At 33.8% G+C, this 115,920-nt stretch overlaps 3 protein-coding genes across 10 annotated transcripts; 2 read left to right on the top strand and 1 right to left on the bottom strand.

Moving 5' to 3' along the window:
* Positions 1-33,133: 33,133 nt before the first annotated feature.
* LOC127724545 (glutamine-dependent NAD(+) synthetase-like) lies at positions 33,134-75,019 on the top strand. 6 transcript variants are annotated; one of them, XM_052231531.1, is made up of 19 exons: positions 33,134-33,282; positions 36,717-36,777; positions 37,659-37,775; positions 39,459-39,512; positions 41,461-41,602; positions 43,233-43,321; positions 46,897-47,014; positions 48,139-48,270; positions 49,274-49,348; positions 49,914-50,035; positions 51,244-51,395; positions 52,181-52,349; positions 54,439-54,574; positions 56,908-57,014; positions 59,094-59,225; positions 59,834-59,906; positions 63,931-64,059; positions 65,730-65,906; positions 68,712-75,019. In XM_052231531.1, the coding sequence occupies exons 1-19, from the start codon at positions 33,198-33,200 to the stop codon at positions 70,296-70,298; spliced, it is 3,657 nt and encodes a 1,218-aa protein (XP_052087491.1). In that variant the 5' UTR covers positions 33,134-33,197; the 3' UTR covers positions 70,299-75,019. The 6 variants fall into 6 exon arrangements, with proteins under 6 accessions (XP_052087491.1, XP_052087490.1, XP_052087489.1 ...); XM_052231530.1 differs by having other exon boundaries at positions 59,834-59,951; XM_052231529.1 differs by having other exon boundaries at positions 59,834-59,996.
* Positions 75,020-80,842: 5,823 nt separating this feature from the next.
* Positions 80,843-84,068, top strand: LOC127724544 (putative deoxyribonuclease TATDN3). Its single transcript, XM_052231526.1, has 2 exons — positions 80,843-80,999; positions 83,274-84,068. Exons 1-2 carry the CDS (start codon positions 80,913-80,915, stop codon positions 84,024-84,026), a joined length of 840 nt encoding a protein of 279 aa, XP_052087486.1. The 5' UTR covers positions 80,843-80,912; the 3' UTR covers positions 84,027-84,068.
* A 5,948-nt stretch (positions 84,069-90,016) lies between these two features.
* Positions 90,017-109,843, bottom strand: LOC127724543 (mitochondrial uncoupling protein 2-like). 3 transcript variants are annotated; one of them, XM_052231524.1, is made up of 8 exons: positions 109,806-109,843; positions 105,986-106,132; positions 104,831-105,068; positions 103,025-103,231; positions 100,234-100,516; positions 90,780-91,559; positions 90,664-90,721; positions 90,017-90,605 (listed from the first exon to the last, which is right to left on the bottom strand). In XM_052231524.1, the coding sequence occupies exons 2-6, from the start codon at positions 106,121-106,123 to the stop codon at positions 91,403-91,405; spliced, it is 1,023 nt and encodes a 340-aa protein (XP_052087484.1). In that variant the 5' UTR covers positions 106,124-106,132; positions 109,806-109,843; the 3' UTR covers positions 90,017-90,605; positions 90,664-90,721; positions 90,780-91,402. The 3 variants fall into 3 exon arrangements, with proteins under 3 accessions (XP_052087484.1, XP_052087483.1, XP_052087485.1); XM_052231523.1 differs by lacking the exon at positions 90,664-90,721; XM_052231525.1 differs by lacking the exon at positions 90,664-90,721 and having other exon boundaries at positions 109,782-109,839.
* Between the last annotated feature and the right edge of the window lie 6,077 nt (positions 109,844-115,920).

Here is a 115,920-nt window from a genome sequence, read left to right as displayed (position 1 = left end):
AAACCCATTATCCGTGTAGCTGGATTATGATTTCTATAATCATATGTTGACATTGACCTTTATCTGGGTAGCTGGATTATGACTTTTATAATCATTTGTTATCATAAACAAATTTTCTGGGTAGCTGGATTATGATTTCTATCATCATATGTTTGCATTGACCTTTATCTGGGTAGCTGGATTATGACTTTTATAATAATATGTTATCATATACATATTATCTGGGTAGCTGGATTATGATTTATATGATCATTTGTTGGCATTGACCTTTATCTGGGTAGCTGGATTATGATTTATATGATAATATGTTGGAATTTACCTTTATCTGAGTAGCTGGATTATGATTTTTATAATCATTTGTTTTCATAAACCCATTATCCGGGTAGCTGGATTATGATTTCTATGATCATATGTTGGCATTGACCTTTATCCGGGTAGCTGGATTATGACTTTTATAATCATTTGTTATCATATACACATTATCCGGGTAGCTGGATTATGATTTCTATGATCATATGTTTGCATTGACCTTTATCTGGGTAGCTGGATTATGACTTTTATAATCATTTGTTATCATATACACATTATCTGGGTAGCTGGATTATGATTTATATGATCATATGTTGGCATTGACCTTTATCCAGGTAGCTTGATTATGATTTCTATGACCATATGTTTGCATTTACCTTTATCTGGGAAGCTGGATTATGACTTTTATAATCATTTGTTATCATATACACATTATCCGGGTAGCTGGATTATGATTTCTATGATCATATGTTTGCATTGACCTTTATCTGGGTAGCTGGATTATGACTTTTATAATCATTTGTTATCATATACACATTATCTGGGTAGCTGGATTATGATTTATATGATCATATGTTGGCATTGACCTTTATCCAGGTAGCTTGATTATGATTTCTATGTCTATATGTTTGCATTTACCTTTATCTGGGAAGCTGGATTATGACTTTTATAATCATTTGTTATCATATACACATTATCCAGGTAGCTGGATTACGATTTCTATGATCATATGTTGGCATTGACCTTTATCCGGGTAGCTGGATTATGACTTTTATAATCATTTGTTATCATATACACATTATCCAGGTAGCTGGATTATGATTTCTATGATCATATGTTTGCATTGACCTTTATCTGGATAGCTGGATTATGACTTTTATAATCATTTGTTATCATATACACATTATCTGGGTAGCTGGATTATGATTTCTATGATCATATGTTGGCATTGACCTTTATCCGGGTAGCTGGATTATGACTTTTATAATCAATTGTTATCATATACACATTATCCGGGTAGCTGGATTATGATTTCTATGATCATATGTTGGCATTGACCTTTATCGTAGGTAGCTGGAATATGATTTTTATAATCATTTGTTATCTTAAACCCATTATCCGGGTAGCTGGATTATGATTTCTATGATCATTTGTTGGCATTGACCTTTATCTGGGTAGCTTGATTATGACTTATATGATCATATGTTGGCATTGACCTTTATCTGGGTAGCTGGATTATGACTTTTATAAGAATATGTTATCATATACACATTATCCAGGTAGCTTGATTATGATTTCTATGATCATATGTTGGCATTGACCTTTATCTGGGTAGCTGGATTATGACTTATATGATCATATGTTGGCATTGACCTTTATCTGGGTAGCTGGATTATGACTTTTATAAGAATATGTTATCATATACACATTATCCGGGTAGCTTGATTATGATTTCTATGATCATTTGTTGGCATTGACCTTTATCCGGGTAGCTTGATTATGACTTATATGATCATATGTTGGCATTGACCTTTATCTGGGTAGCTGGATTATGATTTTTTTAATCATTTGTTTTCATAAACCCATTATCCGGGTAGCTGGATTATGATTTCTATGATCATTTGTTGGCATTGACCTTTATCTGAGTACCTGGATTATGACTTTTATAATAATATGTTATCATACACACATTGCCATTACCCAAGTAGCTCATATGATCAAACACCCATTGTCTTGTTATGACTTCTAGCTATATTTTTTCAACTCATCATATATACATATATTTAAATATTACAAACATTTTTTATAAAAAAATGATCAAACTTAGCAGTAATACTTTTCAAATCCCTGAGACCTTCCTGGTGACAGAAATTTTAATATAAAGAATGACCATTAAGATAGACTGGCTGTTTATGAAGACTGGTTGAAAACACTTATTTTTAGTATTAGTTTCAAACAATATAGGTTAATCAAAATTCAAGTCATGTCTTCTTTACACATATAGTTAAAAGGCATATAACTGTTTGATTATCAAATCTCCAAATGATGTCACCAAGAAAGTTTCGACCCATTTTATACATGCCCAGATTTAAGGGGTGCTACCTTTGGATAATACTTATTTTAATTGATCGATTGTTTGTTGTTTAACAATCAGTGGCAAACATGTTCAGAACTTCAGGGCAACATAATAATTGAAATGTAAAGATGTTATTTATAAATATAATCCCATCAAACATGGACATGTATTGAGCCACATTTAAAGCTGTCTTGGTATTTTTCTAAACAAAGATTTCTTGTACTTAAAAATCACTTGCATTTTATAGTTTAAAGTCGATAAAAATGTTTTTGTAGACAGCAGTTAATGTGACAAGAAGTTCCTGCCAGGGTCTCCCATTTCCAGAATTTACAACAATAATTCTACATATTTCTGAAAATGGGAACACAAAGGTTCATCAGTCAGGGAGCAAGAACTTCACGAGAAATTAATAATATTTATAATATCAAACTTACAGTAAATAAATAATAGAGTTAATTTGTAGAATATATAGTTAATACCCACACAAAATAAAAATCAACCAGTAACAAAGAAAATGCATTTCAAGAAAAATTTCACTATAAATAGCATTTTCACTCAGCAGAATATATCATTGCAAAAGGTAATAGAAAAGGGTTAGCGTCCATTTACATTTTGAGAGACGACCAAATGGTCCATTAACAGCAATAGGACCCTTCGTTTTAAGATTTTCTTTTGAAATAGTGATTAAATTGTTAAAGATTAAATAAAATACCAGAGAATGTATGTGACCAAAAGATTCATAAAAAATAGTCAAATTCAAAGGTCAACTCTTGTTCTGAATGAGTAGGCTTAATCTGAATAAATTTCCATGTATCAACATAGAATCTAACAGTATTTACTGTATAATACAACAATACAGAATGGAATAAACTCAAGGACAAATACTATTACATCAGTACACAATAAATCAAAACAACACAAAGATAAAAAGCATAAACAATATTACAGCAATACATCATAGAATCATAAACAAAATATTACAGCTGCACACAGAGTAGTTGCTAACCAATATATTACAATGATAAAAGTCCCAGCCAGCATCAACAATATATTATAACAATAGACAAGGAGATATATCATAAACAGTGAAGCTAAAGTTTCAGCTCTTATAGTGAGATAGTGAAAAAAAATACAAAATACCAAAAAATATATCTGAACTCATCAAATTAAAGGACTTAGAATTACTGTTGTTTCCACATGACCTGTGGTTTGGTAATAAGTAGCCACAATCTTTTGAAAAAAAAACACTTTCAAGAAAGTTAGTTTGAAACAAGAGTGCACACGCTGAAATGTCTCGCCTTCTTTACTAACCATTGATTTTATGTTGATAGTCCTAAATATAAAGCTTTACTACAAGTAACACATAAACTTAACATGATCAAAGAAAATGAGGTCAAGGTCAGATAAACCAAACAAGAAATACATGTACACCTTGCAATCATTCAATAAACCAAACATAGTTGACCTATTGCTTATAGTTTTTAAGAAACAGTCTTAACCAAGAAAACTTAACATTGACCAATGAACCATCAAAATGAAGTCAAAGTCAGATGAACCATGCCAGGCAGACATGTACACCTTACAATCAATTTAGGCATTAAATATAGTTGACCTATTGCTTATAGTATCTAAGAAACAAACTTAACCATGAAAACTTAACATTGACCAATGAACCATGAAAATGAGGTCAAGGTCAGATGATACCTGCCAGACAGACATATAAACCTTACAATCCTTCCATACAACAAATAAAGTTGATCTATTGCTTATAGTTGAAGAAAAACAGACCAAAACACAAAAACTTAACACTGAGAAATGAACCGTGAAAATGAGGTCAAGGTCAAATAAAACCTGCAAGGCTGACATGTACATCATAAAATATTTCCATACACCAAATATAGTTGACCTATTGCATATAGTATTAGAAAAAAAGACCAAAACTCAAAAACTTAACTTTGACCACTGAACCATGAAAATGAGGTCAAGGTCAGATGACACCTACAAGTTGGACATGTACACCTTACAATTATTCCATATACCAAATATAGTAGACCTACTGCTTATAGTATCTTATATATGGACTTGACCACGAAAACTTAACCTTGTTCACTGATCCATGAAATGAGGTCGAGGTCAAATGAAAATTGTCTGATGGGCATGAGGACCTTGCAAGGTACGAACATACTAAATATAGTTATCCTAGTACTCATAAGAAAGAAATTAACATTACAAAAAATGACTTTTTTTTCAAGTAGTCACTGAACCATGAAAATGAGGTCAAGGACAATGGACATATGACAGACGGAAACTTCGTAACATAAGGCATCTATATACAAAGTATGAAGCATCCAGGTCTTCTAGCTTCTAAAATATAAAGCTTTTAAGAACTTAGCTAACGCCGCCGCCGGATCACTATCCCTATGTCGAGCTTTCTGCAACAAAAGTCGCAAGCTCGACAAAAATTATTTCTTGACTACCTGTAATTTTTCTTTCCAAATGTCTTCAAAAAAAGGTAAGAAGATCAATTTCTCGAATTCAATATTTTGACGAATATTAACTAAAGCTCTAGCAAAAAACTTTTTCAATACATTTTTATTTGAGGTTTGATAATATGAAGCACCAGTTTCCAACCCAATCTTCAAAAAAAAAAGCATACTGGAAATAGTATAAACAACAAATTACAATTACTACACAATGGAATCAAGCATAAACAACAAATTACAATTACTACACAATGGAATCAAGCATAAACAACAAATTACAATTACTACACAATGGAATCAAGCATAAACAACAAATTACAATTACTACACAATGGAATCAAGCATAAACAACAAATTACAATTACTACACAATGGAATCAAGCATAAACAACAAATTACAATTACTACACAATGGAATCAAGCATAAACAACAAATTACAATTTATACACTTAAATAATAAATTACAACTTATACGCAATAAAGAAAGTATAAACAATAAACACCAATCCATACACAATGGGATAAAGCTTAAATTCATGAACAATGCTGTCTAGCAAAAACAATCATTACATCCATGCACAATGAATCCAAGCATTAACAATAAATAGAAAGTTCATGCACAATGGAACCAAGCATAAACAATAAATAGAAAATTCCTGCACAATAGAACCAAGCATAAACAATAAATAGAAAATTCAGGCACAATGGAACCAAGCATAAACAATAAATAGAAAATTCATGCACACTGGAACCAAGCATAAACAATAAATAGAAAATTCATGCACAATGGAACCAAGCATAAACAATAAATAGAAAATTCATGCACAATGGAACCAAGCATAAACAATAAATAGAAAATTCATGCACAATAGAACCAAGCAAAAACAATAGATACCTTCATGTACAATGGAATCAAGCATGTACAATGGAATCAAGCATAAACAATATATACAGTCGTGCACAATGGTTTCAAGCATAAACAATAGATACATTCATGTATAATGGAATCAAGCATAAACAATAAATACATTCATGCACAATGAGTTCAAGCATAAACAATAAATACATTCATGCACAATGGGTTCAAGCATAAACAATAAATAGAAATTAATGAATAATGGAATCAAGCATAAACAATATATACATTCGTGCACAATGGGTTCAAGCATAAACAATAGATACATTCATGCACAACTAGTTCAAGCATAAACAATATAAACATTCATGCACAATGGAATAAAGCATAAGCAATAAATAAAAATTTATGTACAATGAAATCAAATAATACGAAATTGCAATTTATGCCATATAGGATCAAGTCTTAACAATAAATACACAATGAAAGAAAACATAGCTTCACTAATACTAAGTCATTCTGTGGAATTGTTTCTTTTAGAAAAGTGTGACGAAATTTAAAGTTATTTAAACATATTGAAAATTCAAAACATTGCATAACAGGAATTAGGTATCTGTCAATGGTAAAAGTGCTCAAATATACAACTCATCCCTGCAGAGCTGCTGACCAATATGAAGTCTTCTGTTAAGTGAATGCAATATAGTCTTGTATGATTTATGCTGGATTCTATTGTGTATTACTTTCTCCCATCTCTAAAAGTGGATATAATTAATACACAATGGAATCAAGCATAAACAACAATAAATTACAAGTATCAAGCATAAACAAACAAATTACAATTAATACACAATATATTCAATCACAAATAATAAAATACATTCACACACAATGAAAAAGTAAAATCATAAAAATACTGAACTCTGAAGAAATTCAAAACGGAAAGTCCCTAATCAAATTGCAAAATCAAAAGATAAAACACATCAAACAAATGGATAACAACTGTCATATTCCTGACTTGGTACAGGCATTTTCTTATGTAGAAAATGGTGGATTGAACCTGGTTTTATAGCTAGCTAAACCTCTTGTATGACAGTCACATCAAATTCCAAAGGTCAAGGTCAGATGAATCATGCCAGGCAGACCTCTACAGCTTACAATCCTTCCATACAACAAATATAGTTGACCTACTGCTTATGGTTTAAGAAAAACAGACCAAAACACCAAAAACTTAACACTGAGCAATGAATCGTGAAAATGAGGTCAAGGTCACATAAAACCTGTGAGACTGACATGTACATCATAAAATATTTCCATACACCAAATACAGTACACCGATTGCATATAGTATAAGAAAAACTTAACTATAACCACTGAACCATGAAAATGAGGTCAAGGTCAGATGAATCCAATACCCCTAACTTACGAATGGATCCAGAACCCTCACTCCTCAGGGATCCTTAACCATTCTTTCATAGATTATAACCCACTGATTGTACGTCATATACAATCAAAATAATACATAATTTTTTTCCTTTTTCTTATACATGTATATAAAACATTATTTGTACATAATTTTAACCCACTCATTCATTGACTTTAATCCACTCTTTCATTCACATAAATCCACTCAATCATTCACTTTAATTACTCATTCATGGATCCTAACTCGCTCATTCATATTTTGTAACCAACTGATTGTAAATAATTTTCTTATATAAAACAATAATTGTACATATCATTTAAACATTTATAATTTATTACAGTTAAAAATCAAAACCCATTCATTCATTCATTGACTTTCATGCACTCATTCATGGAAATTAACCCACTCATTCATGAAAATTAACCCACACATTCATCAATACTTACCCACTCATTCGTGGAAATTAACCCACTCATTCATGGAAATTAACCCACTCATTCATAAATACTTACCCACTCATTCATGGAAATTAACCCACTCATTCATAGATACTTACCCACTCTTTCATAGAAATTAACCCACTCATTCATGGAAATTAACCCTCTCATTCATAGATACTTACCCACTCATTCATGGAAATTAACCCACTCATTTATAGATACTTACCCACTCTTTCATGGAAATTAACCCACTCATTCATAGATACTTACCCACTCATTCATGGAAATTAACCCACTCATTCATAGATACTTACCCACTCATTCATGGAAATTAACCCACACATTCATAGATACTTACCCACTCTTTCATGGAAAATAACCCACTCATTCATGGAAATTAATCCACTCAATCATAGATACTTACCCACTCATTCATGGAAATTATCCCACACATTCATATATACTTACCCACTCTTTCATGGAAATTAACCCACTCATTCATGGAAATTAATCCACTCAATCATAGATACTTACCCACTCATTCATGGAAATTAACCCACACATTCATAGATACTTACCCACTCATTCATGGAAATTAACCCACTCATTCATAGATACTTACCTACTCATTCATGGAAATTAACCCACTCATTCATAGATACTTACCCACTCATTCATGGAAATTAACCCACACATTCATAGATACCCACTCATTCATGGAAATCAACCCACACATTCATAGATACCCACTCATTCATGGAAATTAACCCACACATTCATAGGTACTTACCCACTCATTCATGGAAATTAACCCACTCATTCATAGATTGTAACCAACTGATTGTCATTATTTTTCTTATATAAAACAATACTCGTACATATTATCATTCATACATCTATAATTTCTACAGTTAACACAGTCAACAGGTCTTTACAACTCAATAGTTATACACAATCAAAAATCAAATAAATACAAACATCATATAAAAAAACCTGTTCATATTTGCATTGGTCACATGGCACTTTCATATATTTGTAAACTAGAACATTAAAACAGTTTAATGTGTTATTTAAACTCAAATTTGTTCATGCCTAATTTTAATGGGATACAGAAGATTATCTGCTTCTGTTACCTTCATCCCTTTAATATAAGACACAACTAAAATTTGAGCCTCTACAAAAAGGACATCTGTAAAATATTCATAACCTGCATTCAAATTCTGCGACGTTCTGTAAAAGAAGAAACAGAAATAAACTTTAACACTTAATACTATTTAATAAGAATATTCATTCAACTTATACTGTCTCCTTTGTTGTAAATCTTTCAAATTTCATATAGTTAAATATACATTTTGAGGTTTCCAGTAAAACTTTAACTTATTTAGTTGATGCTACTGGTTTAATAATGAATAATTATTTTGTGTATAAAACAAATTAAATGTCTTCAAATATAAAAGTTTAATATCAAAGGAAACACCGAAACCTCTTATTATCTTATTTGTTGCATGTAGTAGTACGCTGTGCCTTAATTTTTGACACAGACCAGTCATATAATGCATGGAAGACAACAGTTACATACATTTCTTCTAATCTTTCCACCAGTTTCCCATTCTCTGCATCTTTTATAGTAAGAAAGAAGCCATGTCCACAACCTACTCTCCTGAATTACAGAGAATTAAATAATTGGTTGATGTGTAATACCATATTAGCATATATTGGCTGAATGATGATGTAAATTAATGTTAATGCACTAGCTTCGAGATATATAAAAAATTAAAATATGATTTTTTTAAGTTGTGCTTACAAATCAGATTCTGTGTCACTTTTAAAAGTTATATCGACGAAAGTGAATTATTAGTAGAAACAATATATCATTTTTAAAGCGAATTAGTATGACAGAATTCTGATAACTATTTTTGACTTCTATTTTAAGCAAATTAAATTTGCTATTTCTTGTGGCATGTAAAGATTTTGAGATTGTCCATTTACATAGGAAAGGCTTTAGGACAATGAATGGTCCTCACATATTGTACTCACAATTTATTTTTTGGCTTCCATTTTCCAAATGTAGAGAGAACAAGTGCATTCAGTTCTTTCAATCCCTGTAAATTTGAAAAATAATGTATCTATATTTCAACTTTCAAATTTGTTTATAACAAATATTTAAAGGGTATATAATGTTAGGTGATTGCATGGTGGATTATGAAGAGTATACACCCAATTTGTTTGACATGATGTAGATAAACTCTACACATGTAACTTTATGCCATTTTTTAATAGTAATTTAATCTGCTTTTTGTATAATCAACCCAATAGAATCCAGAAGAGTAATTGTTCCTAATACCTAAAATTTAGAAATTATTGTGTGCATTTATTACTGCGATTTTATCCTTTTAGACTAAAATGCAATTTTAATTTTTGCGATATTGAGAAAAATCCTGTTTAATTCATATCAAAAATTTCAAATGCAAGTTTAAATTATTGCCATTATTACACTGTTGCATTTTTCGCAATAATAAAAAAATCGCAATAATTTACAGTATAAGGAGAATTGTACAGCTTTCCATGTAAAATAAGTACTCAGAATAAGTAACAAATAGATATCAACAGCATTTTTGTCTTATTGAAAACATCTTCCAAGTTATTGGCCCAACACTAATTATTAATTTTCATTAGCACATATTGAATATACTCAGTGAAAGAAAATAGTTACATTAATGCCAAAAATGTTATATAGGTTACAATGGCCTGCAATGCTAGTTCTCATGTCCATGTGAAGTGCTAAGCTCAGTTTCTTAACCCATCTAATATGCCGCCAGTGAGGGCTGTAATAGCTGAAATAAATCATATCTCAAGATTCTTTTAATTTGCAAATATAAAGGTAAATATAGGATAAAAGTATGTAACTAAACTTTGAAACAATAATGTTTACCATCTCTCTGATCTAGATCAGAAAGTATTATATATACCCTGTCTGAGGCCTGAATAACAGATAATATCTCTAATTATAACATGTGCTTTAAATATATATTTATACACAAGACTACATTTCATCTTACTTCCTAATTTTTTCTTATATCATAGACAGGAAGTTGTACACAGAAAGATTAGCCAATGATGCACATTACAATGCAACAACTTCATGCTTTTCACAGCAATTTATCAATGACTTCAACCATACAACCGAACAACTTCAGTTTTAAGGCTTACCTTGTATCTCCATCTGATATTTCCACAACAGATTTGAGTTTTTCTTTCACATGATTCTCGAACTGTAAATCAAAACCATTGAAATGTTTTTAAATCAATCCCTGTGAATTATCATTCAACAGATTACCCATTATTAAATTCTTCATCCTGATTTACACTAAAATAACTAATACATTTCAGCATCAACCACCAATAAACATTTGTTAGGGTCCTAAACCAAATCTGTTGGACACACACTAATACACATCCATTCATCTGAACAAAACTGATCCCTATTTTGAGTGTGTATATATGATATTAACAAGAGATATGCATTAGATGTATTTGATTCACTTAGCTAGGTAAAGGAGTAGATCCAGTAAGACCACATTTTGGCCCCAAAATATAGCAATTTTACAAAATTGTTAAAATATAAACTTTTAGCTATTTATTGGAAAGTAGAATACTTCTGTTACATAAATATGGGCTGATTTTGACAAAACAATTAACATGTATTGGGTACTAGCATCATTAAGTCATGCTAAATTACTGAAATCGTCAAAATTTTAGCATTTGAGTTAATTTTTAGACGGTTTCCTTCTTAAATGGAAGTGGCCGCATTTGTGTTCATACTTAATATTTAAATGTAAGTTGTATTTGATGATAATAAATAACATATATAAAGGTTGAGAATGAACACGGATGCGGCCACTTTCATTTTTGACAAAGACCATCTGAAAAGTGACATATTATGTCATATTTGATAGATTTTTCATATTTAAGCTTGAATTTGAGCGTCTCTAATGACTAAATCAGTTCAAATCTTTCACATAAACTAATAGAATTGACTGAAGTAGACACTCAAGTGTTTAAAAAGTGTCCAAAATCTTTCATCAGATGAACTTGAAGTTTGAGGCCAAAATCGGTCATTGACCTACTCCTTTTGATATCTAAATTGCTATGCATTACCAAATCGACAATGATTATTTGTTTTGTTTTACATTTGCCATTTCGGGGCCTTTCATAGCTGACTTTGCATTATGGTTTTTGTTCATTGTTGAATACCATACAATGACCTATAATGGTTAATTTCTGTGTCATTTGCTCTCTTGTGGAAAGTTGTCTCATTGGCATTCATACTGCATCTTCTGAATTCAATGTGCCATATTTGTAAGTCAATGAAACAAGGGGTTAAAGATTCTTTGAAAGTTTCATCAAATTGATTGGGCGTATTTTTTAAAAGTATTTGTTAATAAATGTTTTGTCTTTTATCCTTTGAATAAAAAAATATTATTTACCAATGTTGCTAGATTATGGCCATTAACTGATGCAGTGCCTTTCTGAATGGTCATTGGCATGTCATCCAAAATTCCACACATACCACTTGTTATTCTTTGAGTGATAAGTGTCTGTAAGCATAAATCATAATTCCAAAATTGACATTTGTGAATGAAGAGAAATGAATTACGAATATCTAATACTTTTCATTAAAATCTATAAATCATTCCCAATCCAGTACAGATTATGCGCCATCTTCCCCTCATCAATGGCTTTTTTTTTATCCAAAATCCTTATCATCATGATCTTTTTTTAATTGGTTTTATCCAGAGGCAGTTATGTATAGCTAATATCCTTTATGTTTAGAATTATATTGGTCAGAATCATCATTAAAAAAATTCAAGTTATTGCAGGTGCTCATTACAGAAAAAAAATTGGAGGCTCTAGGTCGCTCTCCATGGTATATTCAACAAAGGACACTCTCCAAAATTGTAGATGAAAAATCACTTACATATGCAGATACTGCATCATACAACCAGTTTGTGCTTTTAAATGTCATCTTTTCTGAACCAACTGCAGCTACCTGTAAAAATCAGATAGTAGTCAATTTTAATGTCTTAAAACTTTGAAGTTTTATAAGTATGTAAAAACCAGAAGCTGGCATCACTGAGAAAGATGAGCTTGGACAAATCTTTTACCATATAAATGCCATATACTGGAAATGTTTAATCTATAATATATAATTCCACTTAAGAAATGAAATAAAAACCTAAATAAATTTACCCTTCTTGCTATCCTTGGTTTTCTGAGTTTTGGAGACTTCCTAGGAAGATCAGTTGACACGACTGGTAATTGTGGCAGATTTGATGACACTTCAGAGGTTTCATTGTTCTCTTCTTTATGGAAATAGAATATTCTTTACATTAACAACCAAAAACACAAGAGTATTAGCAAGATCAGAAGTTAAATGACCCTTGTCTACAAAATTATTTAACTTATGTCAAGAGCTATTTTCAATTTTATATTTTCACAATTATTTTGGCAAACTGTCAGCAATGTGTAACAAACCAATTGTTGATGTTCCTAACTGTAAATGCAGTTCTGATTTTACTTGTAAGAATTGTAGAATAATTATAATATTCGTTTAAGCTTGAATTGTCAGGTTTTTTCTTCTGTATCAGCAATGTATTTTCCTTGTTTAAAGATGGCATGTGAATGTAGAAATAATATAAACAACTGCAAAAGCTTAAAACAAATTCCCTAGGGACCTTTATAAAATATACACAGGATCTTATGGAAGGCAACTGTAACTGACCATGCTGGAGTGATATGAAAGAGGGGCGAAAGATACCAGATGGACAGTCAAACTCATAGACCGATAAAATGACAATGCCATGGCTAAAAATGAAAAAAGACAAACAGACAAATAATAGTACAGATGACACAACATAGAAAACAAAAGACTAAGCAACACGAACCCCACCAAAAACTGGGGGTGATCTCAGGTACTTCGGAAGGGTAAGCAGATCTTGCTCCACATGTGGCACCCGTCGTGTTGCTCACGTTATTACAAACCTGGTAAATAGTCTAATTCGGTAGGTCACATTCATGAAATGTTATCTTGTACATGTTTAAAATGTATGCACCGTACTGTGACCTATAATGGTTTACTTTTATAAATTTTGACTTGGATGGGGAGTTGTCTCATTGGCACTCATACCACATCTTCTTATATCTATGTCTCTAAAAGTGCTTCTTTTGATGTTTACCGTTAGTTTAGTGTTCTCTGGGTACTATGTATATCTTCATGAAATAGCCATCATAACAATAAAACATCTTCAGAATTATTAGAAGTATATGATTTGCAAACTGTTATAACTTACCACTGTTTTCAATAAGAAACTGGCCAATAATATGGCGTAGTGCCCTGATTCCTCTGTAAGATGAATCAAATTTATAATTGTTGTCATCCTCAAGTACCAATTCTGCAAACTAAAATTAAAAACCATTCAATTTTCTTGAATTTCATTTCAAAATTATACATCTTATGACAATCAGCTGATATATCAATATATTCATATTTTACCACAGGCGTGTACTCAAAGCCTTTCAAGATCACAATATTAGAATTTCATGGTGCTAATCAATATAATATTCAAGGTATATAAAAGCATGTACCTTTAAGGTAAATACTCCACAAGAATGGGAATCCATCTGTCTCCTATGAACCTTGCTGCCTATTGACCAGCCATCAAAAGGAATTTCGCCAATACCTCTGTTATATCTCTCTGCCAGAAATAATCTGAAAATCATTATGATATTAAATATAATAAACCGCTAAATGGTCTTTTGAGGTGAATAAGTACTTATACATTCTTGGGTTTCATATTTATATGGTAAAGCCTTCCTGATGAAGATAATCCTGAATATCACTTTGGATGCACCAAATTCGTATAGAGTAAATAATTTATAATGGTCGCTTGTTTAGCATTTCTGCATCTAAAATCCGTTTGAGGTGTTTGAGATTTTGATTTTGCCAATTGTTACGGGACTTTCCGTTTTGAATTTTTCTTCCAGTTAGGTATTTTTGGTGTTTTACTTTAAAATTTAAGTATTTATACAGATGATGAATTTGCTATAAGAACACAAAATCCATTTTTTTATGGAATATGTTTTAAAAAAAAAGGTTTATCATTTTAATTATAACATTATTAATATACATACAACCAATTCTGTAAATACTGGTCTTTTCTTTTTGTTGATTCGCCCAGTGGATTCATGTAAATTAGCTCTCTTTTCTGTGGGAGTATCACCTACCATAAAAAAAAATTCTAAATGTTTAAACTATTTAAATATGCTACACCAAGATGTAATTAAATGAAATTGGATACCATGCATTTATCATTCTTTTCAATAACATATGGTCAAATCTCTGAATGACCCCCTCCAAAATTAAAGAACCTTAGTGAGCGCGCTCACATACCCCACGTCCCCACATTGTCATTGGAGAAATAAAATAAGCGTAAGAAAAAAAAATTGAATCATAATTTCCTGTCAATATGCACATCTACATAGTATGTCCTTATTATCTACACAGTTTCATGAAATTCTGTTGTGTGGTTTGAGAGGAGTTGCGATGACAAAAGGTTGCAGTAGTATATTGAGCAAATAAGTTCAAAGGGGCGTAACTCCTGGAAAAAAAATTGAATCATAATTTCCTGTCGATATGCACATCTACGTAGTATGTCCTTATTATCTGAAAAGGTTTCATGAAATTCTGTTGTGTGGTTTGAGAGGAGTTGCGATGACAAATGGTTGCAGTAGTATATTGGGCAAATAAGTTCAAAGGGGCGTTACTCCTGGAAAAAAAATTGAATCGTAATTTCCTGTCGATATGCACATCTACGTAGTATGTCCTTATTATCTGAAAAGGTTTCATGAAATTCTGTTGTGTGGTTTGAGAGGAGTTGCGATGACATTCTGTTGCAGTAGTACATTAAAGTAAATAAGTTCAAAGGGGCGTAACTCCTAGAAAAAGAATTGAATCGTAATTTCTGTTGTGTGGTTTGAGAGGAGTTGCGATGACAAGAAACAGGACTGACGGATTGACGGACGGACGGACAGACAGACAGACAGACAGACAGACGGACAGATGGATGGATGGGTCAAAAACATTATACCCTCCGCAACTCGTTGCGTGGGGTATAATTATTTTAAGCAATCATTCTGCATTGAAAATAATTTCTTATAATAGATACACTCATTCTAGCTTACACACTCAAGGTGTATCTAATATTAACAAATGACGAACATTTAATTTTATTCCTTCTAACAGTAGGTATGATTACTGGAAAATTCAATAGGTTTACTACTGTAAGGTGACTCATTAACATGTCTGAAATGTTGATGTGTATACTTCCGCTTTGGAACTTATATGCTCATTATTTTCAGACTAATGTCTCTTGTTTGATGAAAATTCCATATACGGCCATCATTTTTTAAAATATTTTAGTGTCAGGTAAACTGGAGCTTGAGTATAGATGAATCAGAAACTGCATCACACAGTATAGCATGTTCACATGAAGCCTACAAAAAGCTTATTTCAGGAAGCCCCAATCTGTATGTCAAGAGAAGTATGTGATGGAAACACAACAAACAACCAGACAAACAGTACCCGGTATATCCCCTTATAAGTATCAGGGATATGAAAATTTAGGCAAATTCTGTAATTTAATAAATGGTACCTACCATAAGACACCAATGGCTTTCATTCTCACATATTGCACCTATCAAGATCTCATAATGTTCTAGGTTCACCTTCAAAAATATATTAGTAAATTTAATTGAATGTCATTTAACACTTACAATAATTGATAGTGGCTACTGTTTAAATTTAGCTTCTGTCCAATTAGGTTTTACAAAGTAATTGATGTTTCAAAAAATTTATCATACTCCAGATTCTATTTTATGATCATGAAGGTGCTTCTGTCCAAGTTTCATAAATTCCCTCAGTTTTTGATGTCCAACAGTATATAAAAATTATATCTCACATATAACATAAATATTGATGGCAACAACATAATCTAGAATTTCTTTGGCCTAGTTTCCACTTTGCAATTTTCATGATAGACATGACAATAAAGTTAGCTGAAGGGATATAGAATTTAAAATATAATTACCTTTTGAAGGTATCCATGAGATGGGAAAGGATCATTTGCATTTATTTCTTCACAGAACATTGCTGTTATGGTGGCACATGGAATGAATGCTACACTTCTTTTCTGCAAATGAATTCTACACTCATAAGTTTTGAAAAAAAAAACGAAAACAACTGTTGCTTTGAAAACTGATTTCTCATTCAATAAAATACAACTCATCAAATGTTTAAATCTGTTCTCTTTCACATATGGCTGCTTGGGACATTACCGGTAGTAAAGTATTAAAAACCATTTATTATAAATTATTCGCTTACCTCACATTGTCTACTTTTAATAGAAATGTATGCATTCATCACCTGAAAAAAAAAATCATAGTAAAAAATAGAATTTCGCTGAATAGAAGACCCATTGGTGTCTTCAGCTCTTATGTCAAGCGTGTCTCTTTCATTATTTCGTGTTTCCATTCTCATTTTTGTTTTGTTTTTGAACTTTTTACTAGCATAAAATTTATAAACTATTTTACATGAAAATGACATTTCATAAATTTGCTATGTCGATAGAACTTTTATGTATTATAAACCTGCATCAGGAACCATCAAACCCATAAATTTGAAAGTCATTCTTAATGTGTACTTTTAGCTTACTTGTACCCCATGTTTTATTTGAATAAAAACATAGCCAAACAAGAGTGCCATATAAGAACTAAATGAAGTGACATTTAACAAATCATTAACAAATATATTGATTATCAACATACTTCATCTGGCAGTTCACTTTCCAAATCATCCAAACTTTGTTGGCTGATTGTGTAGCCATCCACAGTAATGTTTCTTTCAACTGGATTTACTGAAAATGTTGACAAAAATAGTATAAATGTTATCAATATAACAAAAACCAGATGCTCATTGTTGAAGGCAGTACAGTGACCTATAAATGTTAATTTCTGTGTCATCTGGTCTCTTGTGGAGAGTTGTCTCATTGGAAATCATAACGCATCTTCTTTTTTATATGAACAAACAACAAATTTAACAACAAAATACAAGAAGATGATACCTCTTAGTAGACATATATATGAGGGCCTTTCATACATTATGCTGCAAAGTTTAGTTGGACTTGACCTTTTGTTATAGCTTTGTTAATAGTATTAAATGAGAAACATGTTTTGGTGTATCACATCTCCATGTCCCAGATCAAATCAATCAGTAATATGGTTCTATACCCTAAAGGTAGAATATCAAACTGTAGTTTGTTATCCTCCCTATGTATTCTCCAATCTGACACCCATCCAGCAGCTCACAGTATCATTTAAAAATAATAAATTTATTCATATCGTATAAATTTTTACAAAATCATTGCTTTATGAATTTAAAATTAACAGTACTTACATATACTTGTTTTTTGGAACAGTTTTACTCTCTCAATAGGATCATCAAATGAAACTTTCAACCTTTTCCTCCCTAAAATATGCATCAACATTGTAAACAAATCATGAAAGGGCAAAAATAATACCAACTAATTATCAAAAGAGTTGGAAGAAATAATCACAAGATTCTGAAATCCATAATATGAGATATTCATACAATAAAATATATATTTTGTGTACCAGTTGTTATTTGCATATAATAATTTGAAGAGTCTTTGTAAGAGTTATCCACAATTTTTTAACATTTCACATTTGTGTATGACAAAAGCACATTGTATTTGATGTAACTCATCACTGTCTTAATATGAGACTTAAAAAATCTGGTATAATTGAAATTAATATAGAGTCTAAACCATTTCAGTTCAATTGGAAATGGAAGCTGCTGTCTGAAATATATAAATCATGTCAATAATTAGGTATACCTTAGTGAAAAAAACTGTAATAAATATTTGCCACTCATTCATGGATATTAACCAACTCTTTCCTGGATTCTTACCTGCTCAATCATGGATATTAACCCACTCACTTATGAAATAACCCACTCATACATGAATATTGACCCACTCGTTCATGGATATTAACCCACTTATTCATGGATATTAACCCACTCTTTCCTGGATTCTTACCTGCTCAATCATGGATATTAACCCACTCACTTATGAAATAACCCACTCATACATGGATATTAACCCACTCATTCATGGATAATAACCCACTCAATCATGGATATTAACCCACTCATTCATGGATATTAACCCACTCAATCATGGATAATGAACCACACATTCATGGATAATAACCCAGTCATTCATAGATATTAATCCACTCATTCATGGATAATACCCCTCGTTCATGTATAATAAACCACTCATTCATGGATAATAACCCACTCATTCCTGGATACTTGCCCACTTATTCGTGGATATTAACCCACTCACTTATGGATAATAACCCACTCATTCATGAATATTGAACCACTCGTTCCTGGATAATAACCCACTCATTCATGGATATTAACCCACTCATTCATGGATAATAACCCACTCAATCATGGATATTAACCCACTCAGTCATGGATATTAACCCACTCAATCATGGATAATGAACCACACATTCATGGATAATAACCCAGTCATTCATAGATATTAATCCACTCATTCATGGATAATACCCCTCATTCATGGATAATAACCCACTCATTCATGAATATTGACCCACTCATTCCTGGATATTAACCCACTCAATCATGGATATTAACCCACTCATTCATGGATAATAACCCACTCATTCATGGATAATGAACCACACATTAATGGATACTACCCCACTCATTCATGGATAATAACCCATTCATTCCTGGATACTTACCCACTTATTCATGGATATTAACCCACCAAATCTTGAATAATAACCCACTCCTTCATGGATAATAACCCACTCATTCTTTGATAATAATCCACTCATTCGTGGATGTTTAGCTACTCATTCATGACTTTTAACCCACTCAATCATGGATCCTAACCCAATCTTTCCTCTCCTGGTTTACCTATGTGGTCACCATGGGGTGCATCTGGTTTGTCCTTTTGAGGTGGCCGGTGGGCACAACCCTCTTCTGGTACATCTGGGTGGTCATCTTTGGGTGGCCGGTGGGCACAACCCTCTCCTGGTACATCTGGTTGGTCATCTTGAGGTGGCCGGTGGGCACAACCCTCTCCTGGGGCATCTGGTTGGTCATCTTGAGGTGGCCGGTGGGCACAACCCTGTCCTGGTGCAACTTGTTGGTCATCTTGAGGTGGCCGATGGGCACAACCCTCTCCTGGGGCATCTTGTTGGTCATCTTGAGGTGGCCGGTGGGCACAACCCTCTCCTGGGGCATCTTGTTGGGAATCTTGTTGGGAATCTTGAGGTGGCCGGTGGGCACAACCCTCTCCTGGTTCTTCAAAAAATACATCTATTCCTTCCTCAGTAACTTCTAGAGGCACATTATCTGTAAAGACATGCAGCAGTAAAAAAAAATTAAAATACTGTGGATTTTTCTTTCTTTCCATAGGGAACAACAAAATATAATGTTCAAGGGAATCCAAGATGATTATAACTTCCTATGCAAAATATCAACAACAATAAATGAATCAACGGTACAAATTCATCATTTTTTTAGGTTTGTTATTACTAGTAACTTGTCCAATTAAGTGTTGGATGAGATATGGCAATGTCATCTCTAAGCTGTATCTATCATATTTAATTTGTTATACATTTTACAATAATGGTTGTTGTAAGAATTAGATGTGGCATATGAAGCATATAAAGCTTAAATCAAAACTGTTATGAGTGGTTCCTTGTAATCGTTTTTTTTTATAAATCAGGCTGTTTGTTTTCTTGTCTTGCCTGAATTGTTTCACATTTTATAGGCCACTATACAGTATGTGTTTTACTCATTGTTTAAGGCCAAATGGAGCTATAATTGATTGCCAATATCACATCACTTGGACTAGTGGATAGCTGTCATTTCGGCAATTGGCAATCACACAACATGTGATTAATTGATATTCAAACCAAAAAAGGAAATACTGGCCTATGAGTTTGTTCACTCCCTCCTTCAAGTATGATGTTCTTCTCCTTTGAGCAGCAATACCTTGCCTGCCTGACCATTGTAGTTTCCTCTTTTTGGCTAATGGTAACCGTTGGATTTTTTCAGGTGTCTTGTGAACTTTTCTCTTTTGTCTTTTTGGCTTGTTAGTGGCAATATGTGTTGTTTCAAGGTGTTGATCCAACACAAAATTATACTCTTTTGGTAAATCTTTTAACATTTCACTTGCGACTGATGTTAATGTCTCTGATACTTTCTCCAATAAACCAAGCTGGTCACTCTCGTAACATCTGGTTTTAATTATTTCCAGAAGATTGCATATTTTTGATCTCTCTTTCTTAATTCTTTGCCTAGGTGGTATTGGTAGGCTCTCTATGCAATACTCCTCACCTTCAATACTGGAGATGTGCACCTCTGATATGTTGTCATCTTCAAAGCCAGATGTATCTTCTGCGGAATCTTGAGGAAAGCTCTCAACATCAAGACATATGTATGGATTGTCCCTGTAAATGACTGGAATCAAATTCCAAGAATTAGGAAATTGGCGGAACACTGTCATAAAATGTTTGCAGGGCAAGTGCTTATTTATCCAATCCATACATTGACAAGATGGCATTCCACTCTCATTTTCCAAGAAAACTTCATACCAAAGGCTTTTGTTAACATCATTAAAACTCTTTACCAAAAACTGTGAAGAGGAAACATGGTCAATGTCATCCAGTGTGGAATTCTCAGAATCTATCCACCTACGCATACAGTGCTGCACAACTGTCTTTGGTCTATTGTGTAAGAAACTGGGAACCGAGTCATCATACTGTTTGTGCTGGTCAGAAGCTCCTACATTCATTCTCATGTATCTACAACATTTAAAAATTATAAAAAACAAAATTAAATGTATCTTCAGTGTAAAATATTACTAGGAAAGTTTTTTTTTTTATTTGCATATGAAGTCTGCTTGCAATATTTTTGAAATCAGTTTATTAAATAATTGATTTTATGTCATAAATCTATTGGTCTATATGCCATCACATGGTTATTTTTAATACCTTACAATTGGCAGATTAAAATTAAATCTCAGTGACTGGTTTAATCACATTGAAGAGGTAGATAATGTAAAACTTCAAATCCTGTTGAAATCAATGGACCATAAATATATAACATTAAATAAATACATTAGGAAATTATAATTATATGTGAATAATTTAATTTTGGATGTACAGGTCTTCTGATTGGCTGACAGCGTTTTGTCTATCAGCTCATAGATATAATTTTGTCATGTGACCATGACGACATCAATGTTTTTTCATGATTTTCTCCAGCATAATATGGAATTTAGAATTAAATTATAAGGAATGACTGTTATATTTTTTACTGTCTATTCGAAATAACATAAAAAGGTGGTGCACACTTTAAAATAACTCGCTACACAGGTTATTCAGTGTGCACCACATTTTTGATATTTCTTCATAGACAGAAAAAATATTACAGTCACTCCTTAATGGAATTGAATGTTATTTAGCTAAGTCGCAACATATTTTTATCAATCTAACAAGAAATAAATGAATTACAGCTTATATGAGCTTACTTCACATAACTCTCTGGCAGGAATTTCTTTACAAGAATACTCAACAGCTGGCTCAGGGAACGCGCTTTCTTTTTGTCAAGGTATTCATATTTTAGAGACAGATTTTGCCTCTCTATTCCATTGTTGGTATTGACTGAAACATTAAACCTGTTCTGTCGGTATGCTCTTACCCAGCGCTGGAAATGAAATTAAAATTCATTTTTCAAAAGTACAATTTGTGTATTTTCATGTTGATTGGTTTTGTTCATTATAAATAATAGATGCAATTAAAATCAATTTAAATCAAGCATTAAACTCCAACTAAATATTACAGATTTTTTCAATCTTGACACATCTTTTAAATTATGTGGTGGGTTCATGTTACATTTTTATGATTTAAGTTCCGACCATCCTCACTGGTTCACTGTTTCGTATATTTTTTAAATTCTTCTGATATCATCTCAACTTGTTGTTCACTAATATTTAAGCACATTAACAAAGAATATTGGAAACATAAATCATAACAAGTTCATTCAATATACCTTGTAACATTTCAGCCAAGTTTTCTCAAACCACTTCTGAAGCTTGTCATTCTCTTTCCATAATGAACTTGACTGAAAAATACACATTTTGTCTAAAATTATTCAATGCTACCTAAAAGGGGTCAGTAGAGTAAGTAGACATTGGTTGAATCTAATGTCTTGTATTTAAAGGGTTGCTGACCTAAACCATTATATTACACAGTATAACCACTACCAACAAGAAAGAGCCCGTGTTGCTCACTTGTATTTAATGTTGTTTTTTAAATCATGTAAAATAAGGTTAAATCATAATAAATAGTATTATAAATCCTAACAGTCAATGAATCAAATTTTCAAAATATTAATTATTGTTTTTATTCATATTGTTGAATTAATCTCCCAAGTACCCTCAGGGTGTACTAGGATACTCAAGGGTGTAGATAACTTATAATACATAATAACCTTTAATGAATTTAGTGCTTCATTAAAATCCTCATCCGTGAGCGCTTGTGCTAGTGGTCTAAGTAGCATTAAAACATCACTCTTTCTGGTATGCAATCCATTGTGTGTTGCACTTAACCACCTGTCCCAACTTTGCTCACGATGAAAGTCACACAAATAAACAAATGATTCTAAAAAGAGATATCAAGTAATAATTAGTTATGCTGTTAGTTACTATTATTGAATGAATAGTAATATCTGATAATTATTTTTATGTTATTTCTGCAAATACATATGAACACAATTAAATGCAAGGTAAACAAAGAATGTGAGTTTTTGAAATATGATGCTGAAAATTATCAGTCAAAGTATGTGAATTTTTTTCCCATTGTTTTTTTTTTAAGTAACTTTATAAGCTTATTGTGTTGAAGAGCGTACTTTGACCTATAATGGTTTACTATTACAAATAATGAATTGGATGGAGAGTTGTCTCATTGGAACTCATACCACATCTTATCATATCTATTATAAATTAAAAAAGAAATAATAAAAAAGAAATATTTAAGGTTTGAAAGTATACCTGGACTTGGAAACACTGCCTCAAGTGCATTGATTTCCTCTTCAGCATAGTCACACATAAAATACTTAGGGGACCAATCAGGGTTCCATTCTTTTAGAACATTCAAGGCCTCAATAAGGGAAGAACTGTCTTCTGTCTCTGTTACAAATGTTGCAACATTAACATAATTAACATTTGTTGGAACACACAAGAAATACAATGGTAGTGAATATCTTGTGGTTCTGTAGGTGGCATCTAACAAAGTAATCTCTTTTCCATATAAATTGAGGAGCCTTTTCTGCCATGGCGTCTGATGAACATAAAGGAATTTCCTGTTGGTCCCGTAAAGTGTCTTTGTGTATGTTTCCCCAATCCTGACATCATCTGGAAATTCTTCATTTGGCCCTACGTCTGAAACTACAATTTTTTGCCATCTTAAAATTCAAAAATGAGGAAATGTAGCAGGATTGCAAATGAGACAACTATGCAGGAAGGTTCAAACTAAGTAGAACATTTCTTATTTCTAACATCAATAGGATTCTACATGTATCTTGAAATAATGTTTCACTTAAATTGCTTAATTGAACATTGACAGTATTCTTTAACCCTACATTTTAATAAGTCAAGGTTAAACATGTTAAAAGGCTCTTTCTGTAAAATTCTGCATTATAAAAGTTGACTGTATTTCTTGATGAAGAAAAAAATTTATTAAAATTACATACTGTCATCTATATTGTTGTCCCCCTTCAAACGTAGATGAAACTGTTCTCCTGTATTTTCCTCTTTCCATTTCTGAATTAGATCTGTAACTACTTCCTGTAGTCAATAGAAAAATATCATAACTCAAATTTTTAACTTCAAAAATTATATGATTCTGTTTATCTCCCACATTATAAAGATCAAACAGATTTTAATATATTGTAACTAATTAAATGTATAACACTAAATTTGATATACTTCATGATGCATAGTGTGCAATTATTTAATGTATAAAAATATGTCTTTCAAAGGAACAATGATTTGAAGTATTATATAAGATATAAATATATATATTTTATGACATTTCTTGCATTAAAATTACCTGATCAATGTTGCTATTCCTTTGTTTCTTAATGGCAAGTGCAATGTGATTCTGGATGTCAATGTTAGAGGGCCAGAATCTTTTGTTGGTTATTGCAGGAATTTCTTGCCCTGGAAAAAGAGCCTCCTTCATATAAACTTCCAATAAAACTTTCATCTGTGGAACACTTGTTACATTATTTTCCCATACCATCTTCCTGATGTGCTCCTTCAATCTTTGGTCCATGGAATGGAGCAAGCTAGCAGACTGAAATAAAAATAATTATAAAAGCTTTAAGCATTTAACTACTTTGATTATAAGAAGCATATTTCCTATATACTTATATAGGACTTACAAGTAGAAGTTGTAATCCAGCTACCAGATGACTCTATATACTTTTGTATGACTAAAGAAGTCGTTATCCAGCTCCCCGGATGATGACTCTATACTTATGTATGAGTAAAGAAGTCATAATCCAGCAACCCAGATGATGACTCTATACTTATGTATGACTAAAGAAGCTGTAATCCAGCTACCTGAATGATGACTCTATACTTATGTATGACTAAAGAAGTTGTTATCCAGCTACCCGGATGATGACTCTATACTTTTGTATAACTAAAGAAGTTGTAATCCACCTACCCGGATGACGACTCTATACTTTTGTATGACTAAAGAAGTTGTAATCCAGCTACCTGGCTGATGACTCTATACTTTTGTATGACTAAATAAGTCGTAATTCAGCTACCCAGATGATGACTCCATACTTATGTATGACTAAAGAAGCTGTAATCCAGCTACCCGGATGATGACTCTATACTTCTTTATGACTAAATAAGTCGTAATCCAGCTACCCGGATGACAACTATATACTTTTGTATGACTAAAGAAGTCGTTATCCAGGTACCAGGATGATGACTCTATACTTATGTATGACTAAAGAAGTCGTTATCCAGGTACCCGGATGATGACTCTATACTATTGTACGAGTAAAGAAGTCATAATCCAGCTACCTAGATGATGACTCTATACTTATGTATGACTAAAGAAGCTGTAATCCAGCTACCCAGATGATGACTCTATACTTATGTATGACTAAATAAGTCGTAATCCAGCTACCCGGATGACAACTCTATACTTTTGTATGACTAATGAAGTCATACAACAGCCACCCGGATGATGACTCTATACTTATAGATGAGTAAAGAAGTCATAATCCAGCTACCCAGATGATGACTCTATACTTATGTATGACTAAAGAAGCTGTAATCCAGCTACCCGGATGATGACTCTATACGTTTGTTTGACTACAGAAGTCGTTATCCAGCTACCCGGATGATGACTCTATACTTATGTACAAGTAAAGAAGTCATAATCCAGCTACCCAGATGATGACTCTATACTTATGTATGACTAAAGAAGTCGTAATCCAGCTACCCGGATGACAACTCTATACTTTTGTATGACTAATGAAGTTGTAATCCAGCTACCTGGCTGATGACTCTATACTTATGTATGACTAAATAAGTCGTAATCCAGCTACCCGGATGACAACTCTATACTTTTGTATGACTAAAGAAGTCGTTATCCAGCTACCTGGATGATAACTCTATACTTATGTATGAGTAAAGAAGTCATAATCCAGCTACCCAGATGATGACTCTATACTTATGTATGACTAAAGTAGCTGTAATCCAGCTACCCGGCTGATGACTAGATCTATACTTTTGTATGACTAATTAAGTTGTTATCCAGCTACCCAGATGATGACACTATACTTTTGTATGACTAAAGAAGTCATTATCCAGCTACCCGGATGATGACTCTATACTTTTGTATGACTAAAGAAGTTGTTATCCAGCTACCCGGATGATGACTCTGTACTTATATATGAGTAAAGAAGTCATAATCCAGCAACCCAGATGATGACTCTATACTTATGTATGACTAAAGAAGTTGTAATCCAGCTAACCAGATGATGACTCTATACTTTTGTATGACTAAAGAAGTCGTTATCCAGCTACCTGGATGATAACTCTATACTTATGTACGAGTAAAGAAGTCATAATCCAGCTACCCAGATGATGACCCTATACTTATGTATGACTAAAGAAGTTGTTATCCAGCTACCCAGATGATGAATCTATACTTATGTACGAGTAAAGAAGTCATAATCCAGCTACCCAGATGATGACCCTATACTTATGTATGACTAAAGAAGCTGTAATCCAGCTACCTGGCTGATGACTCTATACTTATGTATGACTAAATAAGTCGTAATCCAGCTACCCGGATGACAACTCTATACTTTTGTATGACTAAAGAAGTCGTTATCCAGCTACCTGGATGATAACTCTATACTTATGTATGAGTAAAGAAGTCATAATCCAGCTACCCGGCTGATGACTCTATACTTCTTTATGACTAAATAAGTCGTAATCCAGCTACCCGGATGACAACTATATACTTTTGTATGACTAAAGAAGTCGTTATCCAGGTACCAGGATGATGACTCTATACTTATGTATGACTAAATAAGTTGTAATCCAGCTACCTGGATGATGACTCTATACTTATGACTAAAGAAGTTGTAATCCAGCTACCCAGATGATGACTCTATACACATGGATGACTAAAGAAGATGTAATCCAGCTACCCGGATGATGACTCTATACTTATGTATGACTAAAGAAACTGTAATCCAGCTACCTGGCTGATGACTATACTTCAGTTTGACTAAATAAGTTGTAATCCAGCTACCCGGATGATGACTCTATACTTATGAATGACCAAAGAAGTCATAATCCAGCTACCCAGATGATGACTCTTAACATGCTTAATTTATGTATGACTAAAGAAGTTGTAATCCCGCTACCCAGATGATGACATTTTACCTAATTAGGACTGTAGAAGTCTTAATGCAGCTACCCAGAACATGACTTTATACTTATGTGGACTGTAAGCCACACCTATTCATGAAATATGTACCTCTCCACTAAGATGATTTCTGTGATCAGAAGGGTCTGGCAAAGCAATGAAAAATTTATGCTCAATGCTAAGCTCTTCTTTTTTTTCAATTGCCTTCTTCAGCTTGGATGAAATCTTATCTTTTTCATATGCAGTACTATTCACATCAATCTAAAAAAGTATAAGAAATGTTGTCAATTGATATAACTCGTTTGTTCAGATTATTCAGACATTAAAAAAACTGAAGTAATTCCCGTATGAAGCCCCCATATCTTCATTCGTTATATTTCAGAAACAAGTAAAAAGATAAATTGCCATTGTTTTACATTCATCTTAACAATGAGAGTCTTGTTATTGGTATCTATTTTACATCTCACTTCATCACATTTCAGATCTATGAGTCAACTTTTTTGGTTATTTTTGTTGTTGTGTTGTCAGGTTAGATAGTTGATTGTTAAGGAATGATGTTTGCTTTACATCCAGTGGCAAATATTTCATCGATGTTCAGGGTGATGTTGCGTTATGATCACTTTTTCTAAGTATTCAAATCTATTCAATGCAATATGCCACTAAGTCAATCTAAGGAAATTATTATAATTTTTTTACTCGATTAATTGAAATATGAAACTTTAATTTCAAAACAACAAAAAGTTATTATTAAAATATAAAAATACTTTTCACATTCCTACTAACCTCAGGCAACTCTTGTAAAAATCTTTGAATCATGCTAAATCATGCAAGCAAACAGACTAAAATATTCATGTAAACATTATACAAAACAGATAAAACATGCAAAAACAATCACAACTTTCAAACAAAGGAAAAGGAATAATTTAAACAATAAGATATGATAGTTTCATTGACAAAAGCAATTAAAGTAATACAGTAGTAATTAATACATTACTATTTTTTTTAATTGATAACAAGTATTGGACCAGTTAAATTATACAAGTTTACAGCTGGTTTTGAACTCACTTTGAAACACATTAAAATTACAATTCAATATTTAGTATATATATTGTCGATAAGAGTGATACTTTGCTGATATGAACATTTATCATATACTTGTAGAAAATAATGGTATAATTGTACCCTATGATAAATTTAATTTGTAGATATAATTATTCATTAAATTTGAGGAATTGTCTTAGCCGTGTGATAGTATGACTTTTGTTATCAACTGCTTCCGGTTTATATCAACTGCTTCCGTTTTATATCAACTGCTTCCAGTTATTATTATAAAAGAATATTAGGGATCAGGAAAATATCTTATTAAAAAATGCAATTCAAATATTACATCAAATGCATTTTTTCAAATGCAAAGTTTAAAAAATAGTTGTTGTCTGTATGTCTTCTGGAAGTATATGATAAAAAGAACATAACATGTCATTTTTCATATCAGACCCCTTATCAGCCCTAGGTCATGATATCAGTCCGAGAGCCAACAATATTTTGCAGTAAAAGGGCATTTTTTTTATAATATTAAATGAAACTAATAAAATTCCTTCAGTATGCATATACACTGTATACATGGTATATAATACATGATAAATATATACAGTAATCAAATAGAAAAAAGTATGTTCATACTTTAAGCCTGCGCATGTCAAAGAGATGCATGCTTACAGATATCATATCGGTAATAAATTGTTATAAATGGTTATATTCAAGTGATTTAAGTTTCAAACTGTACTAACATGACTACCAAAAGATAGTGTGGTTGAACATCTGAAACAATCAAAATTTTTTTTTTTAATTTTATAATTTATAAGTTTGTTTTTTTTTTTAGAATATTTAGAGGTACATTACTATTGCAGTAATTAAATGTGTCTATGCTAAAAGTACAATAAAAGTGACTGACATGGCATAATCTCATATCTGTTCAATGTACTAGAATAAGAAAATATGATTCAATTATTATTTGCCAGTAAATTTCACATCTTGTGTCATGTATATCTGGCATATATATAAAATATATATACCCGGTATACATTATAAATAATTAAATCAAAGAAATAATATTCAAATGTAACAAAAACTCAATTATTCTGCAAAAATAAACTAGTTGAAACTTGAGATGTATTTCATGAGTAAACCTTGAAATCTGGAAACTTTATAACATGTCTAATTCTTAGTTTTGCCGGACAATTTTTCTTCTTGGTTGGTTGGACTAGTCTCCTATTTCTTCTAAAATCATGATCTCCCTGTAATGATCAGAAAGAAAGAAAAAATTTAAACATACATTTATGGTGTCAAATTCATTTTTTAAATGTGATGACAATCATTACAAGTGAACAAATTAGAACTTTGCATTCAAAGTCCATTATGAACAATAAGAGAAGTATTGTATTTTTCAAACACATGTATATAATGTACATGTATACATGTATATAATGTACATGTATACATGTATATTGAAAAAGATGAAATGAATGTGTGCTTTTTTACCAAGTATCATTAATACATTTAATATTGTTAATAATAAGTTTCTGAACGATTTCTAAATAACCACTCTTAGTATGGTCGGATTGCCATGTTTGCTGTTTGGAAATATAGAATATTGTTAATTAATCATAAAATTACAATCGCTATGGCTCAAAATTGTAGTCAATTAACTCCGACCTTTTTTAGATCAGGGCCTTATTATATATAAATCAGCTATTCATGTTCATGTATAAAATGTAGGTTGATGTGATTCAACTTTAGTGAGGACTTTAATTTGTTACATGTACTATCCAAAAATCTGTACTAACGATCTGTTTACATACATCATTATAACATGTACAAAAATTAATGTCTTTTGACCAATAGTCTTAAAACTTTTCCAGATGCACAGGCTTGTCTGTACTCCTAGTAAATTTTTAGTCGAAAATGCAGCCATCATAGGCGGATCCAGGGGGCCCTGGAGAGCCTCCCCCCCCCCCCCCCCCCCTTTCGTGGGAAATATTTGGTCGATTATATAGGGAATCACTGAAACATGACTGGAGCGGGCCCCCCCTTATGAAAAGTTCTGGATCCGCCACTGGCCATTTTAGCCAAAGGGTCCACATGAACTTCAATATAGGACTTGTAGGATGGATTGATTGAATGGCCATGATGGCAGTATTCTGACTTGATATCTTATTAATAATTACATTTTTCTGTTTCTCAATCTTGCGTTTTTCTTTTCGGTGGCCATCCCTGTCAATGCCCTGGTGACATTCTAACAGCTTCCTTCCTACCACTACAAAAGGAATTCCATCACAAGGAATGATAGGAACTGAATCTGGCTGAGGATCTTGAAACCGTATTTTCTTCACTAGAAGAGACAAATCTACAAAACAAATAAAGCCTGAATGAATATGTAGCAGAATATTGATCTGGATGCAGATATTTTCAATCCTATTTTCTAAATCATCAAATGTAGACTGTAGTTTGATATTATAATTTGGGATAAATCCTACTTTGTAAAGATTCACTCTGATTCAAACAAAAAATTCTCTGAAACTGACATTATCAAGATGCTTGATTTCTTGATTGACAACATATTTGTTACGTTTGGAGGACGTGTTTTTCAACAGACTGTCGGAATTCAAATGGGAACCAAATGTGCCCCTCTTCTTGCCAACTTGTTTCTTTATTATTATGAGGCTGACTTCATACGGGAACTTCTTAGGAAGAAAGATAAGAAGTAAGCAATATCCTTTAACTTTACGTTCCGCTATATAGATGATGTTCTCTCACTAAATAATACAAAATTTGGTGACTATGTTGAACGAATCTATCCCATCGAACTAGAGATAAAGGATACTACAGATACAGTTAAGTCTACCTCATACCTTGACTTACATCTAGAAATTGACAATGAGGGTCAGTTGAAAACAAAACTTTACAACAAAAGAGATAATTTCAGCATCCCAATTGTGAACTTTCCATTTCTTTGTAGCAACATTCCAGCAGTGCCTGCATACGGAGTATATATCTCCCAATTGATATGATATTCCCGGGCTTATATTTCCTATCATGATTTCCTTGATAGAGGATTGCTGCTCACAAGGAAGCTATTAAACCAAGAGTTCCAAATAGTGAAGTTGAAATCATCCCTTTGTAAATTTTACGGACGCCATCAAGAGTTGGTTGGCCGTTACGGAATAACCGTTTTACAGATGATATCGGATATGTTCCTTATGTCGTAACTACAGTACCCTTCCCTTTTCACGAATGTGACCTACCGAATTAGACTATTTACAGGATTTGTAATAACATAAGCAACACTATGGGTGCCAAATGTGGAGCAGGATCTGCTTACCCTTCCGGAGCACCTGAGATCACCCCCAGTTTTTGGTGGGGTTCGTGTTGCTTAGTCTTTAGTTTTCTATGTTGTGTCATCTTTACTATTATTTGTCTGTTTGTCTTTTTATTTTTGGCCATGGCGTTGTTTGTTTGTTTTTCGATCTATGAGTTTGACTGTCCCTCTGGTGTCTTTCGTCCCTCTTTTGTAGGCATTATCCACTGCATTTATTCACGTCCTTTAGTCAAGATCCTTTTTTGTAAAATTAATTAAGGATACTGTTTCTTGAAAAACATTAACTGAAGTTCACGTATTTTCTTGTGAAATAATCCCCCCCCCCCCCCCTTTTTACTAATACTATAGACCATGTATCGATACCTTTTCCGTCATTTCCGTAGTTGATATCCTTTTTAACCACTCGGAATTTAGCATGATTCTCTATTTCATAATTTTGTATTGTTTGATATACATCAGATACAGATTTTACTGAAATTTCTGTCATTTTCGCTTTTCTATTTGTCTATATAATTTCTAACCCGAATAATTCAGTCCCTCCCCGTAATCGATCTCTCCTACTTGCGAGTAATCATAGATCAGCGGAATATAACGACTGAATTATTCGGGTTATATAATTTCGTATTTTCTATTCTTCCCGCAAAAAGAAAATAAAGAACCTCCAATCCAAGAGAGCTGAAAAAAATAAATATAAAAGTCAAAAACGGTAAATCATCCGGAATCTGGCTAGCTGCCATAGGATCTAAGGTCCACCATATGTGTAATTTCTAGGCCACTTAAGGTCAAGGTCAAAAGATAAATTCTGTCGCGTTCGATTTGCTATTTTCTATTTTAACCAGGGAAATAGTTTATTCACATAAAAAATCATGCATATATTATAATCTTTCTGATTTTATATATTAATTTGATGGTAGATTTTGGTTATTTTGAGAATCAGAAAAAAAAGAAAAGACAACTTAATGGTTTCTGCACTAACTCATAAACTAATCAAACAGACTATTGACAACTTCCGGTGACCGAAAAAGAAAGTTGATAATCAATAACTTTTTGAGTCGGTTTTGACGAGTGTATCTAATATGGGGAGAACGGCAACACTCGCCACATGCACATTGAATCAATGGGCAATGGATTTTGAAGGGAATTTGTCAAGAATAATAGAAAGTACGAAACACGTTAAAAAAAGGGCTGATCATAAAATTTCTGTACATTTCTTTTCTTAAAAAAAATATGCAGATTTTCACCCCCTTGAAAACAGAATGAATGCTATAGAATATCAGAGTGACACATCTTTCTAAGTTTCATAATAAGTTCTTCCTAGGTTACATTTATAAACTGTAAGTGAACATCAACTTTGCCAGTTTGTAAAATATGTTGCCAATGACAATGTTGGTGGTATCTCAGAAATCTCATTTTAAAACCTCATTATACTCCTTGTTACTATATAAAAATGTTATCAAAGACTTTAATTTAGGATTATGTGTTATTTTAACTTGTAGATATCCATGACCTTTTTTACGATGGTGGTGCGCCATCATAAAAAAGGTCATGGATATCTACAAGTTAAAATAACACATAATCCTAAATTAAAGTCTTTGATAACATTTTTATATAGTACCACCATTGTAAACTTATCATTCGCCATCGTTAAATGATCCCCACCATTGTTGAATAACTGCGCTATGGTTTAAAGGTCCACAGTACTCATACAGAAGGTGAAGTCAAAATATGTTTTTTTGTTAGCAATTATAATCAATTGCATGTAACTGCATAACCCCTATTGTATTATAATCCAAACATGCCAACGGCTCTTCCTGATTACAGTTTTAAAACCCTGAGGGATATCTGAATAATGACCGCTAATCACTTGTAGAGGTAGATCTACACCTGAAATGAGGAAAAATGATCAAGATAGACCATTTATTAACATTTAATAACACTTTTAGATATTTAGATGATATATTGGCTCTCAATAATGACGACTTCAGTATGTACACTAAAGAGATTTATCCTGCCAAACTGACTTTAAATAAAGCTAATACTAACAATGAACACTGTCCTTTCCTGGATCTTGATATCTTTATCTTTAACGGGAAACTAAATACCAAAATTTATGATAAAAGAGATGATTTTTCATTTCCTATTGTTAATTATCCATTTTTAGATAGTGACGTTCCCTTGTCACCATCTTATGGTGTTTATATATCTCAACTTGTTCGATTTGCTCGTGTATGTAACAACGTATTTGATTTCAACAAAAGAAATCTCTGTAGTACTGAAAAATTATTACACCAGGGTTTTCGATATCACAAACTAGTCAAAACATTTACTAAATTTTATCATCAGTACAAGGACATCATTCGTAAATATAAATCAACATGCAGACATCTAATACGTTCAGGTATTTCACATCCAATATTTTATGGTAATATTCTTTACAAAGCACAAAAATGTCGGCATTCACATCAAAAGCTAACCAAACCTTTAAACAGACTTATTCGGAAAGGATATAGTTACGATACTGTTGTCATGTCATTAAGGATTGCATATTTTGGTATTTATATTGATTCACTCATAGGGTCTTTGTATCGGAAATAAACACGTTTATTCTAAAACCAGTTGTTGGCATGATACAGGTTATGTTCTTCTCATATATTTTATGATGGTATGATACTAAACCCCTAAAGGGAGGGATTGTACTTGATTTTCATATGATGAAGACATAATCTTTCTATCAGTTTAATTGAGGTTTGGAGCTGGCATGTCAGTAACTGCTAGTAGTCCTTTGTTCATTTATGTATCATTGTCATTTTGCTTAGTTTCTTTTGTTACCTATTCTGACATCGGACTCAGACTTCTTTTAAACTGAGTTTTACTGTATGTATTGCTATGTGTTTCTTTTTTCTACATTGACTAGAGGTATAGGGGGAGGGTTGAGATCTCACAAAACATGTTTAACCCCACCACATTTTTGCGCCTGTCCCAAGTCAGGAACCTCTGGCCTTTGTAAGTCTTGTATGTTTTTTTAATTTGAGTTCATTTATATGTTTTGGAGTTTAGTGTGACCTCCATTTTCACTGAACTAGCACACAATTTTATTTAGGGGCCAGCTGAGGACCACCTCCGGGTGCGGGATTTTCTCGCTGCATTGAAGACCCATTGGTGGCCTTCAGCTGTTGTCTGTTCTTTGGTCGGGTTGCTGTCTCTTTGACATATTCCCCATTTCCATTCTCAATTTTATTGCATTATGTAATTACGTTACACAAAAAAATAAAAATTTTAAATCCAGTTTCGAAGAAAAAAGTTTTAACATGTCGAACACGTTCTTTTATTGACTTGCGCAATCAACATCTCTCTTTTTAAACAAGTACAAAATCAGATGTTTATCAGAACATAGTTTTATGCCAAATAACATCATGAACATGAGTACAACAATTATTGATAATATTGAATAACTTTACAAATATAAAGTAAATACATGAATATTAACTGCAACTTGATAATTTGAAGAAGTTTCATATCCATATTCTGAATCCATTTCATAGTTTACAATCAAATTAACACAAATGGTTCACATTCAGAATCAAAAGATGCATGCTGCTTAGTCTATTGCTATGGAATTTAAAGTCATTAAAACCATTTTAAATCATTTCAGTTGTAAATGTTTGCCCTCAAATCTTTATTCAATGTTTTACAAAACGGGTACGAAACTTCTTGTTCTTGATGCTGCAAATCTTCGATCCCTGTTCGTGACTTCTGAATTTGACAGTGAAAAAAAAGATTTTTAAGTCCTAAACAATAACCAAAATATCTAGAAAACGATTTTTGAACTTTGAGGAAAGGTTGTGGTCATTCATGACTAAGGGGAGCCATGCAGACTTGACATTGTAACAAATGACAATTAACAAAATTTTGGTTATATTCGATAACAAAATAAATATAATAAACAATATATCAGTCTGTTCACTATTCCTTACAATGAAATGGAAGAATGAAATACTTTCATTCATGACTCATGGGGTTTTGTCCTGGTGAAAGTTCCTCCATCGTTAAATTTTCATCCATGGAGGTCCCTGGAAATAGGGATTTGACATCAGAAAAATTATGTTTGTTGCCTGTTTGCACTTTGCATTACTGTGAATATGAGGGGAAGAGGACTAAGTCTGTATGATTTACATGGTAATCAGCTAGATATACAAATTATTGGGAATCGCATGTTTTACAACATGTCCACCTCCATCTTTGTAATGCCCAAGTGGAAATGATGTAAAAAATAATGATTTTGGATATACCGGAAAATTGATAATTATACTATATAGATGACGTTTGAATTTCGGTGGTGTCACTTTTACTGTTCTTGAGTTATGCCCCTTTACAAATGGAAGTTGCCTTGACCAAATGTTATGAAACTTATACACAACACTTATCACCACAAAACTCAGATCAAGTACAAATTTGGGTAGCTTCACTTTTACTGTTCTTCAGTTATGTCCCTTTATAACTTTACATGATATGCAAGCGGGGGCATCTTCTGTGTCCCATGGACACATTCCCCATTTATTTTCCTTTAGTCTTAATTTAGATGTTAATATTTCCAGGTATTCAAAAGGCCAAAGAGCTTGGTGCAACTTACAGATTAGGACCTGAACTGGAGATAACGTAAGTATAATATGACACAGAACAATCCCAAAATTGTTATTATAAAAAATGTATGACCATTGACCCAGAAGTTTACCATCAGGGACATGAGGTAATTGAAGTTTTTTTACCGGGATTGTGGTACACATTGTAGACCAAAATCAACACTTCTACCATTTATTCTCCCTTCTGGAGCACTGCTGCATACATGTAATAACATTTGAGTACAAGAAAGGGCCTAGTGGTCCAGTACTAGTAAATTTCAGACATTGACAATTTTTCTCACAGAAATTTTTAACAAGAATTCCTTTTGAAAATAGAAATAAAAAAAAAAATATATCAAAAGTAATGTTTAGAACCACAGACTTGTGTTTGTCTTATAAACACTGAAAAGCGGTTTCAAAGTGTGGGGATTTTTCGTGAAGTTCTATGGGTAAAAGGACAAGTGACTGTCACTTATCAGTCAACAAAATAATAGAAATTGAATTTTTATCTGAACATGTTATATTTTGCTATTTTGTGGCAAGAAAGAATAAACAGATAAAGGTTTGTGTCAAATGAACCAAAACTTTCGTCATTCCAAATTTCTGTTCATAAATTTTTGAATATGTCTTCTTCTGTTGAATAAACTTGAGCTGATTATTCGTGTCAAAGACATTTTTAATCTTAACTATGCTTTGATATTACTTTGTCACTAAACAGAATGTTTTCTAAGATCAAGGACATCATAAAGTTATGGCATCATTTACCTGCACATGTACAAAGTATCTTCAAAAAGTTGAAAAATAAAAAAATCAGCTTTTCATTGTCTTAATCATGTTAATTGGATCAAAGAAAACACAGTTTCTAGTAAGGAAATAGAAATATTTGTATAAAGATAATAGCAGCAATTGTTTTTGTAGAGGATATGGATGTGCAGACCATTTTCTGGAGAGTGATACATTCTTACACTCGTGGCAGAGTTTGGGTCAGATTCTCACTAATCCAGTTACCCAGGATATTCTTTGTGATGTTGGAATGTAAGTTTTTACACAGAGTACCTTTGTGATGTTGGAAAGTAAGTTTTTACACAGAGTACCTTTGTGATGTTGGAATGTAAGTTTTTACACAGAGTACCTTTGTGATGTTGGAATGTAAGTTTTTACACAGAGTACCTTTGTGATGTTGGAATGTAAGTTTTTATACAGAATACCTTTGTGATGTTGTGGTGATCCATCATATTAGAAAATCATTCAATTGAGGCAATCCAACTAAACAGTTGATAGAAAAGTTTCATAACCAATAATAATCAGTTGTAAATAAACACAAAACTTGAAATGGTTTCAGTATAAAATTGAGAATGGAAATGGGGAATATGTCAAAGAGACAACAACCTGACCAAAGAGCAGATAACAGTCGAAGGCCATCAATGGGTCTTCAACGCAGCGAGAAAATCCCGCACCCGGAGGTGGTCCTCAGCTGGCCCCTGAATAAAATTGTGTACTGGTTCAGTGAAAATGGACATCACACTAAACTCCAAAACATATAAAGGAACTAAAATTAAAAGTATACATATAAAACTGCTTCAATATGCTCTAAACCATCAAGCATATCTAGTGAACTTTAAAAGAATTTGTTTCCATTTGTACTTTTGTTACTAATGGATCTTTTCAAACACAACCAATTACATGATTGTTGATAGTCAATTGATTTGGCATAACCAATCATACCATTTATAACCAATCATCATTTGCATTTTTTTGCTGATTGAACAACACTAGTATCTTTGAGATAGTTTTGAGATATATCTTTATGACAACTGATCTTTGCAGCAATCCTTTATGAGGTGTAAATGCTGTTGGTTTCTAGTGATTTACTCAGAAATTTATTTACCCTAGATGTTATATGACAGACAGGGATGTTAATAAGTTTATCACTTATATATATTTGGATTAAAACATTGGGTTTTACATAAGTAATTATAAAAGAATTACCCTAGTCATATTTCAGCCCTAATCAAATATTTTGCCCTGTTCTCATTGAGATTATAAGGGTGCCTTACAACAATGGTGGACAAGGAAGATGCTTGTCAATGTTGAACAAAATAGAATATTTCATAATCATGATAAGTAAAGCAGCGGAGACATTTTAGTGTGTGCACTCTTGTTATGTTTTGCTTTTTACTTTGTTGGCATGGAGGTATGCACATTAAATCATTGATTCCTTGGAAACTTAGAAAAAATATATGAAGTAAGAAGGGAGGCTGACAGTGAATTGTGGGTATTCTTGTTAACATTGGACTTTTCCATTGTTGGCTGTTGGAATTCAGTTCTCAAAAAGTGCATTGTAGTATTTTTTATGTACATCAAAATATTATTTGTAGATGATAGACTTGACAGAATTTATAAAGGGTTACTAAGATAACAAATATTTATAAATGCAGAACATAGCTTCAAAATTTATAAATTTTCCTAGGTTTTGAAAATAGCTTTTTTTTGTCATCTTACAGTGTAGTCTAAGCTCTCTCTTTCTCTCCTGCAAATTCTTGCCAATGAAGTTACTGGAATTCATTAACTGTTAACATATCTAGACATTCCCCCATTGTTCTTGGTTTGTATCTTTTACATTTTCATCTTTTATGAGTAGATAAATCTGACAAATGTAAAAATAATTTTGCACTTAACATGTGACTTATATATCTATATGCAATTCTTTATTTTCAGGCCAGTGATGCATAAAAATATAGCTTACAACTGTCGTGTTTTCTTTCTGAACAAGTAAGTTATTTATGATAGTGAATAGTTGTTTTACTGGCAATTATACCACATCTTATTTCATACTGAAAGTTTATGATAGTTTTTTAAAAAGTGAATAATGTCAGTTGAATGTGGATTTAACCAAAATTTATTGATTTTGAGTGTTGAAATGAGAAAAGATAATTATATATTACCAGGCTTCTTACATGAAGATATTGTTAGATATTAACTCCTAGTCACAATATAAAGCTGTTTTGGCAAAGTTAGTGCTGCAAATGAGCTTAAAATGGTGAGAGAGAAAAATCACAGCATGACCAATTTATACAATTCTATAGTACACATACTGTTATCTGTTTATTTCATTTATTTCAGTGTTTTTTTTACTTGATCCAGTTATTTTAATGAGTTGGCATGTATCTTGCCCTGATAAGCATGATGAAGTCTAGGTTCAAACATATTGCCAATTTAAATCTTTTCAGTGCTGCAAAGCTGTAAAATTTGATTTGACAAAGAACGAGTGAAAATAATTATAGATGCAGGAAATGGGATAGTTATTTTTTTCTTCATTTTTAGCTGGCAAAAATATCTTTATTCTTCCCTTTTCCTTCACCATTCAATAATTTTTCTGGTCAAGTGGGAAACCTTTTCTCATAAAACTTGTGACAAAATGGTCTCAGTAACTAGGGTATGATTAGGCCATTTTTTATACGCCCGTTTACAGGACGTATTATGGTATACCGTTGACCGTCTGTCCGTCCGTCCGTCGTCAACATGTCGGACATTAATTCAAAAACGCTCTAATCAATATGCATGAAACTTTTGTGAATTGATTATATCTTTTGACATGAGCTCCCTTTCGTTTTTTATAAATTTCAGATTTACCGTTTCCGAGTTTTGGGGTTTTATTCATTAAAAAAGGGGAAATTTTCCAGTTTTCAGACAACAACTCAAAAACAATTTCACCAATTTGCAAGAAACTTTTGTGAATTGTTTATTTCTATCGACATGAGCTCCCTTTTGATTTTTATAAATTTCAGACGATACGTTTCCAATTTATGGGGTTTTATTCATTACAAAAAGGGGGATTTTCAAGTTTTGGGACAATAACTCAAAAATGCTTTCAGCATTTATTATGAAACTTTGGTAAATTGTTTATATCTAATTTTGTAAGCTCCCTTTTGATTTTTATAAATTTTCGATTTTACATTTCCGATTTATAAGATTTTATTTGTTTATAGTCTGACAACAGATTTACTAAGTATGGCACAACAGCACAGTGTATTGCACAACAGCAAGAAATCTTTCATATAACCAATTTCAAGTTCTTTGACTACATTTATTCAGAAACCTATAATATATCAAATATTTAATTACAATCTAAATTCAGACCTGTATCAAGCTTGAATATTGTGTCCATTTTTGCCCCAACTGTTCAGGGTTGGACTTCTACGGGTGTATCCAGCTGCACTCAGTGAAGCAGTTTATTGGCCAATTGAATTTGAAAATCAAAAAATATTATAATTCTTCCAAATTATCTCCAGTTGTTGATTGTTCATAAGACATGTAAGATATTTTGTTGGACATTGGTACATTTATTTATATATTTAAATTTTGTCTTACCAATTTGCTTTTGGGCTTCAAACCTTTTGTTTTGTGATAAATATGGTCATCCCTTGGACTTCTCTCATTCCGGCAGTAGAATACTTGCTAATGTTGATCATCTGTTTGGTGGTGCCATATGTAGAAGTAAACATTCACTTCCGTTTGGAATAGGGACGTTTAATTTGATACTTCTTGTATTACATGTCACAAGTAATTTTTCTGCACTTAAGTTTCCAGATTCTATTTACTGGTTTATTTATCAATACAATTAACATAATTTTGAAAGAGTTGCATAAGTTGACAATTTTTGCAATTTCAGGGAGCAAATATAATAATCTATTATCATACTTCCTCCTTTTATTTGAAGGAAAGTTTTACTGATTCGACCAAAGATGGCACTGGCAAATGATGGCAACTACAGAGAACCAAGATGGTTTACAGCATGGGGTAAACATAAACAAATAGAGGACTATTACCTCCCACGTATGATACAGGATATTACAGCTCAGGTATGTATCTATATATAGACTTTAGTGAGAGGGAAACTCCTACGTAGGATCAGGATATTACAGGTCAGGTATGTATCTATATATAGACTTTAGTGAGAGGGAAACTCCTACGTAGGATACAGGATATTACAGGTCAGGTATGTATCTATATATAGACTTTAGTGAGAGGGAAACTCCCACATATAATACAGGATATTACAGGTCAGGTATGTATCTATATATAGACTTTAGTGATAGGGCAATACTTACAGTTGGGCATTTATCTCTATTTAGTAATTATAGATAAATTATAGTGGAAATTCCCCATAGTATACAATACAGGATATTACTGGTCAGGTGTGTATTTATAGAAAGTGATATAGAAGCCTCTCTCATAATAACTTATTTAATACATTATCTTACTGCTTAGGCATTTATCTTTATTTAGATATATTTAGAATATTAATGGTCGAGTGTGCATCTATAGTATATGTATAGATTCATTTAGAGAGATTTTACTAGTTTCTCTGACAATTGATGCTCTAATTTTCCACATAAAAAATCACTACCAGTATTAAAAAATGGCGGAAGATAACATAGGGATTTTCAAAACTCCAGGAGAAACCATCAATACCATGGTACAAAAAAGAACTGCCAGTTATAAGTCTTACTGTGGATTCATTATTATTTGTTGGATACCAATTTTTTCGTGGATTTTGTGGGTACAGATGAACCATGAATTTAAATGTTCAACGAATAACAAATTTTCTATAGGCTTGTATGCGAACTTTGGCAAAACCACATCGAAATTTTCCTTAATCCACAAAAATTGGTACCCACGAAAATAAATGAATCCACAGTACTCTGTGATGTAACGATCAAGAAAATAGGGAAGATTTTTTTTGTTGTTATGACAATTGGAACATATTCATGGTCATCTGTGACACAGATATTCAATAACATTCAACCAAATCCTGATGGTGACTTTTAAGTGTTATAAAGGGTGCATTCCCCTTTTTTAAATCTTTCTATATTGATCAATAAAAAAAACATTAAAGTGGGAGCATTTTCTGAAAGCCCCACACATCAAGAACCTTTCAGCACCAATTGATGAGGCTATGGTGTTACCCCTATTATCTTTCTTTGTTTTTGTATTTTCATGGTTATTCAGAAAACTGTACCCAATGGTGATGCTGTTAACCTTATTAAACTTCTTTATTTTCCAGAAAACTGTACCCATTCAGTGGCGGATCCAGAACTTTTCATAAGGGGGGGGGCACTGACTGACCTAAGGGGGGCCGCTCTAGTCATGCTTCAGTGATTCCCTTTATAATCAACCAAATTTTTCACACAAAAGGGGGGGGGGGGGGGGGGGGGGGGGCTGGGCCCCCTGGATCCGCCTATGCCATTGGTGATGCTATGATGTTAACCATTTTAACTTTCTTCATTTTTGTATTTTCCAGAAAACCGTGCCCATTGGTGATGCTGTGGTGTTAACCATATTTGATTTCTTTATTTTCTAGAAAACTGTATTCATTGGTGATGCTGTGCTGTTAACCGTTTTGAATTTCTTTCTTTTTGTATTTTCCAGAAAACTGTACCCATTGGTGATGCTGTGGTTTTAACCATTTAAAATTTCTTTATTTTCCAGAAAACTGTACCTATTGGTGATGCTGTGATATCTACTATAGATACGTGTATTGGATCAGAAATCTGTGAAGAATTGTGGACACCTGATGGGTAAATAGAAGGGCTTAGCATAACTGTAAAATAATTTTATGCTGAGGATTTATATATATATAGGACTCTGAACCGTGATGATACTCTCAACCGTGATGGTCATGCTCAAATGCGATGGTTTGACTTTGAAGTGTAACTAGACATCATGCATTATATAGACCATCACATATCAGTGAAAGGACCATCACACGTTGGCAAAGACCAGTGCACTTCAGCGTAACCATCGCACTACAGTGTCCCCATCGCACCTCAAAGTCCTACATATATTTATGGCCTACCAATTTTCGTTATTTTGTGGATATAAGAAAAAAAACAAATTTAAGAGCAGAGAGAAAATGAAATCAAAGGGGCAATACAATATCATTAGTCCATGTTAAAAAAAATACAAACAACAACAAAGCACTGCACAGAAAACTAAAGATTGAGCAACACCAACCCAATCACAAACTGGGGGTTATCTCAGGTACTCAGGAATGGTACACAGAGAACTAAAGATTGAGCAACACCAACCCAATCACAAACTGGGGGTTAACTCAGGTGCTCAGGAATGGTACACAGAAAACTAAAGATTGAGCAACACCAACCCAATCACAAACTGGGGGTTAACTCAGGTACTCAGGAATGGTACACAGATAACTAAAGATTGAGCAACACCAACCCAATCACATACTGGGGGTTATCTCAGGTGCTCAGGAATGGTACACAGAAAACTAAAGATTGAGCAACACCAACCCAATCACAAACTGGGGGTTAACTCAGGTACTCAGGAATGGTACACAGATAACTAAAGATTGAGCAACACCAACCCAATCACATACTGGGGGTTATCTCAGGTGCTCAGGAATGGTACACAGAAAACTAAAGACCGAGCAACACCAACCCAATCACAAACTGGGGGTTATCTCAGGTGCTCAGGAATGGTACACAGAAAACTAAAGATTGAGCAACACCAACCCAATCACAAACTGGGGGTTAACTCAGGTGCTCAGGAATGGTACACAGAAAACTAAAGATTGAGCAACACCAACCCAATCACAAACTGGGGGTTAACTCAGGTACTCAGGAATGGTACACAGATAACTAAAGATTGAGCAACACCAACCCAATCACATACTGGGGGTTATCTCAGGTGCTCAGGAATGGTACACAGAAAACTAAAGATTGAGTAACACCAACCTAATCACAAACTGGGGGTTATCTCAGGTGCTCAGGAATGGTACACAGAAAACTAAAGATTGAGCAACACCAACCTAATCACAAACTGGGGGTTATCTCAGGTGCTCAGGAATGGAACACAGAAAACTAAAGATTGAGCAACACCAACCTAATCACAAACTGGGGGTTATATCAGGTGCTCAGGAATGGAACACAGATAACTAAAGATTGAGCAACACCAACCCAATCACATACTGGGGGTTATCTCAGGTGCTCAGGAATGGTACACAGAAAACTAAAGATTGAGCAACACCAACCCAATCACAAACTGGGGGTTAACTCAGGTACTCAGGAATGGTACACAGATAACTAAAGATTGAGCAACACCAACCCAATCACATACTGGGGGTTATCTCAGGTGCTCAGGAATGGTACACAGAAAACTAAAGATTGAGCAACACCAACCCAATCACAAACTGGGGGTTAACTCAGGTACTCAGGAATGGTACACAGATAACTAAAGATTGAGCAACACCAACCCAATCACATACTGGGGGTTATCTCAGGTGCTCAGGAATGGTACACAGAAAACTAAAGACTGAGCAACACCAACCCAATCACAAACTGGGGGTTATCTCAGGTGCTCAGGAATGGTACACAGAAAACTAAAGATTGAGCAACACCAACCCAATCACAAACTGGGGGTTAACTCAGGTGCTCAGGAATGGTACACAGAAAACTAAAGATTGAGCAACACCAACCCAATCACAAACTGGGGGTTAACTCAGGTACTCAGGAATGGTACACAGATAACTAAAGATTGAGCAACACCAACCCAATCACATACTGGGGGTTATCTCAGGTGCTCAGGAATGGTACACAGAAAACTAAAGATTGAGTAACACCAACCTAATCACAAACTGGGGGTTATCTCAGGTGCTCAGGAATGGTACACAGAAAACTAAAGATTGAGCAACACCAACCTAATCACAAACTGGGGGTTATCTCAGGTGCTCAGGAATGGAACACAGATAACTAAAGATTGAGCAACACCAACCCAATCACAAACTGGGGGCTATCTCAGGTGCTCAGGAATGGTAATCTGTTCCTGCTTCACTTCATATGATCAACAAAATACAAATTTCTTATAGTCTAATTTGCAGAATTTGTCAAAACCATGAAATCAATCCCTGTAAATGGTAAAAATACACACTTACTGCAAATTCTGTATAGTGTGCTTTAATCTTTATGGACTGTTCATAGTATTCTGAATTTTTAATAAGAATATTACAAGGTGAAGGTAATCTCTGTTTAAAGGTTGACATTATTTTGCAATTGAATTCATATCGTTTCTGAAAATTGTCAAATAAAGCTGCATTTCACAAAAATAAGGACATTGTTACTTTTATACTTTATTGTAGTTGTTTAACAGTCATATGGTTTGCTATACAGCTATAATAAATGTGCATTAATATTGACATGCTTAGTTCTATAAACAGTCAGGGATATAACTCTATAGGGTTATTAGAGAAAAAATAACATACATTTGTTATTGTGGACTAAAAAATCAAAAAAATGTGATAACATATGTATGTTACATGTTTCAAAGGGCCAATATACATCATTTGTTTTGTTTAAATGTATACAAGTTCTATTGATATTATTATTGTCTTTATGTATACTAAACTATAAAAAGATATAACAGTTCATAGTTTGCCAATCATGCATAGTACACCTATGTTATTACAGACAAAATATTCCTGTAATAACTAAAGGGTGTTATTACAGCTTCTCTACATCACTTCAAAGCCTTTGCTCAGACATACATCATGCTTAATCACAATGTATTTTAATTTATTGTAAGAAATAATGATCAGAGCATGTAATGAGGTTCTGCGCAAGCTTCCCAGTATTTCCCAAGTGTCTCATATAATAAGTTACATGCCTTTAATAACTAATTATATATAAGCCTTGTTATTACAGCTAAGTTTATCCCTTAAAAACCTTGTCTCATTGATTTACCATGGTTAATGAAAAATGTATTAATTTAATTCAAAAATTAGTTATCAAGGCTATGTATTTAGGTTCTGCGCAAAGTTTCAAGAATTCTCATGTGCCCACTAAAAATTAAAATATTTATGATTTATTTAATAAATAACAAACATACATTGACATATGTTACTACAGATTTAGAAAATTTAAGGAATAAAGAGTAGACAACTCATGAAAGTATCTGTAATAACACACACAAGATATTTTCTCTAATAACCCTATAGAGTTATATCCCTGACTGATATACCGGTTCCGGTATCTAAAGATTTTTTGTATATTTTGAGTTTCTGTCTTATTGACATATCCCCCCATATCCTTTTATTAATGTATAGCCTTTAGTATGATTGAGGAGAGTTTATTTATTTCAGGCACCATATTGATATGAGTTTAGATGGAGTTGAGATAATCGCCAATGGTAGTGGCAGCCATCATGAATTACGGAAAGGTTACGTCAGAGTTGATCTCATTAAATCTGCTACAATGAAGGTATTATTACTGAAAGGTTATGTCCGAGTTGATCTCATTAAATCTGCTACAATGAAGGTATTGTTAATTACTTCCTGTTAAATACCATCCAAACTCTCCTACTATGCATATTCTAACTAGTGGTCAACAACTGCAGTGTAAGTCTTCATAAAGACTAAATATGTTTATAGTTGAAGTGTTCTGATTACTTTTGCTTTAATGACAATATAGTTAACCAAGTCTTGTCATCTTCATTTCCCATTCTCACCGCAAAGTACACAATATAACTAATGTAGAGATGTTAATCAATGGCAAACAGTTGTTATAAATTACAGAAAGATTAGTGTGAAGTCTGATAAGTCTGCAACAATGGTATTATGGTATGGATATGTTGTTCTTAAAATTAAATAATAATTAAGTAATAGTCACAGTAAATGATCATATTATGTTTTTTGTGTTGATATGTTTTCTTTTGTTCAACCAGAATGGTTCTTACACTGACAGATTATTTTTATGCCCCCGCCATAGCAGAGGGGGCATTAAGTTTTACCCTTGTCCGTCTGTACGTCCGTCTGTTCGTACGTATGTACGTCCCAAAATTGGTTTCCGTTCTCTAACTTTAGTTTGCCTCAACCAAATGTTATGAAACTTATACACTATGCTTATTTCCACAAAACACAGATCAAGTTTGAATTTTGGTGGGGTCACTTTTACCTATCTAGAGTTATGCCCCTTTACAAATGGAAAAATTGCTGAATTTTTCGTTTCCATTCTCTAACTTTAGTTTGCCTCAACCAAATGTTATGAAACTTATACACAATGCTTAATACCCCAAAACACAGATCACGTTTGAATTTTGGTAGTGTCACTTTTACTGTTCTAGAGTTATGCCCCTTTATAAATGGAAAAATTGCTGAAGTTTTGGTTTCCGTTCTCTAACTTAAGTTTGCCTCAACTAAATGTTATGAAACGTATACACAATGCTTATTACCACAAAACTCAGATCAAGTACAACTTTGGGAAGCATCACTTTTACAGTTCTTGAGTTTTGTCCCATGGACATATTCCCCATTTATTTTCTATTTATACCGTAGAGGTAAAAATAACTGATATGTCATGGTAACATATTATTTTTCTGTTTCCAGTGTGGAGGTATATATGTGTTTGCTAACCAGATTGGTTGTGACGGTGATAGAGTATATTATGACGGCTGTTCAATGATTGCCATTAATGGAAAGATTTGCTCCCAGGGGCCACAGTTTGGCTTACAGGAAGTGGTATGTTGGAAAAAGATGAACAAAATGAAGAAAAAACATTTAATAACACATCAACTTGCAAAATACATTGCAAACATTAAGAGCTGACAAAAGAGGGATCTCTTTGTAGGAGATTTTGTATGATACACATAAAAAATCATTTTATAACTTCACAACATAAAATGGATTTACATAATTCAGACAAAATGAAAATATCAAATTGTATATTATATAAATCAATATAAATACAATAAGAGTAGTTAAGTTTATATTGGTTATTTTTACTTTTTAAAAAGGAGACAGAGGAGGGGTTATACTGAAGAAAAATAGAGATGCAACTCTTAGGAGGGGGTACCTGCATGAAATCAGGGTTTTTGGGGTATTTATACCAACCACAAACAGCTTGCTTAACATAGAAAGATAAAAAGTAAGCCAGACAAACACAAATGAACAAGAATATGGCTTGATACCCGGAAATATAGTAGGTGCACACACACACACACATGTTGGCTCAGTAACATAAATAAAATTGAGAATATAAAGTATACTAGAAACACTCACTCATGTGATTTGTGATTTTATCAATTGACATCAAATTCACTGTAACTAAAGAAATGAACTTGATATTCTCATGAAGTATTGCTACAATAGGTTGAAGGGTTTTCAAAATTCTTATTTTCATAGTAGTCTTTGGTACAATTCACTATGCTTACACAAGTTCTTTTGAAAAAAATGTATGATTTAATTTCTTGGATAACATTCATGATGTACACTCAGACCAAAATTTTGGAAGTGAAAATTTTTAAAAGTATTAAAGCAAACTAAAGTGGCATTAACAAAACAACCAACACTTTTTAAGGTCAATTTTGCCTTTGTTAGTTGCAAGCTTAAGTTGTAACACAAATATATAATTTAAGATTATGAAATTATTACTCTCCAAAAAATACTGCTTTTAATTTGTATTGTATAATTTAGTACGGTACAAAAAGTTTATTCTATAGTAATATTGTGTAAATGTTTTTAGGTAGTAAATGTAGCCACTGTTGATTTAGAAGATGTGAGAACTTACAGAAATGCCATCCGTAGCAGGAATGAGTTGGTCAGTATTATTACGATTAAAAAATGTATTCTCAATGTATCAAAAATTAGTCATACACATGTAGTTAAGATATGTGGTATAGAAATCTATCTGTTGTTTTATATATAATACAACATTTGAGTAGAGATATGTTATCCAATTTTGCATTCTATATCACTTATGTGCACTTCTTTTTACTTGAAAGACTTTTCTTATTCATGCTATAAAACTGATCATCTGAGCAACTTAAATGTTTGACTTGATTCTCTATAAAATAAATATTAACGTTCTATTTTTTTAGGCAAATTTTTTAAAAGACTTTGCTTAATAGTTATTAAACAATAAAATAAATTGTCTGGACTTGTCAACTTTGTCTTCTGTCAGCTGTGAACTGAGGTAAAAGAGACTTGCAATCAACTCAGTTTGTTTTTCAGGATTCTAGATATTTTCTCAGCCTAGATGACTATGTTTGTATATGATAATGACATATATTTTTACTTTTTCAGAGGTGTCAATCCTTTACTATCCTAGAAGTCTTGTGTTTTTTTGCTGTATGACATGACTTTTTATTTCATTTCTTTTTCAGGGATCCAAATCCTATGCCTATCCTAGAGTTCATTGTGATTTTGCTGTTTCCCATGATGACTCCTTTCAGCCAACCACTGACCCCATAGAATGGCAGTACCATACACCTGAAGAGGAGATTAGGTTAGGGAAATTCCATTTAAATAGACGTGATAGGGTCGGAAAGGATTTTCAACATCCCCCCCCCCCCCCCCCCCTACTGACCAACATACTTTCTTTAAGTAATTTTGTTTACATCAAATGAACAAAATATCATGAATGACCCACAACATATGTCCAAACATAAGACTTTCTTCCTACCCTTTCACATAAATTTTAATGGAATAGCCTTTATGTTTATATACACTACTGGATTCATTACAACTGAGAGGGATAATTAGTAGTAAATTCAGATTTATTTATATTTCATAATAAGCTCTTGGATAGGTTTACATTGTATAAAACTTACTGAAGCCTAAAACCATATAATGTAGCCATTCAAGTAGAACATAATAGATAAACCATTTTATTAAAATACTGTTCTACTGTTTTTGCAATATTACTTTTAGTAATTTTTATGCCCCACCTACGATAGTAGAGAGGCATTATGTTTTCTGGTCTGTGCATCCATTCATTCTTCCGTCCGTCCGTCCGATCGCCCCGCTTCAGATTAAAGTTTTTGGTCAAGGTAATTTTTGATGAAGTTGAAGTCCAATCAACTTGAAACTTAGAACACATGTTCCCTATGATATGATCTATATAATTTAAATGCCAAGTTAGAGTTTTGACCCCAATTTCACAGTCCACTGAACATAGAAAATGATAGTGCGAGTGGGGCATCCATGTACTATGGACACATTCTTGTTTTAATCAATGCTTGGTTATCAGTTGTTAGTTTCTCTAAACTAATCATTAAGGATTTTGTGATTTAATCATATACTGATGATTAATCTAATATTCCAATCGTATCAATATTGTGTATTCGTAGGTGAAGGTGAACCACAAATTTAAATTATCTATAGGCTTGAGTGCAGACTTTTCAAACCATGAAATTAATTGTCCACAAAAATACAATATTTCCTTAATCCACGAAAAAATTTATAAATCCACAGTAATTAGATAAAAAAAAACATGAGTTAAATAAAAACAGACAAAACTGTGGCCAAAAATAAAAACAACAGTCTAGAAAATGAAAGATTTGACAACTTGAACACCTTTTCAAATGTAGCTCAGTTTTGGACTTATACCTAGTTGGTTAGTTATTGGGAGATCTTAAAATCTGATCTGTGGTCAGAGAGCATTCCATCTCTTTTTCAGTAAGATTATTTAATTGTTCTTTTGTATATTTACAGCTTGGGACCAGCCTGTTGGTTGTGGGACTACCTTAGAAGGAGTGGTCAGGGAGGATATTTTCTCCCCCTTAGTGGGGGTATTGATAGTTCTAGTACTGCCTGTATTGTCTCCAGTATGTGTCATCTTGTGATAGATGCTGTCAAGAAGGGAGGTTAGTACTGCCTGTATTGTCTCCAGTATGTGTCATCTTGTGATAGATGCTGTCAAGAAGGGAGGTAAGTACTGCCTGTATTGTTTCCAGTATGTGTCATCTTGTGATAGATGCTGTCAAGAAGGGAGGTTTGTCTGTAATCACATTTTCAAATCTTCTGATGATCTTATTATTCTAAAGTTAAAAGAACTTGAAGTGGAATGCTACAGATTTAAGAAGAAGGTGTCTGTTTCACAAACTTTCCTTTTCAGAATAGATCTGAAAAATCTGCTAGGCAGTTATTTTTATGCCCCCGCCATAGACGATGAGGGCATTCAGTGTTACCCTTGACCATCCGTCTTTCTATTCGTCCCTCCCATTTTCGTTTGGTTGGAGCTTGAGTTAAGGCATTCTTGTCCTCCGACACATTCTTCATTTATTTTTGATTAATATCATATTTTGATACACCACATCCTTCCTTTTCCATGCAATGTAAAAAATTAGAATTGCAAGCAACTGATAGAAGAAAAATAATGACCTTCTTTTTACTTCATACTATAGTTTGGAATAATTTACATGTTTTCCTATTTCAAGGTATGCAAAGAGTTTCCTCTTATTAAATATAACAAGAGTTGTCTCCCATATACCATTAATTATTTGTATTTGTATTTTTTGTTTGTCCAAGTCAAGTTTTGTGGTAAAATTTAAACAAGGAACACTGTGAAAACACATATGAACATGTACTACATAAGTGATATTTCACCAATTTAAAATATATAATAAATTATGCTTTATCTATATTACAGATACTAAGGTGTTATCAGATGTGAGGAAAGTCATAGGTGATCCATCTTATATACCCACAGATGATAAAGAGCTAGCTGGTTTAGTGTTTACAACATGTTACATGGGCTCAGAAAACAGCTCTAAAGAAACACAGTCTAGAGCTGCTGAATTAGCTCAACAGATTGGCAGGTTTGACATATACACTCTTGAGCAAAAAAGTTTAAATATATAAAAATAGATTTTAGATCGAACAGATTGGACAAACTTTTTTGGGAAATTATTTGTTTAATTACACCTTATATAAGAATGCCGGATTTTGATTGGATGGTGGCCAGGGTATTTTTTGAATATTCTAACCTTTTTTCCTCTGACATTTCAAAACGAATTTGCCTGTTTTTCACAACTGCCTTTGAATATGCCTCAAATTCCCCTCCGTGCTGTGGTATTTGCCATTTTGGATATTCCTTTTTTACCCTCGCAAGCCTCTTCCCGCCAAAATTATTTGGAATCTTTCGCACCTTATCCCGATTATTTAGGCAACACACGTAAGCAATATTGTCATCGTATATTGAAAAATGCATTGTGTATATAAAGTGGAAAAAGAAGCCTAGCGGCTTGGGAAATTTCACAGTCCCTTGACTGATATTTTTCGCAAATACCCCTCCTTAACATGATATATCTGTTCAAAACAACTTAGTCTGAGAATTGAGTCTTTTTTACATGATACCTTGAGCACAAATAATCTGATTTCAAAATTTTTGCTAAGAATTCCGCTCAAGCCGTTGCTAGGGGCCGTCTTAAACTTGCAGTGAGGTGAGAGTTTTTTGCTCCGTCTCTGTGTTGAAGGCCTCACTGTGACTTTGAGATGAAGAACAGCAATAAAAGCGCTATTCCTTTGCTTTTTGTGTGTTTGTTTGCTGTGCAAGTACTGTGTCATGGATGGATACCCCATATCCTTTGTTTTTCTATCACATATATAAAGATTTTCAAAGATTTTTGAAAAGGGAATTTATAGGGTTTAAGGAAAATGTTTTTGTATGTTGGTTGAAAAACAAACTTTTGGAATTTGAGTCTTATTAACACAATAAATTGAGGAAAAATAAAACCAATGTTAAACTTAAGTGAATAATGGGTACAGATTACAGATCTTGGATAAGTGTTGAGCTGGAAGAAACATGACAAATGATTTCAGGAGAAATGTTTGTTATATTGTTATAAAAGGAATTTTGAGAATCACAAGCAAATATCAATATTTATGATTAGCTCATTCATGCACCAGGTGGTACATTATTTTATTTCAGCTTCTATTTGTCACATGAATAAAAGGCAACAAAGCACTTAATGAAAGGTTACAATACAATCTGAGATGAAGATTCAGCCATTGTTGTCTGCTTTAGATAAAATTGCTGTATGATTTCACTATTTTTCTTCAGCTTCATGCTGTAGTTCAAATATTGGATATTTATAAAAATAAGAAGATGTGGTATGACTGCCAATGAGACAACATTCCACAAGAGACCAAATGACACAGAAATTAACAACTATATGTTACTGTTTTTGACAGTTTTAGAGTTAAGAGACTGTGACCATTTATATTATAAAGACAATTTTTCAAATATCATGCACTAACTCACATATGCCTTGATTGATTTCTTAAAACTTAACATTATTGTTGGGATTGATAAAAGGAAACTCCCTTTTAATTTTTTTTTTATTTTCTGGTTTGTTGTTCCAGAGTTTGGGACTTTTAAAAATTGTTAGATTTAAGTAAATTTTTCACATGCTGTACCTCAACTTGAGTTGGCTTGGTTTGATTTATTGGAAACTCACAAATAATTGTTGGAACATAACACACCCTTTGATTTAAACAAAAAGTAATAAATAAAAGGCATTTTTGAAATGTCGTACACTAGCTGTGGTATAATTGGATCAAATTACAACAAACACAACACTGTTGTTCCGATTGGTGAATGAAGACTCGATTTTGATTTGTTCTGGTTTGTCATTCCAGAGTAAAGGGACTTTGAACAGTCATATTTGACACAATATTTAAACGTCTTAGGGTATCTTCATACATGTTTTTCTATAGAACCATTTTATTTCCCTCTAATTAAATGCCATCTAGATATATCCCATTTTTTTGCAACAATTTCAATATGCACAGTAAGGGTGTATCATGCACCCTTGGTGTAGCTACTTATTATATTTTGAGTTTCCATTTATCCATAAAGATAGATATAGCAATTTTGACAGTATTAACTCCTTTTTATTATTTCAGCTTCCATTTATCAATAAAGATAGATATAGCAGTAGCTGCCATATTAACAGTATTTACCACTGCACTGAAGTTGATTCCCAAGTTTAAAGCCAATGGTGGAAGTCTGAGAGAAAATCTGGCTTTACAAAATATACAGGTATATATACAGACAAGAAAAAAGGGAGACAATGCAATGCCAATGTGGAAATAATAATCAAAGTACTTTTGTCCTTAGCATTGATGAACAGCAATAAAAAACAAGTTTTCATCTGAGATGTTATAGTTATCAAGTGATTACATGAAATACTTGTCTCCTGTTATCCACCATATATTCCAAACTTCCAGGTAAAGGCCCAGAACAGTTATTTTGTAATGCATTCATGGATTTTTGTAGCATTCCACAGGGTCCGGTATTCAGACCCATTCCCAACGGCAAAAACACTACATTTTTCCCAATTTTGAGAGCAAAATTCCCAAACGATCACAAAATTCATTTTCATCTTTATTATTCACGACAGAGATGTTTATTTTATTGAACCGCTAACTTTATGCCGAAAATCGCCAACAACTAATGTGTAAATCCGAGTAAAAACATAATTGACTGACAAAAACAACATTGACAAACAATGACTGCCATAAACAGGAAGTGAAGAAAATTACAAAACCAGACCAGATTCCGTAAACGGATAAGGCTAATTCCGGGTTTGCCGATCAAATATACAATAAACAAATGAAAAAAAAAGTCCAAGCATGTGACAGCTATGAAACAGCAACTCTAAAATCTAAAACTAAAAGATATATGAAAAAGAAAAGAGAAACAGGAAGTATTTTATACAGAAACTCAAAAATATATTCACAAATTTTCATGTCAAAATCAAATAAAATGTGACTATGCTTTTTTTTTCTTTATCACTAAAAAATGTTGATATTAGATGTTTTTATAAGGTAAACAAATAACTACAGATCCAAGAGGTTATTTCTTCTGAATTTTGAAGGGCCAGTAAAAATCTAGAAGAGCAAATGGATTTAAAAAAATGTTAGATTGCTCGGCCAGTTAAAATACATCTTATTTCTATCCCTGGATTATTTATTATATTAACCATGTTTACTGTTATACTGTCTTTGAAGATAAAAAAGGGTGGTGTTAATATTTATCACATGTGTGCTTTAAGAACTCGTTATTTTGATGTTAGAAGAAACTTGATTACCTTGTGTTAAATTTAAAACCAAAAGGAACAGAAAATTGAATTATTAATAACATACATGTAGTTTCTTACTTTATTTTCACCAAAAAAGAAAATTGTTAATGAACTAAATACACTAAAACTAACATCTGGTGTATTGGTTGTTTTTCCCAATTTCATTGGTAATCACATTAAAAAAATTCCCAAAACTGACCAGGGTCCTTTTTCCCAAAATACCCAGATAAACCCCTGGCATTACTTTATATCGAATTATAGAAAATTTCATCAGCTCTAACTCAAAATATAACCAATTTTATGTAGAAGGGGCATAAATGCAGTTTGACAGCTTCAGACATGCTCATTTTTATACGCCCTTCATAGACGGTACATATTATGATATACCAAAGGTCCATCCGTCCATCAACACTTCGTTCAATAACTCAAATATCCTTTGACCAATTTTTGTGTAATTTTAACACAACATTAGGATTGAAGGAAGCAAGTTCTTTTTTACTTTTGAAAAAATTTCTCTATTGTTGATCAGGAGTTACTGGACTTTAACCATCAGATTTTTCACATATTTCACACTAACCCCAGTATGCCTAGTTTGGTTCCCTCAAAACTTTACATTATTGTTGGGTTTGATGAAAGAAAGATCCCTTTGAATTTTCTGGTAAAATTTCATCTAAAATATTCTGATGTCAAATTTTATTTCATTTTGATAAATAGAAAAGCTTGAAAACATTTGAAGTTAATGTTTGACACCAGAACAAGACTTATGATGTGCAAAAACAAATACAATGTTTCACAGAATTTTCTTTTTCACACATAGATAATTTTTACCGTAAGAGAACTCTTATGAATTGGATATTGCCTGATATCATCTCTCGTTATTTAATTTCAATAATAATAATAATATAAAACTTACCGAAGTCTCTTTTATTTTTATATTGAATTAGATAACTCAAGCAATACTGTAGATTCATTATTATTCGTTGGATACCAATTTTCGTGGATTTCGTGGGTACAGGTGAACCACGAATTAAAATGTTCAACGAATTACAAATTTTCCATTGGCCTGTATGCAGACTTTGGTAAAACCACGAAATTGAATATCCACGAAAGTGTAAGTTTTTTTCAATCCACGAAAATTGGTACCCACGAAAATAAATGAATCCACAGTATCCAATTCTCGTTCATTAGAAACTCTCTAATTATTGATATATAAGCTACATCTTCCTTTACAATATATAATGGTTAATTGACTTGTAAACTATCAAATTGATTTGTCCATTGATTGTTTCAGGCCAGAGTAAGAATGGTGTTAGCCTACCTATTTGCCCAGTTATGTTTGTGGACCAGAGGGAGATCTGGTGGACTGCTGGTTCTGGGCTCTGCTAATGTAGACGAATGGTAAGTTTTAGTCCATGGGGACTAGGGTTAGGAGACCAGTGGAAGATCTGGAGGACTTCTGGTTCTGGGCTCTGCTAATGTAGACGAATGGTAAGTTTTAGTCCATGGGGACTAGGGTTAGGAGACCAGAGGGAGATCTGGTGGACTGCTGGTTCTGGGCTCTGCTAATGTAGACGAATGTTAAGTTTTAGTCCATGAGGACTAGGGTTAGGAGACCAGAGGAAGATCTGGAGGACTTCTGGTTCTGGGCTCTGCTAATGTAGACGAATGGTAAGTTTTAGTTCATGAGGACTAGGGTTAGGAGACCAGAGGGAGATCTGGTGGACTGCTGGTTCTGGGCTCTGCTAATGTAGACGAATGGTAAGTTTTAGTCCATGGGGACTAGGGTTAGGAGACCAGAGGGAGATCTGGTGGACTGTTGGTTCTGGGCTCTGCTAAAAAATTGAAAACAACACATTTAATAATTTCATGCATCCGAAGTGCTTTTCTGGATTTACCTTCATCAGGACTAATGTAGACGAATGGTTAGTTTTAGTCCATGGGGACTAGGGTTAGGAGACCAGAGGGAGATCTGGTGGACTGCTGGTTCTGGGCTCTGCTAATGTAGATGAATGGTAAGTTTTAGTCCATGGGGACTAGGGTTAGGAGACCAGAGGAAGATCTGGAGGACTTCTGGTTTTGGCCTCTGCTTATATAGACGAATGTTAAGTTTTAGTCCATGAGGACTAGGGTAAGGAGACATGAGGGAGATCTGCTGGACTGCTGGTTCTGGGCTCTGCTAATGTAGACGAATGGTAAGTTTTAGTCCATGGGGACTAGGGTTAGGAGACCAGAGGGAGATCTGGTGGACTGTTGGTTCTGGGCTCTGCTAAAAAATTGAAAACAACACATTTAATAATTTCATACATCCAAAGCACTTTTCTGGATTTACCTTCATCAGGACTAAAGTAGACGAATGGTAAGTTTTAGTCCATGGGGACTAGGGTTAGGAGACCAGAGGGAGATCTGTTGGACTGCTGGTTCTGGGCTCTGCTAATGTAGACGAATGGTAAGTTTTAGTCCATGGGGATTAGGGTTAGGAGACCAGAGGAAGATCTGGAGGACTTCTGGTTCTGGCCTCTGATGATATAGACGAATGTTAAGTTTTAGTCCATGAGGACTAGGGTTAGGAGACCAGAGGAAGATCTGGTGGACTGCTGGTTCTGGGCTCTGCTAATGTAGACGAATGGTAAGTTTTCGTCCATGGGGACTAGGGTTAGGAGAGCAGAGGGAGATCTGGTGGACTGCTGGTTCTGGGCTCTGCTATTGTAGACGAATGGTAAGTTTTAGTCCATAGGGACTAGGGTTAGGAGACCAGAGGAAGATCTGGAGGACTTCTGGTTCTGGCCTCTGCTAATATAGACGAATGTTAAGTTTTAGTCCATGAGGACTAGGGTTAGGAGACCAGAGGGAGATCTGGAGGACTTCTGGTTCTGGGCTCTGCTAATATAGACGAATGGTAAGTTTTAGTCCACGAGGACTAGGGTTAGGAGACCAGAGGGAGATCTGGAGGACTTCTAGTGCTGGGCTCTGCTAATATAGACAAATAATAAGTTTTAGTCCATGGGGACTAGGGTTAGGAGACCAGAGGGAGATCTGGAGGATTGCTGGTTCAGGGCTCTGATTATGCAGACTAATGGTAAGTTGTAGTCCAAGGGCACTAGGGTTATGGAGTATTTTTTTATAGAATGCTAAGTTATATTGATAGAGGCTAGGGTATGGGGGCACATAAGTAATTAGTCCAGCAGCGCCTTGATTAGGAGCCACCATATAACAGAATGGTTTAAACTCAACTGAGAATAAATGTTCATTTGAAAAAAAATTCAGATGTAAAGACTTACAAACAATATAAATCTATTACCATGATTACCGTTGTCAGTAAGAATATTTGGCTGATTTTAAAATTTCTATTGGTTTCCTTAGTAAAACTCTGTAAGGGCCTTTAGTAAATCTGATATTTTATTTTCAGTTTACATGAATTAATATGCATATATTCAACTCTGTATGGTAGCATTATAAAATGTGATATTTTATTTTCAGTTTACGTGGATATATGACTAAGTATGATTGTTCCAGTGCAGATATTAACCCTATAGGTGGCATCAGTAAATCTGACTTACGGAGATTTATATTGTATTGTAGAAATAGATTTGGCTTTTCTGCCTTAGAAAAGTAAGTCATTTTAAAATATTTTATTTCACCTCTACCATATCTACATATTTTTGTGATTTGATAGAATATGTTATTCTTAATGACTTGGTTTTGCCGTGATAAGGGATACACGATATCCTGTAGACTTACTGTTTTTGCATAAAATGATAAGAAATTGCTCTTATAACATTTATTAAAAAGTTTATCTTCGTTATTTTCGTGGGTACCAATTTTCATGGATTGAGATGTATTTTTGAATAATTTAATTTTGGATGTAACGCGTCTTCCGATTGGCTGACGTTGTTTTGTTTATCAGCTCATAGAAGTAATTTTGTCATGTGACCTTGACATCATCAACGTTTTTTCATGATTTACTCCGGTTTAAAATGGAATTAAGAATTAAATTATAAGAAATGACTGTACTATTTTTTCTGTCTATTCGAAATAACATAAAAAATGTGGTGCACACTTTAAAATAACCCGCTACACGGGTTATTCAGTGTGCACCTCATTTTTGATGTTATTTCTTCATAGACAGAAAAAATATTACAGTCATTCCTTAAATAATTGTATTTTAAATATTGAATATTTAGTTTGCTGTATTTTTAAATTATTGTATGGTTTTATAGGATTTATAATGCCCCGCCCACTGCAGAATTAGAACCTTTGAAAGATGGACAGCACCTGGCACAAACAGATGAGGTAAGATTGTCTAAAGATGGACAGCACCTGGCACAAACAGATGAGGTAAGATTGTCTAAAGATGGACAGCACCTGGCACAAACAGATGAGGTAAGATTGTCTAAAGATGGACAGCACCTGGCACAAACAGATGAGGTAAGATTGTCTAAAGATGGACAGCACCTGGCACAAACAGATGAGGTAAGATTGTCTTAAGGTTGTTTACATATGAATGATGTAAAACAAAATATAACAGAAATTACTAAACATATTGGACAGTGCAACAGATCACACCAACCACTAACACCTTACTCATCTGAAAAGAAATGCATGGTTCAGATAGCTTGACAATACAGGCACAAAATAAAGTGGTGTTTAAAACCAGTTTCATATGCAACCCCTCCCCCAACCCCAACAAACAATAACAAAAAAAACTGCCCAGTGCAGCCTCCAGAGGGTGATTCTCCTAACTTGAACAAAGAAATAAAAAATGGCACAATATTTGGAAAGCTGGGTTAAAATGTGCTCTCTATACAGGAAGCAAGCTAAGACCCATTGGTGGCCTTCGGCTGTTGTCTTCTCTATGGTCGGGTTGTTGTCTCTTTGGCACATTCCCCATTTCCATTCTCAATTTTAAGGTAGTTACAGCTGTTGGTTGAATACTGTCTGTCAAGAAAAACAACTTTCCTAACAGGGTTCATGAAGTATATGTCTTGATTCCCAGTAATCTTGACTGGCAAACATTTACAATATATTGATGTCTCTGAAATGTGGTATGTGTGTAACAGTGTTCTGACTGCCAAAATTCCATCAGATCTGTCACTTTAACATTTTGTGTCTGATTGTCTGACTGTTTATTACCTACATAAAAGGTTGTTGTGATACACTGTTGCATCTTCAGGTATTTCGTCAAATCCTCAGACATCAGTTTACAGTTTATGCCTTTGATATTGTCACCTGGATTTGTAATTTTTATACGACCGCAAAAAAATTTTGTGGTCATATATTGGTATGACGTTGGCGTCGTCTTCGTCGTCCTGCGTCGTCGTCCGAAGACACATTGGTTTTCGCACTCTAACTTTAGTTTAAGTGAATGGATCTTTTTGAAATTTGACCATAAGGTTAAATACCACAAAAGGAAGGTTGGGATTGATTTTGGGGGTTATTGTACCAACAGTTAAGGAATTAGGGGCCAAAAAGGGGCCAAAAATAAGCATTTTCTAGTTTCCAGACAATAACTGTGGAACGGTGTATGGATCTCTCTGAAATTATACTACAAGTTTCCATACCACAAAGGGATTGTTAGGATTTGCTTTGGGGAGTTATGGCTCAAACCGTTTAGGAATAAGGGGCAAAAAAGGGGGAAAAACAAGGTTGTCCTGGTTAATGGACAAATACTTAAGTACAAAACATAATTTAAAGCAGTGTAAGGGAGATAAATCAAATTCATCATTGAAATTATCTCCCTTACACTGCTTTTAAATTATGTATAAAGTAATGGTTAATGAACAATAAAGATAATTTAAAACAGTGTAAGGGAGGTAATCCAAATACAACGTTTTGGTTACTTCCCTTACACTGCTTTTAAATTATGTTTAAAGAAATGCATATTTATAAAGGAAGACCAGTAAAAATATCTGCAAATGTTGCATCTTTTTTTTTTACAAAAAAATCCATATGAAAGATTTGACACTATATTTTTAATTCTATTATAAAATAGATTAAGTTAGCACTATGGTAAATTTAAATGGGTAATTATGGTTGCCAACTCCATTGGAAATTTGAAGTGAGATTATGACCATATCTTGAGGGAAAGAATTTTTTTGGGGAAAAAAGGGGGGGGGGGATAAAAAGAAATTGTGGGGTGTCGATTTTTTCTCATTTCAGATTTCAGAAATTAAAAAGAATTATTCTTCAAATATTATTTTTTTTTCAAATTTCAAATATTGAAAAATTTCAAGAAGTAATCTTTAATTGCACAGTATGGCGCATTATATTTGTAAAATCTTTGATCACATTTATTTATTTGTTATGCCGAATCTAACAGTGTATTTAGATTTATAATTTTGGGTCCAGTTTTCAAATTGGTCTACATTAAGGTCCAAATTGGGGTCCAAAATTAAACTTTGTTTGATTTTATCAAAAATTGAATATATGAGGTTCTTTGATATGCTGAATCTAAACATGTATTTAGATTTTTTATTTGTGGACCCCGTTATCAAATTGGTTCATATTGAGGTCAAAAGGGTCCAAAATTAAACTTTGTTTGATTTCATCTAAAATTGAATTATTGGGGTTCTTTGATATTCCAAATCTAACCGTGTATTTAGATTTTTAATTTTGGGTCCTGTTTTTTAAATTGGTCTACATTAAAGTCCAAAGGGTCCAAAATTAAACTTAGTTTGATTTTAACAAAAATTGAATTCTTGGGGTTCTTTGATATGCTGAATCTAAACATGTATTTAGATTTTTGATTATGGGCCCAGTTTTCAAGTTGGTTCAAGATAGGGTCCAGTATTTAAACTTTGTTTGATTTCAACAAAAATTGAATATATGGGGTTCTTTGATATGCTGAATCTAAACATGTATTTAGATTTTTGATTATGGGCCCAGTTTTCAAGTTGGGCCAAATTGGGGCCCAAAATTAAACTTTGTTTGATTTCAACAAAAATTGAATATATGAGGTTCTTTGATATGCTGAATCTAACCATGTATTTAGATTTTTTATTTGTAGGCCCCGCTATCAAATTGGTTCATATTGAGGTCAAAAGGGTCCAAAATTAAACTTTGTTTGATTTCATCAAAAATTGAATTATTGGGGTTCTTTGATATGCCAAATCTAACCGTGTTTTTAGATTTTTAATTCGGTCCCGTTTTTTAAATTGGTCTTCATTGAGGTCCAAAGGGTCCAAAATTAAACTTAGTTTGATTTTAACAAAAATTGAATTCTTGGGGTTCTTTGATATGCTGAATCTAAACATGTGTTTAGATTTTTGTTATGGGCCCAGTTTTCAAGTTGGTCCAAGTTGGGGTCCAAAATTAAACTTTTTTTGATTTCAACAAAAATTGAATATATGGGGTTCTTTGATATGCTGAATCTAACCATGAATTTAGATTTTTTATTTGTGGGCCCCGCTATCAAATTGGTTCATATTGAGGTCAAAAGGGTCCAAAATTAAACTTTGTTTGATTTCATCAAAAATTGAATTATTGGGGTTCTTTGATATTCCAAATCTAACCGTGTATTTAGATTTTTAATTTTAAGTCCCTTGTTTTAAATTGGTCTACATTAAGGTCCAAAGGGTCCAAAATTAAACTTAGTTTGATTTTAGCAAAAATTTAATTCTTGGGGTTCTTTGATATGCTGAATCTAAACATGTGTTTAGATTTTTGATTATGGGCCCAGTTTTCAAGTTTGTTCAAGTTGGGGTCCAAAATTAAACTTTGTTTGATTTTAACAAAAATTGAATATATGGGGTTCTTTGATATGCTGAATCTAACCATGTATTTTGATTTTGGACATTGGACCATAATAGGTAAATTAAAAAAATTCAAGTTCTTAGACCACATTCTTTCTGTGTCAGAAACCTATGCTGTGTCAAATATTTAATAACAATCCAAATTCAGAGCTGTATCAAGCTTGAATGTTGTGTCCATACTTGCCCCAACTGTTCAGGGTTCGACCTTTGCGGTCGTATCAAGCTGCGCCCCAGCGAAGCATTTTATTAGAACCAGTTGAAGTAATTAACAATGACGGACCACCAATTTTTTGAAAGACCGGCAAAAATTTGCAACCTGTTAGTCCTTGATCCGACAAAAAAAACTTAAGTTTTGGAAATTCTGGTCTAAATTGATTAAAATTTAATTTCACCATTTTTTAATGACTTCATGGCGTAACAAGCTGTGAAAAGAACATTTTTAAACTAGAGTAGTAATAAAAAGAGATATGAGGTATATGTCAAAGTGACAGCAACCTCAGCAAGACATAGACCAATTTAGCATCTATAATTTACCTAGTACTCAATGCTTACATTTCTTCTTTCAGGATGATATGGGAATGACTTATGATGAGTTGTCGTTGTATGGTAGATTGAGAAAACAGAGTTATTGTGGACCCTTTAGTATGTTCTGTAAACTGGTCCATATCTGGAGTGACAAGTTTTCTCCTGGCCAGGTAAGTTCACAGACAGGGAAAGTTATTGTGGACCCTTTAGTATGTTCTGTTATCTGGTCCATATCTGGAGTGACAAGTTTTCTCCTGGCCAGGTAAGTTCACAGACAGGGAAACAGTTATTGTGGACCCTTAAGTATGTTCTGTAAACTGGTCCATATCTGGAGTGACGTTTTCTCCTGGCCAGGTAAGTTCACAGACAGGGAAACAGTTATTGTGGACCCTTTAGTATGTTCTGTAAACTGGTCCATATCTGGAGTGACAAGTTTTCTCCTGGCCAGGTAAGTTCAAACAGTTATTGTGGACCCTTTAGTATGTTCTGTAAACTGGTCCATATCTGGAGTGACAAGTTTTCTCCTGGTCAGGTAATTTTACAGACAGGGAAACAGTTATTGTGGAATCTGTAGTTTGGTCTGTAAACTTTTCCATATTGTTTCTTGACCAGACTATTTTTCTTGTGTGAGTGAATTGATCCAATTTGTACAGTTGTTAACTACAGAAAATAGGTTTTTATATGTTAATTTACGGGACAAATTATGGTATACTGTTGTCCGTTCATCCGTCGTCAACACTTCGGACAATAAATCAAAAACGCTCTCACTAATTTTCATGAAACTTTGGTGAATTTTTTATATCTGTTGGTGTAAGCTCCCTCTCGATTTTTATAAATTTTAGATTTTATGTTTCCGAGTTTTGGGATTTTATTCAAAAAAAAAATGGGTGATTTTCCTGTTTTCTGACTATAACTCAAAAATGCTTTGAACAATTTACATAAAACTGGTGAAATCTTTATATATATTGATATTAGTTCCCTTCGATTTTTAATTATTTCTGATATTACGTTTTGGAGTATTGGGAATTTATTCATAAAAGAGGGGGGATTTTCCAGTTTGCGGACAATTACTGTAAAAAATGCTTTGAGCAGTTTTCATGAAGCTTGGTGGCATGCTTATATCTTTTGAAATAAGCTCCCTTTTGTTTTTTTTTTATTAATTTCTGATGTGACATTGCGGAGTTATGGAACTTTATTGGTTGAAAAATCGTCGAAAACAGTTTAGAATTTTATTCTTTCAAAAATTTTGCCACAAACTTAGTTAAACTTGAGGTAACCTTAATAATGCCAAATTATTTATGTTTTGTGTCAATTGGTACCACTGTGGGTGCATGTTGGGTTTTTTTAAGGGGTGAGGGATCTATTTGAGGAGTGCTCACAGTATTTTTAGTTCATCATATGAATTCATTTTTAAAAAGCATAAAGTCGAGCTAAAGGGGTGACAGGCGTATTATGTGCTCATGTCGCAGCTCTTTATTGTCCATACTATCTATGTGTTGAAAAACTGCTAATGTTTTAATTATATTGATTCGACTGTTTTATCCATAAAAGTAACTGTTTCAAGGCTTTTATCAATGATAGAGTCAGGTTAAACTTTTTATTCAGCATTGGTCAAAACATTGTAATGTCATTTATTACCATAGATTTTGCTGCATAAACACTTTTAATAGCTTCAAACTCCAAAATCCATGAAATAATGATTTGTTTAATAAAATTATCTTTTGGATAGTTAGGACTAGCTCTTTTTACATATAAAAAAATATGACACTTGGTATTAACTACATTAGTAATAAGATTAGATATTACAATATATTCTTAAACATTGTGACTTAATTTCCAGGTTGCAGAGAAGGTGAAGTTTTTTTTCCGTCATTATGCCATCAACAGACATAAGATGACAGTTGTGACACCAGCATATCACACAGAAACCTATAGTCCAGATGACAACAGATTTGATCATCGCCAGTTTCTGTATAATGCAAAGTGGCCTTGGCAGTTCAAATACATAGATTTACAGGTATGTGTTTTATGTTGTCTTAACAACCCAAGACCAAGAAACAAGGTATCTCCAGTGTTGATGATACCAGATCAATGATATCTTATGTTCTTGCATTGAGGTGAGAGTGTTAAAATGAAGAACAGCAATAAAAGTGCTGTTCCTTTGCTGTTCCTTTCCTTTCATGCTTGTATATTTATTTTGTGTCATGAACTGTTTCATATTAAACATGCATTCAACAAACAAATTCAAAACTGAGCTTTGTATCTGTCCCATGTCAGGAACCTGTAGTTCAGTGGTTTCTGTCATATTTGGTTTTTTTTTTTATAAATTGGTTTTTTGTCGAGCCTGCGACTTTTGTTGCAGAAAGCTCGACATAGGGATAGTGATCCGGCGGCGGCGGCGGCGTTAGCTAACTTCTTAAAAGCTTTATATTTCAGAAGGTTGAAGACCTGGATGCTTCATACTTTGTATATGGATGCCTCATGTTACGAAGTTTCCGTCAGTCACATGTCCAATGTCCTTGACCTCATTTTCATGGTTCAGTGACTACTTGAAAAAAAAGTTAAGATTTTTTGTAATGTTAAATTCTCTCTTATTATAAGTAATAGGATAACTATATTTGGTATGTGCGTACCTTGCAAGGTCCTCATGCCCGTCAGACAGTTTTCACTTGACCTTGACCTCATTTCATGGATCAGTGAACAAGGTTAAGTTTTGGTGGTCAAGTCCATATCTCAGATACTATAAGCAATAGGTCTAGTATATTCGGTGTATGGAAGGACTGTAAGGTGTACATGTCCAACTGGCAGATGTCATCTGACCTTGACCTCATTTTCATGGTTCAGTAGTTATAGTTAAGTTTTTGTGTTTTGGTCTGTTTTTCTTATACTGTATGCAATAGGTCTTCTATATTTGGTGTATGGAATGATTGTAAGGTGTACATGTCTAGCTGGCAGGTGTCACCTGACCCTGACCTCATTTTCATGGTTCAGTGGTCAAAGTTAAGTTTTTGAGTTTTGGTCTTTTTTTCTAATACTATATGCAATAGGTCAACTATTTTTGGTGTATGGAAATATTTTATGATCTATATGCAGTCGTGCAGGTTTCATTTGACCTTGACCTCATTTTCACGGTTCATTGATCAATGTTAAGTTTTTTGTATTTTGGTCTGTTTTTCTTAAACTATAAGCAATAGGTCAACTATATTTTTTGTATAGAAGGATTGTAAGCTGTATATGTCTGTCTGGCTGGTATCATCTGACCTTGACCTCATTTTGTTGGTTCATTGGTCAATGTTAAGTTTTCATGGTTAAGTTTGTTTCTTAGATACTATAAGCAATAGGTCAACTATATTTAATGCATAGATTGATTGTAAGGTGTACATGTCTGCCTGGAATGGTTCATCTGACCTTGACCTCATTTTCATGGTTCATTGGTCAATATTTAGTTTTCTTGGTTAAGTCTGTTTCTTAGAAACTATAAGCAATAGGTCAACTATATTTAGTGTATTGAATGATTGTAAGGTTGATAGTTGTAGTAAAGCTTTATATTTAGGACTATCAACATAATATCAATGGTTAGTAAAGAAGGCGAGACATTTCAGTGTGTGCACTCTTGTGTATAAATTAGGCCGTTGGTTTTCTCTATTGAATTGTTTTATATTTTTCATGTCAGGGCCTTTTATAGCCGGCTATAAGGTATGGGGTTTCTCACTGTAAAAGGCCTAAGGTTGCCTTTAATTGCTAACATTTACTTCATTTGAACTTTGGTGGATAGTTGTCACATTGGCAATCATACCTCATCTCCTTATTTTTATAATGAGTTCATAGAACATATTTCGTGACTTTAGTCAAATACTTTTGGAACATACAGAAACATGTTTAATTTATGATAGACACATTCTCTTGGAACAATATAAGTTATATTATATATATATATATGCAAACAACATAGATTGTGAAGCACAATACTGTATTAGATATTATATCAGAATACAGCAGCTTTTTGGTAATTAGAAGTTAAAGGCAGTTTAAAAGAAATGAAAAGACTGTTTTAGTTGAGATAATGTTCTGATTTGAAAGTGGAAAAAGTATATTTTTATTAGAATCATATGTTAATTTTCATACTGTATGATTTCTTATTTATATTTTCTATTTCTATGGTGATAATTTTCAGGAAAGTGTGTATTTCCTTTTATATTATCTTAAACTATTTTATACCTAACACATGGTCATGAAAAAGAAGCTCTTTCCCACTATAAGTTCCTATGGAAGAAATATTTTGTAATATATTTTCCACTGGAACAAACTTACGGAATAAAGGGCATATAATATTTGTTCCAACAGGAACAGATATAATGGCATTGTTTATAACAAAGTTTCCAGGAGAACTTCTGTAAGATGGAACAAATATACATTGACACCTTGCCTGTCCCAAATATTCCTTTAGAGAAACTTAGTGTTGATAACAGATCTTTGATATTCCTTTAGGGAAACTTAGTGTCGATAGCAGATCTTTGATATTCCTTTAGGGAACTTAGTGTTTAGGGAAACTTAGTGTTGATAGCAGACCTTTGATATTCCTTTAGGGAACTTAGTGTTTAGGGAAACTTAGTGTTGATAGCAGATCTTTGATATTCCTTTAGGGAAACTAGTGCTGATAGCAGATCTTTGATGTATTCAAAACTCGTTTAGACTCAGGACAATTTAGCTCTCATGCTTGACAAACTGTATAAATATCTGTCTTTAAGATATTTATGGTTGTATTTTTGAATTATAGAATCTATTTCATGATTGTATTTTCGGATTCTTTTCTTTGTTTCAGGCAAAGAAGCTGATGATTGTTTATGAGGAGAGGAAAAACCACCTGTCGGAGAATGCTAAGACCAATGATAGCAGGACATCACAGAACAGGAATATCTTTAACGAATCTGTTAACAGCATCGGAGGGTCAGATGTGGGTGTGGTAGTTGACATGGGGCCTGTTAACCCACATGATGTTTACATTGATGTCAATACTGGACATGAAGTGATGTACTCTGATAATGGTGTACCGCTCTATGAAGATGGAACTCTTCTAATAGAACCACATGATGAAAATGAATTCATGTTAACTGCAGAGGAGGAGCAGATGGCTGTTTCCATGGATACAGAAGATTTAAACAATGAATCTAGTGATAATCAGAGGTTGTGTCAGCATAAAGAGGATGACTCAGTGTTAGAGGAAGATGACAGTTTTGTTGAGAAAGATGAAATGAGATCGAAGATTATTGAACTTAGCAATCAAAAGATGGATAATAGCACAAAGGCTGATAATTTACAAGTTATACAAAAGAAAGATTCAGATAAAGATAGGAAAGGAGAGTCTAAAACGGGTCAAAGGTCAGTTCAGTCAGTGTCTAAAACAATCAAGACAGAAAAAGAGTCAGCAGAAAATGTTGGGACAAAGTTAAATTATCAAAGAAGGAATCTACGACGGAAGAAACTGAAAGTTGATCATCGTAGAATGTCACACAAGCCACTTAGTCCTCTCAATAAATTAGCCAATCGTTTTAAAAGGCCACTGAAAAGGCCTCTGTTAGCTGCTCCTGCAAGACAGCCCTTGCTAAAATCTCCTCAGAAAAAAACACTGTTGACATCTCCTCCAACAACTCCTACAGAAAATGAACCAAAACAAGGTTTTTCTGGATCAAGAGATAACATGCCCTCCACTTCAACAGGACCACATGTGATTCAAACACCTAGGATTACTCCTTTACAAAGTAGACCAAACATTCAATCTAGTCATGCCGTTGGAAGGCCAATTATCACACCAAGTGTAGCGCCTGGAGTCAGAATTGGAAACCGAGTTTTGCTCAGGAACCAGTATAGTGGAACTCCCATACAACAGGGAATACAGGTAAATACAACAAGGATGGCTATAAATAACCCGGGTGTTAGGGCTGCCTTGATAAACAGGTCTGCAGCAGTCAGTGCTGCTGGTCTACAGGCTAAATTAGCACAGCAGAGAGTGATAGCACAGACTCGACAGGGATTTACCACACAATCACAACAGTCTTATGCTGCACAGACAAGCCAAGGATATACTGCTCAGTCTCAACAGGCCTTTGCAACAGGATCACGATCTGGCTTTTCTGGGCACAGTCAGCAGAGTTTTGTTGCTCAGGCTCAACAAGGGTACGGAAGTTCATCAGGATATTCATCTCGTGTGATACAGCAGGCCCAGGTACAGAATACAACAGGCCTGATACAGAACACTGTCCAACAGACTGTTGTTGTACAACAGAATTCGGCAGGCCTACCACCAGGAAAATGGCCAGCACATACATTACTCACTGGAGATAATGTGTACAGGTCTCAGCGGTACAATCCTGTGATGAATCAGATGGCTGCTATGAGAGGGAGGAGATAAAATGCATTGGACATTAAAGAGGGGGAGGGAGAATGCATCTGCCAAGAGGGCATTGAGATATTTTTTAAAGAGCAATGTCAGCTGAGTCCACTTATCTTTTTTTCTTTCAAATTGTCAATTCTATACTGGCCATATTATTATAAAAAAATGTTTAGAATATCTGAAATATTTTAGCCAAAAATGTGCAAGTTGAATTCGTGTAAATCTATATTGAAACCATCTCATTAAGCTACTGTAAATTCAGAAATTATTGCGATGTTTTTATTATTGCGAACAATGCGACAGGGTTATAATCGCAAAAATTTCAACTCGCATTTCGAAATATTTTATATAAATTAAACAGGATTTTTCTCAATATCGCTAAAATTAAAATCGTATTTTAGTCTAAAATGGCAAAATCGCAATAATAAATGCACGCAATAATTTATGAATTCACAGTATTTGATCAGAAAATTGTTTTTTCAACCATTAGCTTCTGTAACAATAGAAGTAGTATACTGGGTGGTAGATTGAGGTGGAGCATAGAGGGAGTACCCTCTCCTTGATCAGAAAAATATCAGTTTTTGGCATAAAATTAGCTACAAAAAGAAATGGCATCTATATAGTAAGCAACCTTTTTATCATGTTTGACAATTATGCCCTCCTCCCCCTTTCCTCAATCTAACAACAAATGCACTTGCTGTTTGCAAAAAGAAAAAAAGGTTATGATAAGAGTTATATCTGATAAGATGTGATTATATTTTATATGATGATAGATATATAGTAGTGTGGGTGAATTACAGCTCATTGGAAAACTTATTTTCAACAGAAAGATTAAATAATTATAGATGACTTTATTTTGTTGTGGAGCATAGAAAGGCAGATATATTTGGACATATCTTATAGATTTTTATGTTTTTAACCCACTCCAATGCAATATTGGTTTACCTTTCAATCCATCAATCTCAGGCTCTATCCAACAGTTACAGTTACATTTTTCTCAGTAACTACATGTATTCTTGATACTGGGAAATCATTATTATTGATTGAATGCATGAATTAAATAGATATAAATTAACCTCTAATTCAGGTGTTCAAGAAAAATACAAATTTTGTACATAATTTATGAAAGCAGCACATTCAAGTACCCAGCTCTTCTTAAAAGTACAATTTGTTCACGATACATGAAAATTAGAACCCATGAAAATAAATAGATTCCCAGTACATGGATGTTTCATCCTTCATCTGGTTATCAAAACTGGTTGACAAGTTTTCAGCTCCTTTATGTTGTACTTCTGTTTGCTCAAACTCATATCTATAAAATATAATACACATTTAGTCAACAGCTATGAGCAGGTGTATAACTAGTGAGCAGTAGCTCACAGTAGATCTCGTTTGCCAATTTTTGAGCCCTTTTCCCCCACAGGGCAACTATCAGTATAAGGATGCTACACAATACATATTTCCTTAATGACTCGTGATGAATGAGCCTTTATAGCTAGTATCTATGAAAAATAGAAACAGCATCCATTCTAGTCTCAAAAGTCGTTAGGTCTGACCATTATAATAGTTACTGTTTATATTGAGAATCAGCCTAGTACCATATGGAATGATATGACATGTAAACTTTGACCTTTATAATAGTTACAGGTCACATTGATTACCATTTTTATATCATATATGTGTGGTATTACCTTAGACCGCCTTTGTGGTTTTTAAGTTTTGATGTATAATTTTTTATGTGAACCTTATGAAGTTATTTCAGAAACATGTTTACACAGGGTAATTATATATTTTTTTTAATTTTTTTTTTTTGGGGGGGGGGGGTGGGATTGTAGATCAGAAGCTATAATGTACATGTTGAATACAAAACAAAACATTCTATCAAGAGAACTTTTCACAATTTGAAACAGTCATATTTTTTTTTAAATGTATTCACGGACGGCTTGGTTGCACAAAGGCTATTTAAATTTGAATGATGTTTAAATTTCAAGTTGGTTATTAATAAAGTTGTTGAATATTTTCATATTTAATTGACACTTAAAATTTAAACATTCCATAATTTAATTGATGTTGGTGCAACCCAGTCTAGACATTTAAAATGTATGACTATTATTGTTGTGAATAAATTGCTAACCAGGAAACAAATGTAACAGATTTATTTGAATATAAACAATGAACATAGATTATTTGCATGATTATAAACATCCAATTTATTTATTTTTTATGTCAAATAATTACCGTATGTAAGAGGTGTATATATATAATTTGATCTATTTATTATGAGCTTTGTATGATATGATTTAATCACTATTCAGTTAATATATCCAGGGGCGGATTTCAAGGGGGGTGCCCATGTCACGAAATAGAAATTCCTTCATAATATTAGTTCCGAATGGAAAAAATATTCTGGAATATTATTTCCACTGGAATAAATATTACAGTATATGTTCCTAGCGGAATAAATGGTATAGAATATTTGTTCCAACAGGAACAGATATTATGACATTGTTTATAACAAAGTTTCCAGTGGCGGAACAAATATATGTTGACACCTGGGACCCCCTTATGGAGCTTTATTTATGGCTAATCAAGACTTTTACCGCTTCCACAACAAATTTTGTCTAGTTTGGGGGCTCACATGCCTCCCTTTTCAAAATCATGGATCTGCATCTGATATTAGCTGGTCAAATAACTTTTGTCACAATTCTGCCTCTAAGAATAACTGATTTGTTGAACCATAATCTTTTATGCTAATGTGATCAAATGGAAAAATAGATAAAAAATTATCTTTTCCCCTGCTTGACCTTTTAAAAATTGATCTGGGAAACCGAAGATTCTTATGAAGGTACATTACAATGTATCATTAGTGACATAAAATACACAGTGAACAGTTATGCTGTTAAAATACACATATCAACATGAAATACACAATGAACTGTAATGATGTTAAAATACACATATCAAAACTTTGTTCATTTCCAGAGAGGGATCTGTTATTTGAAAATTGAATGCCTCTTTTTATAATTTTATTTGGGTGTAAAGCGTTGACAGACTCACATTTTGTATGAAGCGCGGAAATGCATCATATTAAAAATGTGTGCCTAGATCAATGCTTTTATACCCCTATAAAATTATAAAAAGACACATTCAATTCTTATAATTACATTTATATGCTAAAACCATGAAATTAAGGGTTAAATCAAGCTTTTCATTTGTTTTTTTTCAATGCATTATTTTAAAATATCTCCCAGATAGCAAGTACAGTCATAGCTGTTATATTTTATTCAGAAATAATATATGATAATGGAGTTCCATCGCAATTGTTGGCAGCTAATCAAAATTACTGATGCTAATGAAACACACATGTAATTTAATTATAGTTCTTTACTATCCAAAGTCATTTAAATAGAACTGTAATAAAAGTGATCACAAGTTATTCTCAATTGCTTTGGACTTTTTATTATTTTTTTCCCTTTTAAGATTTTTGTCTTGCAGAGTCATTTTTATGGATGAGCAAGGTTAGTTGTGGGAAAATGGTCTAATTTTTTTTCCACTTTGCACAGTCTGAGCCAGTATTTTTTATTTTTGTGATTTTGTTTTATTTGGTTACACAGCACCATGTTGTATTTGTACACCAGTAAGAGTTCATTATCTGATCTAATAACTAGATAGTTAGTCTGTACACATTTGAGATAGGAGCATTTTAACATGGAGATTAGAAAAGTCTCATCATGGGACATTTTTTTAGGCATTTACCTAGTCTTTCTCAAAAGAGAATTAAACAAAAATAGTGGATTTAACATATTTCCAGTGAAAATATTCTACCATCTTTCTATTTTTCTAAGTTTTTTATGCTTTATTGTCTTATCAATTTTTAAATTACATTTGTTTTCAAAATTTGTTCAAGTTCCAAATCCTGTAATATACAGAATTTATTTTTATGTATCAATACCTATTTTAAGATATTTTTAACACGATCTTAACTATCAGTTAGATTTTTTTAAATAGATAGAGTAAAATATTGTTATCTGATTGTATAATATGAAAATAGGGGGCCTCGGTGGCCGAGTGGTCTAAGTAGTTACTACTGTAATCACTAGCCAGTCAACACTGAGGTTGTGAGTTCGAACCCCGCTCGTGCGGGTGCACTCGACTCAATCTTAATTGACTGGGATTGTCGGTTTTCCTATCGAAGGTATGTGGTTTTCTCGGGGCAATCCAGCTTCCTCCACCAATAAATACTGGCAGCCACGAAATAGCCCAAAAGCGGTGCTTTAAAGTGGTGTTAAACATCAAAAATCAAATATGAAAATAACTCTATGCTGTAAGAGAAGTAACTCTTACTGTACCAAATTACAAAAAATATAATAGAGTTTAATAATTGTATAAAGTTTATTTTGTTTGACTATGAAACTCCAAACTTAGTTCATATTTTTTTATTATTGTAATTTTTTAGATACTACATAGCAAGAAAATTGTAGGCAATTGTGCAACTTTATAAATTTAGGGTCAAATAGAATGATTTTAGCAAAAGGTCAGACAAAAAACGAATCTACCCTCCCAAAATCAACTTATTACTCAAATAAGTTTGATATAAGTATTTGTTGTAGAAGTATTTTATAAATATTGTTTTTGATACATGTATTATTTGTTGCAGATATTGAGAAATGTGTTAATGTAAACATACTGATTTGTCACATATGTTTATTATTTTCTAGAAATAAAAAACCTACCCTAAATATATTAACTTATTGCTGCCCTTCAATCTTATCTTCTTTCTTTTTTTATACGCCTGTTTACGGTACGTATTTTGGTATACCGTTTGTCTGTCTGTCTGTCAGTCCATCAGTCCAATGTCAACATGTCGGACAATAACTCAAAAACTCTTTAACCAATTTGCATGAAACTTTGATGAATTGTTTGTATCTATTGATGTGAGCTCCCTTTCGATTTTTATAAATTTTAGATTTTAGGTTTCCCAGTTATGGGGTTTTGTTCATTAAAAATGGGGGATTTTCCAGTTTTTGGATAATAACTCAAAAATGCTTTGAGCAGTTTTCATGAAACTTTGGTGAATGTTTATATCTATTGACATGAGCTCCCTTTTGATTTTTATAAATTTTAGATTTTATGTTTCTGAGTTATAGGGTTTTATTCTTTAAAAAAGGGGGATTTTCCAGTTTTCAGACTTTAACTCAAAATTTCTTTGAGCAGTTTTCATGAAACTTTGCTGACTGGTTTATATCTATAAAAATAACCTCCCTTTAGTTTTTTTATAAATTTCTGATATGACATTAAGGAGTTGTGGAACTTTATTCTTGTTAAAGCGACGGGTGTATCATGCTCTCCTGGTGCAGCTCTTTCTTCTTTTCTTGTTTTTTTGCATGTTTTTTGTTTTGTATTAAAAAATGGTTTAGTTAGCTAGCTACAAAACCAGGTTTAACTCACCATTTTCTTTGGTATTGTCTGTACCAAGTCAGGAATATGACTGTTATTTTCCAGTTATTCTGTTGGTTGATATAGTCCAGCATTTGTTTTTGTCAGTTTTTATGGACCTCCCCTTCTTGAAATGACCTTGGAGTTCTGTAATTGTTTTGTTAAGTTTTTTTGGGTGTCCATATGGTTTTGATGTAAAAAAAAATATTTAAAGATTTCACTGGTTGACAGATATTATTGGTATGCTTCCACAAAGTCACAACTTTATATAAAATATGTTTTAGTGGATTAGTTTAAAACATTGGTGTATAATTTTGTCTTGGATGGTTATTTTTACATCGCGATGACCGCGAGGTCATTTCGATGTATTGCTATCGCCTAAATATCCATTATGCAAATTAGTTTTGGGTTTTCAACCGATCTATAAAAATTATAGATCCGCGGTCACTTATCTAGTGCAAAATAACATTACTTATCGCTTGTTTCAAATTCATTTTTTCAATGGATACTATAAATATTTTTATTAAAACACAAATTAATAATATGAAAATGTGTTGTCGTTAGTTATATATATAAAAGTAAAAAATCATTGATGATATAAATGCACACGTACCGAAAAATTGTGTTAAAGCTTACGGAAGAATATCTCAAGAACGTTTTGCGACACTCCCGGCAAGGACCGATAACTCTGTTATTGTTTTGCGGGAAAATATGAATGGCTTCTCATATCCAATCTTTTAGAAAAATCGATTTTTTACAGAAGAGTGTCCACCCTGCACTTGCACTGCACTATAATTAGAATAGTAGAATAGAATGATATATAAATAGATGAAAATTATATATACATGCAACCGTAATATTAATATAATATATAACAACAAACCAGACGTGTATACTCTGACACTATTATCATATTAGTATAATAGTCCCAGGTATACTGATTTGTATCACTACAATATAATAGTTATTACGGTGCGGTTGAATTTCCTGTCATTTATTCATCATCCATGCACGAACTTGTATCAGAAAAAAATATATCTCTGTAAATTAACCTCAGTTTCAGGTATAGAGATGTGATCTATTTCTGTGACATGTGCTTTTGACCATCCACAAGAACCTGCGGTCATCCGATGTTCAGTACTTTGATTTATTTGTAAGTGGCAGGAAACAGACTACAAATTTAAATTGTCCATTCCTCCTTGACAATTTTCACATATTTTTTTTTTATTTTTGCAAAGGCATATCTGTCTTTTCTTATTATAAGGAAAGGTTGTTTTATCGTTTCTATGGTTTTTGTAGAAAAAAGCATTTTGAACTTTTGTTGGTATTGTTATCTTCTTTTCTGGTTTTAACATCAAAAGATATTTTAAGTTTTTACATGTTGTATCTAGACATGACAGTGAACTTATACCTCTACACACAGCCATTCCGTCCTAACTGACAGCTGAAATCAAGATACCAAGCTGACAAGTTGCTTGAAAGAAAGATTTTGCCCACTGGTCCCATGAGGGTTTTGACACTGGCTCCTCAGAAGCAATTTCTCTATCCTCCATTATGCCAAAAACTTTGCTTTCCTATTAAGATGTCTTTATGTATCCTGGTAGAGGGATTTGACTTCGAGCACTGACTTTTAAAATATCTAAGGAAGTATGTGTCTTTATTAAAGCAAGCAAAAGGCAACAAGGGACGAACAATGTTGATTATCAACTGACAATTTAATAGACTCTGTAATTGATAGGTAAACATAAAAGTAGATATTTTCAATTCATAATTTAACATAAATATAGAAAAAATAGGCCAAAAATGTCATTGAAGTCTATTTCCAGCCAATTACATAAAAGTCAGTCAATGTGAAGGGAGCAAGCGCAAAAACACAAAAGTACACGATAGTATGGGGTAAAAACAACAATTAACTTTTAACTTTTAAAGAGGATACTTCAAAGTAAAATTGGAGAAGGGTAATTATATAAATGTATGGTGAAGTAAGACTGCTGGTGTGTACTGTTCCAAAACATTAGGAATTGTGCTTAACTAGACTAAACCTTAATTTGACATGTCTACTTCGTGCTTTGCCCTGGACGGACTATACCTTAATTTGACATGTTGTGTCTACCTCGTGCTTTTCCAAGAACTTCCCAGAACAGACTATACTTTAATTAGGCATATCTACCCCGTGCTTTAACAAGGACAGACTATACCTTAATTTGACATGTCTACCCCGTGCTTTGGCAAGGACAGACTATACCTTAATTTGACATGTCTACCTCGTGTTTTGCCCAGGACATGCTATACCTTAATTTGACTTTTCACGTCTACTTCGTGCTTTTCCCAGGACAGACTATAAAATTGAGAATGGAAATGGGGAATATGTCAAAGAGACAACAACCCAACCAAAGAGCAGACAACAGCCGAAGGCCACCAATGGGTCTTCAATGCAGCGAGAAAATCCCGCACCCGGAGGTGGTCCTCAGCTGGCTCCTAAATAAAATTGTGTGCTAGTTCAGTGAAAATGGACGTCACACTAAACTCCAAAACATATAAATGAACTAAAATTAAAAAAAACATACAAGACTAACAAAGGCCAGAGGCTCCTGACTTGCGAAAGGCGCAAAAATGCGGCGGGGTTAAACATATTTTGTGAGATCTCAACCCTCCCCCTATACCTCTAGTCAATGTAGAAAAAAGAAACACAGAGCAATACGCACAGTAAAACTCAGTTTAAAAGAAGTCCGAGTCCGATGTCAGAATAGGTAACAAAAGAAACTAAGCAAAATGACAATGATACATAAATGAACAAAGGACTACTAGCAGTTACTTACATGCCAGCTCCAAACCTCAATTAAACTGATAGAAAGATTATGTCTTCATCATATGAAAATCAAGTACAATCCCTCCCGTTAGGGGTTTAGTATCATACCATCATAAAATATATACCTTAATTTGACATCTGTACCTCGTGCTTCGCCTAGGAACGACTATACCTTAATTTGACATGTCTACCTTATGCCTTGCCCAGGACAAACTTTACCCGAATTTGTGACATGTCTACTCGTGGTTGGCCCAGGACAGACTATACTTTAATTTGACATAAAATTGAGAATGGAAATGGGGAATATGGCTAAGAGACAACAACCCGACCAAAGAGCAGATAACAGCCGAAGGCCACCAATTTGTCTTCAACGCAGCGAGAAAATCCCGCACCCGGAGGTGGGCCTCATCTGGCCCCTAAATAAAAATATGTACTAGTTCAGTGAAAATGGACGTCATATGCATGTCTATCTTATGCTTTACCCCGGACAAACTACATATTTGACATGTCTTCCCCATGGTTTGCCCAGAACAGATCTAGACTATACCTTAATTTGACGTGTCTACTTCGTGCTTTGCCGAGGACAGACTATACTTTAACTTGACATGCCCATCTCATGCTTTACCCGGTAAAGACTATACCTTTATTTGGTATGTCTACCTCGTAATTAGCCGAAGACAGACTATACCTTTATTTGGTATGTCTACCTCGTAATTAGCCGAAGACAGACTAAACCTTAATTTAGGAAGATCACTCAAAACAAGATAAAAATAGTTTGTTTTCACAATTTAGTTACATCAGTTATTTAGACTCACTTAGATATGTGAGTTCGATGCATTGAGAGTTCATTTTAACCTACGTTTTGGCCAAGTTATATTTATTCTCTGCTCAAATTATTGGTGTATTAAGACAACCTTTTTTTAGTCATGTCTTAAAACATGATGCCCTTCATACACCAATTGAACAATCGTTTATCTTAACTTATATATATATTGACAATAAATTAGCAAATAATAGGAAAATATGGACTATAGTTTAAGGAGACCACACAAAAAGCCATCTTTAACAATATACAATAAAAAATACGGAGATGTGGTATGATTGCCCATGAAACAACTATCCACCAAAGTTCAAATGAAGTGGATGTAAGCAATTATAGGCAACCGTACGGTCTTCAACAATGAGAAAAACTCATACCGCATAGTCGGCTATAAAAGGGCCCGATACAAAAAATGTGAAACAATATAATAAAGAATAATACTAATCTATAAATAACATCAGATCGATAAAAGAATCATCCTGTATCTAAGACCAAAAAATAAATCAGTAGTCATCCAGCATCTTATGGATTTAGTATAAAGACGTAATTAATATTCAGACTGAAAAACACGATATTGTGCAATGTCAAAATATAAGTATCGACATATCGTAGTACGGTGGATATTTTTCTGACTTTTTACTGACTCTTTCATTTTTGAAAATCCTTAATCTGCCAATGGCTCTTCGCCACGCACACTCAGAGCCATCTATGGCCTCCGCCTCTATAAAAGTGGACAGGCAGCTTGGGCACATTTTTTTTACTTTTACTTCAGTTTAATTGTGTTGTAGTTGTTGTTGTTAGGGGGGGGGGGTAATTTTCTGTGTTTCAGTTTTTCAGTACCTTTTATTTCATATTTCGACTTATTTTCCTTATTTGATGTGTTCTTGCTCTGACAATAACAGTAGTGTAAAGTTGTGTGTGATGACCATGACTCTCAGAGGCTAATAAGGGGACGACCATTTAAATCAGAGGGGGAGGGAGTCTGGCAGATTTTGGAAGTAAATATTCTGACCCCGATTAAGTTTGAAATAAATACATCTTGCCTTATCCCACATGAAAATAAATATTCTGGCCCTAAAATATTTTGGCGAACGAAGCGAGCCAAATTTACAAAAATATACACCAGTTACTCTGTCAACGTATATTTGTTCGGAATAACAGTTAAATTACTTTAGGGGATAACCATTTCGTTTGTAGGAGGGGTTCTGGGTAGTAGTTTTTGTATCACTTTTTTCAAAGTTAACGCGCAAAAAGTAAATATTCTGGTCCTGATCTGATTGAAAATAAATAATCGTCCTCACCTCTTTTCACAATTATACAAGTGCATGTCCCCTAAATAACCGAGAGAAAAAAACTTGAAGTGACATGAGATCGTTAGATATTACATTGGTCCATGAAATTAACAGTCATGACTCAAAAATACTTCCCGGTAAGGATATAACGAGATTTGTAAAATTCCAACCTATAGGAACATTTTATGACACAATATTGTGCAATTTCAACTTTGGGTTATTTCCCCTTAACTATAAAAGTTAATTGTTACAAGTGTACACTACACAGACGAGAAATGGAGGAAGAAGAATATTCGAACGATTCACATGAACTTGGATACATAGATTGTCATTGTCATCTAGCTGACGATATGTTTGATAAGGTAAGTCAAACTGTTATGGTAAGTTACCCTCACTTTATGATAGAAGAGAAAGAATCCTATGCACATATGGGAGGTAACTCAAGTGTTCTCAAATATATGCTCGTTAAAATGACATTTCCCTTATGTTGAAGTTTTGTTTAATGTTTTCTTAATCTATACACAAGATTCAATTAGTTATTTGATTTGAAACAATCTTGGTGAATGGATCCCCTTTTTTCTACCAAAAAATGTGTGTGTTTCCTTTTTTTAAGTAAATATTTTAACTTATTTTCACTTATTTATTGATTAATAATATTGCTCTTATCTATACGAAATTACAATGACAGTAGTTTATAAGAATAGAGGGGCGTCATATATACTACCAAGAAATTGTATATTTATATTTCTTGATACTACTAGCTGGTATTTGTAATATCGTATGGATAAGAGCAAGAACACAATAAATAAGTTAAAATAACAAATAAAAAAACCAAATAAAACTGTAAAATAAATTACAAAAAAATATGTAGAAAATGGGGGAGGGGGGGGGGGGGGGGGGGGGGTCATTCCCAAAGCGCCTGTGTTTTAACTATGTTTCACATTTTCATTAAGTATTAAGTTCACGACTTCTTTAATTAAAAGTTTTCGATAGTTATATACATAGTGCATCCGACTTTAGCACTTATATAATAGTGGGAGGCTATTATCTTGGAAGTCTGTATTAATGAATGTTTGCATGTACGCCTTCCTTCTAGACGTCCAATGATCTGATTATTTGGACTTTGAGACCCCTACAACTGAATGACATTGCATGATTATAAGTAGTACTTCATTTATATCAGTATACCTATACTTTTCTTCATTCCTAAATGTAGATAAACTTAAAAATTCAATTAAATCAATCATTAAATACAAATAAAAGGAGATGTGCGGCAGTCATTTAGACAGCAACCAAACGAAACACGGCTCTGGGTTCCGAACTCCAGGCTGCTGGCTTCTTTGATCAGTGATAATAAGCTCCACTGTTGGCTCTGAGTTCCAAACTCCAGGCTGAGCTGGATCATTTGATTAATAATCATAATAAGCTCCACTGTTGGCTCTGGGATCCGAACTCCAGGCTGCTGGCTCCTTTGATCAATGATAATAAGCTCCACTGTTGGCTCTGGGTTCCGAACTCCAGACTGAGCTGGCTCATTTGATTAATGATAATAAGCTCCACTGTTGGCTCTGGGTTCCGAACTCCAGGCTGCTGGCTCCTTTGATCAATGATAATAAGCTCCACTGTTGGCTCTGGGTTCCGAACTCCAGGCTGCTGTCTCATTTAATTAATGATAAAATGCTCTACTGTTGGCTCTGGGTTCCAGACTCCAGGCTGCTGGCTCCTTTGATCAATGATAATAAGCTCCACTGTTGGCTCTGGGTTCCGAACTCCAGACTGAGCTGGCTCATTTGATTAATGATAATAAGCTCCACTGTTGGCTCTGGGTTCCGAACTCCAGGCTGCTGGCTCCTTTGATCAATGATAATAAGCTCCACTGTTGGCTCTGGGTTCCGAACTCCAGGCTGCTGTCTCATTTAATTAATGATAAAATGCTCTACTGTTGGCTCTGGGTTCCAGACTCCAGGCTGCTGGCTCCTTTGATCAACGATAATAAGCTCCACTGTTGGCTCTGGGTTCCGAACTCCGGGCTGCTGGCTCATTTGATTAATGATAATAAGCTCCACTGTTGGCTCTGGGTTCCGAACTCCAGGCTTCTGCCTCCTTTGATCAATGATAACAAACTCCAATGATGGGGCTCCTAAGGTTATTACCCCAGCTTATGGTTTCATGTAGTTCTGCTTTAAATCGAATCAAAGAAAAACTGTGTTATACATTAATCATAGTGTAATGTGGTCGACATGTTAACCTTTGAGGGCCCTTCGGTAATTTGAACAACAAATATTCCTTCCATACTGCACAATTTATGTTTTTCAAATACTTTATTGTCGAATAAATTATGAAAATTTATGACAAACTTACTCTTGAAGTGAACAATTCTTTTTCAGTTTGATTGTGTCTTTGTATGCTGGGTTGTTGTCTTATTTCAGTTTAACCAATGTCCCGTTTTATTCAAGACAAGTACAAGATTTAAAATAAAGAAAGTTGAGAGCATTCTTGCATGGGTACAGATAAATCTTACTAATAAAGGAGAAATCTCTATTGTTCTAATATTTATTGTGTAATACAAATTATCCCTTGTCCTTGAATTAAAGTCAGTACAGTGACTCAACAAGTAATTATTTCATTTTTTTCAGGATCTAGAAGAAGTTGTAGCAAATTCAAAGAAAGATGGCGTAAGTGCAATAGTTGTAGTTCCGATAGGTCTAGAGGACTTTTCGAAAGTACTAGATATATCACAAAAATATAGAGACGTCCTGTCACCGTGCCTCGGTGTACATCCGGTCCAAAGAGGAACCGAAGACCAAAGATGTGTGACACTTGCAGACATTGAAGCAGCTCTCCCAGAAATGGAGAAACACGTGGACGTTCTGTGTGGAATTGGTGAAATAGGTTTAGATTTTCAACCACGCGTCTGTAAAAATCCAAGTGATAAAGATGTTCAGAAGGAAGTTTTAAGATTACAAGTTGAGTTTGCAAAAAAGTTTGATTTGCCCATTAATGTTCATTCTCGTTCTGCCGGTCGGCCGACTATAGCCGCTTTAAAGGAGTTTGGCGCTCGAAACGTTGTAATGCACGCGTTTGATGGGCGTCCAGCTGTTGCAATGGAGGGTGTTAAAGAGGGTTTTTATTTCTCTATTCCTCCGTCTATAATTCGAAGTGAGCAGGAAAAGTTAGTGAAACAGGTACCGATTGACAATATGCTGTTGGAAACGGACTCGCCCGGGCTAGGACCAGAGAAAGGTGTAAGGAATAATCCGTCTAATTTGCCTATTTCTTGTGAGTACATCGCTAAGGTAAAGAATATGGACACCTCTGAAGTTAGGAGAATAACGTCTTCAAACGCATTAAAACTTTTCCCGAAATTGACAAAGTTTGTAAAACAATGATATTATTTTGAGTAAAGTAAATTAAAGTAAAATGTAGTGTTATTTTGATACACTTCAAATATAAATATATATATAATTACATATATATGTGTGTATATAGAAAAAGAACATATCCTCATAAGGTTTATCCTACTTCAACAGCAAATGTTGTTTGCTCATTTTTTTTATGCCCCCGCTGCAGCGGAGGGTGCATTAAGCGTTACCCTTGTCCGTCTGTACGTACGTACGTACGTCCCGAAATTGGTTTCCGATCTCTAACTTTTGTTTGCCTCAGCCAAATGATATGAAACTTATATACACTACTTATTACCACAAAACACAGCCAATGATCAAGTTTGAATTTGGGTGGCGTCACTTTTACCGTTCTAGAGTTATGCCCCTTTTCAAATGGAAAAATTGCTGAATTTTTCGTTTCCGTTCTCTTAACTTAAGTTTGCCTCAACCAAATGTTATGAAATTTATACACAATGCTTATAACCACAAAACTCAGATCAAGTTTTTTTTTTTTTTTTTCATTTTAAACACATTTTATTCATTAAGATACGAAAAGGATTGAGCAACATGCACAGCCTATAAAAGCTCTCTCCATGTTACATGTACAAGGTGGGCCGACCGTGCGAGGGCTGTATAGCCAGTCAAGGTCGTTAAAAACTCCCATCATCAAAATGTACAAGGTATAAATCAAATATTAACAACTGTATTTAAAATAATATGATATAGTGGAAAATGCATGCTACTTATGAGCACATACAAGCAAATATATATTTGCAGTGTTAATTACTAAATGTAAAGTATATTTAAGTATGTAGGCAATTATTTATCATTTATTCAAGTACCTTGAGACATGTAAATATCCTTTATAAGTCATAAGAAATATATATATATAAGGTTTGGAAGAGACACTAAGCTTACTTAGTGGAATAAATGAATTAATGTTGAAGGGAAAAAAAAGGAAAGAAATAAAAAAAAATGAAAATAATAAACACTTAATAAAACAACAAGAGTGCACACGCTGAAATGTTTCGCCTTCTTTACTTACCATTGATGTTATGTTGATAGTCCTAAATGAAAGCTTTACTACAACTATTACATAAACTTAAAGACCAAACAGCCTATTGTTGATGCGCATCAACTAACGCAACTTGGTAGTGACATAAAAGCTCTATGACGTTGTTTCTAGCCATGAAAAAAAACGTCAAATTATAACGTCCTATTTCGCGTTTTTCACGGATTCCAACATGGTGTACGCTTAAAACTACATCTTCCAAGAAAAGTGGAATTAAGCGTCGCACTGATACCTAGTGTAAATTAAACACAAATGGACACAAAAGATACTACACTATCTGCAACTTCCGTTCTAATAAAAATAATAATAAAAATATAAATTTTGAACTCGGCTTTTTGCATTTGCGCCGATCTGCATTTCACTTTTTTTTCCTTCACTTGCGCCGATTTTGTCTTTCATTTGCGCCGATTGTGTACAGGTAAATTATACGTGAAAGTTATTTTTTTATTTATCATATAAACCTCTTCCGTTAGCCAGTTGTACATATGTTATTAGCTGTCAATTATAACATGTATATAACTGTTGTTTTAGTTTGTAACCCGGATTTGTTTTTATCTCTATCGATTTATGAGTTTCGAACAGCGGTATACTACTGTTGCCTTTATTTGTCCCCTGCTCACAAAGGGGAGGTGGGAGTAGAATTTCGAGCAGGATAAGTCAATTTAAAAGATATTTGTGCACTCTGTTTACATCCACTAAAATCACGGAGTAAAATTCTATTTACAGCATTTCAAAGCACCACAATAAAATCCATAAAAATGTAATACTAGTACAAATGAGTTATTATCTTGCCGAGAATTTATATGCCACACATCTGATATATTCCTTTCTTGTCATTTTATCTTTTCTATACTTGTTGTACTTGCCAATAACGAAGTCCATCTGTTCTTTCTCGTGTCAAAACGAAGTTCTCGAACAATATGACCAAAATTATTTTAAACATAAGGGAACACTATTTATATCCATATATTACAATGCAATATACATTCTAGGTTTACTACATATACATGTATTTACTCGTATAGCAAATAAAGTATCGGGGCTAGTGATACAAAAAATAAAATAGGCGCTAATGAAAGAATCAAATCGGCGCAAATTAAAGATCGATTTTTTTTTTAAATCGGCGCAAATCTCGTACGCCCGTGTAACTTTACACTGGTAAATTTATATGACTTACGCTTAGAATTTTAACTCAATATGTGATTTTCAAAACTGAGTTTTCAGAAGGTTAGGCCGATAATAAATACTTTCTAGAAGTTTCGATATATACTGGCAACGTATGCATGTTGAGATTAACTTACTTCTTCAAGATTCTCGTAAAATAATGGTGATCTTGCAATGAAGTTAAATTTTATCTATACTGCTTAATTGACAAAATCTTATAGTAAAAATAAAAATGATAAAGGTTCATTGTCTTTCGTCATTTGTTTCATTTCAAATTGTCTCTTTGTATTTTATATTTACTGTCTCGTTTATTCAAAACACGTGAGGTAGTAATAACGGGGATCGTATTTTATGATAGGTTAAATGGATGTAAAACGTTTTAGAATCAAAAAGTTTAATTCATATATTATACCTATAATTTTAATTTTCTTATATTTTAAATATTCAGAAATAATGAATCCACAAACTAGATGGAATAATTTGTATACGCTCGTCTTAGTCGGGACACATAATGGTATAAAGAAGTCCGTCCGTGCTAATGTCTGTCCGTCTGTCATTAGTAGCGAAAGAGTGCGCTTGGGCGAAGTTCTGAAATTGACGTGACAAAAAAACCCACACATCTAGTCTAATATAGTCAAATAGTCTGTAAGTTATCCAGTGTCATCTTTCATTTCTCTTTTTATTTTCAATGATTTTGCTAATGAGAGGAGAGGACAAAAACAGACTTTCCTTTCTAAAGCGTCGTAAAAGGTTATTTCGAACAATTTTTCATTCCGACGGATTGTGTTTCTGAAGGTTAATTTTGTGCGGCAACAACATCATGAGATCTGATACTGATACATACATATGATCTCTTGTACTATTGGATAATAAAGTAGGTGAATATAGTTGTTATTCTTGATTCTTGAAAATTTAAATGTGGGTTTCAAACGTCCAATTTGCAATTTTTTTTAAAAAGTACGCCAGCAAGGAAAACTTGTACTATGACGTCAGATTCAATGTTCTGAAGAAAGACAACTCTTTTCTTCAAAACGAACGAGAAAAAAACATGAAAATTAATCATAACTTTTTTGAAAGGTCGGTGACATATACATTTTTTTGCTTTATTTTGAAGAGTACACATGGCACTTTCCTTCTTGAAATTTTTATGAAAAAATCACTGGTAGATATTTTTTAATACTTGAAACGTTTTTCATTCTTGCGTTTTATTTTTGGCGGGAATGAAATAAATCATATTTTTTAAGATCAAAACAATAAGAGTCTTAAACTCTTGAACCTGTATTTGATAGACACAAATCTACTGTTTAACATGAAACAAGAATTATGCTTGTAGGTTTGATATAATGGGATTTTTTGATAGTTTAAATAACAAGCAAATATCATGTTAATATTCGGGAAAACACGAAACTGAGGTTGCTATAGTGACAAAACTAAGTCGGTGACCCCCAATTTTTTTTATCATATTTTGTTCCTCAAATCATGAAATACCTTCACACAAAACGTTAAGGAAAAATCACCGGTAGAACTGAATAGGCTGTTTGGTCTTTAACATGATCCAAGAAAATGAAGTCAAGGTCATATAAACCAAACGAGAAATACATGTACACCTTACAATCATTCAATACACTAAATATAGTTGACCTATTGCTTATAGTTTCTAAGAAACAGACTTAACCATGAAAACTAAACATTGACCAATGAATCGTGAAAATGAGGTCAAGGTCAGATGAACCACGCCAGGCAGACATGAACAGCTTACAATCCTTCCATACAACAAATATAGCTGACCTATTGCTTATTGTTTAAGAAAAACAGACTGAAACACATAAACTTAACACTGAGCAATGAACCGTGAAAATGAGGTCAAGGTCAAATAAAACCTGCGAGACTGACATGTACATCATAGAATATTTCCATACACCAAATATAGTTGACTTATTGCATATAGTATAAGAAAAAAGACCAAAACTCAAAAACTTAACTTTGACCACTGAACCATGAAAATGAGGTCAAAGTCAGATGACACCTGCCAGTTGGACATGTACACCTTACAATCATTCCATACACCAAATATAGAAGACCTATTGCATAAAGTATAAGAAAAACGGACCAAAACACAAAAACTAATCTATAACCACTGAACCATGAAAATGAGGTCAAGGTCAGATGACACCTGCCAGCTAGACATGTACACCTTACAATCATTCCATACACCAAATATAGTAGACATATTGCATACAGTATAAGAAAAACAGACCAAAACACAAAAACTTAACTATAACCACTGAACCATGAAAACGAGGTCAAGGTCAGATGACACCTGCCAGTTGGACATGTACACCTTACAGTCCTTCCATACACCGAATATACTAGACCTAATGCTTATAGTATATGAGATATGGACTTGACCACCAAAACTTAACCTTGTTCACTGATCCATGAAATGAGGTCGAGGTCAAGTGAAAACTGTCTGACAGGCATGAGGACCTTGCAAGGTACGCACATACCAAATATAGTTATCCTATTACTTATAATAAGAGAGAATTTAACATTACAAAAAATCTTAACTTTTTTTCAAGTAGTCACTGAACCATGAAAATGAGGTCAAGGACATTGGACATGTGACTGACGGAAACTTCGTAACATGAGGCATCCATATACAAAGTATGAAGCATCCAGGTCTTCCACCTTCTAAAATATAAAGCTTTTAAGAAGTTAGCTAACGCCGCCGCCGCCGCCGCCGCCGGATCACTATCCCTATGTCGAGCTTTCTGCGTCACTTTTACCGTTCTTGAGTTATTATATGTCCCTTAATAACGTTATATGCAAGTGGGGGCATCATCAGTGTCCCATGGATACATTCTCCATTTTTTTTTTGTTTTTTTTTTTATTTTCCAAAAAATATGTAGTGTTGTAATATTTCATGTTTAGCACTGGTTAAAGGAATATTGTCCTGAGTTTTTCTTTCTTTTTTATTGCACAACATATGTTTTTATCATGTTTTGACATTGCTGTTGAATAGCAGATAAATTGAACAACGCAATTAATACAAATATTCAGTCTCCGGATCCTATATGACAAAGATGGCTATAAAAACTGGAGCAGGATTTGCGTTGCCCTCTTTTTAGCTCACTTTACCCAAAGGGTCAATTGAGCCATTATCATCACTTGATGTCGTCGTTTAACGATTACAAAAATCTTCTCTTCGGAAAATACTATTAGTTATATATTATAACTAGCTTCAGTGCTATAAAGATAAAAAAATTCTTACTTTAAAAAAGTCCGAGAATTTTCTTAACTACCACTACCACGACCATTACCAGAGTCCTGCATTTTATTGGTTGTGGCTTTCATAATTGACAGGTGCAGAAACGGTATTGGTCGTATTGCTTTTGTTCATGATGTCAGTTAAAAATGTTGTTCGACCACTGGTTGTGGTATGTTCTTACTTCGTTTCCACTAACATTAATCTGTAACTATTACCGGTTTTATCAATTTTCTTATTACTGGGTGTGATTGGGGGGGGGGGGGGTATGCAAGGCTGGTTATGCTTGGTCTACATTGTTTCATTTTGTACGGCGTTTTATTTTAGCCACTCCCATTTAGTCAATTTCATATCTGGATGTATAATATTTTAACTGAACTTTAACATTGAATTGAATATGAAATGTCCTGATTTCTTCAGTTTGTTTCTCCAATTGCATGAAAAAATGGCCAATTAATTTCACAATTGCATGCAATAAAATAAACAACGCATAAATAAATGAACTTCAAAAACTACTTTTAATGTAACAATAAATAAGAATAAATATAAATTGCACAGTTTCTTTGCAAAAGTAACAAACCACACGAGAATATTTTGGTTTATTTAACTATAATAATACTCATACACACACCATTATGCACATTACACACACACACACACACACACACACAGAATAATTGTTTATGTCCTGATATATTTTTTTTAAACATTGTTAAGTGTTCGCGCTTATGTAGAACTAGGTTAACTATATTTCTTCTTTGGAATGTTCCGTGCATAGTACAGGTTAAAGGTAAACTATATGTGGTCTTTATGAATGGATGTCAGGTGTACATGTCCGTCGAACAAGAGAACAATTTCCATGGTCTTTATGAATGGTTGTCAGGTGTACATGTCCGTTGGTCAGGAGAACCTTTTCCATGGTCTTTATGAATGGTTGTCAGGTGTACATGTCCGTCAGTCAGGAGAACCTTTTCCATGGTCTTTATGAATGGTTGTCAGGTGTACATGTCCGTCGGTCAGGAGAACCTTTTCCATGGTCTTTATGAATGGTTGTCAGGTGTACATGTTCGTCGGTCAGGAGAACCTTTTCCATGGTCTTTATGAATGGTTTTCAGGTGTACATGTCCGTCAGTCAGGAGAACCTTTTCCATGGTCTTTATGAATGGTTGTCAGGTGTACATGTCCGTCAGTCAGGAGAACCTTTTCCATGGTCTTTATGAATGGTTTTCAGGTGTACATGTCCGTCGGTCAGGATAACCTTTTCCATGGTCTTTATGAATGGTTGTCAGGTGTACATGTCCGTCGGTCAGGAGAACCTTTTCCATGGTTCAATAATCGCGCTTTGGTCAGTTTCTCATTTACATTGCGTAATAGATAAACTATACTTGGTCTATATAATGGTTATAAGATTTTGTTGTCCGTCTGACAGGGTTCACCTGCCCTTGACCTCACTTTCATGATTCAATGGAAAACACTATTAAAGTCATAATTATAAGCAGTAGGTCCACTATTATAAAATGATTTTAAGATGTACAGGTCATTTAACCTTTAACGGAGTTCTATGATTCAAATACTTCCTTAAGTCATGCAGTTTCTGAGAAATAAGGTCATCTGTATTTGGTCTTAAGAATCAATGTAAGCTGCATATATCAATCCAGATTTTGCATTTTATATCGATAAAATCTTTAACTTTGACTATAATCTGTCTGACAGGGGTGAACTGACCTTGACCTCATTTTCATTGTTTATCGTTTGAGGTTATTATCTCTAAAACTTTCAACATATTATTCAGTGTTAATGATTTAAGCAGCCGAGACATTTCTTGTTGGCCCTTGTTTGTTACAATCTTCCTTTTGATAAATAGTCATGTTGCTATATAAATCAGAGACGTGTTTCTAGTCTGATATTTTTGTCTTGTTCAATGATTTTTAGCATAGTATTACGGTTTGTTTTAGGTGTAAACATAGTCTTCAGTTGTTCGTATGTAAGGAACATGATAATACTCCATGAACATATTCTGGCAAAGTATGGCACACACCTGAAAAATAACAATTAATGCATGAGATTAAATTACAGCAAAACAGTCTGATTGAAATATATCACTCTGTTTATACGTTATTTTATATGCTGCGCCGTTTTGAAAATACTTGTCGACATTAAATTTATGTAACACAGTGAGAGGAGATCTGGCCACCGTTTCACAAAGCCTTCTGAACTTACGACCACCGTATCATTTTACGATCCGTTTACGTGTGGTTCTACGTTCCCGTTACGTGTGTTTCACAAAGGCATCGTAAAGGACTACTAAGTTGATCGCAAGTTACGCACTGTGTATCATCGTAAGTGTAATGTAAAACGGAACTCTAGCTGTAAACAGGAGGTGTGAATCGTAGTTTATTTACATCGGAATATGGCACACTCTTCTTTCACAGATCGATGAGTCGAGCATGCCGATGAGAGCGGACGTGAAAATGTTTGCAGAGAGAATCCTTCAACATCATTGAAATTTTTTTGCCAAATTGGTTTCATGGATAAATATTGTTATCCTTACATCTTATATTTTATGTTTTGGATAATATTTTTTTGTTGAGGAAAGTTTCTGCAGATATTTTCAGGTTTGTTTGAGACATGTGGTCAGATGGAATCCATTAGTAGTTCCATGTGGGAAACTATCAGACCAATCTATTTGATGTCTGAGGGTTTTAGCTGTTGTTCCCTTAATGGATCGGTAGTTTCTTTCCGAGATGCTTTATTGTAGGATTTTCGGCTTTCCTCTACCAGGAATACAGCTGGGCATTTAGCGGTATCGGTTTGGAATCCAAGTATGTCTTTTCCGGTTTCTCGTTCGTTGCCTTGGCATTTGTGTGGCATCCGGGGTGACCTTATCCTTTATTTTGTATATAATTGTTTTTATATTTTGAATTTTTATACGACCGCAAAAAAATTTTGCGGTCGTATATTGGTATGACGTTGGCTTCGTCGTCGTCGTCCGAAGACACATTGGTTTTCGCACTCTAACTTTAGTTTAAGTGAATGGATCTCTATGAAATTTTACCATAAGGTTCAATACCACAAAAGGAAGGTTGGGATTGATTTTGGGGGTTATGGTACCAACAGTTAAGGAATTAGGGGCCAAAAATGAGCATTTTTGTAACTTCCAGACATAACTTGTGTGTTAGTGTATGGATCTCTCTGAAATTGTACCACAAGGTTCCATATCACAAAGGGAATGCTGGGATTGATTTTGGGGGGTAATTGCCTCCAATTTTCAGGAATTAGGGGACAAAAAAGGGGCAAAAACAAGCATTTTTCTAGTTTCATGACAATAACTTGTGTGTAAGTGTATGGATCTTTATGAAATTGTACGTCAGGGTTCCATATCACAAAGGGAAAGCTGGAATTGAGTTTGGGGGTAATTGCCCAAAACGTTTAGGAATAAGGGGCCAAAAATAAGCATTTTTCTAGTTTCTAGACAATAACTTGTGTTTAAGTGTATGGATCTCTCTGAAATTGTACTGCAAGGTACCATACCACAAAGGGGAAGCTGGGATTGATTTTGGGGGTAATTGTCTCAAAATTTTAGGAATAAGGGGCAAAAAGGAGAAAAAAAACAAGCATTTTTCTAGTTTCAAGACAATAACTTGTGTGTGAGTGTATGGATCTTTATGAAATTGTACTACAATGTTCCATATCACAAAGGGAAAGCTGGGTTTGAGTTTGGGGGTAATTGCCCTAAACGTTTAGGAATTTGGGGCCAAAAAGGGGTAAAAAAAACAAGCATTTTTCTAGTTTCCAGACAATAACTTGTGTTCAAGTGTATGGATCTCTCTGAAATTGTACTACAAGGTACCATACCACAAAGGGAAGGCTGGGATTGAGTTTGGGGGTGATGAATCATAAGGGGGTTCAAAAAATTTGGGGTGGGGGTTTTTTTTTTTCCTTTTTATACGACCGCAAAAAAAATTTTGTGGTCGTATATTGGTATGACGTTGGCGTCGTCGTCGTCGTCGTCGTCGTCGTCGTCCGAAGACACATTGGTTTCGCACTCTAACTTTGATTAAAGTTAATGGATCTCTATAAAATTTTACCACAAGGTTCAATACCACAAAAGGAAGGTTGGGATTGATATTGGGGGTTATGGTACCAACAGTTAAGGAATTAGGGGCCAAAAATAAGCATTTTTGTAACTTCCAGACACAACTTGTGTGTTAGTGTATGGATCTCTCTGACATTGTTCCACAAGGTTCCATATCACAAAAGGAATGCTGGTATTGATTTTGGGGGTAATTGCCTCAAAATTTTAGGAATTGAGCCAAAAAAGGGGCAAAAAACAAGCATTTTTCTAGTTTCATGACAATAACTTGTGTGCAAGTGTATGGATCTTTCTGAAATTATACTACAAGGTTCCATATCACAAAGGGAAAGCTGGAATTAAGTTTGGAGTTAATTGCCCAAAACGTTTAGGAAAAAGGGGCCAAAAGGGGGCCAAAAATTAGCATTTTTCTAGTTTCCAGACAATAACTTGTGTTCAAGTGTATGGATCTCTCTGAAATTGTACTGCAAGGTACCATACCACTAAAGGAAAGGCTAAGATTGATTTTGGGGGTAATTGCCTCAAAATTTTAGGAATAAGGGGCCAAAAAGGGGCAAAAAAAAAACAAGCATTTTTCTAGTTTAAGGACAAAAACTTGTGTGTAAGTGTATGGATCTTTCTGAAATTGTACTACAAGGTTCCATATCACAAAGGGAAAGCTGGAATTGAGTTTGGGGTAATTGCCCAGAACCTTTAGGAATAAGGGGCCAAAAGGGGGCCAAAAATAAGCATTTTTCTAGTTTCCAGACAATAACTTGTGTTCAAGTGTATGGATCTCTCTCAAATTGTACTGCAAGGTACTATACCACAAAGGAAAGGCTGGGATTGATTTTGGGGGTAATTGCCTCAAAATTTTAGGAATAAGGGGCAAAAAGGAGAAAAAAAACAAGCATTTTTCTAGTTTCAAGACAATAACTTGTGTGTGAGTGTATGGATCTTTATGAAATTGTACTACAAGGTTCCATATCACAAAGGGAAAGCTGGGTTTGAGTTTGGGGGTAATTGCCCTAAACGTTTAGGAATTTGGGGCCAAAAAGGGGTAAAAAAAACAAGCATTTTTCTAGTTTCCAGACAATAACTTGTGTTCAAGTGTATGGATCTCTCTGAAATTGTACTACAAGGTACCATACCACAAAGGGAAGGCTGGGATTGAGTTTGGGGTTGATGAATCATAAGGGGGTTCAAAAAATTTGGGGTGGGGGTTTTTTTTTTTCCTTTTTATACGACCGCAAAAAAAATTTTGTGGTCGTATATTGGTATGACGTTGGCGTCGTCGTCGTCGTCGTCGTCGTCGTCGTCCGAAGACACATTGGTTTCGCACTCTAACTTTGATTAAAGTTAATGGATCTCTATAAAATTTTACCACAAGGTTCAATACCACAAAAGGAAGGTTGGGATTGATATTGGGGGTTATGGTACCAACAGTTAAGGAATTAGGGGCCAAAAATAAGCATTTTTGTAACTTCCAGACACAACTTGTGTGTTAGTGTATGGATCTCTCTGACATTGTTCCACAAGGTTCCATATCACAAAAGGAATGCTGGTATTGATTTTGGGGGTAATTGCCTCAAAATTTTAGGAATTGAGCCAAAAAAGGGGCAAAAAACAAGCATTTTTCTAGTTTCATGACAATAACTTGTGTGCAAGTGTATGGATCTTTCTGAAATTATACTACAAGGTTCCATATCACAAAGGGAAAGCTGGAATTAAGTTTGGAGTTAATTGCCCAAAACGTTTAGGAAAAAGGGGCCAAAAGGGGGCCAAAAATTAGCATTTTTCTAGTTTCCAGACAATAACTTGTGTTCAAGTGTATGGATCTCTCTGAAATTGTACTGCAAGGTACCATACCACTAAAGGAAAGGCTAAGATTGATTTTGGGGGTAATTGCCTCAAAATTTTAGGAATAAGGGGCCAAAAAGGGGCAAAAAAAACAAGCATTTTTCTAGTTTAAGGACAAAAACTTGTGTGTAAGTGTATGGATCTTTCTGAAATTGTACTACAAGGTTCCATATCACAAAGGGAAAGCTGGAATTGAGTTTGGGGTAATTGCCCAGAACCTTTAGGAATAAGGGGCCAAAAGGGGGCCAAAAATAAGCATTTTTCTAGTTTCCAGACAATAACTTGTGTTCAAGTGTATGGATCTCTCTCAAATTGTACTGCAAGGTACTATACCACAAAGGAAAGGCTGGGATTGATTTTGGGGGTAATTGCCTCAAAATTTTAGGAATTAGGGGCCAAAAAGGGGAAAAAAACAAGCATTTTTCTAGTTTCAGGACAATAACTTGTGTGTAAGTGTATGGATCTTTATGAAATTGTACAACAAGGTTCCATATCACAAAGGGAAAGTTGGGTTTGAGTTTGGGGGTAATTGCTCTAAACATTTAGGAATTTGGGGCCAAAAAGGGAAAAAAAACGCATTTTTCTAGTTTCCAGACAATAACTTGTGTTCAAGTGTACGGATTTCTCTGAAATTGTACTGCAAGGCACCATACATTGTAACACAAAGAGAAGGCTGGGATTGAGTTTGGGGGTGATGAATCATAAGGGGGTTCAAAACATTTGAGGGGGGATTTTTTTTTCCTTTTTTTTCTTTAAAATTTTCCATTTTAAATTGGTTATTTCTGATTTATATACATGATATATAAAAGCAAATAATAATGATATGGTTTGAATAGGTAAATTAAAATTTTTTTAAGTTCTTAGACCACATTCATTCTGTGTCAGAAACCTATGCTGTGTCAAATATTTAATCACAATCCAAATTCAGTGCTGTATCAAGCTTGAATGTTGTGTCCATACTTGCCCCAACAGTTCAGGGTTCGACCTCTGCGGTCGTATCAAGCTGCGCCCAGCGGAGCATTTTCTTTTTCTTTAAAATTTTCCATTTTAAATTGGTTATTTCTGATTTATATATAAAAGCAAATAATAATGATATGGTTTGAATAGGTAAATTAAAATTTTTAAAGTTCTTAGACCACATTCATTCTGTGTCAGAAACCTATGCTGTGTCAAACATTTAATTACAATCCAAATTCAGTGCTGTATCAAGCTTGAATTATGTGTCCATACTTGCCCCAACTGTTCAGGGTTCGACCTATGCGATCGTATCAAGCTGCGCCCAGCGGAGCATTTTATTATATTTGTGAGGACGAGCGAATCAGGTGAGTGGGTGTGTTCGTATGTTTTTCATTTGTAGACGAAACAAAAGCCATGTATCTTTGATGGGTTACTTCCTTTGATATTCAATAATACTTTTTTTCTTTGTATCGGAAATTTGAAATAATAAAATGACGAGACGTGTTTATATCTGATCAAAGGATTAAACGAATTTTTAAACAATTATTTGATAATGTCTAAAGTTATTATAGTATTGCAATTTTAGAGGAGATATGATTGATTGATTGCTGTTTTCTGAACGTACAGTGGCAAATATTTCATGCAGATTTGTGACCAAGAGAAGAATTTTCAAACAAGAAATAAGAAGTTGCATGCGTTGTCGTTGAAAAAGAATTAAAAGAAAGTCCAATGAAAATAAACAAAACCAGTGTATATAATGTGCGAATCCTGAAATACCATTTTCAATGTATCCGTTATGAATTTCTAATGTAGAATGATAAATAAAACAGACGACACATTCATGATTTTTGAATAGAATAAGAAATAAGATATAATGTGTACTGTTTTTATAAATTCATGATATAGGTATGAGATGCGGACGGGTTTTTATCGCGCCTACAGCCATCCAGGTGTAAAATTGATACACAAATAGATAAATATATTAAGAATAGTTCACGAACAGAGCGTGCAAGAGATTTAAAAGCAGCAGTTAAGTTTCATTTGCAGAAAAATGTACCTTTTAACATAATTATTAATGTTGTATAACTTAAAACAGGTTTTGGTATTCAGCTTGTTGATATTGAATTAAATTTCACTATGCTGTTTTCGTTATGCGATTCATGTTTACTGTCGAATAATGATACTAGACTTTCATTTTCACTGTATGGGCGATTCATTTCTATTGTATATGCGATGCATTTTCACGGAAGGAAATTAATTAATTTTCATCATATAACGTCTTAATTCAGCCGATTCTCTAACAAAATTTATGAAGTCAGAAGGATTGATTATATGTGACCCGCCACGACATTTCCAGGCTTATGGAGGTAGAACATCATTGTGAGAAAAACGCCGTTAACTATATGTGACTAGTCACTTCCAGGCTTATGAGGGTACATTGTCTAAACTTTGCTTTTTGCATATTTATCTAGAACATTCTGAATCAAAAAAAAAAAACTCTGTCATGTTATTATGACCTATTTTTTGTAATAACAATGAAACGAGTCATTTCGAATACCGACATGATAATGAGACTGTTCGATGACGAATTTTTCATTATCGAAGACACTAATTTATAAAATACAAAGTTATTGTATTCTATTGTAGTTGTTCTCATATATGCATTTGATACAGTGCATTTATTATGGATATATTTTAGACTCCATTTATGAAAATCTATAGATCAGAGAATTTTGATTTTTTTGTATCAATTTAAAATGTAGATTCAAATATTTATATGTCGTTGATACAGACAAAAAGATCTTATCGTGTCAAAATCATGATACAACAGGAAATTTTCATATGCACGGTCTGAACACAAGAATTTACAGAATAAGAATATTTCTTACTGAATAGAGAAAAATGGCCAAAAGAATTACAGAATACAGAAATGTAAAACCCACCCACCCCCTCCCCGCCTAATCCAGACCCTCATATATCATTGTGACGGATAGTTTTTTATACGACCGCAAAACAAATTTGCGGTCGTATATTGGTATGACGTTGGCGTCGTCGTCGTCGTCGATCGTCGTTGTCCGAAGACACATTGGTTTTCGCACTCTAACTTTAGTTTAAGTGAACGGATCTCTATGAAATTTTACCATAAGGTTCAATACCACAAAAGGAAGGTTGGGATTGATTTTGGGGGTTATGGTACCAACAGTTAAGGAATTAGGGGCCAAAAATAAGCATTTTTGTAACTTTCAGACATAACTTGTGTGTAAGTGTATGGATCTCTCTGACATTGTACCACAAGGTTCCATATCACAAAGGGAAAGCTGGAATTGAGTTTGGGGGTAATTGCCTAAAACGTTTAGGAATAAGGGGCAAAAAAGGGGCCAAAAATAAGCATTTTTCTAGTTCCAGACAATAACTTGTGTTCAAGTGTATGGATCTCTCTGAAATTGTACAGCAAGGTACCATACCACAAAGGAAAGGCTGGGATTGATTTTGGGGGTAATTGTCTCAAAATTTTAGGAATTAGGGTCCAAAAAGGGGCAAAATGTGACAAATCAGCGTCATAAAATGGGCGCTTTACCGGAGAACCAGTGAGTAGCGCAAAGCTAACAAAACCTGCGTTTCAGGAGTAAGTGCATTGGACCTATTTGTATGATGTTTTATATCTGGTTCTATTGACAATGTTATTTCATTGATACTATGTCTATCCAGTCTGTATCTGGATATTATATCCATTTCATTTTCAAAATGATCAAACGAAGAAAGTATGGTTCTAATATTGAAGATTCTTCTTCGTCTTCTAACATTTGCGACATCTTGATCGAGAATAAAGCCATCTTAGATATGGTTTAATTCATATTAGCGGAAAAACTACGATCGAGATACGACTGGGTATAGCTGTAGTAAGTTACGCCAGGATTTACGTAGTATTTACGCTCATCTTAACTTACGACGGCTTTGTGAAACGGCTGTAAAACCTACGATTTATTTACGACGAACGTACGATGACACGTAGACTTACGAAGGCATTGTGAAACGGTACCCTGGTTTTTAACAGATTACTGCAAACATATGTAAAATTGAAAGGATAATTTAACATTACAGACTTCCATAAACTGCTCCCATATTTGTGCTCTGATTCTGTAATTTACACTTGAAATACGTTATTTCATTTAATGGTAAATAGTACTCGTTTGCGGCAATATAGAGCAACACACAGAAGAAAATAGAAAATCGTGTATTACTTACAGCTCTTTTCATAATGCTAGCAACACAAAGGTTTGTTTGGCTTGCTTGCTTTGTTTGTATCAATGTTTGCTCAAGCATTGTAATTAAGATTGACATCTGAAAACAACATAAAAAGGCGGATTTAAACTTGTATACATTATATTTAAATTTGATTGGACATTATCAAATAATCAAATTTACCTATACACAGGTTTAACTCCGCCTACTTATATTGTTTACAGATGTCAATCTTAATTACAATGATTGAGCAAACATTTATACAAACAAAGCAAGCAAGTCAAACAAACCTTTGTCTTGCTAGCATTATGAAAAGAGCTGTAATCAGTTCAGTTTTGATTTAAATTTCAAGATTGTAACCAGAACAAAAACAAAAAAATCAAAAGAAGTAGTTGCTGAATTTACATCCACCAAATATTCTGAACAGATTAACGTCATTAACACATTTTGTATAAGATGATGGGTCTACGACACTCAAAAACCGTGGCTGTGTTTCACATATGCAGACAGCAATATACAAAGAAGAATGATGACGTCGAAAAGCGAAGAAGTTGAAAAATGATGTAATGTTATAATTTACCCTTTATAAAAACCAGTCCATCCACTACCAGAATAAATTCCATATGCACAACTGAAGATCCCGGAATATTGGCCAGGTGTTGCGTTCATGTACCTTGTTTTCACAACATCAACGGGGGAGGATACGATAACGGCAATAAAACCGGCTGTAACAGCTGACAGGAAATGACAAGGAATACCGTCTGTTAGAATACCGGACTGAAGTATCTTGTGTTTAGTGACGTCATACGTCACCATTTCTGTTACTCCGACAGCAATGTTTCGTATAATATTTGGCACTACACCTGTAAAGCAAAAAAAGTTTGTTGTATTATGGATTATACAATGGTTGCTATTTAATTTTTATGCCCCCGTCGTAGCGGAGGGGGCATTAATTTTTACCTTTGTCCGTCTGTACGTACGTCTCAAAGTTTGTTTCCGTTCTCTAACTTTAGTTTGCCTCAACCAAATGTTTTGAAACTTATATACAATGCTTATTATCACTAAATACAGATCAAGTTCGAATTTTGGTGGCGTCACTTTTACCGTTCTAGAGTTATGCCCCTTTACAAATGGAAAACTTGCTAAATTTTTCGTTTCCGTTCTTTAACTTAAGTTTGAATCAACCAAATGTTATGAAACTTATACACAATGCTTATTACTACAATATACAGATCAAGTTCGAATTTTGGTGGCGTCATTTTACTGTTCTAGAGTTATGCCCTTTACAAATGAAAAAAATTGCTAAATTTTTCATTTTTTTACCCCTAAATATCAAGTAATTTTTAAAATTGGAGTTATCTTCCCTTGTACATGATTATAGCTGAATCAACTACAATCAATGCTTTATACAATGCAATGTTTAATTTTGCCTTCCACTGATAAATTAAAGCAATTTTTACCCTTCATTCCTGAAAATATTTCAGCCTTCTTTGTGCATAATGGTAGTTGAATCAACTACAACCAATGCTTTATACAATGCAATATTAAACTTTTTTACTTCCTACTGATATATTAAAGCAATCTTTACCATTCAGTGCTTACAAGCTGTTTGATTACCGTTCTTTCTAGGGTTATGCCCCTTTACAAATAAAAAAATTGCTGAATTTTTCGTTTCCATTCTCTAACTTTAGTTTGCCTCAACCAAATGTTATGAAACTTATACACAATGCTTATTACTACATAATACAGATTAAGTACGAAATTTGGTGGCGTCACTTTTACCATTCTTGAGTTATGTCCCTTTATAAACATAGAAATTGTTGAATTTTTTGTTTCCGTTCTCTAACTTAAGTTTGTCTCAACCAAATGTTATAAAACATATACACAACCGATCTAGAGTTATGCGTGTTTACAAATAGAAAAATTGCTGAATTTTTTAGTTTCTGTTCTCTACTTAAGTTAGCCTCAACCAAATGTTATGAGACTTACACACAATGCTTATTACCACAAAACTCATATCAAGTTCAAATTTGGGTATAGCGTCACTTTTACCGTTCTTCAGTTATGTCCCTTTATAACTATATGATATGCAAGCGGGGGCATCATCTGTGTCCACATGTGGACACAATCCACATATATTTTTTAAATTGACTTGCAAATCAATTTAAAATTAAAATATCATCTAGGTCGTTTGTTTCACTTCAATGTTTCTAACCGCTATACTGATCGACTGGTCGAATATACACACACATAAGATTGATATTTTTTTATGGGTTATACCAGCTGCGTTAAAAATACCTTCTTTTGTTATGTTGTCTTAAATTTATGACAACCATATTGGAGTTTGATCGTTATTTTAGAAATGAAGTCAATTAGCATTAATTTCATTCGCTTGAATACATTATTTTTTTCTCTGTGTTGAACATGTTAAAGAGGGGCGTAAAGGTAGGGGGGGGGGGTATCTGCACGGAAGTACGCGAAATAAAATTGCCATTTCACGATGAACGAACAATTAAAAATTTCTTGCACGTTGATCTTTTCACCGATTTCACGAAACACGGTGAATAACGAACCTTTTTCACGGCTGCACGTGAAATAAAAATGGCAAAACACGTTGCACAAAAGTAACCCTTTACTACCCTCGTTAAAAGTAGGCTACAAACAAATTTAATTTATTAAAAAAAAAGATAAATAGGTTATTTTACAAGGGAATTTAAATCAGATGCTTTATTGTAGCAAGAAAACGAAAACGATCCCAAATTGTTGTATTTTATAGTTTTCTTATATTATTCATTGAGTGCCATTCCCTTTGATTCTCTTTCAAAATCATATCGATAATTTTCATAATGATATATTTTTTTAACCTCATGATATGGAATAAATCTTGACAAAATAGAAAATTTTACACATTCTGTAATAATTTTAAAAACAAGTTTGATGATATCTCACTCGTACTTTTAATTCGTATACATATTAAATAGCACAATTAAAAGACTTCTGTAATTCTAGAACAATCTTGTCTTAGATCCCTAGCCGATTTCAGCTTTACGTGTTGTTCCTACTACATGTACTACTTTTAAAAATAAGAACTTGAAATTCTCTGACATCACCACTGAACATAACATCAGCTCCAACTTGATATTACATACATTCTTCAAGCAATTTACATTTTTCTTATTAGTTTTAGTTCTTTAGATGAATGGCACTAAAGTAATTCTTAGCAAGCAGACTTGACATTGGACTGATATAATTTTTACATATACAATTTCAACTGATTCTACAATTATTCAAAAGAAGTCTTCGCGCGGATGGCAGACGTCGTTCGACATAACTTGGCTCGGTGACTTTTGAGTCGTTTACAAATAAATTACCTTTCCATAGTCCTCGGACTCCTTCCTCGTTTGCTATACATTTGTAAGCACTTATAGAACTGTTGTATGTTCGGGCACTTGTTGTACTCTGTCCCTGCATTCGAATCTTTACCACATCCGTAGGCTGAGCCAGTGTAACGGACAGCGCGCCAGTGGTGACACCAGCCATGAGACGAATTTTTATTGGCATGTCCTTGTTTTCTGAATCTATAAACGAATTCAACAAAAAAGGTCAAAATCTAGAAATATCAACACATAACTGTATATACACGATCAAAACGGGATAGCGAAAACTAGTGATATATAACTTGGTACATTTAGTCATATATATGATAAAATACTGAAAAACAGTCTTACCCTCCTTTACTCGCATGATAATCCCTTTCTCCTTAAATTTATTCGCATCACAATCCCTTTCTCCTCTAATTTACTCGCATCACAATCCTTTTCTCCTTTACTCGCGTTACAACCCCTTTCTCCTTTACCCACCTCACAATCCCTTTCTTCTTAACTCGCATCATAATCGCGTTATCCTTTACTCAATTCACAATCCCTTTCTCCTTTACTCGTATTACAATCCATTTCTCTTTTATTCACCTCACAACCCCTTTCTCCTTTACTCGCATCACAATCCTTTACTCGCATCACAATCCCCATCCTCCTTTACTTACATCACAATCCCTTTTCCCTTTACTCACCTCACAATTCCTTTCTCCTTTACTTACATCAAAATATTACCCTTCTTTATTCGCATCACAATCCCCATCCTCTTTTACTTACATCACAATCCCTTCTTCCTTTACTTACATCACAATCCTTTTCCCCTTTACTCACATCAAATCCCCTTTCTCCTTTACTTGCATAAAAATCTTACCCTTCTTAATTCGCATCACAAACACCTATTCCTTTATTCGCCCTAAAATCTCACCCTTCTTTACTCGTATCAAAATCCCTTTCTCATTTACTCACTTCACAATCCCAACCTCGTGTACTCACATCACAATCTTTTCCTCCTTTACTCGCATCACAATCCCATTTTCCTTTACTCACCTCACAATCCCTATCTCCTTTATTCGCATCACAATTCTTTCCTTGCATCATAATTACTTTATTCTTTACTCACATCATGTCTTTTCACAATCTTACCTTTCTTCACTCGCCTCTCATTCCCCTTCTCCTTTACTCGCTTCAAAATCCCACCCTCCTTTACTCGCCTGAGCCGACTCTCAACCAAACACCTTTTAATCGCCACACAATCAAACCAGCCTTTACCCGCGAGACAATCCCATCTTTTTTACTCGCCTCACAATCCCATCTTCTTCCTTACTTGCCTAACGATCCAATCTTTGTTTACTTGCCTCACAATCCTATTCATCTTTTACGCGCTCATCCCATCTTATTGTCGAATACGACGCAAAACTGGGTGTTTCTTTACCAAAGCAACACAATTGATGGATCATTTATTTCTGGGAAGTGTACCTCAGTTTTCCCCGGTGTTCGAGGTTGTTGTTGCTTCATCATTAGTTTTTTGTAAAATTTTTATATTGTTTACTTTCTGCTGTTCTTTAGTCTGTCTTTCGTCGACTTATGATTTCTGTATCCGAATAAGAGGAAATGAGACAGCAACCTAACGACACAAATGCCCAAAAGACATGTAGTACTATGATGTAGATGTCAACATGCACAAAAGACATGTAGTACTATGATGTAGATGTCAACATGCAGTCCTCAAAAATAGTCAGGTATACCGGATCTATTTCAGGCTTATTTTTTTAAAACAATATTTAAGAATTTCACTCATGTTACCTTTGTATAATAAACTAAAGTAAAAATCTTTGAATTCGTCATAAAGACCTAGTCTGACTGATGAGAAGCACAGTTGTCTCTGTAGACCTGGAACTAGACCTTTGTAAAGTCCACGGACACCTTCTTCACGGGCAATTACACCAACTGCATGACATAGTCCTCTGTACTTCACTTTGGACCGAGATAAACTGGTTATCTGTTTTACTCGGACTTCCGGTACTTTCCCTTCTCCTTGTAGCTGTTAGAAATTGTAAGGAATTAATACACTTGTCAAAGACTAAGTCAGAAACCACACATTTTTAAAATTTTTAAATTATAGGAGTTCAAATCCTGTATTTTTTGGATTTAGTGTTAAGGTTTTTTTCTGTCGTGTATTGTGGACTGCTGTTTGTCTTTCTATCTTTATTCTTATTATTCTTCCGGTAATGGTTTTAGGGGGATTGGGATTGAGTATCTCTTATGACGTACGCTGTAATTTCTTTGTTGAAATAACGTAAACGATGAATAAATAAATGTACGTTTGACTCTAAAGTTATCTAAAATAATACGATGTGATAAATGACTCATTTGAAGGGGGCATTTCATGCTTGACGATAAGGGTATTTAACCCTCTTTTATCTGTCCACTTATGATTGAGCATAGAACCGGAAGTTGTATCTTATAATAGTTTACACCATGATGCCATAAAATTTAATTGGATAACCTGCATTTATCATGCTTTACCGTAAAATAAGATCACATTGCCGATAGACCTCATAAACTATTGATCGCTATCATTTTGCATTAACCATTATGTCAAGGTGTAAATTAGAAACATTCCATCATACATACATAAGGGGTTTATCTAACACTTCTACACATACCTGAAGGCGAACTTTTGTTGTATCTCATGGGATCGTCGCAGCATCAGCCACACAAGCTGCTAACCCTCAGGGGTATATCTAACACTTCTACACATACCTGAAGGCGAACTTTTGTTGTATCTCATGGGAACATCGCAGCATAAGCTACACAAATTGCTAACCCTCAGGGGGTATATCTAACACTTCTACACGTACCTGAAAGCGAACTTTTGTTGTATCTTATGGGAACGTCGCAGCATCAGCCACACAAGCTGCTAACCATCAGGGGTATATCTAACACTTCTACACATACCTGAAGGCGAACTTTTGTTGTATCTAATGGGAACGTCGCAGCATCAGCCACACAAGCTGCTAACCCAGCACTCAAAACCTTTACATAAACACTTGGTTGTTCTTCATTGATACAGGATGTCTTCATCGTTGATGTCATTAAACATTTCTATAAAATAAAGATAACTTGCAGGCTAATTGATCTCCTAGTTTTGTTAGTCACTAAAATTTGTATAACAAACCACAGACTCTTAATTTTGAGGCATGGACCCCCTTTTTATGAGATTCATGTTTTCAGTAGAATTTTTTAATTATTTCAGCTTTTACTCATTTGTTTAATGTTACCTAGCTATTGCCAACCCATCTTAAATTGAGCGCAGTTTATATGTGCCATCCCTTATTAGAGAAGAAGGTTGGCACATATAAACTGCTTCAAATGTAAGGTTGTGCACACACATCTTGACGTTTTGTCAATAGTAATAAAATATGAGCAATGGGAAGAAAATAGTGTCCATGTATATATATATATATATATATATATATACATGGACACTATATATACATGAACACTATTTTCTTCCCATTGCCCGTATTTATACATGGACACTATTTTCTTCCCCATTGCCCATGTTTTGTTACTATTGATAGAACGTCTTGTGCCTGTGGGTTGTGTTTGTAAATGCAAGAACACGATAAATATAGGAAAATTAGCTGAAATTGAAACAAACAAACAAGAGCTTACTTAGGTCAGCAATCAACAGTTTACACAGTTTATTCAGTCGCCTGTACAATAAACGCTATAAAAAGAGGCAGGGATACCAACGGGACGATCATAAACCGTCAGTTGAAGAAAAATACCAGGGCCAAAAAGAAAATACACAACAGTCTACTAAATACTACACAGAAACTGAGAATTGGGCAACACAAAATACAGCAAAACCCAGGGGGTAAATTCAGGTTCTCTGAAAGGGTGAGTAGATTCTGCTCCGTTAGTGACACTCTTGTCGCATTCGATGATGTAACATTCGAGGAAAAGCGGGTGGAATTCCGGCTTAATATAACCGCATGCATAATATCTTTCCTTCGCAAGACTAAAGTTGTTTTCTTCGTATTTCCCCTAGAAAAATTCTGCTTGAGTTCTGCGATCAGATTTGTCCTGTCTATTATGGTCTTTTACAATAGATATTAGAGAGCTTGTTTATGACTGGTGCCTTTAATGATCTTTATTAGTAATCTTTTCCTGTGAAATGAGGATTAGAGTTTTAATTCAAATCCCACAAAAAAAATCCTGTCTGAGGTTTCTACGAATTTGCTGCAGCTACAATATATGATTTCTGAAGTACACACTACACAATGAAAATACTCATAAGATAACCAAACAGTTAAATTCATCCTATATATATATATATATATATATAGCCGAAACATGAAGTGACAAATATCCGACACCACAATCAAACCTCAATAGCCAAAACATGAAAGGTAAAATTTCCGACACCACATCAAATCTCAATAGCCAAAATATGAAGAGACAAATATCCGACATCTCTATCAAATCTCAATAGCTGAAACAAAAAGGGACAAATATGCGACACAGCCATCATATCTCAATAGCCAAAACATGAAGCGTCAAATATCCGACACCACCATCAAATCTCAATAGCCGAAACATAAAGGTACAATAATCGACACTACCATCAAATGTCAATAGCCGAAACATATAAGGACAAATATCCGACACCACCATCAAATCTCAATAGCGGAAACATAAAAAGGACAAATATATCCGACACCACCATCAAATCTTCAATTTTATTACATCTGCATCTATTATTCCTTTGTTATTTCACTTATCTAGATTAAAAGAGGGAGGGTAGATTGCTAGACTAAATGTCTATAGTCAAACTACTCTACAATTAAAGTGCCTGTACAAATTTCAAGCCAGGTACATCGTCAGTTGTTGTTTTTTATATTGTCTTTTTTTAGGGGGTGGGGTATAGGGGTGTCCTTTCATGGAATTTAATGTTTATTGCAGAATTTTGATTGTCTTAAATTCATTCCTAACTTTTCTTGACTATAAGTTGCTTTTTTTTCTAGACTTAGACCGATCAGACATTTGGTTTCCGGACAATAACTTTAGTTTAAGTGTATGGATCTCTATGAAATTTAATCAAAAGGTTCAGTACTACAAAAGGAAGGTTGGGATTGTTTTTGGGGTGATGGTCCTAACCGTTTAGGAATTAGGGGCCAAAAAGTGGCCCAAAACAAGCATTTTTCTAGTTTCAGGACAATAACTTGTGTACAAGTATTTCTATTGCTCTGAAATTGTACCACAAGGTTCAATATCAAAAGTAAAAGGTTGGGATTCATTTTGGGGGTAATTGCCCAAACCGTTCAGGAATTAGGGGCCAAAAAGGGTCTCAAACAAGCATTTTTTCTAGTTTTCAGACAATAACTCGTGTTTAAGTGTTCAATTTTAATACGACCGCAAACATTTTTTATATTGTACAGTTGCTTGTCTTTTTAGACTGAGACCGATTAACAGCTTGATATATTGTACAGTTACTTGTCTATAGTATTGACGACCGTATATTGACCCCAAGATGAAAGTTTTTGTGTCGTTTAAACAGCTTAAAGATTTATGAATTAAATAAATCATGCGTTAACGGGCACCACCCCAAATATCGATCCACGCAAGTCGTAAATATTTATATCGACTGTAATTGATCAACACTTTCATTTCCATCTTCTGTAATTGTAGAAAAATCAATCATATTTTATATGTGTTAATAAAACAAAACTACGTGTATCTACTATAGTTCGTACCCTCCGTCTATAGTTCGTACCCTCCGTTATACTTCTTGTTTTTGTTGAAACGTTCATTTCGTTATTATAATCAAACTCAACATGTATAAAAATCTAAAGTAAGCTGTAGAGAATAGAACATTTTAGTCGAAGTGTGTATAATACTTTACATATCACCCAAGAAAGCATGTGTGTGAACATTTCAATCATTTTGGAAATTGATATAGATAGACAAAATAATTGTTTGACTTTATTTAAGATTACTCCACATAGTATGAAGCAATAGGGTTAATAATTAATATTAATTATAATATATATTTATATTATATAATTATATAATTAATGTCTTTTATTCTAGTTTCAAGGCCCATGAAAGTCTTTAATTCCAACTAAAGGAAACATGAAGAGCAAAGTAATTTATTTCAGTGATTTACATCATTGAAAACACAAATTATTTGATATAAATCTTACCGTATAGGATGATCTGAAAATGATTCAAATAAAAAAACCATACACTATCAAACTGAATTATAAAGGTTACATGTGGTATGATGAACACAGTGGTCTTCTAATGGTGAATAGGGAATAATGATTTCGAAAAAAGATAATTAAGGAACAGAGAAGACTCCGACGTCACCACCTTACGCATCCCAACACCCCTTAAAAAAACTATTCAATTCTGATAAATCCCAACATCTATTCTCAAAAATTTGATACAACAGCAAGAAACTTGAGTGAACAAAATTTCTGGAGATTACATTTTGGGGAAGAGAATCTGGGGTTTTCCAGTATTATCGTCGTCCAAATACGTGATTTAAAATAATCCAACAAGGACAGTTAATGTCAGTTGTTTATATCAGATAAAAAAATCGCTACCACTAAATTTTTTCTATTGCATCATTTATTCAATATCTTTAATATTTCAGAAATTAGCAAAAAAGAAATGAAAATAGAAAAGTACAAAAAAAATAACATTAACAAACTCTACGTAAAAATAGCATAAAACGAATTACCGATTATCGACAAATAAAACTCACAGTGAATATATGCACAACAACTTACTATCACTTGTTTTTCCTCATTATAACGATTTTAATTTGATTTTGTGTTTTATACGGGTTCAACTGGAGGGTGTGTTAAAATTCTGGATTCTCATTGGTTTACATTTTTTCCTTGAAGGACTTCTATTTTTATATACTTATTTTTACCGGAGGTGTGTGTTAAATTGAAGTTCTGATTTGTCATCCCATGACATGTGATTTTGTTTGTAATCACATTCTGCAAATCATTTATTCATGTTATTCTATAAGTAAGTTTAATATTTCATCATCTTATTAAATTAACCGTTTGTTGACGTCTATAGTAATCCGGGTGTAAAATTTAAATGGTAAATGACTTTACTTAAGTGCAAACATGAAAAGTGGGAATTTGTTAATTGAACATAAATGTGTATTAGTTATTGAAAATATTATTGCAAGGGTCGATGCATTTCCTAAAGACGTTAGTTCTCACCTAGTCAGAAATATTGTCACTTTTCGTTGCATTTGTTTGAAAGTTGATGAAATAAAATCAAATTTGAAAATTAAATAACTTAATTTATGTGAATCTGAGACCAGTTATAATAAACTGCACGAAAGACCCTTCGCTTTGCTGTTTGATGTAATTGGGTTCAAAGAATTCTGTTCTAGTTTTACAAGCATCCATAAAACCAATTCTTCTTTGGCACTAAAGGGCCCTAGTAAGTCAACCCTTCGATTTGTTGTTGGATTTAAAAAAAAAAACATCATAGGTACCACGATTAAAATTTTGTACGCCAGACGCGCATCTCGTCTACAAAAGACTCATCAGTGACGCTCGTAATTGTGTTAAGAAATTGAAGGTTTTGCATTTTGAGAAATTATAGCGTTAAAGGACACCGGTGAATTTGTATTTGAAAGACACGACACATTTACTCTTATGATCATTTGTAGATGAAAGACACGACTCATTTACTCGTTTGAAAATTTGTATCTGAAAGACACGACACATTTACTCTTTTGATCATTTGTATTTGAAAGACACGACACAATTACTGTTTTGATCATTTGTATTTGAAAGACACGACACATTTACTCTTTTGAAAATTTGTATCTGAAAGACACGACACATTTACTCTTTTGATCATTTTATTTTAATATACAATGTCCTTTCTTTTCATTTTGAAATGAATACTCGAAAATCTGTCAAAATAACAGTTTTGTACATTTCATCCGTTTGTTATTTAATCAGATGATTGAAACAAAATGGACAAAAAAGTCATATTCTCATTAATTCTTGAAGCTTTGTCGCTATGAAATTTAGTAAAGATTTTTAAGAATATAGGAAAATTACCCTGTTTGTGAAATAAATATAGAAACAAATCTTCATCTAGGGGTAGATGAAATTAATCACTACCTTATGATACGCACTCTCAACAATTTTACGAGGCAATGCAAAGATATTTAACTGTATATCTGGAAGAAACAAGTTATGGGTAATACCGGTATTCAAAACAATTGCTTAATTAAGTTTTAATGACTGCAAGTGTCAGTTTTTGGTTTAAATATTCATATAATTCATTTGATAAATATATGTAATATATAATTACACAAGAAGTGGTGGTGATGGTGTCGTAAAAAGGGGGAATACGATGCCATTTAGATATTGTTTAAGAACTGTAAACTGTTTTACAATTCTTTCTTGTGGGGTGGTGATATGATTAAAACTGCGGTTGGGTACAAAGTACAGTTAATGACCAAGCTTATTTTTAAATGGGTTTTAGTTACGTAGACCTTTTTGGTTCATAATTCAAACTGTTAAGGTCATAATTTATCTTATTATTCATAAATAAGGGGTAAAGTCCAAACTGAAAGTATTTATGTGTCGATTATTTTCTTTTGATAGGTAAAATGTTAAGTAATAGATATATGGAAGATGTGACAAATAGAACAATAAATAGTTTGTTTTCATCCAAAAACAGTGGACTTTGAACTTGATTGAATAAGCATTATTTTAGACGGATTTTTTTCAACGAAAACCAGTTTATTCATTAAAAGCAATTTGTCTAACTAATGTAGCACCAAAACGATTATCTTGCATTTCATCTTGAATCCTGCATTTAAATATTAATGGGGGAGGGGTTGGGGGGGGGGGGGTTGAGTTGGCTAAGGAAGAACAAGATAATTTATTTATCAAACAGAGAAATGGAGAGAAGTGTATCAAGATCATATTTCATCCACGCAAAAGGTCGGAAGGGCATTTATTTGCTGTCGTAAAAGACTGGACAGGTACCTTCCTGAGTCGGTTAGGTAAGTATAAGAGAGGGAGGGACAAATACAGTCAGAACCGGATGTAGGGGGCAGGGGGCAGGGGCTCTTGCCCCCTTATGATGATACATGTATATGCAAATGCATAGACTTTTTACATGTCCTACTCTTAACGTTGCCTCGTTTGGCCCTCTACCTTTTCAAAAATCATGGATCCGCATCTAATAGCACGTATTCGTATATATAATCGTTTATTTACTTGAGATTTCAATTTTCTGTACATCATTTAACTTCTATTTGAAGAAACACTAACTTAAAGTGCTCTATATTAAATAAATACAGTGAAAATTTTGGAAGACGCAGACCTCTGTCTATTATTTCAATATGGTCAAAGCAAATAATTGTAAAAAATTGTCTTTTCACACATCGTTTTTGAACAAAATAGATATGAGCCGCGGACTTCTCCAAAAAGCTTTTTTTACACACGTTAACAATTTTTAAAAATACATTTTGCACCAAAATATGTTTATGTGTAAATTGTTTTAAAGCCGGCGTTTAGTCTTAGATACATGATTTTTTTTTATTAGTTGTTATTGGCTTTGAACTAGCTGTAAATAACTGCGAGTACTCTAAGATCAGTAATTTGTGTCTTTTTTGTTGTTAAGAATGTAAAAATACCCTGCCACGTCCGGTCTGTGTATTTGTTTGATGTTTTTTTTTCTTTGTATCGATCTGATGAGTTAATAGATATAAGTATAAGAAGATGAGATGAGTGCCAATGAGACAATAAGCCTTTTTCAACTAACTTTTATAGTTTGTTCTTATGTTGTACTGTTACACAACTGTCCAAGGATAGGGGAGGGTTGGCGCCTTCAAACTAGTTTAACCTCGCCACATTCCATATGTGTCTGTCCCAAGTCTGGAGCCTGTAATTGAATGGTTGTTGTTTGTTGCTGTCTATCATATTTGGTTTTTCGTTTATTGTTTTGCACAAGGTAGTTTGCCAGGGTAGTGGGAAGGTTTGACGCCATCTAGCATGTTCAACCCCGTCACATTCTTTATATGCCTGTCAAGATGCCTGTAGTTCAGTACTTCAGTGGTTGTCGTTGGTTAATGTCCGTCATTTTTAACCGGATTTTCGAAGGTAATATCGGTTAATAAAATGGTGATGTACAGCGGACGTCTGGGCGGATCTACGGGCGGCTGCCAAACAGTGTCAGCACAATAACATGAAAACGCTTTAACATTTTTTTTTCAAATTTAAATATGTTGTTTCCTGGGACTTAATGAAGGTCTAGTTCAATTTTCAAGATATTAGTATATCTCCTTTGTGAGTTATCGCCATTTTTAATATCTAAAATTGGAATTTTTAAGGATTTAGGGAGTGTCCTATGTAAGGGAGCTGCCATTTGATTTTTATGGGGGGGGGGGGGGGAGGGGGGCTAGGATGAAAAGTTTTGTCCTGCATTTTTTTTAGTTGTAATCTCTGTCCTGCCTTTTTATTTTTCACTCTATTCGGTCCTGCCTTTTTTTTAAAGTTTATCCTGAATTATTTTACCTAAATTGTCATCCTGACTTTTTTTTTGCAAGTGTCTCATCCTGCCTTTTTTTTTACTCAAAACTCCTGTCCTGCCTATTTTTTTCAAATTTCATCCTAGCCCCCCCCCCCCCCCCCCCCCCCCCCACCCATTAAAATCAAATGGTAGCTCCCTTAGACATTTTGTAGATAATTAAGTCTCCCTAAATCATATATATTCTTACCCCCACCCCCTTTCAATTTGAGATGTGCTTTTATCTTGTAAACGGTTGAGATCCCCACCCCTAAACCATATAATTATATTCTTGTATGGGACAATAAAACAAATCAAATGAAATATTTGGGGAGTCCCCGGGTTCACCCCCACCCCTTTCTTTTTGAAAACTTGTAAACGGTCAAGATCCACACCCTGAAACTATATATATTCTTGTAGGTGACAATAAAACAAATCAAATAAAAAATAAAAGGCGAGTCCCCTGGGGTCACCCCCACCCCCTCCTGTTTGAGAACTTGTAAACGGTCGAGATCCCCACCCCTAAACCATATACATTCTTGTATGCAATAAAGCAAATCAAATGAAATATAGGGGAAGTCCATGGGGGTCACCCCCACCCCCTTCTTTTTGATAACATGTAAACGGTCTAGATCCCCACCCGTAAACCATATATATTCTTGAATGGGACAATAAAACAAAACAAATAAAATTAAGGGGAAATCCCCTGGGGTAACCCCCACCCCCCTTCTTTTTGAAAACTTGTAAACAGTCAAGATCCCCATGCGGAAACCATATATATTCTTGTATGGGACATAAAACAAATCAAATGAAATATAAGACGAGTCCCCTAGGGTCACACCCACCGCTTCCTGTTTAAGAACTTGTAAACGTTCAAGATCCCTACCCCTAAACCATATATATTCTTGTACAGGACAAAAAAACAAATCATATGAAATAAAGGGAGAGTTCCCGGGGGATCACCCCCCCCTTTTGAGAACTTTAAAACGGTCGAGATATCCACCCCTAAACCATATAAATTAAACATTCGTCACAACTCGGCCGATTCCGTACCTTCATCTAATAGATGATATAGAAGGAGAGTAGCGGATTCACCCGAGGATTGCCGATTGGTAATTAAAGATCTATTTGTACGAGTTGTTTCCCTTAGGAGGGACAGATTGACCCTGTAATTAAAGATCTATTTGTACGAGTTGTTTCTCGAATTAGGAGCATACTATTTCATTGAAAACGAAGAGTTAGTGGAAAGAGAAAATTTATCTGTACGTGATGTGTGTAATCTTTAAGTTTGTCAAATCACTCAACTACATTAAATATTATTGTTAAGCTAAAAACTGTTGATAATAATAGTTATTTTCAATAAAAATAAATTAAAACGCCGTTGTATCAACCTCAATTATTCATGATCATGCTTTGCATAGGCAGTGGTTATAAATGTTGTCCTGTTTTAATAGAACAAATCTACTAATTGCAAAGGGAAACAACTTGTGTTAAAAGTGTGTAAAATAACAGAATCACATCGGTTATTGGCGAAAAGAGTGTATGCCCTACATTGTTCATTTTGGACATGGATGTCTAAGTAGCGCTATTTGATAGTTTAAAAGATCCTACTAAATGAAATAATAAAAATATATCATGCCTTTTATATTTGCAGATGACCCGCTTGTAATAATGTCAGAACCAGAGTGTGGCTATTAAACAACAATGTTTATAGAAATAAGAAGATGTGGTATGAGTGCCAATGAGACAACTCTCCATCCAAGTAACAATGTGTAAAAAGTAAACAATTAAAGGTCAACGTACGGCCTTCAACAAGGAGCCTTGGTTCACACCGAACAGCAAGCTATAAAGGGCCCAAAAATGACCTGTGCAATTCAAACAGGAAAACCAACGGTCTAATCTATATAAAAAACGAGAAACACTTAAGAACCACACCAACAAACGACAACCACTAAAACAAGTTCAATCAATCTTAAGACTTTTATAAGTAAGTTAGGATTCCAAAAATCTTTATATCAAATGATCAAAGATTATAAGCATTTGGGAATGTTATTATGTGCCAATCTGACCGTCTTAAGAATCAGGCAGTGGTGAAAACATGACAAACAAAAACTCACTCAACTTTACATTAATTTTAATTCAGAATGTATAAGGGTGCATGAATATAACATTCGTTTCCTTTCCTTGTTCTGGTAATTCAAGATATATATTGGTTGAAATGCACTAGAAATTGACAAATCAAGGGAAGATAACTCCATATTTTGCTATCATTCTAACCAAAATTTATCTAGATATTTCTCGAATTAACCGATACGCAG

This window comes from Mytilus californianus, unplaced genomic scaffold (genome assembly GCF_021869535.1).
Source record: "Mytilus californianus isolate M0D057914Y unplaced genomic scaffold, xbMytCali1.0.p SCAF_14, whole genome shotgun sequence".
NCBI classification, from domain to species: domain Eukaryota; kingdom Metazoa; phylum Mollusca; class Bivalvia; order Mytilida; family Mytilidae; genus Mytilus; species Mytilus californianus.
This window is presented reverse-complemented; position numbering and strand designations above follow the sequence as displayed.

Coding starts and splice junctions, on each gene's coding strand:
- LOC127724545 (XM_052231527.1), top strand. CDS start 33,198: ATGGGGAGAACGGCAACACTCGCCACATGCACATTGAATCAATGGGCA. Junction 50,036..51,243: donor ACACCTGAAGAGGAGATTAG/GTTAGGGAAATT, acceptor GTATATTTACAG/CTTGGGACCAGCCTGTTGGT. Junction 65,907..68,711: donor TCAAATACATAGATTTACAG/GTATGTGTTTTA, acceptor TCTTTGTTTCAG/GCAAAGAAGCTGATGATTGT.
- LOC127724544 (XM_052231526.1), top strand. CDS start 80,913: ATGGAGGAAGAAGAATATTCGAACGATTCACATGAACTTGGATACATA. Junction 81,000..83,273: donor CTGACGATATGTTTGATAAG/GTAAGTCAAACT, acceptor CATTTTTTTCAG/GATCTAGAAGAAGTTGTAGC.
- LOC127724543 (XM_052231524.1), bottom strand. CDS start 106,123: ATGACATCAACGATGAAGACATCCTGTATCAATGAAGAACAACCAAGT. Junction 105,069..105,985: donor CAACAAAAGTTCGCCTTCAG/GTATGTGTAGAA, acceptor AATTTCTAACAG/CTACAAGGAGAAGGGAAAGT. Junction 103,232..104,830: donor CTTTAGTTTATTATACAAAG/GTAACATGAGTG, acceptor ATTCGTTTATAG/ATTCAGAAAACAAGGACATG.